General features: G+C 39.5%; 2 protein-coding genes and 1 long non-coding RNA gene across 3 annotated transcripts; 1 reads left to right on the forward strand and 2 right to left on the reverse strand.

Annotated features, from left to right (window-relative positions):
- The first annotated feature begins 12,362 nt into the window (after positions 1-12,362).
- CLDN23 (claudin 23) lies at positions 12,363-14,432 on the forward strand. The gene has a single exon (XM_007519954.3). The coding sequence runs from the start codon at positions 12,605-12,607 to the stop codon at positions 13,484-13,486; it is 882 nt and encodes a 293-aa protein (XP_007520016.1). The 5' UTR covers positions 12,363-12,604; the 3' UTR covers positions 13,487-14,432.
- Positions 14,433-27,741: 13,309 nt separating this feature from the next.
- On the reverse strand, positions 27,742-84,395 carry LOC103110789 (prolow-density lipoprotein receptor-related protein 1-like). The gene is made up of 31 exons (XM_016186801.2): positions 84,201-84,395; positions 80,798-80,911; positions 78,504-78,623; positions 77,453-77,692; positions 74,230-74,343; positions 72,514-72,633; positions 69,913-70,038; positions 68,657-68,860; positions 67,783-67,951; positions 66,721-66,889; positions 65,707-65,929; positions 64,865-64,990; positions 61,795-62,019; positions 54,409-54,720; positions 51,852-52,064; positions 50,028-50,222; positions 49,254-49,469; positions 44,868-45,106; positions 43,138-43,267; positions 42,719-42,900; positions 40,916-41,102; positions 40,005-40,223; positions 39,220-39,403; positions 37,224-37,425; positions 36,972-37,136; positions 36,585-36,785; positions 34,877-35,426; positions 34,340-34,465; positions 32,515-32,625; positions 30,609-30,845; positions 27,742-28,280 (listed from the first exon to the last, which is right to left on the reverse strand). Exons 1-31 carry the CDS (start codon positions 84,265-84,267, stop codon positions 27,742-27,744), a joined length of 6,225 nt encoding a protein of 2,074 aa, XP_016042287.2. The 5' UTR covers positions 84,268-84,395.
- Positions 84,396-105,258: 20,863 nt separating this feature from the next.
- On the reverse strand, positions 105,259-108,675 carry LOC132536946 (uncharacterized). The gene is made up of 2 exons (XR_009548473.1): positions 106,967-108,675; positions 105,259-105,698 (listed from the first exon to the last, which is right to left on the reverse strand). It is a non-coding gene; the product is annotated as an uncharacterized LOC132536946 (long non-coding RNA).
- Positions 108,676-142,363: the final 33,688 nt, after the last annotated feature.

The following is a 142,363-nucleotide window of genomic DNA, read 5'->3' on the forward strand; positions in this document are numbered from 1 at the left end:
TTCTTCTTTATAGAGATTTACTTATTCATTTATTTTATGAATTAGGGAAAGGTAAGGAGGGCATGTTTTTGTTCTGGCATTTGTGATGCTGGGGATCAGACTTAGGGCCTAAAGCATGCAAGTCCCCCCTCTACCTTCTGAGACATCTCTACTGGTACATACATTACTTTTAATTTGCAGGTACACACATAATTATTTGAATCTCTGTTAGACAGTGCTGATTTATCTCAACTCTATCTTTTGGTTATCAAAGCTCCTAATATTTTTAATATTCCTGCTGAAAGATGTTTAAACACAATTCCAATAATAATTCCAATACTGACTCAAATTTGCTAGCATCTCTTTCTACAAGATATTTTTTCTGGCTCACAGGTTGGTCTTGACCATCTGACTTAGCAAACATTAATAGAGGCTTGCAGAATGTGAGAGCTGTCCTATCCCTTTCTTAGAACTCTGAAGCTATATATAAAGCATCCCCAGACAGCCTCCTAAGAGGTGAGACACCATAAGGAAAGAGAGACCTTTCTGTCTAAGGCATCCTAGCACAGCACAGCCACACCCCAGTTACCAGCACACCACATCTGTGTGACTAAGCCCAGACAACACCTCAGAATCAAAATGAATAATAAATCATTAATCTAAGTCATGAGAACAACAGTGAAAGCTAGTTGATTTATTAGTTTCAGTCTTCAAAAGATTATGGTGCCAGAGAAATGCCTCAGCTGTTAGACCACACAGCTTCCATCTATATGGCCCTGAGTTTGATTCCTGGTACCACTGCCATCAAAAATAGAGACAAGTGAAACTCTGTGGATTCTGAAACAGTGCTTTGGTTTCTCTTTCTTATTAAAAAAAGAAAAAAAAGTTTTTAAGGGGCCAGGTGGTGGTGCACTTGGTTAAGCGCTCACATTATAGAGCACAAAGATTCTGGTTCAAACCCCTGGTCCCCACCTACAGGGGGGAAGCTTCATGAGTGGCGAAGCAGGGCTGCAGGTGTCTCTTTGTATCTTTCCCTCTTTATCTCTCCCTCCCCTCTCAATTTCCCTCTATCTCTATCCAGTAATAAATAAATAAATAAATAAATAAATAAATAAAACTTTTAAGTTTTTAAAAATGGGTTGGGGGTGGCTCCACTGGCAGAGTACATACACACTGGGCTTGATCACTGACACTAAAATAGATAGATAGATGATAGATAGATAGATGATAGATAGATGTTAGATAGATGATAGATAGATATATGTTAGATAGATAGATGGATAGATATATAGATAGGGCAAGAGACCACTATATGAATAGTGAGAATTAGTCAAAATTTAATTTAACTTCATGTAATATAAAACGCAATGCCAAATCCTCTGAAATCTCTTACACATGGGTCTGAAACTAGCCAAGTCTATCACCAGCATGTCCCCTCTTAAGCAGTGTCCTCTCCCTTTTTATCACCCGCCTTATCGTACAGTCCAAAAGTCACATATTTTTATAGGTTTCATTCTAGACACTTCCTCCTCTCTTTCTTCACCACTTGCAGATAAATACTTTCCTCCATGAGTTAGGTTTTATTATCCTCACAATAGGTAACCTTGCACAGGTACTTGACTAAGAGTGGCATAGCCAGAACTTGAGAATCCTAGGACACTGCTTTTCTTATGTGTCTTTCAGCTTGACTAATCCTCTAAAATCAGACTTCTCTCAGTGCGAACAGCAGGTATTCCCTAATCAAGGAAAAAAAAAAAACCCTCCTCTTCCAATTAATTAAATTTGTTATTTAGACCAGAGCCAGCAGCCAAGTAACATCATGACTGGTATAGTTCATAAATCACACTCAAGTAAAATCAATTGTACAAGAAATGTAAAACCTATTTAAATCATAAACACAATTAACTTGTGACTTAATACAGTATATGGTCATTCTTCCAGCTTTCCTAAAGGAAGATTTCTACTCCTTTCTCCTTATCTACTACCCTCCATGATACCAATTGAGCTTTGTATTCTCTTAGCTAAATATGATTTCACTTTGGAATTAAAAGGAACTATTGGGAGTCTGGCGGTAGCTCAGTGGGTTAAGCACACATGGCAAGAAGCACAAGGACCAGTATAAAGCCCTTGCTCCCCACCTGCAAGGGGGGGGGGGTGTCACTTTACAAGTGGTGAAGCACATCTGCAGGTGTCTATCCCTCCCCCTTGCCTTGCCCTCCTCTCTTGATTTCTCTCTGTCCTATCCAACAACAAGGACAGCAGTAGAAACAACAATAATAACCACAACAATGATAAAACAACAAGGACAAGAGGAAAAAAAATAGCCTCCAGGAGCAGTGGATTCCTGGTGTAGGCACCGTGCTCCCCCCCCCCAAAAAAAAAAAAAACTAATTTAAGGAGACACACACACACACACACACACACACACACTCACACACTCAGCACTGCTCAACTCTGCCTTATGGTGGTGCTGTGGATTAAACCTGTGACCTCAGAGGCTCAGGCATGAAATCTTTTGCGTAATCATTATGTTATTTTCCACAGCCCCCAATTTGTAATATTACATTCAAAATGTATGATTCTATATAAAAATTCTACTTTTAGAAATGTTCCATTATATTTATGGTAACTGGTTAAAACTGTTTTTAATTAAGTTTAGATTTTTGTATTAAAATTAGTTAGAATCAGCTTCCAAGATTTTTATATAACTCTTTCTACAGTGAAAAAGTTTGAAAATGTCTTTGTTTTTGACATTTGAATTTACACAGAATATATAATTCAAATATTAAAAAAAAATAAAACCAATTATGGGAGTTGGGCAGTAGTGCTGCGAGTTAAGCGCAGGTGGCGCAATGCACAAGGACCAGCCTGAGGATCCTGATTAGAACCCTTGGCTCCCCACCTGCAAAGAGGTCGCTTCACAGGCGGTGAAGCACATCTGCATGTGTCTATCTTTCTCTTCTCCTCTCTGTCTTCCCCATCTCTCTCCATTTTTCTTTGTCCTATCCAACACCGACAACAATAATAACTACAACAATAACAAAAATTGAATTACATGCTAAGGATTCAGGTTATTGCGAATGTTCCATGTGATAAAATAATTGGTAAACTATACACAATTACTATAATACTATGGAATCATATGCTGACACTTTGTCTTAAATCCCATAGCTACAGTAAACTAGATATACCTCTGCCTTTTATTTCAAATCACTACCATATCATCAATATGAACACATTCTCCATAATTTTTCTTGAGTTTTATAGGTTTCCATTTTCTTTATAAACTTTAGACATGTTAGGCAAAATAAAATACAGTTTAAATTCAGAGTCACATCAATACAGATTAATCCATTTTTGTTAATTTTAACAAAGACATGAAAATTCCTAATGTTACAGATTTTGTAAAGGTTACCCTGCTCATCTTGCTAGCAACCCTACTGAGAAGTTTCTTCCACCCCCTCCCTCAGCCCCTCCCCCACCTCCAGGTTTTTATTGCTGGGGCTTCACTTCACTGTTCCTGGCTGATTTTTTTTTCAGATAGAAGGTAGGGAAGGGAGTGGCATACTAAGTTGAAAGCACATGTTACCAAACACAAGGATCTGGTCTACCAAGCACAAGGACCTGGGTCACCAAGTATAAGGACCTGGGTTTGAGCTTTGCTCTTCGTCTGCAGAGAGGATGTTTCCAGAGGTGTGAAACAGGTCTTTAGGTATCTATCTTTCTATCTCTATTCTCCCCCCTCTCAATTTCATTCTTTCCTATAATTAATTAATTAATTAATTAATTAAATAAAAAAAGATAGCCAGGAGTGGTGTACTTACAGCACTGACACTGAGCCCCCATGATAACCCTGGTGGCAATAAAAATAAGTCAAACAAGCCAAAAAAGGTGAGGGAGACACCACAGTACCAAAGTTTCCCCATGCAGTGGGAGCTCGACTTTAACCCAGTTCACACTCATGGCAAAGCAGGCACTCACCTAAGTGAGCTATCTTACTGGCCACTATTTTCCCCATTTTAAAATAAAAAGGTGAAAGCTGTTTATTAGTAATAGTGTTGAATAATATAGTTTCACACTTAGATGTGTGTACATGTATATAACTCACTGAACTCAATACCAAAGTTCCTGTGTCTCCCTCCTCTGAGAACTACCATAGTTTTTACAAATTCTAAGAGACAACTGCTTCATTTTTTTACTTGAACAAATAAGATTCTAAAAGCTCAACTTGCTCAAAGGCAAACAGCAAATGACTGTTTTGGTTTTACATTCTAGTTCTAGCTATGTCAATGCTGGCTCTAATTGTTATCACTCCATCAGTGTAAAAGTCACTTCTGCCCTCTGCACCTTTGAATGCATATGGGGAAAATAAAAGGGTTAGAGTCCATGTGCTGTAAGATTCTCCCAACTGGCAATAGTTTATGTGAACATACTATGGTTGTTGGGTTTCCTCTGAGTCCTTCTAATATATAATAGGGTCAGGAACTGATGTACTTAACTGATATGTATAACAACCAGCCCAGTTGTTAATATTATGTGCTGTCATTGATTCAGGTGAACTGAAAAACTGATAAAATGCCTGACTGATGGCATCAAACTTCACAAACAACTGACAAGTTTTACAAGTTTAGCAGGTTTTCTTTTGAATTGCTTCTACGAGATGGGGGTGGAGAAGAATGCTGAACTGGTGAGAAAAAGGTCTTTCTCAAAAGCCTGGGCTTAGAGATTAGTCTATTTTATGAGACTCATTTTTCAGCTTCTGGGCTTTAAACTAATCTCATACCAAACCATAAAGTGAGTGGTTAGCATTTCTACATATTTCCATTGGATAGTGCTTGTGAAACTACTATCCAAACATTAGTGATGCGCAGCTCTTCTGTTTCTCATCCTGTAGTTGTTTCAGGGAAATCCACTTCATTTCTGTCTAGTGATATGACATGTAACCATGAGCAGAAGTAAGAAAGGATTAATTTTTCTGGTGTAGTTCTACACTGTTTTCTACTCTTTCCAATAAGATACAGAGGGTGAAGGTGTTCTACATATGTCCAGGAAAAGGAATTTTTTTCCCCCATCTCCCCAGTGAACCGAAGGACCTACATTGTATGACATGTGTATTACTAAGTATTTAAAAATATATTCATGCAGTTTGCAAAAAACTAGAGGATGGGAAATTTTCTCAGTGATGCAAAAATTTGGTAAACCATCATTGTCATAATTATAGACTGGATGAACACTCCTTGTTTCTGGAGACCTAGTAGAGCAAGGGATCTGGATATCTGACAAAAGTCTGCTAAAGATAAAATCTTTTTAACCAAAAGTCTGGTCTTTCCAAGTCTTTGTCCATGAGATGCAGACTAAGAAATGGTGAGAATTTTCTCATTCTAAATTTTGGGATAACAAAGGAAACAACTGGTGAACATATTCATTGGTTGAAGCTATGGGTTTTCACTCAGGAAAGGTGAATTGTTTTCTCTCCAATTTTATCTGATTCTACCTTTGGAGATACTATTCTCCTCTTCTCATTTTCTATTTTTTTTTATTAGATAGAACAGAGAGAATTTGAAAGAGGATGGGGAAAGACATCTGCAGATCTGCTTCACTGTTCATGAAGCATTCCTCCCTGAAAGTAGGGAGCAAGGTGGGGTTGGAACCCAAGTCCTTGTACTAAGTATTATGTGTCCTTAACTGGATGCATTTAACTAAGTGCTCCATTGCCTGGTCCAAAGATGCTAATTTCAGTACTAGAAAAGCAGTTGGGGAAACGACCCAGTGGGTGATGTAGCAGGACTGAGAACCTGGGTTTTACTTCCTAAAACTATGCCAAATGTATGGCATATAGAAAATTAGTAGTCTGTTTTCTCTTTCTAAACCTTTGTGGAAAATAGAAAATTAGTGAAGCTAGCTTATTGGCCAACTCTATTTGTGAATTCATAGTGTTTCTCCTCTCAAAGTCTTGATTTTGCTCACAATAACAGATGTATTTTCCCACCTATCCTTTTAATCTCAAAAAAAAAAAAAAAGAAAATATAAAGACCTATTGATATTTATATGCCTATATACTTACTTTTTCTTAAATTTTTATTAGTGATTTGCAAGTTTAAAAAATATGAGTATAGTTCCATACTACTTCCACCACCAGAATGATGTGCCTCCACCCCTCCCCACCCCAGGGTTTTACAGACAGGTTAATTGTCGTGCTGGCTTCACGCGTGGGAGACAGAGACTCATGGCTGAGCTGGGAAGCAGTATCTCTTTATTGACAAGCAGGGATGTAGTTCAAAAGACCAAACTCTTCTAATCACAACACAATTCTGTCCTGCATCTCTCTCCTCTGGTAGAAGAGTCAGGAACAAAGGAAGTACCTAGGATAGGGGGCGAGGAGCAGGAAAAAGCAGGAACCAGCCAGGACTAAACCAAATGTCAGGGAGAGGCAGGGATGGGGGGGGCAAACCAATGTCCCAGAGGCCAGGGGGTGCCCAGCCAACAGTGGACGTGCAAACAGAACACATCGCAAGCAACACAAGCGAACCCAATGTGATGATAAAAACAGAAGGTCTCACAAGCAGAATCCAGAAGCATACCAACAGTTAATTACCTTTTAGGGTTTTTTTTTTTTTTTTTTTTTGGCAAGTTCATGTGCTTTGGTTCTCTATATTCTACATATGAGTGAAAGTATCCACTATTTGTCTTTCACTTCATTGTCTACATCACGAAGCATAAACCAGTTCCATATATTTTGTTCTGAAGGACACAATATTGTCCTTTCTAATCTTCGAGTAGTACTTCATTAAATATATGTTCCATAAGTTCTTTATCTATTCATCTGTCCATGGACATTTAGGTTGCTTCCATATTTTGAAACTTTTTATTTAGTGGATAGAGACAGTCAGAAATCAAGAGGGAAGGGGGATATAGAGAGGGAGAGAAACAGAGAGACACATGCAGCCCTGCTTCACCACTTGCAAAACTTTCCCACTATAGGTGGAGACCAGGGGCTCAACCCTGGGTCCTTGTGTATTGTAGCATGTATGCTCAACTAGGTGTGCTACCCTTTCATTTTTTGTATGCCTGTATTTTTGTAATCTTTTTGCATTCCCATGTCCAAAGGATATATCTGAGAAAATAAATTGGTTGATGAATTCATTAACATCTATTCCTTGAAAAATAATTAATGTTCGTAGGATGGAGCATAGTACATTTGAAAGCCACTCTAACTCTGTTTGAGTTTTTTTTTTTTTTTTCTTTCCAGTGTTATTGCTGGGGCTCGGTGCCTGAACTATGAATCCACTGCTCCTGGAGGCTATATTTTTCACTTTTGTTGCCCTTGTTGTTTTATCGTTGTTGTGGTTATTATTGTTGTTGTTATTGATGTCATTGTTGTTGGATAAGACAGAGAGAAATCGAGAGAGAAGAGGAAGACAGAGAGGGGAAGAGAAAGGCAGACACCTGCAGACCTGCTTCACCACTCCCTGCAGGTGGGGAGCCCGGGACTGGAACTAGGATCCCTACGCCGGTCCTTGTGCTTCTCGCCATGTGCGCCTAACCAGCTATGCTACTGCCTGTTTGACTACCTGTTTGAGATCTTTAAACCAAAATTTCTTCTTTATTTAAATGATCTACCCAATTGAAGTTTATGAATATGTAGGATACGTGTTGTACCTATGTTACTTGGTAAAATGTGTTTCTCATAAGTACCCAAAATCATAGAGCATAACACTATAAACTTAGCATTAGGTCATTCATAGAATTGCCTTATCTACTTAGAAACCACAGGAAAGGACATTCACAGTTCCAGGAATAAAAAGAGACAATATAATTCTTAATATTTAAAGTGTAGAGCACTCATTTAACATGATACTATTAAAGATAACCTTCAGAGCAAAATACATATGTAAAAATGAGAAAACAAGGAGATGGATGTTCTGTTTACCAGTCTACAACATATTTGTCAAATATATTCTTGATATTGCGGTTCAGCTAACAGGTACTAACACAGACTCAAGCACAGTTTAGTGCTAAACTCAGCAATAATTCATTCCACACTGTAATTCATGTTGTGTTCCTTTCAGTCTTGTAATAAACTCAAAAGCCCATGGAGCAAAGAGCAAAGATCTATAATCATGCGCTAAGCTTAGTGCAATCATGTCTGTCATCACTATAGAAAGCTACCCTCTAGGCCTGTACTTTTGTAAAAAATATCTGGAGCTAGACACAAACTCTGTGTGTGTGTGTGTGTGTGTGTGTGCATCTTATTGCTTTTCATGATGATGAAAAGCAAGTACTCAAACAAGTGTCAAATGTGCTTACTGAGATGCATGTATCAATCTAGTTTGGCCAGTAAGTCAGCTGTGAGAGTATTTTTTAAACAGTATGTGAAAGAATTTAGGATAAAATGATATCAGATTAATATGATGAACAACAACCAGCAGTTAGACTTCAAAATGGGTTTTAGAACATAAATGAACAAGGCAGACATATGCTAGGAAAACTAGACGGTTTAAATAACAAAACATTGTGGCAAGTGTTGTGATAAAAGAGGGAATTATGGGAGTACAAAATAAGAAATGTTAACTTAATCCTGGGGATTTAGAAAATCTCAGAGGGTCAGTGATGGTGTACTTGGTAGACTGCATGCATACATCAAAATGTGAAAGAATCCAAGTTCAAGTCGGTGATTCTCATCTGCAAGGGGAAAACTTGATGAATGGTGAAAGCAGTGCTACAAATATTTCTCTTTCTTTCTCCTTGTCTTTTCCTTCCTTCTTAATTTCCATCTTTCTCTATAAAACAAAACAAAACAAGCCTCCCACAGGAAATGATATTTAAGCAAATTTCTGATATATGCACTGAGGTTTGGAAGCAGTATAGGACTCTAGGAAAATAAAACTACGCCACAGAGGTCTAGAAGCAAAAGTTATGAAAACATTTTGGGAAAAAAGAAAAAGAGGAATACAGTAATTTTCTTGGATTGTAGAGTGAGGAAGTAAGACTGGGGATAGACAGGAATGCAAATGTGAGATTACAGGTCCCTAAGGGATAAATATAAGAATAAGTTTTTTTTAATGTTTTATTTATTTTATTTTTGAGAGAGATGTAGAGAGAAAGAGAGAGAAACATCAGATCACTGCTCATCTCTGGTTTATGGTGGTGCGGGAGATTGAATCTGGAATTTTTGGAGCTTCAGGCATGAGAGACTGTTTGCATAACCATTATGCTATCTCCCCCACCCCAGGCACAAGTTTTTATTTTAAATTTATAGTATCTGCTCCAAGTATAGATAACAAACAGGAAGGCTATGTCTCTGGCACAAGCCCTCCCTACCCTTCAGCTCTAGTTCCTCCTCTCAAACTCTAGTTCCTCCTCTCAAACTATTCTCTAAGCTTAGGGAAAATTTAAGAGAATAGTTTGGGTTTAGTTGGAGATAACAGGGAAGACAGGTGTGAAAGGAATGGAGAAAGATTTAGGAGGGTAACACAGAGAACTCCCTCCGTATACACTGGTAAATAAAGTGTGAGCTTCATTCAGTACACAGAGGAATCTAAAGAAGAGTGAAACTGTTATTTAAGTAGTATTTATATTTCATAAGATATTTTTATTGGATAGAGAGAAAAATCAAGAGGGGCAGGGGAAGAAAGAGATGGAGAGAGAGAGATACCTGTAGCACTACATCACTGCTCATGAAGCTTTCTTCCTGCTGTTGAAGACCAGGGACTTAAATTCAGGACTTCATGCATTATAACATGTCTCCTCTGCTCAGTTTACCTCACCCCCTCTTAAAACCTTTATGAAGTATTCATGCCATTTTAAACAACAATTCAACCTTTAAAGTAGAGATAAACTGTAACATGTATTCTGAAATAAATTGTCCTCTCTGGGCTGATGGGGATTTCAATTTTTGGACACACTGAATTTATACTCTACATGCCCCAAAGTCTAAGAGCTTCCTCGGTGCTTGTAAACACACTTCCTTTGACACATTCCTGAGTCAGTATCTGTAATAGTTATGGTGAAGACAAATAGGAGAATTGCTAGGCTAGGAAGAAGCACTGATGTATTCCTACGTGCTGTTTATAGAATAGAACTTTATCTGTGTACAATTCTAGAAAATGCAAATAAATCTAATCTGACAGAAAACAGACCAGAGATTGCCTGAAAGTAGGGTACATGAAGAGATGAGAGAGGAGCTTACCATAGGCAACAGCAAAGTATTGAACAAAGATTATACTCATAATCTTGAATATGGTGGTGATTATATGAATATATATATCAAATATGCATGTAAAATACATATTTTCAGCATGTATTATGTTACTTGTATCACATTAAAATATAAAATTAATATATATATTAAATATACAGTAATTTCCAATGCCTAATTTCAGAAAAAATCTTATACTTAACTTCATTACATTTTCATTTATTAGTAAGTAGGTGCAAAAGCAGTTAGACAAACTGTCCTTCAATTTTAACAACTTTCTAGACAGATGATTAGATAAGCAAAATGTGAGGTAAACATATACTATATATATATATATATATATATATACATTCAATAATAGAATATTATTCAGCTTAAAGAAGAAAGAAAAGTTTGAAAATATTCCAAATTTTATTTATCCCAAATTATCCCAAATGTGAGTGGATAAACTTAGAGGGCTTTATCCTAAGTAAAAAAAGTGAGTTACAAATACTGTGTGAATTCTTTTTTTTCACTTCTTTTTTTATTAGTTATTTAATAATTATCGATTATATTGTGGGATCAGAGGGGTACAATTCATACAATTCCCACCACCAGAGTACCATATCCTATCCCCTCTGTGTGAATTCTTTAACATGAAATACTTACAGTGGTCAAACCAGAGAAAGTAGAATGGTGGTTTCTGGGGGTTGAGGTTTACAGTGTACAAAGCTTCAGTTTGGGAAGATAAAAATAAAATCTTTAACTGGGTGGTGGTGATGGTAGCATAACAGTGTAAGTGCATTTAATCTAATTACACACACTTTAAAATTGTCAAGATGGTAAGTTTTGTTATATATGTTACATTTGTTTATATGTATATAAATTTTTAAAGCACTTAAAGAAAAACAAAGTTAGCACTTCTTAACCCTGGTGTAGTCCACTCTAGAATGCTCAGATTTATTTCAGACCTACACTTTATTAATTTTCACTTTTAGAATCAGCTGTAATTTCAAACAATTAAAAGGTAAGAAGCTCCCATTGTAACAAACATATGGAAAATACTGTTAAAGAATAACTTTTACAATAGTGCAAAACCTTGACTCACACAAATATAGAATGAACACCTGTCAAAAAAGTGACTCATTTCAAGAGGGAACCAGTATGTTCAAAAGGCACTACATAGAACAAATGCAAGCAAATAAGTATGCCTAGATGAAATTTGCAAAACAAGGCCAAACTGGTCAACAGTAGGCAACAGTCAATTGCATCCCACGAACTTATTTTTAATTTTACAAGGAAAACCCACTTGCCAGACTACAATTCTGAGAACTGTAAAGCAGCTCAAAGAAAACGAGGTCTATTAGCCAGGATATGCAGTAACATCCCTTCTTTCTTTTGTACACTGGAAGATCTTTCACATGACAAAAAGGATGAAAGGAGAAAGAGGAAAGAAAAGGGAAAGATAGATGGAAGGAAGGGAGAAGTGGAGGGAGGCAAGGAAAAGAATATCATGTGACCTCTCAAGCAGAAATAACACATTCATTTGAATGTTTTCTAACTTGATCCAGAGTGTGGAACTTTTATTAAGCAAAGTAAACAAGGTTTATTAAATAACTTCAACAGGCGTAAAGTCCCCAGGACACGCTTCTCAGCTAGGTGGACCCTTGGTGTGCACCTGCTGGGTGTATCTCCTGATCCCAGTGGGAGCGGCGCCCTCTGGGCTGTCCAGGCCGCAGATCAGCTGCTAGAAGTTGCCAGGTGGGGGAATCTGCTCGCCGCTACGAGTGGAGGGAGGAGAAGTTACAAGCCGAGAGCAAAAGTCTCGCCGCTACGAGTGGAGGGAGGAGAAGTTACAAGCCGAGAGCAAAAGTTTAAGACATGAAGGGACCAGAGAAAAGCTTTGGTCATCCAGAGCCTCCTAGTTGCTGAGAAGTGAAGTTAACTACGGAGCCAGCCGGGTGTGGCCACCTCTTTCCTTCTCCGCCCCCGGGGCTGGCAGGGCCGCAGGAGCCAGGGGCGGGGCGACCTTTGCTGCGGGCAGGGGTGTCCTGGTCTGTGTCCTCAGGAGCGGCTCCCAGCAGCTTCCTACTCTCACCTCCCGCCCCTCCCATCCAGGACGGGTTGGGCGGCCGCGGCCAGCCCAGGGCGCCCGCACCTTGGCTGGCGGTTTCGGTCAGTCCCACCCGGGGAGCTGGTTTCGATTAGGGCCTGCGGCCGGGCGGGAGGCGGAGCGGCGGGGTGCGGGGTGCAGGGTGCGGGGCGGAAACTAGCTCCGCCGAGCCACAGACTCAGCACATTCCCAGCGGGTGACCCACCGAAGTCGGCACAGAGCAGGGCGCAGGACCCTGGGCCGCCTCGGCGACCCTGCCCTCTCCGGGGGCGCAGGGGGAGCCCCGAGATCCAGCGAGCAGCGCGGGAGGCAACAGGTGCAGGGAGGGGGCCGGGATGCGGACGCCGGCGGTGATGACTCTGGGCTTGGTGCTCGCGCCCTGCGGGCTGCTGCTCAACCTCACCAGCACGCTGACCCCCGGCTGGCGGACCGTGAAGGGCTTCCGCGACCAGCCGGTGGACGTGGTGTTGTTCCAGGGCCTGTGGGACATGTGCCGCGAGCAGAGCAGCCGCGAGCGCCAGTGTGGGCAGCCCGACCCGCTCGGCTACTTGTCCGCCCAGCCGGTGCTGGGGGCGCGGGGCCTCATGCTCAGCTCGCTGGCGGCTGCCGCGCTGGGGCTGCTGCTGGCGACCCTGGGCGTCCGCTGCTGGCGGGACGAGCCCCACTGGGTGCTGGCCGGCTTCTCGGGCCTGCTGCTGTTCCTCTCCGGCCTATTGAGCCTCATCCCGGCCTCCTGGTACAACCATTTCTTAGATGACCGCGACGTCCTGCCGGCCCAGCCCAGCCCAGTGACTGTGCAGGTGGGCTACAGCCTGGTGCTGGCCTACCTGGGCAGCTGCCTGCTGCTGCTGGGCGGCTTCTCACTGGCGCTCAGCTTCGCGCCCTGGTGCGAGGAGCGCTGCCACCGCTGCCGAAAGGCGGCCTCCAGCAGCCCACGCCGCCGCGGCAGCATCAGCACCGTGCACGTGGACTGGCCCCAACCCGCGCTCACCCCGGCCATCAAGTACTACAGCGACGGGCAGCACCGGCCCAGGCCCGCGGAACTCCGGGCAGACAGCAGACCCAAGGCTGGATTCCCCATGCCTCGGCCGCCCCCCAAGGCCTACACCAACCCAATGGACGTGTTGGACGGGGAGAAAGCGGTCAGTTCCCACGGCGCGTCTTCAGGCAGCACCAAACCTTACCCGTCCTCGCTGCCTTGCGACTCCGACCTGTAGGCGGCATCACCCCACTCCCAGCTCCACAACTTAGTACCACCACCCTAGCCCACCCTTTGCCCGTCCTGGCCAAGCTGTGTCTGGATGAAGCATTTATACCAACACCGAGCCACCACTTGAATTTTGGTCTGTTACCTTCCTGCAAGAAATGTCTGACTCGGATTCAGAATCACCCCCCCCCCCCCCCCCACACACACACACACAAATTTCTGTGAATTACTTTGGAAGGCCAGCTCCGTTTTTCTACAGCCAGACTAGACTTATTGGATGACTAGTTTAGTTTGGGTTTGATGCTTTTTTTTTTTTTTTTAAGAGTACAGTTTTTCAGATGTCGTAAGGAAAAATCCAATCACTCTTGGGGGAGAGAGAGGGGCAACAGACTTTAAAAAATACTTTTAGCTAAAGAGATATAGAAGAGTGGCTTTTGCGATTGTACTGACCAAAGATAATAACAACTAAAAATCCAAATCAGCAAAAAGAGGTACAAATATGGCTTAATACTTCAAAACAATATTCTGAATTGCTGGTGAACTTTCCATTGTTTTAATAGTATTAACTTTTGAGGACTGTAATTCATTTTCATACAAACTCTCAAAAGACCCCTTTGTTTCTGGCTACATTTGAATGTGGTCCTTAAATACAAAGCCATGAAAATACCAGCAGTTTTACTAGCTTTTATGGGACAAAATAACCTAACTAATTCATGTGGAAATAGGATTTATCTTTTTCACCACTTAATTTTAATGTGAATGCTAAGATTGCTTCAGATGTTCTCTTTAAGAAGCCAGAAGAATGAAAGGACTAATGCTATAGACTGTTCTATTCCTTGCCTACCTCACTAGATATAGAAGACAATAGATTAAGTGTTTGATATGGAATGCAACTTATTAACCACACTTGGTTAAAGTATGTGTCTTATTTATAAATAAAAATAGAAAAATCAACAGTTTTAGTATACCCACAAAAGTTCTTTTGTCTCCCTCTAGTCTCAAAACTTCTTTGGGAGTTTAGGCATTCACTAATAACAATTTCCTGGTTGCCTAGGCACTGTGTCTGAAATCTAACCCTCAAATCTTTGCACCTCTTAGTTTAAGATTATCATGAGAAAGCAATGGGCTCCACTTAAATCTATGATTGCTTTATTTTCAGGTTCATGCTGTTTTTCTGAACAAAGCCAAGTTTATTGTTGGAAAAAACTGGAAGCACCAGTTTCCACATGAAGCGAGACTAGAAATCTTCGCTTTTTGTAACAGAGATGCTTAAAATCACTGGGAAGCAGTCCTATGTTACATGGACATGAATGCATCTCAAGCATAGTTGGCTGTTAATTCCAAGTGGCTGATTTAAGAATGTCTTTTCAAAAGTATATTTATTTATTTATTATTGGATGTAATATAAATATATATGTATATATATATATATAAAGAGAGAGAGAAATTGAGAGGGGATGGGGGATAGAGAGAGGGAAAGAGAAAAAGAGACATGCCTATTTTACTTCTCATGAAGCTTTCCCCCTGCAGGTGGGGACCAATGTGTGCATTTAAGCAGGTGCACCACTGCTTGCCTCCCCCTCTCCCTTTTTTATAAAGACAGAGAAAGAGCAAAAGAGAGCACAACACAGAAACATCTTTCATTATGATAGGAGCTGGGCTCAAACCTGGATTATGCACACAGCAAAACAGTGCTCAATCCAAGTGAGCTGTTTTGCCAGTTCTAAGAATACCTTCTAAATGAACTGAATCTCATCTTTTTCCTCTTTCTTTCTCTTTATTTCCTTTCCCCAGCCCCCTCTCCTTTTGCAACCAGCATCACTACTGTGGTTAGTGCCTACATGAGGAGTCCACCATTCATGATGGCTATTTGCCCCTCCCCATTTTTCTGTCTTTTTTAAAATTAGATAATGTTGGTATGCTTCTAAGACCCCTTCTGTTTCATTGGTTTAATCCCCCCTGCTTAACATTGTATTCTATTTACATATCCACTGTTAACTAAGCACTACCCTGCCTGAAGGGCACTAGTTTAGTCCCCACTGGTTCACAATGTCTTTTTGCTCTGCCCCCTCTCCTAGTCACCCTTATTTCCACCACTGTCTTTTCGCTCCACCCTCTCTACGTCACATCCTGTTTCCACCATACTTGGCGAGTATATATAAGGACAGGATTGTGATTAGAGATGGCTTACATTGCACTGTGTTCCACATGAATAAAGAGATACTGCGTACAGCTCAGCCATGAGTCTGGTCGTCTGTCTCCTGCCTGTGAAGCTAGTCTGGCAAGATAAGAAATTGAAAGGGGGGTGGGGAAATATAGAGGGAGAGAAAGAGCAATACCTGGAAAGAAAGAGACACCTGCAGTACTGTTTTACCACTAGTGAAGCTTTCCCCCTGTAAGTGGGGATCAAATGCTTGCTTGAATCCAGGTCCTGTGCATAGTAACTCAATCCTGTGCACCAATACCTCGCCCCTGAATCTCATCTTTAAAATCTGCCTTGGGTAAATCAATTCAAAGGTATAAACACTTACCTTGGTAAGAGAGCTATGATACAACTGTGCAACACTGATTGCTTGTGAGAAGTGGAAGGGATCCTATAGGTACACATATTGCCATTTTGTACTGGAATCACCTGTCTGGTTTGTTATTTGTTTTTGCACCCAAACTTTCAAGTGGAAGCCTATCACTTGGAAGACCATTCTGATTTGGTAGGTCTGGAATGAAGCTTGAAAATAATCATATATATTAAACCAGAGCACTGTTCAGCTCTGCCTTATGGTGGTGCAGGGGACTGAACCTGGGACGTTGAAGCCTTAGGCACGAGTCTGTTTGCCTACCCATTATGCTATCCTTCCTGCCCTATTTTATTTATCGATTTATGCTGGATAGAGACAAAGAGAAATTGAGAGGGAAGGGAGGAAAGGAGAGAAAGAGACACCTGCAGCTTCCCCCTGCAGGTGGGGGCAGGGTCTTGAACTTGGATCCTAGTGCACTGCAACATGCTGCTCTATAAAGTGTGTCACCTCCCAGCCTCCACTGAAAATAATTTCTAACTAGCTCCCAGGGGATTTCAATGCTGATGATTCCAAGCCCACCTGGAGTCACAAAGCTTATATTGGGACTGTATCCTGCTCAAATTTCAATCCCAACTGGCAAGATGTAATCTTATTTTTTAGAGTTTATTGCCTACATGAGGTAGGGGACTTGAATGCAGTAAAAGAGCCATAATGGAGAAAAGACAAGCTTTTCCTCAGTTCACACTGCTAAGGTAGTGGTCAAAGAAACCAGGACGTTGCAAATAACATAAAGACAGAAAGTTTCTGGCAAATATCAAATCTTAATCGTATCACAAAATTTCAGATATCTCTAGGGAAGCCTTGGCAAATGCACATAAAGATGATATTTGAAGGTTTTTTTACTTTTCATCTTTCCCAAAGTATTCCCCCATAGGCTTATAGTCAAAATACTTTTTCTTTAGTAATTATGGTTTAGATGTTAATGCTCAATCTAGAGCTCTACTCTTGCCCTATCAACAGAAATAAAACACAAATCACTTTATTTTTGTTTTTATTATTTATTTATTTAATTTTGAGTAGAGAATAAGAGGAAAGAGAGACTCCTGGAACATTGCTTCACCACTTGAAAAGCTTCCCACCCTGCAGGCAGAGACAACGGCTTAAACCTAGGTCCTGGGGGTCCGGCGGTGGCACAGTGGCTTAAGTACATGTGGCGCAAAGCTCAGGGACCTGTGTAAGGATCCCAGTTCGAGCCCCTGGCTCCCCACCTGCAAGGGAGTCGCTTCACAGGCGGTGAGGCAGGTCTGCAGGTGTCTATCTTTCTCTCCCCCTCTCTGTCTTCCCTTCCTCTCTCCATTTCTTTCTGTCCTATCCAACAACGAACAACATCAACAATGGCAATAATAATGACCACAGCGAGGCTACAACAACAAGGGCTACAAAAAGTCGGGGGGGGGGGGGAATGGCCTCCAGGAGCAGTGGATTCATGGTGCAGGCACCGAGCCCAGCAATAACCCTGGAGGAAAAAAAAAAACAAAACCTAGGTCCTTACACATTATAATATGTGTATGCTCTGGGTGTACCACTGCCCAATCCCTAAACTCCTTTTAAATAGCCTTGTTTTTGTTATAAAAATATTCCAGATGGCGTGGAAACAGACACCAGTACTAGACCGGGATCTGCTGTTGACCCCAAAATCTCTCTACCAAAGCATCACAAACTGATAGGTGACTTGACACTTGAAATGCTGCAGGTGACTGAGCCTCAGCCATAACCATCATGAGAATTTATCCTAAATAAAACAGCAACCAGTCAAGCAACTACACCACAGTGAATATGAAACAGACCCACTGCATTACCTCAAGCCCTTCACCCTCCTGCTATACCATCAAACTCCTTTTCAGCAGACCTAATAATTTACAAAGCATGTGTCACCAGTGAATAAGCTTAGTCTTTCAAAAATATTTTATTTCCTTTTAATTAGAGATAGATGGAAAGATAGATGGATAGATAGATAGACAGACAGACAAGTAGATTGGAACCACAGTGCTCAGCTCTAGGTTACTGGAGATTGAAGCTGGAACCTCAGAGCCTGAGACATGAAAGTTTTGTATAGGGTTTAAGAAGACAATAGATAGTTATTTCAGTAATCACATTGTTTGGCAATTGGGTTAACTTTGAAAAATCCCTTTGTTAGGATTTGCTGTATTATACACACCCTCACCATATTTTATGTCCTTTGACATTATTTGCATATAGCTATGCCACCGGTTGCTTTTGTTCTCCCTGGACTAAAGCTTTTAAGAGAGTCAACATATCAAAGATTCCGCCTATGTATTAAACAGACTCAGCCGGTGGCTTTAAAATGTTTCAGTCATTCAATCAGTTTTTCCCTTCTCATATTACTTAAATAGTGATTTATATGACTTCAAATTAACAGGAGTATACATAAACACCATTCTCATCACGAAAAGACTGTGTCTCATCCCATCCCCCCCCCACACCCCATGAAGCTGAACATCCACCTTAAACCCTAAGACAACAGGAATCCCCCGCTTCCTCTATAGAACTTATGTTTCTCCCAATCATGGAACCTCTGGGGTGGGGCTCACTTCCCTGCATGTTTCTCTCAAGTCATACCAAATGATATTGTATCTGCCGATTCCAACCTAATCAATGCAAGGAGTACCATCTCAGCATGCTTCACCTCAGACTGTATACAGAGACATCAGGCATGGATTGCCAACCCTTCACCCTCATCACTCGGGTGAGACCTTTCCTTTCATGGTATTCTCTAATTCCATTCTAGGAGGATCATTTCCTAACAAAGTCCCAAAACCTAGATATAGGCCAAGTCCCGTGAGATAGAGCATATGTTCACATGTATCCATAAATTAGGGCAAATATATACCTGAAAGCAAAAAATACACAACAGTCTGTAGTGAGTCAGTATCAAGTTCATAATAAAATAGTTTCCACTTAGATACCCTCCTCACCTACTTCCTATTACAGTTCTCTCACTCATTCCAAATCTAACCTTATCAATGCAAGGACTGCAACAGCTGAATAAGGGCAAGAGACTGGCATACTTTAATGATGACTCTTAAGTCACTATCAGGCCATTCCAGCAGCTGGGGCCCTAATCAAGTAATCCTGAGATTCCCAAACAAACTTGATGGGCCTAGAACTCGAATAAATCCCTCTCTCCATTATTACTGGTCATTTCTATCAGGAAAGACAAAATAGACCCCTTTGTGGGCCCCCATAGGACCTTACCCTCAACTTGCATCAACAACGATAATGTTCCATCCGCTGAAGGGAGGGTGGACAACATACTCTATGCTATACCTGAGGAAGATGGGTCGATATTAGGACAGCTTGGAATGTTCCTACTCATGACCACAGAATGTGAGCTCAGATCTAGAGGGATGCAGAGGTCACACAGGCTCCTAAGTAATCATGGGCCCCAGATCACATCAAATCGATGGAGTTTACAGTCAACAATATTTATACCCCTCTCCCATATTAGGGAGCTACTCTCTTCCCTGATCCAGCTTTATGGTCCTTTTTCCAGCCATGACATCATCTCCCCAGACAATAACTTGGATTCACCTGCATATCAGGTTTCATGCTCAAAAAAACAAAAACCAAAAAACACTAGTATAACTATAGGCCCCTTGAAATATAACTAAAATATGCCTACTAGCTATCTACAAAATGGAGGACACCCCTCCCCCCCAATGCTTCATCTGCACTATTCCAGCCTTTAGGCCCATGACTGTAAAACAATTTGTTTGGCTTTGTATGTTAACTCTTTTCAGCCACCAGGTTCCCAGATGCTAGCAGGATGTTACCAGACTTCCCTGGACAGACAGCCTCAACAATGTGCCTTGGAGCTCTGCTTCCTCAGAGCCCTTCCCCACTAGGGAAAGAGAGAGGCAGGCTGGGAGTATGGATCGATCTGTCAATGCCCATGTTCAGCGGGGAAGCAATTACAGAAGCCAGATCTTCAACCTTCTGCATCCCACAATGATCTTGGGTCTATACTCCCAGAGGGTTAAAGAATAGGAAAGCTATGAGGGGAGGGGATGGGATGGGATACGGAGGTCTAGTGGTAGGAACTGTGCGATGCTGTACCCCTCTTATTCTATGGTTTTGTCAGTGTTTCCTTTTTATAAAATAAAAAAGAGAAAGTTTTGTATAACCATTATACCGTTTCCCTAGTCTTGGCTTAGTCTTTTCAAAGTTACTCAGGTTACGTTTGAAAGCCCAGGGAATCTGAAAGAAGAACAGATATTGCATGAACTGTTCCTGCTCTACTCATTCACCATTCTGGCTCCAATCTAGATGCACATTTTAAGAAGTTAGGGTGAGGCTTTCAGCTTTTCTTGTTGACTGTGGAAGGCATTATTAAAGGTACTTCAGCAGCCATGCTTTCTGACATTCATCCACTAAGTTGGGCGACTCCTGTTATTTTGTTAGCATGTTGGGGAACATCTTGGAAAACAAAAGCATTTGAGACTCTATCTTTGTGGAATGCGTACTATAACATGAGAACTGTATAGAAGGAAAACAAAAACTAAACCAGGGTCACATGTTGGAGAAAAAACAGTATTTTAGGAAAGGTGTTCAGGAAGGATGTAATATGAAAGAAAACTCAGAGTGGAGAGGGATGTATATCCCAGACAGAAGAACTAACAAACTCCAAGGTTCTGCTTAAAAGTATTAGTGAAGACAGGTTGGCATGGATATATTGATATCATCATGTGTTGCTTCTACTTTATTTTAGAATAGGGTAGTAAGAGCAGGAATAAGATAACTTGTGAGACGATTCAATGAGGTTGGACAAGAGTTGCCATGGACTCTTTATCAGGTTAATAGCTTCTTTTGTAAAGAACACAGTTTCAAATATTCTGTATGATTTATAGAATGTTTTCAGAGGAAAGTATAAACAATATAACATACTCTGTGACCATATAGTTAGGGCCACAATTTGGTGGGCACAGGCAGAGCATAGAACCTTGGGACTTTATCTTACCCCCAGGATAAGGATACTAACAAGGACCTTCCACTCCCTAGCTTGACACCCTCTACTCTCAAGTTCATTTGGATTATTCTGCAAGAAAGGCCCACAATCCATCTCTTTAGGACCTTTAGATCTTCCATATCTTAAACTGCTCCTTTCTTCCATAGGGAGTCTCATATCTGAGTCTCATATGCTCCAGTATGTATAATATTCTGGTATACTTTCCTGTTTTACCTCTAGGTGAAGGCAAGAGTGTTATGAATGGTTTCTATTGATTATTGTAGTTCCAGAACTGGTACTAATATTTCTTCAGTGCTTGTTAGTAATGTGACATTTAAAGTTACCTTGAACAGCCATTGCTATGCTAATTACCTATTCTCAACTTGTCATGTGCATAGAATGTAATTTGTACTTTGCATAGACCATAGCTCTTAGTATATGTTCCTTCAATCTAAGCACTTAAAATCTCAAATTGGTAATCAAATTGAATTTTAACAGAATTTTTAAATTCTTTGCTTGAAAAAAAGAAGAAAGTAATTTGTGATGGGAGTCAGGGTGTAGTGCAGTGGGTTAAGCGCATATGATGCAAAGCGCAAGGACTGGTGTAAGGATCCCGGTTCGAGCCCCCAGCTCCCCACCTGCAGGGGAGTCACATCACAGGCAGTGAAACCGGTCTGCAGTTGTCTTTCTCTCCCCGTCTTCCCCTCCTCTCTCCACTTCTCTCTGTTCTATCTAACGCGACATCAATAACAACAGTAACTACAACAACAATGAAAAACAAGGGCAACAAAAGGGAAAATAAATATAAAAAATTTTTTAAAAAGAAAGTAATTTGTGACCTGAGCCACCCTCCCAAAACTCAGGGAGTAAAGGAACAGTGACACTGATGGTGGGTGAACCACATGAGCAGCTTCATGAATTGGGTTTTACTTTTGCTTATAGACAGTCAAACACAGCTGACACCAAGTGTTTTCCCATGTTACTATAGATATCTTCCTTTTGTGTGAGAAGAGAAGAAAATACGAGACTCGGGATTATTACAAATCCTGTTTGTATTTGATGAGAGGTAATGTGGTGGGGAAGTGTAGAGATGGCTCATGAAGTAGGGTACTTACACTGATAATGCACATGACCTAGGTTTAGAACCCAGTACCACCTGGGAGGTAATATGGCATCAGAGAAAGCTGTGGTGCTCTGTCTCTACCTGAATGAAAGTGGGGGCCTCACCCCATCAGCTAGGGCTCTATTCAGAGAGTCCTGAGATTCCCAAACAGACATTATGGGCCTAGACCTCAAATAAATCCCCCTCTCCATTGTTACTGGTCATCTCTATCAGGAACAACAAAAAATACCCCATTTGTGGGGTCCCCATAGGACCTTGCCCTCAACTTGGATCAACAATGGTAGAGAACGTTTCATCCTCCGAAGGCAGTATGGACAACATACTCTATGCTACACCTGAGGAAGATGGGTCGATATTAGGACAGCTTGGAATATTCCTACTCATGACCACAGAATGTGAGCTCAGATCTAGAGGGATGTAGAGGTCACATAGGCTCCTAAATTGAATATGGGCCCCAGACCAAATCGATGGGGTTTACAGTCAACAATATTTACACCCCTTCCCCATATTAGGGAGCAACTCTCTTCCCTGATCCAGCATTCTCTCCATTTTCCAGCCATGACATCATCTCCTCAGACAATAACTTGGATCCACCTGCATATCAGATTTCAGGCTCAGGCAAACAAACAAACAAACAAACAAACAAAAAACTAGTATAGCTACAGGCCCTTTGAAATATAACTAAAATATGCCTACTAGCTATCTACAAAATGGAGGACACTCCCCGCCCCCCAACTCCTCATCTGCAATATTACAGCCTTTAGGTCCATGATTGTTCAACAATTTGTTTGGCTTTGTATATTAACTCTCTTTTCAGCCACCAGATTCCATGATGCTGACCAGACTTCCCTGGACAGACAACCCTACCAATGTGTCCTGGAGTTCTGCTTCCCCAGAGCCCTGCCCTACTAGGGCACGAGGGAGTCAGGCTGGGAGTATGGATCGACCAATAATGCCCATGTTCAGCGAGGAAGCAATTACAGAAGCCAGACCTTCCACCTTCTGTATCCCACAATGACCTTGGGTCCATACTCCCAGAGGGTTAAAGAATAGGGAAGCTATAGGGGGAGGGGGTGGGATACGAAGATCTGGGGGGAGGAACTGTATGGAGTTGTGCCCCTTATCCTGTGGTTTTGTTAATGCCCGCCTTTTAAATAAATTTTAAAAATGTAAAAAAGGGAAACAATATGGGGCAGTGAAATTCCACATCTGTGGCACCCTGGTTCATTTTTCATGAAAACTCTCAAAAGACCAATATGTTTCTGACTATGTTTGACGGAGGCTTGTCTTCATTTCAAGGAGGCTTTTGGGCTATGGTGTTTTCCCTCTTTCCTTCTCTCCGTCTTCCTATCAGAAAACAGTTCACCCAGGTCAGTGAGGCCCCAGTGACAACAAAATAAAAACAAAAGATTTGACTTTTTCTTTTCCCCTTCAAAAGAGATTTTAGGTTTTTACCTAAATCTGTGTGCCCCAAATTTTAACTCTTCAAGTCTCAAGTAAATGTATTTAACCTTTCAGTGCTCTTCTGAATTTTTAGGTTCACAGATTCATAATTTCAGTCAGTATGCTAAGAAATTTATGAACATTTTCATAATTTCATTCAAAATCCTATCTACCTGATGTAAATTCTGATAATTCTTTTTTTTTTTTTTTTTTTTGCCTACAGGGCTTGGTGCCTGTACTGCAATTCCACTGCTCCTGGAGGCTATTTCTCCCCCTTTCATTGCCCTTGTTGTTTATCACTGTTGTTATTATTACTGTTGTTGTTGTTGTTGTCATTGCTGTCAGAGAGAAATGGAGAGAGGAGGGGGAGAGAAAGAAAGACACTTGCATACCTGCTTCACCACCTGTGAAGTGACCCCCCTGCAGGTGGGGGGCTGGGGTCTCAAACCTGGATCCCTGAGCCTGTTGGTCCTTGTGCTTTGCACAGTGTGCGCTTAATCCACTGAGTTACTGCCTGACCCCTGATAATTCAATTTTTATCATTGGGGGAAGCAGTTAAGTAATGCGGCAAAGGTTACTACTATTGAATTTTAAACCATGTTCTATTTTGTTACCCATATCCTATCTACAACCTTGTTTCTATATGTGAGTGTACATAAAATAGTGATCCAGTGAGAAAGCAGTCAAAAGGATATTGGCATCTAACTAGAAACCAGCATACAGAGCTAGTTGAAATGAATCTCCATTATATAGTTCAGTATGTTGTTACCCACAATATGCACTCACTCTATACCAAAGGATACTTAAATTATTTGTTGGAATTTTGGCATCTTCACCTGTACTGCTATTTTCAGAATCAAATAAGAGTATAAGAAAAACAAAACACTACTCTTGTATTTTTTTTTTTTCAGTAAAAGTGAGTATTAACTTTGCAGTACAATATATGAGAGAAGGAGTGGTGAGGAACCAACAGTTGAATATTTGCCTCAAAGCAGAAAGGCAGAAATTTGACTTTACTCTAGCAGGTAAGTGTTCCACAGATATGCATTACATTATAATCTGTGTTATATTACAACCCCTATTATATAATGAGGAAATTGCTTAAGAAGGATTAGCTAAAAGTTAGTGTCTAAGTCAAATTCAAATCTAAAACACCTGACAAGTACAGAGTATGGCACCCTAGGCCTAGAAATCCCCAGATAAACTATAATCCAAGGTACATGAAGTTGAAATGAAACAATCCTGCTGATGAATATTCAGTTTTTTAGCAGCTTCCACAAAAACCAGATGTCTTCCTCCAATTACAAAATGCAGCCATTTTAATAAGAAGTTACCCCAAACTGTTACAGAAGTTAAACCAGTATGTAATGAGATACATTTTTATTAAGATAAGCTTCTTTATTGTCAGGTTAGTCACTTTGAAAGGAGGTTAATGATTCCTGTAGGAAAAGAGATTTGAAGTTAGAAACAGTATGTTAAAACAAAGTGAAAGCAGAGGTAGCTGAGTTTTACAGAAGTTAAAGGAGACCACAGGGAGAAGTACATTTTAGAAGTAACACAGACTAATCCCAATCCTACCACACACTCCAGGGATAAAATTATCCCTTTGGAACTCTAACAACTTGATTAATATTTATTTTATTCTGTTAAATCTTTAGGTGTTAGCACCAGATTCTAAAGTTTAAAAAATTATGAGTTGGGAATAGGACTAGAAAACTGGATCAGGGAAGAGAATAACTCCCATATATGGGGAAAGTATATGATTTTGTCAGTCATTATTAAGTCAATAAAAATTAAATAAATAAAAAGTTACTTAGATGGCCAGGAAATAGTACAACTTGTAGAGTACACAAATTACCAAGCACCCTGCTATAAGCCTCCAACCATCACATGGGAGCACCACAAAAAGAGGAAGCTTCATGAGTGGTAAAGCATTACTGTGAAGCCTCTTCCTCCTCCTCCTCCTCTGTTTCTTTCTTTCACCTGCTATGTGAAAAAAGAAAGGAAGAAAGAGAGAGAGGAATCTGCCAGGAATTGTGGGACCCTGCAGCTCTGAAGCCTCAGCAAAGTTCTGAGAGCTAGAAATAAAAATAACATACCAGTAAAATTAATCATTTTAAAGTTATTGAAGAGTCATAAAAGTGGCTCAGCAGGTATACATGTACCTTACATGTATGAGAATATACCTTACATGTACCTTACATGTGTGAAGCCCTGGATTCTGTTCTAGGTACTATAGGAGAGCAACAAAGACAAAACAAGTAGAACTCCATGTATGATGAAACAATTTCTTGTACTCTCTGTCTCTATATTACTCTATTTGAAAAACTTAAAATTTGGCCAAGGGGTTTCTATAAATTCTAGAGTTCAATCTCAGATATAATAACAAGTCACTAAATAAAAATTTGATAGATATTATAGCAATATTCATCAGTAACAAAAAGTTCTTTAAGCTAACACTGCCCACCTAAATCCTACTAGGATATTTTTAGAAGGGACTTTCTTTAATTGTATCTTAGCATCTATTTTCCTCAGAGACTTTGCAGGTCATCACCATATACCTGTTCATCATGAACTTCATTCACAAAAGTCTTGCTGTTCATTAGAGTCTCTTCTTCTTGATCACTTTCCTCATGCTTGGTCAGATTTCTTGACGAGACTTTTCTATTTCTAGAAAAAAAATTAAAACAGCTATAAAGTTGTTCTTTGAGTTAGAAACTACAATGGGGCATGTACTAGGGAGGTCTATCTTGTTCACTAGCTCTGTTTTAATTGTCTCTTGAATAAAGTAAGAGAATTCTCATTCCATTTGACCTAGAACAGGCAACATGTGTGTCAATTATGATTTATTGTTAAGTATCCACTAACTACCAAAAATTCTGTCTTATCAATTGAGGGAGACCAGGAAATTAATCAATAAAAACTGAATCAAATAACAGGTAAATAATAATTGAACATGAGAAAGTAGAAAAACTTACGGTGGCAATCAGAAGGCCCCAGGTACCATCTCAATTCTCACTAATGCTAACCAATTAGCTAATGTTAGTGCTATCTTGGGAAAAGCTACATTGATTCACTTGGATTCTTCTTCTCTCTATAGTCTATATTGTTAAATCCAGACAGAGATGTCACTTTAAAGATATTGTCATTTCTATAGTATTTCTTCATACACCTGCTACTTAATGGCCCTCTCCAATGTTTATGAAATCAGTTTCTTCAGTTACTAAGTCTTTCTATTATAAATCTTATTTTGTCAAACAACATAAAAATATTTTTGTTTTTTATTTAGTCTAATAACACTTTTGTTCTTGGAGAAAATTTAGTTATTTTTTTTTTAGTCTTTCTTGATTTTTTAATTTTTAAAAAACTTGTCTCCTGTTTGTTATAGACTGAGCTACAGAGCAATATTTCTATGTTGAAGTCCTAACTAGCAGTATCTCAAAATGTGAGTGCACTAACTTTAGTTAGGGTCTTTAATCAATTAGAGATCTTCGAATTTAATCCAATTTGACTCACTTCCTTATTAAATGCTGATATTACAACAGAGACACACAAAGAGAAAGAAGACGATGCAAAGTCACAGAGATGATGACCACCTGAAATCAAGGAGAGAGGCCTCAGACACCCTAATATAGAACTCCTAGCCCCCAGAAGTATGAGAAAATAAATTCCTATTGTATAACGCACCCAATGTGTGGTGCTTGCCATGGAGAACCCAAGAAACAAATATACCCTTATAACAAATATCTCCTCCGAGTAATTACTGATATTGTCTCTGCCTCACTGGAGGAAAATTGCATGGCTTTATTTTTAGATTGTTATCTCTGCAATGACTTGTTATTGAGGCAAACTAGTTTGCATAAAGTTCTTATACCCTAAACAATTTTTTTTTAAATTTTAAAATTTATTTATTGGGGGATTAATGGTTTGTGTGTAAACATTTCTCAGTTTTCCACATAACAACTCGACCCCATTAGTTCCTCTTCCACCATCATGTTCCAGCACATACAGAGTCTTTTACTTTTGTTTGTCCCAAGTCTCAAGGAGATAGTCACAATTATTTTTATAGTTATCTAGTCAGTGAGGCTTCATCACCTGAAATCTTTCCTCAAAGGATAAATTTGTAATGTAGATTCATACCTCCAGCCTCATTAATATTAATCTTCCTTCATGAGTTTTCTATAGACTAAAATCCACATAGCACTAGTAGGTACCCACCTTCGTAATTCATGTCCTCTTCTGAGATAAACAAATGTTCCCAGAGCCACCAGAATAACTGATAAGGCTATGGTTAAGCTGAGGGCTCTGTAGGCAAGGGTTGGTGAATGGGCTGCTTCCTCACAGAACTTTCCACCATATTCTTTTTGACAATGGCATATTCTCAGTTCTCCTTCTATTGTACAAATGCCCCTCCCATTACAGAAATCACTGCTACAGGGCAAATATTTTGTGACTTGTGCCTCTTTGAGGTGAGCAGATGCTTCTCTTCCCTTGGTTTCTGGGGTCCTGCTTTCTCTGGCAGAAGTCAGTGGAGTCAGTGTTATTTTTACAGGATAACTCATGTCTTCTGGAACCAGATATTGAGCCTTGTTAGACTTAGCAGCCTGGAGGGGTAGGATGGTTTTTGAAGTCACCCTTTTTCCAACTGATGGCTTGCTAGGCTTTGGTGTTTGATATCCTGTGTCTGAGTAAGTACCTATAGAAACAGATGATCTGAGTTTGGATGCATGTATGTATAGTCAGCTAAGATAAATCTGAATCTAAAATCAAAATCATTACCATTACTTTTGGTCAAAAGAAAGATAGCAATAATAATAATGATAACATAATATAATAGTAATAAATAGCATTTATTAAGGGACCTAAAATGCTTGGTTTCAGGGGCAAAGGAATCCATTTAGCATACAGAGAAAGTCCATATGCATAAAGCCTATTTAAATAAGGCCAGAGAGTGACTATGCATGCAAACTCAGCAAACTGAAGGTCCCAACATACACAGTGACTGGAAGCGATGACTCTCCCATGTCACTATGGGAAGAAGAAAGTAGTATCTTCCCCAGAAGTCTTTCCCCAGGAGCTACAAGGGGGTGCAGATACTTAAGGGGGTGCTGTGGAATACCATGTGTCTTGCCATGAAATTGCACTTTACAAATGTTTTTGTTGTTGTTTCTGAATAAACCCACTTTGCTAGTAGAAAAACTGATTTCTATTTTTAAATGCTACTATGCAGTTTTAGACAAGGTAGATTCCATCAGTTCTAAAAACATTTTATTCTCTAAATATTTATATTGTATATTGTGTGACAGCACAATGTAGCGAGTGTCTACACTAAAATTACCTTTAAGATGTATGATAACCTGTAATTATTTATTTTCACATATTGTTATATTAATGTTATAAATACTGAACCAAATTTAGTGATAGGGAAGATACATTTAAGACAGAGAATGGTTATAGGGTGGTTATAATCAAACAGGAATCCAAGAATTAAATTTTGTGTTTACTTCATCATATTCTCCATTACTGTTAGCATAAGTATTGTATTTGATATTAACACTACAAACCAAACTACCTGGAGGAAAGACAGCTATTAATAATAATTTAAAAATTCGTTTTCTTTTAATTTTTTTAATTTTTGTGTTTTTATTGCTACCAGACTATTGCAGAGACTTGGTGCCAGCACTACAAATCCACCATTACTGGCAGCCATCTACCCCCCTTTTTTTTCTTTCTATAAAAAACTTCTTCTCTCTACCTTAGGCTATTGTCAGAGGAGTGTTTCCACTCCTGTGGGCCTTTGATGGAAGTTTAGGGCCTTTGACAGAAGGGTTTACCCAGTGGGGAGCCAGTCCCCCCAATCTACCCAAAGACCAAGAAAAAAAAAACATGGTGAAATAGGAAGCAGAGCCAACTTATTTGGTTTAGGCAATTAGTAAGGGGAGAGAAAGTGAAGGTATGCTATGCTTCTGGGTTGGTTTTAAAATCAAATGGTACAGATGACTAATAATAGTTCTACCTTGAGTTTCTACCAACACAAGGCTTTCAACAAATTATCCTCATTTGGTTAACCACAAAAATCTACTTTGGGGGGGGGGAGAGGTGTCAAAATTGATAATTTTTGCTATCTTAAGATGAAGTGATCAGAGTTACAGGTCTTGCAGATAACCACGTTTTAGAATAATGAGGCTTTAGAATGAGAAGTCAGTGAGAACCTTTTACTGAAAAATTCCTTTTTCAAATCTCTTTCTTTACTAGTTTTGACCATTTTCAGTCTGGACTTCATTGTGTCCTCAGTTCCATAGGTCACACCACTGGGACATCATTGGAATTAAAGCTATAGAATTAGGGGACAATGGTTACAGCAGAATTAGATACTTTGATCACTCAATTAATTGATGCTAATCACACCTCTCCGTGAAGACACTATTTGGCACTGTGTTTCTATCAGTAATGTCTATAGCTAGCACTTAAATACTAACATGTACTCCTCAACAACCACATGAAGTACAAAGTACTATTTCCAGAGTGAAAATGGAGGAACACCAAGAGAGGTCAAATATTTTGTCCAAACTTTCCTCTGGTTTTACCCTGTGAGCAATTGAATCAGAGCTACTTAAAGAGACATTTTTTCAGATAGCAAACAAACTATCAAGTCCTTTGGAGCTTAATATCATATGACCCACTCCAAAGCTGAATCAGAGGATACATTAGCGTTTTGTAAGGAATTTACACAATATTCAAGAACCCACAGTTAAAAGCTTTATATTATTTTGTTAAAAGATTCCTTAGTGTGTTGAGTTATAGACACACATGCACATATTAAACTATACTGCTGAAATCTTAAAATATGTGTAAACCACTGTTGAAGCAATGATAATTTAAAAAATTAAACATACAGAATCCACAGTGCAAATAAAAGTAGACAATCAGAGGACAAAAGCTTGAAGACTACTGCAGAATTAGTTATTACCTAAAGTAAGTCACTTCTAGCTCTAATAGTGGGTCTATGGTAGGAGTTACTCACAGTCATTCTCATCAGATCCATCCAGACAGTCAGCATGGCCATCACATATTTGCTCCATGGAGATGCATGTCTGACCATCCCCACAGGATTTTGAAGGCACAGAACACTGGACAACGTTAATGCACTTGTTTTTATGATCCAAGTAGTATCCACTAGGGCATTTACAAATTTGTCCTTCAGGGTTTGGTAAACAGACATGGCTACATCCTCCATTGTCTTTTGAACAGCCGTTAGTACCTGTAGATATTCCCCCACCCCACCCCAAATTAAAACATTGAGTTAGGTCTCAGAAATCTCTTCTAAGAACTTTCTGTAAATAGAATACCGAAGTTATAATATAAAGCTATAAGACTCAGATGTGTGCTTAAAGCAGATACTTTCTCAATTTAATTCCTTTAATTCAAGTAAGTGCCAAGGGACTATTGATTCTTCTTCATGGATAAGGAGGCATTAGATGTTTAAAAACTGGTTAAGAGAAACTGAGGTGGGTTCTGGCTCTTCCAAGCCTCCATTATGATCCCTCCCTACCCCTCCCCGACCCTGCCTCACACCAACCAACAACTAGAAGGATCCTGGAATTAAAACTTTGTAGATGAAAGCATACACACTGTGGTCTCTACTATCCCTCTAAAAGGCTGGTTAAGTCAGTCACTTATAAATTTACCATAGTTATTCATAGATTTTAGCTTATTTTTTGCTTCTAGTGAGGTTTTTAAGTAGAAGTATTCCAGAAATTTTGAAATAGGCATGTATGTATTACAGACAAAACCCACATTGCAGTGACAAGTACTCTTCTTCTGGTTCTCAAACTTAAGCAATAAATTATAATAGATTGTTGTTACTGTTTGCCACAGTGAAGAACCTGAAGTTGGTCTTCTCCACAGTGCTAATATAGCAAGAATCTAGGCATAACTAACATTAATTTATAATATTTAGAACAGTGGTTCTTTTAAGACTAATATACTCATCACACACAGTAGGAGTTGGTGTGGTTAACTGCTTAAGCTCACACTATTGGTCCTAATTTAAAAATGGAACATATAAAACTTGTTACTACTTTAGTTGAGCCTATTAGCATACTTTCCAAATAATCAGCTAGCACTTCATTTGAGAAAAGTCCATAAAGAAGATAGAAAAAAATATATATATGGCCACTCTTAAGTTGACACTCCAAGGATTAACACACAAGTAGATTCAAATGATAATTACTATATTTGTTTATTTTCCCTTTTGTTGCCCTTGTTGTTTTTATTGTTGTTGTAGTTACTATTATTGTTGTTTTTGATGTTGTCATTGTTAGGTAGGACAGAGAGAAATGGAGAGAGAAGGGGAAGACAGAGAGTGGAAAAGAAAGACAGACACCCACAAACCACCTGTGAAGTGACTCCCCTGCAGGTGGGGAGCTGGGGGCTCCAACCCGAATCCTTACGACGGTTCTTGCACTTCGCGCCACATGTGCTTAACCCACTGCACTACTGCCTGACTCCCAATAATTACTAAAATAAAGACTAACTTCACTTTAAAGCTGAGAGGAGTTTGATTACTACACTCAAAACTTAAACTACAATAATAAAACTTAAAATAGAACCTGAGTCTACCAAGCTCAATTCCAAATTATTGTTGGGCCTTTATAAGTAGTATTATTTATATACTACAAATATATATATATATATATATATATATATATATATATATATATATATATATGTATACATATATATACATATATATTACATAGCTGCACAAGGGCAAGTGAGGTATGCACATATATGACTTTCCAGATAAATCTTTTAATTTTAATAGGAAACATAAACATATTTGAAGGAATATTGCAGGTTGAAACATTCCCTCCAAGAGGAAATGCAGTAGACTTCAGTGTTGTCATAATCATTGCAATATTACTTACCTTGCTGTTGAAGATAACTATAAAATTTCAAATCCACAATCTTCTGGTCTATTTGAAACCACCAGTTTTCTGAAAGTTCTGCCTTGCTGTACCAAACTTTAGTGACTTGGGCTGAAACAAAAATCCCATGAACAATTGTTAACAAAGTGAATTTTTTTAATGTATATTTATTTATTTATTCCCTTTTGTTGCCTGGTTGTTTTTTTTTGTTGTTGTTGTTGTTATTGTTATTGTTATTGATGTCATCATTGTTGGCTAGGACAGAGAGAAATGGAGAGAGGAGGGGAAGACAGAGAGGGGAAGATAAAGATAGACACCTGCAGACCTGCTTAACTGTTTGTGAAGTGACTCCCCTGCAGGTGGAAAGCCAGGGGCTCGAACTGGGATCCTTATGCAGGTCCTTGCACTTCCCACCACATGCACTTACCCCGCTGCACTACCACCCAAATACCCCCAAAGTGAAACTTTATCTTGAGAGACTTTCCAAGGGTAACAAACATTGCTCGGTATGAAACTTGTAACTTATCAGTGTAAATTTCAGGTTTAGTACTAAGAATTTTACAAAAGAGACAATCTTCCTATTAAAGCTCTTCCTAATTTTCCATCCAAAACAAAGTACTATTAAATTATGCAAACACACACATTTACATATTTAAAAATATAAAATAAGCATGTATGATAGTTAAATGTAGTCATTTAAATTGGTAAGTAAACATTATTTTAGAACAAGATTTCTGAAAATAATTTATATTTAACAGCAGCCATGTTAAAATAGATGGCAAAGCGCTGCTATAGGACTAATACATACACTGACATCTCTGAGGTAGGTTCTGACAATTTCTCCTTGCAATTCCAGTGTGGCCAACTGGTCAGTGGACTAGCATTTAGAAAAATATAAAGAGATATTTTTTAAATAGAACTTTTGTGAAGCCTGAACCCTATCCAGAAATGATATATTATAGCACTGTGATTTCAACCTCTTTGAATGTTAGGAATATCCTGCAAGTATAAAATATTCTACAATTCACTGAAGATTTACATGTTTATTTAATCAGTTGAAACAGGGACAGTTATCCTTTTACAGATATTATAGCTATTAACTGATGGAGCATGTGCAGTGGCTTATTCCAACCCCTGAACCAGTTCTCTCTGTTCTATGTTATGGTTTCTTCTAAAACAGAGAATTTCATATGAAAGTCAGAAATCTTGGGTAGAACAGAAGTAAGTAAAATGATGACTGTATCTAATAAATAAATATTTTTAAATAAAACCAAATCCAGTTCCTGTGGTCCAGGAAGTGGCACAGTAGATAACACACTGGGAGGATTATGGGATGATCTCACTTACGAACAGAAATTGAAAAATAAGAACAGAAAAGGGAAACACAAAGTATAATTTGGACTGAGTTTGGTGTATTGCACCAAAGAACTCTGGCGGGAGGTGGGCTTTCCAGTCCTGGTGCGTGATGCTAGAGAAGGATCTTGGTTAGGAGTGAGAGTGTTTTGCAGAAAATTGAGAAATTTCACACATGTATCCACAATGGTAAACCATTAACCCTTCGATTAAAAATGTGCTCTCTCTTCCCCACAAATAATAATAATAATAATAATAATATGAAGGATAAATAAATAGGTTAAGATGTCCACTTCCTCCAAATCACAGAATCATTGCTAGACATGTATGTTAGATTATAAAAATTGCTTAACTATTTTTCCCAAAATAAAGAAACTGCAGAAATATCATTGTTAAGCATTAGGAAATTTTCTTTAGATAACTAAGTGTAAACCCAGCACACACAGAATATAAGATATAGAGTTAGGCTTACTGTCACCAGTTGTGGTCCAGTACATCATGCCATGACCAAATGTAAAGAGGTTAAGACCCTGAATTCCTCTGCGCTCTACTCTGTATCCAGAGCCATCTAGATAAATACTTTCTATCAGTCCTCTCCCTAAAAAGAGAGGTCTGGTTAGTTTTACTTAACCCAAGCAACTAAACTATGTTCTGTAGCTTTTTATGCTTTGCCCTAATTCCCCCCTAAGAAGACATTGTCATATATCCTCTGATGGTCAGTTGTTCATTCATTCATTCTATAACAACAGTGATAACCAATACATATGGGCAAATATTTCTGTACATTCTCCATTTTATCTTGCATAAAGAGAAAATTGCTGACTCTATAGGCTATTTATTATGTAGTACTCAGGATGGAGAACAATTGTATGCAAGAAAAAAAAAAAGCAAACTTGTGCCCCCAAGTTATTTAAAGTTATGACAGACAAAAAGAAAAGATCATCACTACTTTTCTCTGGCCAGTGTACCTAAGACTCATATTTAGTAGGATTATGTTACAATTGCTTACCAGTATCAGCCCAGTATATTTGGGTCCCTGTATCTGAAAATGCCAGTCCCACAGGAAGCTGGGATTTTTGCCACAGCCCCTTTCTCCTGCTGCCATCCATAGAAGCGCACTCAATACTAGAGCCAGGACTGCCATCATTTTGGGAATCCAGGTCCACAAAGCACATGACTGCAGTTGGTGGGTACAGCACAACAGAGGTTGGGTAGTAGAGATTTTCATGGAGCAAGACAATGGAAGACTGTCCTTTTGAAGAAGCTACCTTGATATGAGGATTCTCACTGTCAATCCAATATAAGTTTCCACTCAACCAGTCCACCGCAAGGTCAATCACTTTCCCCTCTACAGATAAGATTTTCCTCCATGAAAGCTTTCCAGATTCTTTGAGACTCAGTAACCTGATAGCACCAGTATTCAACTCTGAAAGGTAGAGAGCCTTTTCCTGGATAAGATAGTCCACTGATGCAAGCTGGTTCACATTGGTAAAGGGAAGTATTCTATGTTCTGGTAATGCTTCTTGTCCTGGTAAAGCTCCTAGATTCTTCAGATATATCTATGGAAAACATAGTACAGGTGAGTTTAATTTATCTTGATTTTATATTTATGTTACAATACAGAGTTCAGATTTCCTTATGTTCTGTTTATTTTTTAAGCAGAAAATAATGTCAGAGAGGTAGGTAGCTCATTGTGGAAGATGCATATCTTGCCATGTATAAGGCAGAGAGATGTTCAAACCCTGGCACCACATAGGAGGTACCATGGCCATGGGGGAAGCTTCTATGCTGTGGTATCTCTCCTCCTCTCTCCTTCTCTCTCTTTCTGGTTCATTACATGAATGAAAAAGTAACCTGATTGGTGAAAATGTACACATGCAAGGTCTTGGATACAGAAAAAATAAAGCGTAAAGTAATTATTTCTCACCCTCCCTGGAGTTTCAACTACTTAGAATTCCTTAAATTCATGTGTTTTGAAGATAAACTATTCTGATAAAAAATCTTCCCCTTTAAGAGACTTTACTATTAAGATCTAAAACTAAAGTGAGTCTTCCATCCGGAAATGTGTTTTGTCAATCTAACTAGTCCCCTCGATGGTAGAAGCTAAGTGTTACTTGTTTGTTAGTATATTTTATCACTCTGTAAGTAAGTTAAAGAGAATGTAGTTATTCCCACCACCACCCCACCACCCCCAAAAATCAAACAGGGCTAGAACCTAGTTGAGCTTCTCATACTTGGAATTACTTATCAGCTAATTTATTGAACAACTAAACAAAGTTGATCATAGCTTCAGACCCCCAATCTCACTATATTCTAATGCATTAGGAATATAAGGGAATTTGAATAAAGTGACCTTCATTTCACAGTTATTTTGTTTTGGTCAGATATCTTCAAATATGCAAACTGAATATCTAAATTTAAGTTGTACAGCAGCTTAATTTTAGTTTAGGATCATTATGAGCAAGAAAACCAATCCCAGCCAACACTGAACTGGTAATAACATTGACATTATCTGAACACCTGGTTTTGTTCTACATTATTTCACTTAAAGTCAGCTTCCCCAAATCTATGGGTGATTTTAAGTAAAGGCTTAATGTATTTGAGGAATGCTAAAAGGGAAAGACATATGTCTAACTTTACATGGAAAATTCGGACTACTCTTAAGTATGAAGTGGAATGCAGCCCAGCCACAGACATGTAAATATGCAGAATGGTACCTGTGCAATAACTGTAGGGAATACAAGGAATAGATATGCAGACTCTTGGGGAGAAACACAGCTGACGCCGTCATCTGCAAGCAGAAATCCAACTGGGCAATAACAGCTTCCCTTGGATTGTGGGCTCAGAAGGCACAAGTGAGAACACCCAGTGTCCAGACAAGGATTAAGAGACCTAGGCTGTAGCACTTCATGCATTATCTGGAAGAAAATAGCTAGAAGTCCTTATGCATTCTTTAATTTTTAAAAATATAAAATGAATAAAATTTGGCTTTTTTTTCAATCATTATAGGTGGATGTCCCTGCAGTTTGTATTTTGTGAAGCTGAGAACTGTAGTCTTTTGCGGGGAGACCTAAGGGGAGTATTTGGAAGCGTGCACTATACACCTTGAATCCATAAGGCTGTTCAAAACGCTTGATGAGGACAGTCCTGCCCTTTCCTGTGGCCTTCCTCATGTGTTGTATGGTCCTTGTCTTCGTTTCAGACCAGAAAACATCATCTTCAAACACAGCAACTGAAAAGGGACTCTTAATTCGTGTTAGCTGCAATGTCTAAAACGGGAAGGTGAGGATTCTTGGATGAATTTTATACAAGACATATGAAATTTTATACAAAGCTAACAGCAAAAGAACACTCACACTAATACCAGTACCATCTAGGTTAGCAGAGCCAATACAGTGAAATTTGTCATCAGACCAGTATATCTTCCAACTTGACTGGTCAAGAGTTATACTAGTTGGCCATCCAAGACCTTGACTGATGAGTATTTTTCTGCTGCTACCATCCATTCCAGCTTGTTCTATTTGAGGTTCACTTCCAATTTCAGACCAGTACATTAACCTAAGTGGATAAAATTCTGCTTTAAAACAAAGTATTTGCTCATAGAAAATAATATTGATTCATTCCTTAAAAAGTGATTTTTTTCCCCCTCAAACATAAATATACTCTATTCCTTTAGCTTACATGTGACACAGTAGAATAGTCCCTTTGAAAGTTTGTAGTGATTTAGTCATCATTTTTGGGATAAAGTTTCCTGAAAATTGTGCAAGAAGTCTTGGAATGTATTAACTTCATATCTGGAAAACATCCAGGAAGTCTGTCATCTTTGGGGGGGGATATAAAATAGACTAGTTCCATGTGCAAGTATGCATCTCACACTTCATTCTTGGTCACAAGTCATTGAAACACATTGAGAACTAGGTACCGCCAATGCACTAAGAATTATGCTAGCAGATTCCTGACTGGAGGCCATCAAAGGGGAAGGAAAAAAGCAAAGGAAGGCATCCAACATCGACAGCATTTATTTAATTTTTCCTGAATTTGTGTTGTATTGTTATATTTTTAATTATGGACGTGTTGTATTTCAAGTCTTTTATTATTACAGGGGTACAGTTCCATACTTTCCCCAAATATGTGTTAACATGCCCTGCCCACCACCAAAGTGCTATCTGCTCCATGATAGGGCATTAGACTTCCTATGCCTTTATCCTCCTTAGCCCTCTCCCCTCTAGTTCACCCCAGATCTGCAGACACCAGCTAAAAGCTTATATATGTTTCACCCTGTTTCCTTACTTTGTCTCTTAAATCTCACATATGAGTAAGATCAACATAGTAAACCTTGAAGTCCTGAGTTTTGTGCTATCTTGTCCTTACATTTGATACACACATGGCCATCCTGTGGAGGCCTCAGCTCTGTTACATAGGTCCTGACTCTGCAGATAAAATGAACTGTAGACAGAATAGCCCAAGTTAAACCTCAACACAATTTTGTTTCACCACTATCACCAAGTTTATATTGTATATAGTTTTTCTCCTTCCTCTTGCCATTTTAAAGTCAGAAAATTATCCACTAAAGGTACATTTGTTTTATTTTAAAAAAGGCATGGGGGTAGGTGGTGGCATACCCAGTTATGCACACATAGTACTATGTTCAAGGACCATAGTTTGAGCCCCCACACCCCACCTGCAGTGGAGACACTTCAGGATCAGTGAGGCAAGTCTATAGGAATGTCTTTTTCTCTCAATTTCTCTCTGTCCTACCAAGTAAAATAAAAGGTTAAAAAAAAAGAAGGAAAAATTGACTGCCAGGAATGACAGCAAATTATTAGTGCAGGCACTCAACCCCAGTGATAACCTTGGAGGCAAAAACAAAAAACAAAACAAAACCCAAACCACAACAAAAACAAAGGCATTGGGGGAAGAGTACTGGCACAGTTGGTAAAACATAGACATTGCCATGATCAGGGACCCATGTTCAACCTTCTGGACCCTATCTGCAGTGGGGATAACCTCACAAGTCATGGCAGAGGGCTACAAATGTCTCTCTCTTTCTATCAATAAAGAAAAGTGGCCACAGGGAGCAATAGCATCATTACGATGGGCACCAGAGATAACCCTGGTGGCAAGAAAAAGGCATTGATCACCAAGTGAGCACATTTATATCTCACTTTACTGAAATAAAGGACTTCTCCCCAATTTCCAAAGTTATGCTGTGTGTAATGTGTATGGTTGATCAACATCAACATAGATTTAAAGTAAAGTCAGGTTTCTATTCACTCATTATATGTTGGGAGGTTAAAACTAAGAAGAAATAACATAAGGAATCTGTCCAGGGGTTTTGAAACCTATACTCACCCATTTAGGGGATCTAGTGCCAAGGACTGTGGTTGATTCAAGTCATCATTGAAGACAACTGTGTACTCAGGTTTTCCGCTCCAAGTAGCAGTCAACTGAATCACCAAGATCTGGCCATCTGTCCCATCAACCCAGTAGAGATTTCTCCCAATCCAGTCAACTGCTATACAGTTTGACTTTATCCCTGAGTAAAGGAAACAAACTTAACTTATAGTCTTATGTTAGATTTCATTTTTTTACTAGATTTTTCACTCACAGGTTTATTTGGTCTACTAATTCACTTTCTAATTGGCATATGTATCTCCATCAGAGCAACCATCTTTAAAATGCTTCCAATCTCTATTTGTAAAAGAATAATTACTGCTAATTCTGGCCACTGGTTGACAGCTAGGTTGGTTCTCATGTTGGCAGTGAGTTGGCAAAGCATCTTTTCTAACTAGCAAGCTGTGACACTTTTTAGTTAAGAAAAGAGTCTGTTAGGATGATAGTAGTCATATATTGCCATTTTCTTTTAAAAAAATACTTAGTTATTTATTGGAGAGAGACAGAGGGAAATCAAGAGGGAAGGGGGAGAGAGAGAGAGAGAAGAAGAGAGACAGAGAGACACCCGCAGCACTGCTTCATCACTTGCGAAGATTTTCCCCTTATGGGGTTGGAGGCTTTAACCCATGTTCCTGTGCATTGTAACATGTGTACTCAACAAGGTGCACCACCAAATAGGCACCTCATTGTCTTCTTCATGCTATGTGTATTTAGCAAGGACAAATTGAAAGCCTGCACATCACCTTTCACCACTATCCCTTTCTTCTTGGTGTGCATACTTATCCACTGAATACTTTCTGCATTGAGATCTGTCCAGAAGACTTTCTGATCCACTAAATCATAGTCAATAGAGATAATAATTAGGTTCTTGTCTGTAGTTTCCAGAATATCTTCTTTCAAGCTCCTCAGTCCATAGAGGAGCAGGTTAAACCGAATTGCCACGAGCAGGATTGGCTCAGTACCTGTAGAATAATAGCTCTTTTCAACGCAGTCTTATAGGATGAGAACTTTGGTCCCCTGCACTAGCTAAGGAATTAGAAAATAAAATATTCTTTGCTCTCTCAATACTTTCACTGTGAGTCAGTAACCAGTATCTAAATAGTTCTCTCCTCAATACAATGGTTAAGCTAATACCCATGGTTTGGTGATACTCAAAATAAAGGCATGTTTAGCTTAACTTAAAAAATATACTTACAACTAAAGGTTTGGGGGTAGGTAGACAGGAAAGAAGTGTCAGAACTCAAGACACTTATTCTTGCTTTAGCTAAGACTGGCCTATCAATATAATGGCAAGAGTTTTAATTTTGCTATAGTAATGCCTTGATAGTGACTGGAGAAATAATATCTCAATGGGAAGAATGCAGCATGATCCCGTTCTCCATATACTTAGCTGATGTTCTGGCTTCTGTCACTCATATGAAATAAATAAATCTTTAAAGAAAATAATGCCTTACTAGTAGATACTTTCAGACTTAAAGGCAGCTTGAAATACAAGGTTTAAAAAGACGATTTTGGTAGGCACTAGACTTGCTCCAAATACAGAAAGCAGGTTGGTATGTGTAAGACCTGACAAAGAGAGATGTGCACTGATAGTTTTGGGAAATTTGGGACCTCATGTCCTAGGGCTTAGTAAATATTCTCAGATCCCATTTACCTGCTGCTTTACAGGTGTGTCCATCAGGTTCTAGTAAGTAACCAGGACGACAGGTACAGCTGTAGGAGCCCACAGTGTTGATGCAGGTCTGACTGCACCGCTGACTCCCTGATTCCAGGCACTCATCTACATCCATGCAACTCTGGCCACCAATCTCCAGCTCAAAGCCTTGCTTGCAAGCACATTCCTGGAACATATTGAAAAAAATATTAAGACACTTGGAAGATAATACCTGCTGATGAAAAAGTTTCAATCTTTTGAGGAAGTTGTAAAAAAAAAAAAAGCAAACTGTGATATATTCAATTCATAACAACTTGAGTGGTTCTTAGAACCAACTATTTATTTTTATTTAAGAGATGGGGGAAAATGGGAAAAGAGTATTACTCTAGCACAGGTGATGCTGGGGGTCAAACTCAGGACCTCATGCTTGAGAGTTCAGTTCCTTACCTATTGCACCACCTCCCAGTCTGCCCAACTTCATTTTTCATATTCACTCTCTCCTCATTTTATACCTGGCTAACCACACTTCTGCCACCACCATGATTCCCAAGTTAATAAAGGTATCGGACTTCAATTCAAGACACCTAGAGCTCCAGATAATCAGTAAGAGGAGAGGTACACAGACTTAACTGAACTAGTCATCTACCAATGCAGATGTTACTATGAGCTGAAATCAGAACATGACTTTCTTCTATGTTTCTGTCAGATTCAGGTTCCCTATATTCAGCCAATAATGTGAGAGTAGGCATGAGCACTCTTCAATTTAAGGGTAGGTCCTAATTCAGATAGTTATATCAAAGAACTTTCTTTTATTTTATTTTAATTTTTATTTATAAAATGGAAATATTGACAAGACCTTAGGATAAGAGGGGCACAACTCAGCACAATTCCTACCACTAGAACTCCGTGTCCAATACCCTTCCTTGATAGCTATCCCATTAATTATTTTTATTGTGTTTACTTATTAATGAGAAAAGTAGGAGGAGAGAGTGAAAGAAAACTGGAGAATTATTCTGGTGCATGTGCTGCTGAGGACTGAACTCTAGACCTCATGCATGAGAGTCCAATGCTTTTATCCACTGTCCCACCTCTCAAACCATGGAAGAACTTTCTTATGAATAGGTACTCAATTTCCTGAGTGTAATATAAGGGACCTCATGCTCATGTACTGCTTTGTTATGTCCATGATTTGGGTTTGAGCTCAGCCCACATGCACTGGAGTTAGTTATAATCTCCTTCACTCTCTGTCTTTCTATGATTGTCTCTGTCTCTATTTAAAAAGAAAAAAAATAATAAACCTAAATACTTCTATTCTGATTTTGTTTGTTTTCTGTCATTGCAGGGACTTCAACACTTGGAGCTGATATACATACATAGTTGGCTAGAGACATAGAGAAATTGATACAGTAGGAGAAGATAGAGAAGGGGAGAGATAGAGATAGAGAGATAGAGAGAGACTTGCAGTCCTGCTTCGTGATTTGTGAAGCTTTCCTCTCTGCAGGTGAGAGTAATCATAAGGAAGATTTTATTGGGTCCTTATCACCCAGAGTTCATAGTTGGGTAAGTGGGACTATAGTGTAGGTTCCTGGGGGCTAAGTAACTTGGGGTCCAGAAGATTCGAACAAGGAAGAGTTGAACAAGATCCACCAGGAAAAAGCTGCAGAGTGATATCAGAGGATGGGTCAGAGACAGCTCTGTCACTTGAGATCCAGGGCTCAAGGAGAATCAAAGCTTGAGTGAGAAAGTTCTCTCTTTCATTAAACCAAGTTTATAGCTGTTAATGAGCAATTGGAACTGACTCACAGGTCCATGTGGAGTTGGGTAGCAGGTGTGAGAACACCTCCCTTGGATGCATGGCAACGAGCACTCTCCTCCTTCATCTGTGCCATCTTCACAGTCCTTAGTCCCATCACACACCAGGCTGATGTTAAGACAGGCAGAAGAGCCACACTGGAATTCGGAACTCCAGCACTTTGAGGAAGGACCTGCAAAGGGAAACTACTTTTGTAATATACCAGTAAAGTTTCCCACAGGGTGGGCTCCCCTGTGTACGACAGGATGGCTACATTCTGGTAAAGGAGTGGATTCAGGTCTTAGAGCATTTGCTTTCTGAGTCATTTCTCACCCAGAGGAATCTAGCAACCGGTTCCCCTTTGCAACTATTTGCCTTCTCTCCTCAGAGAGAAACCCCCCCCACACACAAATACACACTTCATACTCACATCCAGCCTCATCACTGCCATCTCTGCAGTCACGCTGCCCATCACAGCGCCAGGAGTCAGGCACACACTGGTCTCCACTGGTACAGGACCACTGCCTTGAGCTGCAGGGTTGTTCCTCAAGATCACAGTCCTGGAGAAACAGTGAGTGACTGCCTGCAGCATTTGCATTCATAGCACTGAAAGGGTTCTCTAAGAAGGCTAAGCTATGAGATTGCCCTGGAGTACCTTCTGTAAAGATGCAGGAAAATGTCTTAAAACTCAGAGATGACATGAATTTTGAGAAAGTCTTTCTGTAGCTGGAGTTTAGGCAAAGAGTTTTAGATGATAGAAACATAGGTAGGAAGTAGGAAGAAAGTTATAATTTTGTCAGGCTAACCTAATCAAGAAGTCTTAATTTCATTTAGAAAACATAATGACTAAAGACAATCTGCTTTACCTACCTTACTAGGGAAAGACAGAAAAAGGCTGGGAATATGGATTGACCTGCCAATAGCCATGTCCAGCAAAGAAGCAATTGCAGATCTTCTGCCTTCTGTGCTCCCAGAGGAGTAAAGAATAGGAAAGCTTCCTATGGAGGGGATGGGATGCAGAACTCTGGTGATGGAAATTGTGTGGAATTATATCCTTCTTAGCCTACTTGTTGATCATAATTAAATCAATAAAAAAAAATCTGCTGTAGAATTTTTTACTTTTCTGTCTTTTTTTTCTTAAGATAGAGACAGAGAGACAGGCAAAGAGTATGAAAAAGACCAAAGTTCTGAAACTTCCTTCAAGCAGTGGGGTCAGGCTTGAAACTAGATTGTGTGGATGTTAAAGCAACATATTATTCAAGTGAGCTATATCTCTAGCCCTAGAATTTTCTTTAATACCTTCCTATTTTTTCTAATATCTGTCTCATTATTTAAAATTCTTTTATCTTTATTTATGTGTTGGATAAAGAAAGCCAGAATTCAAGAGGGGAGGGAGAGATAATGAAAGAGAGAGACAGGGAAACACATGCAACCCTGCTTCACCACTTGTAAAGCTTTCCCCCTATAGGTGGAACCAGGGACTTGAACCCAGGTACTTGCACATTATAACATATGTCCTTAACCAAGTGAGCCACCACTAGACCCTTTTGTCAGTTCTAACATATATGTCCCAACACATTAAAATGCATCATATTTCTGGCTCCTAATCTGACTCGGGTACTTATATCTGATACAGGATATACATGAAGAAAGAATAGGGGACATCTGTGCATGTGTTATGCCCCAGAAACATTAGATGCATTCCTGACTCCTCAGACACTCCAAGGTATATTGTATACTCATTATATTGACGATAAAACAAAACACTAGAGAGTAAGTGCTTTATAAGGTCAAAATCAAGTAGTGGGACTCAATATCAGGCTACCTCTTACACACTGTGGGAGCTTTTATGCACACCATGGTGATAATTAAATGGAGTTTCCGGTGGGGGAATAACACTGGTTAAGACATTTAAGTCATGGCCATCAAGGTCTAATATTTGTGTTCTTCCAACAATAGAAAAACTCCTAGAAAGTCTGGCTTTCAACAAGAGAGTTTTAAAAATTTTGGAAGCTTTTGTGGTTACAAGTGACATGCTGGACAATAACTGTGGGTGATGTTTCTGTTCTTTGTATGCTCGAGTCTTCTGGATGGAAGCATGTGTGTTACTGTTGTGATCAGAAACCAACTTTATTTTTCTTATAATAAGAAGTGAATTACCTTCTCATCAGTTCCATCTTTGCAGTCTAAGTCATGATCGCATATCCACTCTGCTAACACACACTCTCCACTCCTGGGGCATTTCACTTCCCCTGCTGAGCATCGCAGAGACCAGTTCACTGCACAGCCTTCTTCATCTGAATGGTCCAGACAGTCTCGGTTCCCATCACAGTGCAGAGAATAAGATATACATTGGCCATTCCAACATCTAAATTCAGATATGCTGCATTTCTTGTGAACTGAAAAATGAAATTTTAGGCTATGATGCTATGATTCAAGAACAAATGAAATAATTTGAAGACTCCCTGAATTTCTGCTGTCACCTGAGGAACTAAGTCCCAGCAGCTATTAGGGAAGAAAGGTGATAGATGATTCAAGTAAAGCAATAATGGGGTACTGTACAAGTAAAGAGAAAATCTCAAAACAGTAGCTGGCACAGTGTCTGAGTGTGTGTGTGTGTGTGTGTTTATGTGTATTCGATGTTAATGAGCCAACAACATATATGTTCAGTTGTGCATTGAATGGTTGAACAAACTGTTGCAACCAAAGAATCTCAGAAATAGTACCCTATGATTCTTTCTTCACTTCTCTTTTATCCTTTTTTTTAAATTTATATATATATATATTTAATATTTATTTTATTTATTTATTCCCTTTTGTTGCCCTTTGTTGTTTTATTGTTGTAGTTATTATTGTTGTTGTCGTTGTTGGATAGGACAGAGAGAAATGGAGAGAGGAGGGGAAGACAGAGAGGGGGAGAGAAAGATAGACACCTGCAGACCTGCTTCACCGCCTGTGAAGCGACTCCCCTGCAGGTGGGGAGCCGGGGTTCGAACCGGGATCCTTATGCCGGTCCTTGTGCTTTGCGCCACCTGTGCTTAACCCGCTGCGCTACAGCCCGACTCCCCCTTTTTTTTTTTTTTTAACTGCCACCTGGGTTACTTCTGGGGCTCAGTGCCAGCATTACAAACCCAGAGCTCCTGGTGGACAGTTTTTCCTCTTCTTTCTTTTTCCTTCCTTTCTCTTTCTCTCTTTCTATTTCTTTATTTGGGGATTAATGTTTTACAGTCAACAGTAAATACAAGAGTTAGTACATGCATAACATTTCTCATTTTTCCACACAAAAACACAACCCCCACTAGGTCCTCTACCGTCCTATTCCAGGGCCTGAACTCCCCTTCCCTCTCTGCCAATTACCCACCCCTGAGTCTTTTACTTTGATGCAATACACCAACTCCAGTCCAAGTTCTACTTAGTGTTTTCTCTTCTGGACTTGTTTTTAAACTTCTGCCTGTGAATGAGATCATCCTATATCTGTTTCTGACTTATTTCACTTAACATGATTTTTTCAATTTCAATCCAAGATGGGCTGAATCACCATTTTTACTCTGAAAATATCCAATAGTTTTAGTTTATATGTCTCTTCATTTAGCTTCTTTGTTTCTTTTTGATTTTCTGCCTGGATGATCTGTCAAAATGAGAAAGTGAGGTGTTTAAGTTCCCAACTATTACTGTGTTGCTATTAATATATTGCTATAGCTCTTTCAGTAGATGTTTGATGTATTTAGATGGTCTCTCATTGGGTGCATAGATGTTGATAATCATTAAGTCCTCTTGATTAAATGATCCTCTGAGAACTAAGTAATGTCCATCACTATCTTTTAAAATTTTATTTATTTTAAGGTCTATCATGTCAAATATGAGAATAGCTGTTCTAGCCCTTTTTGTGGGCAATTGTATGGTAGTTTTCCATCCTTTCATTTGGAGTCTGTGTTTGTCTTATTCAGCTAGGTGAGATTTCTGCAGACAACATATGGTTGGGCTGTGTTTTCAGAGCCATTTTCCTACTCTTTGCCTTTTAACAGGTAATTTCAGGCCACTGACATTTATTGATATCATAGATTGAAGATATTTTAATGCCACTATTGTATGATTTTTAGAGTGTGTTCTGATATATGGCATGTTTATGGTGATCTGATTGTTTATAGGAGACCTTTCAGAGCTTCTTTCAGGGCAGGCTTGGTGATAGTTGATTCCTTCATCTTTTGTTTGTCTGAGAATGTTTTTTATGCCTCCATCTAGTCTGAATGGAAGCCTAGCAGGATACAGTAGTCTTGGTTGAAAACCTTTCTCATTGAGTACTCGATAGATAATCTTGCTATTCTCTTCTGGCCTGTAGTGTTTGTGAGGAGAAATCTGAGGCTAATCTTATGGGTTTTCCTCCGTAAGTCACTCTTGGTTTTTCTCTTGCAGCCTTCAGAGTCCTTTCTTTATCCTTATTCCTTTCCATTCTAGATATGATGTGTCTTGATATCTTTAAATCTGGTTTAATTCTGTTTGGGACCCTCTGGGCTTCTTGAACCTTTATGTCTTTTATGTCATCTAGACTGGAGAAGTTCTCATCTACTATGTCCTATAGAATGCCTTCTTCCCCTCCCTCTCTTTCTTTCTCTGATATGCCTATAATGCATATATTATTTCTTTTGAAATTATCCCATATGTCTCTGTTGTTTTCAGTGTCTCTTAATCTCTTTTTGAGATCTCTTACTTGTTTCTTAGTTTTCTCTAATTCATTTTCAATCTTGCTAATTCTGTTTTCTGCCTCCTTTATTCTATTCTCTCTCCCCTCTGTTGTTTTCTGTAGCTCAGCTATTTTGTTACCCTGTTATGATACAGTATTAGCTTGTTCAGCTAGTTATGCTCTTAGTTCAGCTATTTTAGCTTTCAGCTCTCTAATTACCTCGAGAGATAGTGCTTTCTTTCAGAGACTCATTGTGCCTGTGTTTCTGATGACAATTCTTTCAAACTCTTTCCTCATTTCTGTGACTAATTTTTTAGATAGAAATATTTGGATGTTGATCTCATTCTTCTGTGCTTCTACCTTTGGGGCCTTTTAGCTGGTCTTTTGTCCTGGTTCATGTATCCAATGTTTCTTCTTGGCTTAACCATTATTATAGTTTGTTATGAGGTCCTTCTCTAAGATCTTTTCAGTCCACTGATCACTCTGGCCTGGACTGACTTATGTCTAAGTAAGTTACTTAAAGAGTTCACAGTTCTGACAATTGACAGTTGTTTCAATGTTATCGCAAACCCTGAGTTGAAGTACAGTGGCTGTTGAAGTCTTATTTGTTCTTTTTTTTTTTTTTTCCCTGTAGGCTATGGTAGCCTGAGGGCTTTAAAAAAAACATAAGTAGGTTTTTTGGGTTTTTTTTTTTTAGTTTAATCACTCACGCCTTACCAAAAGATAAAGCAGGGTGGGAAAGAGAGAGCACAGTGGTATTTTGCAAAGAGACTCCCAGACCCCAAGGATCCAAAGCTCTGGGCTCAATTCAGCTTCTCTAACAATCCAGGCAACACTTCTGGGCCCTGTGAGTTTCTAAACAAGTCCCGTTTATAATCTGTAGGTTCTGAGACAATTATTCACCATGTTCTCATCAGGAGAACAATGTGGAAAGGCTCCCACTATACAACCTCACTGCTAGACTATCAGGGTTTAGATCTTCCTGAGTTTCCTGGTCAGTTGTCTGCCTCCTGAAGTCAGCACAAAGTTTTCTACCTGCTGCTCCAGCCTCTGAAGACAGTTGCAAATGGAGACTCACAGTTGCATTTAGTGAGTCTTAGAGGAGTCCTCTCCTCCCTTCAACGTCTTTTCGTTGGTAAAACAGACTGAAGGTAACTCCTCAACTGGCAAACTGCCAGACTGTTACCAGCCGCTTGGGAGTAGATATGGGCTTTAGCCTCAGGAATCTCTCCTTAGGCTCCTCTCTGTCCATGAGCCACATTTGTTTTCACTCACTGGTGACTTGGTGGATTCCCAAAGTAGTGCTAGTCTCATATTGTTGCAGTCTCAGGTGATATTTGATATTCCTGTTCTTTAGAGAAGTTTCTCAACTGAGTTGAGCTGGAGGTCTGGGCATCTGACCAGTGGTCTCTGGATCCTCTGGTGGGTTCCCAAAGTAGTTATAGTCCTGTCTTGTTGTGGTCCCAGGTGGTCTCCTTTCTCTTCCTTTCTTCCTTCCTACCTTCCTTTCTTCCTTCCTTTCCTTTCTTCTTTTTTCTTTATATTTTATTTGATAGTACAGAGAAATTGAGAAAGGAGGGGGAGATAGATAGAAAGACAGACACCTATAGACCTACTTCACTATTCATGAAGTATCCCCCCCTTTGGGGGTCAGGGGAAAAGGTGGGGGGGAGCTTGAACTGAGGTCTGTGCACAATGTAATATGTGTACCATCACCCAGACCCACTCTGTATTTTTTCCCTAAGAGCAATGGTTTAGTATCCACTAATTTACTACTGTATTAACTCTATATAAAGAATATTATTTGTGTATATAAGGAGAATCGGTGCAATATAATATACCCTGAGGAATTTTCATGAACTTACTACATCCTTGTTCATCTTTCTTGTCAGAACAGTCTGGATTGCCATCACATAACCAGGCCTTAGGAATACAGCGAGTCTTATTGTCACAGTGAAGAGAACAATCTTCCATGGGCTTCCAACAGTCCAACTCATCAGACCCATCCAGGCACTGCTGAGTCCCATCACAGTGATATTTCTCCTCAATGCATTTGTTTCCATCCAGACACTGGAAGACCCCTGAAGGAGAAGTGGGAAAAGCTAGCAACATCTACTCAAATAGGAGATTAAAAATTAGATTAACTTGTCCTCATGCTAGAGTCTGAGGGATAAATAGACTATAACTTACTTGCTTGAGTTCTATTAACTGATATGTAAGCAAGCTTTAGTAAAATGCTCAGGCCATTCAATCAAGCAAGCTAAGCCATACTGCTGACACAATAATGCCTCTTTTTTGTTTGGTTACTTTACTTGCTAGAGCACTACCAATTCTGTTACAAGTAGTCAGAATCACTCAGACTATGGAAAAGTGAATATGAAAACACTTGGACAACTGTAAGAGCAAGAAAGTAAGAGTCAAATGAGACCTGGTAAAATGCCTGACTTAAATTTGACAAAATGGCACTAACAGAATTGGGATTCTGCCTATGTTATGACTTATCTATAATTACCTAGAGAAAGCATGTTTGATTGTAACAGTCTCTCAAAGTTTAATAGCATGCAACAAAAGCTGAATGGATTTATTTGGAACAAGAAAAAAAAAAAAACAAAACACCGAGGACATTTTTTCTGACCCACCTGGTTTGTTGCAGAACTGGGAACAGTTCTCTTCATCTGAGCCATCCTGACAGTCCTGCTCACCATCACAGAGATCCTCCCTGGTAATACATTCCTTCCCATTCCGACAGGGGATAGAGGATCGGATGCAAAGTAAAGGGGGTGATGGAGGATGAGTAGGTGGAGTGAACATGGCTTCTCCTTCCATCTCAGGATCTAGAAAAAGCAGTTTCCTTGCAAGTTAGATGGAACATTCAGTTGAGCATACACATTACCAGGTGCTAGGACCTGGGTCCAAGCCTTTAGTTTCCTGCAAGGGGCAACTTCATAAGCAGTGAAGCAATGTTGCAAATGTCTTTCTCCTCCTCTATGTTCCACTCTCCCCTCAATTTCTCCTCCACCCCCATGTGCACTCTACCTGGTGAGCCACAGCCAGCTCCCTGAATTTGGGCTTTTTTCTCCTTTTAGGTGTATTAGTTTTAGGGTTTTGTTTATTTGTTTTTACCTCCAAGTTTATCACTGGGGCTTGGTGGCAGCACTACAAATCCACTGCACCTGGCATCCATTTTTTGTTGGATAGGAAAGAGAGAAATTGAGAGGAGTGGGGGATATAGAGAGGAAAAGAGACAGAGAAACACCTGCAGCCCTGCTTCATCGCTTGTGAAGTATCCCCCTGCAGATGGGGAACTGGGGCCTCAAACCAGGATCCTCACACACTTCCTACTATGTGTGTTTAACCCAGTGTGGCACTGCCCAGACCGCTTAATTTTAGTTTGTTCACAATCTGGTGCAACATTCTTGTTACATAAAATAAAGTAATTTTTTGAATATAGCAACTTGCTCTAACTGGTTCTCTGCTATAGCATCTTATAGCTGAGGGCAGGGAAGCATAATGTGGGCACTCATTTGATGAGATGTGTGATCTAGGCCACTAAAAGTTAGCAATTAGTTCTCTTCAGCAACTAGCACAGCAATCTAACAGATTTGTTGGAACAGCTGAAATGAGGCTTGTTACCAAAGAGTTAACTGCTTATTGGCACACTTCACCACCGAAACAATAGGCCTCTATGTCTAATGCCTCTCCATATTTCAGATAAGGTTAAATGCACTGAGAATTAAAAAATGGAGCAGTTTTAACAGAGACCTCTAAAGGGCAAACACATAGAAGGAGGACTAGTCTGTCCTTTCTTCCTTTTTGTTCATGCAGTTGGGTTGTTTCTGCTAGAAAAGTTCCCATAGATCCTGTGATAGAATGTCTTCTTTTTTGTGCCTTGAAATCCAGAATCAGAGTTTTTTTTTTAGTAAGGTGTATTTGAAAATGTTAACCAAACTTGGATGGGCTACTCTGAATCACCAATCTGGAGCATGAAGAAGAGAGCAGTGGTGCATCTGCTAACCACAACCTCAGAGTCTCTTCCCAAAGGACCCTCACAAGCCTGTGTTCCATAGGTGAAAAGGCTTCCTTAGTAGAGTGAGTTTGGAGAATTGGTTATAAAGAAACAATATAGACACCACTACTGCTACCAGACTTAATATGTCTTAATAAGACTTAGTAAGTCTCAATATGCTAAAATGTAAAATGAATCCCTAAAGGGGCAATAGTACACAAAGCCCTGATAGTATTCAGATATAAGTGTGAATGACTTGTTTCATTTAGAAGTGTGAGGAAAGAGTTAGATGGTAACTTTCCCAGGATATGGTCAAGTTAGAGACAAAATTTGCTGAGTTGTAAGTTGGAACAATTGCCCATACAAATAGCAAGATGCCCAAAGTTTTCTTGTAAAATAACTGAGAAGAGTCGGGTAAAGTGGGTCTCTAAGAAAAAGTCTACAGAGGAAGACTCACCTGGAGCCAGCTGGTTCTCCGCCAAGATGATCATCTTCCTTATAAAGGGCTCTCTGGACACTGACAGGGGCACCATCATTTTCCTGTTCCACAGAACAAGGGCTGCTCTGTTCACCGTTGCCAGGTAGGGCTCATGGGCTGCTATCATGCCATCACTCCAGGTCTTGTTCAAAGTATATGTTCTGTTTTTTAGAATACTCAGACTTTGCAACCCTAAGGAGGAGTTCAGTTTCTATAATCTCATACAGAACAAGTAGTCAGTTACAGTGGGGGAGATACAGGTACCATTTGGCAGAGGTTAAGTGATTCAAAACAGGAAAATGAGCAGATTCTTTCCATCAAATCTTGTACCTTTTTTTAAAAATTTATTTAATTTTATAGAACAGAGAAAAATTGAGAAAGGAAGAGGAAATAAAGGGATAGAGAGAGAAAGAGAAATGCCTGTGACAATGCTTCAGGAATTATGAAGCTTCTCCCCTGCAGCTGGGGGCCAGGTTTTTGAAACTGGGTCTTTGTACACTATGGTGTGTATACAGAACCGAGTGTACCGGATGCCTGGCCTGGGGTTGTTTTTGTTTGTTTGCTTTTGGTTGTTTGATTTTGTTTCTGCAATTTTTATCAGTGGCTTTATAAAATTAAAAGATTAAAGATATAGTTTCGCACAAATATGCTCAAGTCACAGCATCTAGCACCAAAGTCCTGCATCCCCTCTTCCTCTGATAACCACCACAGGTTTCATAAAATCTAAGATACAGATTGGTTACTTTTTCTGTAAATTCACTTGTTTTATTTAACTATATTCCACATATGAGCAAAACCATCCAGTAGCTGTCTTTCTGCAGGTTTTTATCTTTACAGTGAAAGATAGCCAAAGAATAATTTATTAAATATTATTCATTAGAGAGTTAAAAATTAAATATTCTAATGAATAATATTAAATGAATGTTTCCTTGGATAACTTTACTGATTTACAGTTGATCTATACAATTGTATAAGTTTTGAGATTACAGCTTGCACTTACATACATGTAAAGATATTTATTACTGTATGTATTGCTATTCCTACCATAAAGATTTTTGTGCCATCTATCCTGTAAAATTGATCCCTTCTATTCAATCTTCTAGGCAACTCTTTCCCTTTAGTAAATATCATTTTTCTCAGTTTCGACCTACTCCAATTTGTGTACTCACATCAAGTTCCATCCGTACTGTCACCAATGGCAGGGTTTCATCTTTTTTTAATAGTTAAATACGATCCTATTGACTCTGTATGCATGTATTTCACATCCTTATCAAGAATTTTTTTTTTTTGTCTCTAAGGCTTCACCCATAAGAATTGTCTTCCCCAAATAAAGATAGAGACAGAGGGAGGAATGACAACAGGGCACTGAATCTTCCTCCAGTGCAGTGGGGGCCAGGCTCAAACCTATGTTATATGCACAATGGAGGCATGCTATCTAGGTGAGCTATCTTGCCACCTTATGGATGCATTTAAAATGCCAGGAAAGTTCAGAAGTTGGAAAACAAGATCAGAAGAGAAAACACTAAGCAGAACTTGGAATGGAGTTGGTGTATTGCACCAAAGTGAAAGACTCTGGGGTGGGTAGAAGGGAGGGTTCAGGTCCTGGAATAGGATGGCAGAAGAGGACCTAGTGGGGGTTGTATTGTTAGGTGGAAAACTGGGAAATGTTATGCATGTAAAAACTATTGTATTTACTGTCAACTGCAAAACATTAATCTCCCAATAAAAATAAATAAATTAATAAATTAATTAAATGCCAGGAAAGTGAGGGACTTACACCTGCCATGTGAAAACATCCTATGTTACTAAGCCATCTTCCACATATACTAAAATACCTGCCATTATCATGTAGCTACAAGGTCTCAAAAACAGCTTCTGAGTGAGAAGACTATCAAATTTGACTACAGAAATATAATTTACTCTCCAGTTATAACTGAGGCTCCTGTAAGTAATTGGTAATGGAAATTTGGTACCATTTATTTATAGTAGAAACAAAATTTAAACACTGAAAAATTTGTTACATTATTTCCACTGCTTATTATCATAAATACCATAAATCTAGACTTGTAGATGAGAACTGAGTTTGAAGTAAATGACTTATGCCTAAGCTCAAAGTGAAAATCAGAAATTATGTTTAACTAGCTCAAAGAGTGATGAGAGTAATCATACTTAAAGACCAGGATTGGATAGGGAGTCAGGCGGTAGCACAGTGGGTTAAGCACAGGTGGCACAAAGCACAAGGACCAGCATAAGGATCCCGGTTTGAGCCCCAGCTCCCCACCTGCAGGGGAGTCGCTTCACAAGCAGCGAAGCAGGTCTGCAGGTGTCTATCTTTCTCTTCCCCTCTCTGTCTTCCCCTCTTGTCTCCATTTCTCTTTGCCCTATCCAACAATGATGACATCAGTAACAACAACAATAATAACTACAACAATAAAAAAAAGGCAACAAAAGGGAATAAATAAAATTTTTTTAAATGATCAGTATTACGTTCATACCCTACAAATTCTTTTAACTGCATTGTCCGTGCAGTACTTACCTAACCCTTTGGTAGTCCAGAGGATGCTAGAGGAACTGAGGTCTAAGGTCATGTGGGTGTCAGCTGTCCATGTGCCTCTCCAGACTTCTCGCCTGTCCTTGCCATCAAGAGTCATACTTTGCAGATGTTTTCCACTTTCTACCCAGTAGAGCATCCTCTTTGGCCAATCGAGAAGAAGATGTAGTATGATGCTGTCTGTTCTGTAGAGGCTGTGGGTGTGGGGACCAGTCATTTTAGTCTTCTGAATAGCACTTCTGTCACAGGGAAGCCAATACAAATTCCCAGTTGATATGTCCACACTTCCTGAGCAGACTGTAAGGGCAAAAGGTAAACCCCATGAGAAAGGACATTCAACTATGTCATGCACTGTCTTAAGCTTTGGATCAAGGATGGAAAAGAGAAAATTGTAGAAACACAGGGATAGCACGTGGATAGCGTGCTGCTTTGTCATGTCCATGATTTGAGTCTGGGCTCAGCCCACATGCACTGGAGGAAGTTATGTTCTTCTTCATTATCTGTCTCTCTATGTTTGTCTCTGTCCCTATCTAAAAAGAAAAAAAAAAATGAAGGAACACAAAGACTGAACCCTATTAAACCTGTTTCTTTTCTGGTTTTGTTTTCTGTTTGTTTTCTGTTGTTTCAGGGGCTTCAACACTTTGACTAATATATATGTATATATATGTATAGAGACAGAGAGAAATTGATACAGGAAGAGGAGATAGTGAGACCAAAGCAAATACATATGAAAGCTTAGACAGCATTTGTTATTATGGAACAGTATATTGGAGTTGGCTTATATAAGCTGGAGACAGCCAACTTTTAAAGCCAGGAATTTTGCAAGCTTGCTGCTTAAAATAATCATTATTAAAAATTAAAATTATATAAACTTGAGTAAATTGTATTAAAATGCTCAAAGCATCACTTATTTCCCTACATTTTACTATCGATACTCTTAATTACGAAGTCTATTGTATTTATACATAAATATGTGCTCCTTCTCAATCCTTCCCAACTCCATATGTAGTCATACGTTGGTAGTTTAATAGGAGTATTTCTAATACAGAAGTGGGTAAACACTAAGAATAATGTTTAATTTGGTTTTGACATTATGCTCAGGCAAGCAATGATCTTTTCAGCCTGTTCTCTGTTTTTGTAACTAAGTTTAAATGGAGTACAATCTTGGCTATCTATTCACACATTGTCTGAGTGCTTTTAAGACACAATGGCAAAATCCCCAAGGAATCTAAAATATTTACTGGCTGAACTTTCAGAGGTTGACAGCCTTTGGTGTATACTTAAAAGAAATGGAAAAAAAAGTTAATACTGCAGATTGAATGTACATGTGTAATGTCTTTAGCCACCATGATTAATTGTCTTAGATATTGCTACTATTGTTGCTGCTTTCCTTTTAAAAAAATATATTTTACAGACAAGGACCTGCATAGGGATTTGGTTCTAGCCCCTAGCTCCCCATCTGCGGGGGGTGGAGGGGTCACTTCACAAGCGGAGAAGAATGTCTGCAGGTGTCTACCTTTCTCTTCCCTCTCTGTCTTCCCCTCCTCTCTCCATTTCTCTCTGTCCTATCAAAAAAAAAAAAAAGTCAAAAAAATGACCACAGGGAAAGTAGATTTATAGTGCAGACACTGAGCCCCAGTGATAACCCTGAAGACAGAAAAAATATATATATATATATATATATATTACTGAAGTAACACTGGTTTTTATAACTTTATACAGGTTTCAGGTGGGCAGCATTCAACATTTAATTATGATCACCATCAAAAGTCTAATTTTTATCTACTACAATTGACTCCCTTTGTCCAACTTGTCTACTCCCTCCGTTTGTCATCAATCTAGTCTTATAATTTAAATGTTTTATTATTGAGGGGTTTTTAATGTCTTTTTATGTTTCAGGTGCACAGTTTCTATCTTTTCATCTGCATATACTATATTTTGATCACCTCTTAAAAATCTAGTTTTCACCCAATATCACAAAATTAAATCCTTTTATCCATTTTGTTAACTACTACCAAAATCTGAGGGAATTTTTTTTTCTAGGATTTGACAACTATTATTGCATTTTCCAAAAGAAGTTTTTTATATCAATGAAGAACTAATCCAAACTAGTTTAAAGAAGCAAATGTCAAAAAAAAATTAAATAAGAATTAAGCTCACTCAATGAGGTCACCAGCTCCTTTATCAAATTAGATAGTGATCAAGCACTTATTTATATCTGGATCTTGTTGAATCTTGATTGAATTACAAACACAGGTTGAAGTTTTCTTACTCATGGCTCTGTAGTCAATCTATGAAAATCAGTTGACTATATTAAATTAAAGTTAAGTTTTATATTATTTATAAAATGGGTGTTGTGATTGTTCAGATCTGAGTTTATTTTTATAAATGTATGCAGGTGTACATACATATATAATTCCCCTCCAGAGTGCAGGTTGTGTTAAATATATCCCAGAAAACCACAGGGTGTTATATTAGAACTCAAATATCAGTCTGGGGAAGTGACTTTGCATATGTGAATTTCTTGTTTCAAACTCTGGTCCCACATAAAAACTGGCAGAGTGGCACTCCAGACTTTCTTTTTTATTTTTTTAAAGACTAAAAAATATTTTAATTATTTTTATTTATTGGATAGAGACAGCCAGAAATAGAGAGGGAAGGGGTGAGAGGGAGCAAGAGAAAGTCTGGCAGTAGTACAGAGGGTTAAGCACACGCGGCGCAAAGTGCAAGGACAGGCGCGGTGCAAGGACCTGTGTAAGGATCCCAGTTCAAGCCCCTGGCTCCCCACAGGCTGTGAAGCAGGTCTTCAGGTGTCTTATCTTTCTCTCCCCCTCTGTCTTCCCCTCCTCTCACCAATTCTGTCTGTCCTATCCAACAACCATGACAATAATAACTACAACATTAAAAATAATCAATTTCTTAAAAAAGAGAGAGAGAGTGAGCAAGACAGAAACATTCTCAACACTGCTTTACCACTCACAAAGCTTTCCCCCCCTGCAGATGGGGGCCAGGAGCTGAAACCCAGGTCCTTGTGCATTGTGACATGTGAACTCAACTGGGTGCGCCACCGCCTGGTCCCTACTCCAGACTTTCTCTTTCACTCTTTCATGTACAATAATTTAAAAAATAATAATAATCAGACATTAACTGCTAGGTAACTTGACAAGCAGGAAAAGTGTGGAAGTGGGACACAGGTAGCAAAATAGAGAAGTCAGTCCACATAAGGCCTAATGTATGGTAAGGTTTTCCTTCTCCCTTGGTGTTAGGATGAGAGCATTGCTAAGTATTTCTCATATTAACATGTAGAGGAATCTACATGTACCTCTGAAGTTTTTTTTCCCCCACATTCCTCAAGTCAATCCTACCCAGGAAAGAAGTGACAGGATGGTGAATATAGACGGGCTGTGCCTGTTTCAGCTTCTCTCTTGTCCTTTGGAGTTAAAGTTAGCCTGGGTTAGCAGACTCAAAGTGACTTTTTTTTTTTTTGCAAAGTGACAGATTGTTCATTGGCCAGGTTATAGCATATTCTTTTCAAGAATCTATTACACATATATCCTTTACAAATAAGCATTCTTAAATAGAATTTTGTTGTATTTTTTCATTTCATTTTGTTGGGGGGTATGATTGTTGACACTTGAGTACATAAATAAATACCCCAAGACCCTTTTTCACACCCTCCTGACGCCTACCTATCCCTCCCATTTATAAAGAATTGCATCTAATTTCTGGCTTTGATTTAAAATATGAGACAAGTTTAGCACAGCAGAGAAAATACTGACATCTGTATACGTTGATATAATAAAGATAAGTTGAAAGTTGCATGTTCATGAGCTTTAAAGAGACCCTGATATAGATAAATAGACTTAAGTAGTGAGAATGAAGCAGATTAGTGTCTATAAAAAGCCTGCCTAAGTATGTGAAGCTTTCTACTCACATATGAAGAGCACTTTTATCTCCTTTACTCCTAACACTGTATTTCTAACACCAAAAGTGTGGGCAATCCCTTATACCAAGCAATTCTGGTATAAGGGATTGCCCTTATACCAGAATTGGTATAAGGTGCCCTACAATTCAATTCAGTTCTGTCACTATCTGACCGTCCAAATTAAGGGCTCAATCCCATAACGTAGTCCTTACTCCAATTTCAAGTCCCATGCTGTCACTTGTACTCTGACTGACTAGCACTAAATCATGGTTGTCACCATGTGCTCCCTGGACTTGAAAATTTGCTAAAGTGGCTCAAAAAACTCAGAAAGATACCTCCATTTATTTGGCTAATAGTGGAGAGACTGTAAATGAACAGCTAACTGAAGAGATATGTAGAGCACTATCCAAAAGGCCTCAAGCGCAGGACCTTCTGTCATCGTGGAGCTTGCAGTGATCCACCCTCTCAGCATATGATGTGGTGACCAAGTTAGAAGCCCTTTGAGTTCCATACATTGGGAATTTTATGGATGTTTCATAATTGATACACAATTGATTATTAATTCCATTTTTACCCCCTCCCCCTCTTCAGAAGATAACAATGGGACTGAGAATTCTACATCTTTTATCATGACTTGGTCTTTCTGTTGTGCAGCTGCTATCTAGAAGCTCAGCAAGAATCCCTTATTAAAATGGGAGAAGATCTTTACATGCCACACATAAGACAAGCATTTAATAACCAAAATATATAAAGAGCTTTCCAAACTCAACAACAAGAAAACAAATAACCCCATCCAAAAATGGAGAGAGGACATGGACAAAATATTCACCACAGAGGAGATCCAAAAGGCTAAGAAACACATGAAAAAATGCTCCACACCTTTGATTGTCAGAAAAATGCAAATAAAGACAACAGTGAAATACCACTTCACTACTGTGAGAATGTCATACATCAGAAAAGGTATCAGCAACAAATGCTGGAGAAGTTGTGGGGTCAAAGGAACCCTTCTGCACTGCTGGTGGGAATGTCAATTGGTCTAACCTCTGTGGAGAACAGTCTGGAGAACTCTCAGAAGGCTAGAAATGGACCTATGATCCTGCAATTCCTCTCCTGATGATATAGCCTAAGGAACCCAACACACCCATCCAAAAATATCTGTGTACACATATGTTCTTAGCAGCACAATTTGTAATAGTCAAAACCTGGAAGCAACCCAGGTGTCCAACAACAGATAAGTGGCTGAGTAAGTTGTGGTATATATACACAATGGAATACTACTCAGCTATTAAAAATAGTGACTTTACCATTTTCAGCCAATCTTGGATGGACCTTGAAAAATTCATGTTAAATGAAATAAGTCAGAAACAGGATGAATATAAGATGATCTCACTCTCAGGCAGAAGTTGAAAAACAAGATCAGAAGAGAAAACACAAGTAGAACCTGAACTGGAGTTGGTGTATTGCACCAAAGTAAAAGACTCTGGGGTAGGTGTGTGTGTGGGGGGAGTACAGGTCCAAAAAGGATGACAGAGGATCTTGTGGGGGTTGTACTGTTATATGGAAAACTGGAAAATGTTATGCATGTACAAACTATTGAATGTAAAACATTAATTCCCCAATAAAGAAATTTTAAAAAATTGTAAAATTTTGTAAAAAAAAAAATGAGTTCCTATCACCAAGAAAGTTTCAGAGGCTTAAGAACAGGCATGTCAGATGATTCTTTGACTTAAAAAATTGCATATATCTTACAAACTATGTCAGGAACCAGGAACAGAGGCATAGATATGTGTATCTATAGGTTATATTTTGTGTCTGTGTTGTATATATATTCTTTTCCTACTATTTCACAGTCATTTACCAGAGGCAGTAAATATTCAAAATATTGAACACTCAAACAATCTCATTTAAACTGTTAGTCTTTTGCGATCTTTCAATATAATAATTGTAACACAAAAACTAGCTAGCAAAAAGATTAATGAACTGGACAAAGATAGCACTTAATTTTTTAAAATATTTAGATAGAGTCAGAGTGAGGGGGAGAGAAGGTAAGAAAGAGAGAGAGAGAGAGAGAGAGAGAGAGAGAGAACATCACTAAGGCTTCCTTCACCGAGATGGAGGTTGTGGTCTAGGAAGGGCACAGTAGATAAAGCATTAGATTCTCAAGCATGAGGTCCTGAGTTCAATCCCCACAACATATGTACAAGAGTAATGTATGTTTCTTCCTCTCCTATCTTTTTCATTAATAAATAAATAAAATCTTAAAAGAAAAAAATCTGACTGAGGTTGGGGCTAAACTCGAACCTGGATTTCACACATGATAAAGCAGCACATTATCCAAGTGAGTTATTTTGCCAGCTCATCATTTTGTTTTCATTAAGCTTATCTATGTACTTATTTTATCCCCCCCCCCTTTTTAAAAAAAAAACCAGAGTTCTACCCAGCTTTAGATTATGGTGGTGCCAGGGAATGAACCAGGGACCTTGGGGCCTCAGGAACAAAAGTCTTGTTGCAGAGTCACTAAGCTATTTTATTAGCCCAGAAATGGTAGTAGCTGAGAAGAAATTCACCATGTCGGATGTTCTAGACAACCTTCTTTCATACAGTAAGATCATGCATGGGCCATTCTGGCTTCTCCTGGAAGCTCTCTAGGCTAGGCACTAGAAACGCCTGTGTGTCAGGCATTGCTTGTGCCCAAGGGACTCTGGGTAGACTCCACTGCTCTGAAAGATGCCTCAGAAATATTTGTTTTAATACAGCACTCTTCAAGTCAGACATAGTCTTGATACTAAGAAGCAGGCAGGACACAGACCCACAGGGGAGGGTGCCTGCCATGGGCTCTGCTGACATGCTGGGGGATAGGGCAGGCTGGGGCTGTGGTGTCCAGGGCCCTCAGAGGACAGAGTTGAGACACCAGCCTCAGTCACGGAGACCTTAGGTCAAATTTCTCAACCTCCTGCTCAAATCTTAGTTTCTTTTATAACATAGATGCTTGCATTTAGACTGGTTACAGGAAGTTTGAGGTGAGGTGCAGCATTTAGTAGTGTGGGAGAGGAGAGAAATGATGTATTACCATATTAAGAAAATCCTACTAGTTCACTTTGAAATCTGCATTGCAAATTACTTCTAAATTAGTATAAGACAAATCTGCAATGCAAAATTGAATTTAAGGTTCATTTTTATCTTCCCCAGACTGAAGGCCAAAAGATAAGTTTTTTTTTTAATCTTTATAACTGCCCCTGCAACATGATAGCCTTTTAACAGTCCTCAAACATCATAACAAGGGAAAATCAGAGACATTTAAGTTAGCGAAAAATAATCTCTTAATATTAATGTTAATTCATATCATGAACAGATGTGTATGTTTGTTTGCTTGCTTGTTTTTGCCTTAGTTAATTTAAGAATTAGAAAACAAATAGAAAAACTAAAAGTAGCAACTCCAAACTTACCTGCAGGTTCTGTCCAAATCTCTTGCTTTTTCCCTTTGTAGCCAGCTGAACAGAACAGATGTCCCTGAGCATTTGTCCAGTAGATGAGCTTTCTTTTCCAGTCAATATCCAGTAAGTACATGTTCCAAGGATGCTCTTGAACTAAAGTTCTCTCTATAGAAGTTCCCATAAAGCCGATTTTCAGCAAGTAGAGCCGTTTTCCCGAAGAAAATACAAGTTTTAGCTCTAGCAAGAGAAAGAAGAGACTTGCAATTTGACAATTAGTCTGATAAACCCCATGATTCTCTTGAGTAAAGCACCTTTGTTCAAGCTGAGCAAAGAAAGGGATCTTCTGAAAATTGCAGCTGAAACACAGATGAATGTCCTAATTTCTGTAGAGAAGTAACTTAATTGGTCAAATGAAAACAGTGTCTTGGGGGCCTGCAAGATAGCTGACCTGGCCCTCCATGCACTTGCCTGTGTGTTTGGGGGGGGGGGGACTGTGCTGTGCTACAGTGTTCCTCTATCTATCTATCTCTCTATCTCTAACTCTATCTCTAACTCTATCTCTATCTCTTTCCTCCCCTCCTGGAAAAGTCAGTCCTGCATTTGGAATCCCCAGTGACAGCAGCAACTTAAGAAAACTGAGCAACATGTTTTTCAATGTTTGCTGAAAGGATAAAACATTATGAGCACCAGGACAGGAGAGTTGCTCCATTAGATTCAATAACACCATCAAATTCTTACTTACAGCACACAAGTCTCAGTACAAAGATACTTAAAATCAATTACCTATTTAAAAGAAAATTACTTCAGTTTTAAAATATGCTCACTCTATTTACTTCTTTCACATATAATTTAAGAGGCTAGTGGACGACTAGAGCACACACTTTGCCATGTGTGAGAATGTGACTTTGAGTCCCCTGCTACCATGTAGGTGCACTGTGCACATGCTTCATGAATAGTGGACCGTGGCTGCTGTATATCTCCTTCTGTCATAGATAGATGCTAGATAGATAGATAGATAGATAGATAGACAGACAGACAGACAGGAAGACAGGAAGAGATATATAGAAAGAGTGTGCTGGGAAGAGTGGAGTCACATACGCATGTGGCAATGATGGCATATATATTTGTATACATGTACATATATACATATATATATCTAATTTAAGTTGAAGTCTTTTGAGATTGGCACAACAGCTTGCTAAACCATTATCACATTCAGAAGTAGACTCTGAATTGCTTTCTTTGAAGTTAGAACACAAATATATTTACATGAATTATTTTTCAAATCTCGGTGTTCTACCAAAAAAAAAAAGTCAAGCAATTTAGAGGTATTTAGTGGATTATATAGGCTTTAATATTTTGAAGGTGGAACAGCAACCTGAAATTATATTCACCTTGAGACAGAAGTATGCGAACACTGAATTATACACTTTACTTACTAATAAATCCAGAAAACCTAAGAACCAAAATATTACAGAAGACTTATTTCCTATAAGAAACCTAGTAGCTAATTTTTTTCAAATAAACTGAGTAGTGGCATGAGATTCAGGTTTGAGCCCAGACCCCACTGGATTAAAGGAAGGTTCGGTGCTGTGGTATCCTCTCTCTCTCTCTCTCTCTCTCTCTCTCTCTTCCCTCTCCCTTTTCCTCTTCCTCTTCCTCTTCCTCTCCCTCTCCCTCTTCTCTTCCTCTCCCTCTCTCTCTTCCTATATCTCCATATATATGAAAATGTAGACCCAGAGCAATGAAGTTCTGGTGATGACAAAAACATAAAACACTGAGGGTTATAAGTTATTTCCTCCTGTTTTAAAACTAATGAAACTGGGATAAATGATGTAATCACTTAACTAATGTCCTATTTTTCCATGTGTATAACTTGGGTTTGAGTCTGATTCCCATCACATAAAAGGAATTTCAGTGCTGTTATATCTCTCTCTCTCTCTGCCTCTTTATCTATCTTAAAAAAAAACTAAACCTAAATATTTGCTGACAGAAGAAAGGATAAACAAAATACAGAATGCATATACTACATTTTTGTTGTTTTTAATATCTTTATTTATTATTGGATAGAAACAGAGGGAAATTGAGAGGGGAAGAGGAGATAGAGAGAGACAGAGAGACACATGCATCCCTGCTTCACCACTAGCAAAGCTTTCCCCCTGCAGGTGGGGACCAGGAGTTTGAACCTGGGTCCTTGAGCACTATAATGTGTGTGCTCAGCCAGGTGTGCCACCTCCTGACCCGCTACAATTTTTTAGTATACAATGGGACGTATTATTTGCACAGTGATTATTCATATTCAAAAGAATATTCTGACACATGCTACAGTAAGATGAACCTTGAAAATTACACTAAGTGAAATAAGCCTGTCACAAAAAGAATAATACTATATATTTCTGTTTACATGAAGTGCCTAGAATAATCATATTAGTATAGAGAAAGAACAGTTGGTTCCAAAGGCTATGGGGGAGAGAAAAATGTAGAATTACTGTCGAATGGATATTGAATGTCCTGTCAGGAAGATGGGAATTCTAGAGATGGATGGTGGTGAGGGTGGAACAATAACCTGCATATGCTTACTACCACTGAACTATGTACTTAAAATGGTCAGAAAAATTAAGACTGTCTCTCTCTTTCCCTAGTAGGGAAGGGCTCCGGGAGTATGGATCGACCTGTCAACGCCCATGTTCAGCGGGGAAGCAATTACAGAAGCCAGACCTTCCACCTTCTGCATCCCACAACGATCTTGGGTCCATACTCCCAGAGGGTTAAAGAATAGGAAACCTATCAGGGGAGGGGATGGAATATGGAGATCTGGTGGTGGGAATTTTGCAAAGTTGCACCCCTCTTATCCTATGGTTTTGTCAATGTTTCCTTTTTATAAATAAAAAAAATTTTTAAAGTTAAGATTGATGTAGTCTATGTCTTAATACACTTTGAAAAAAATGAACTGCAGTCTTTTGATAATAATACTTGCTATCTATGTTAGTTGTATAAAAGTGATTGATTAAAAAAAAAGGATGCTACACTATTTCCAGGTCAACCATGGAATTGCCAATTAGAGACAAGTCAGCATACTCACCACTGCATGTACCAGAAGGTAAAAGAAGCATTCCTTCTGGACAGACACATTTATAGCCCTTGTGATGGACAGGAGACAGGAGACATAAGTGGCTACAAGAGCCTGGAACACACACTGGGTACCTGTCTGTTTCAAAAGAAAAAGGGGTTGTATAAATTTTGTACTCATCTATCTAGACTAGTTAAAAGGTTAATATTCAAAGGGATTAAAGCCATTCTTTTTTTTTTTTTTTGGTTCAAGGAAGAATTTTCTATATTTATGATCTTCTATGTAAGGCAGTCTGACCTTTAAATGCCTGTTGTATCCCATAGTGACAGTTGTCCTTAGAAGTCTAGAGCCAATAAAGCTCCAGCCTGTGAGCCTTCTGAAAGTTAAGTCAAAATGACATTCCAATATGCTTAAAGCAGGACACCATTAGAAGTAACTAGTTGTGTAGGCTTTTAATTTATTTTTTGGCTAATTTCTCAAGTCTACTTAAGAATCATTATCTGAGTAAAATCAGACATGCATTTTCAGATTAACAAAAGCCTTTCAAAATACAGTCAACACATATTTTATTTTCTTCGAAAGACAATGTTCAAAACTGTTCTATTTTTTTGCTATCAGTTGACATACCAATAAATTACTCTAGTGTGCCTGGACAAGTATAAGGTAGATGCTTGAAATGAGCTTCCCAGTTCAGTTCATCTTTCTCAAAAGTTATATATGAGTCTAGGATAGCTAGGAAATTTCTTTTGCCTCAAAATAGTCAAGTCACAACAGACCAAGGCAGTGATTTTGGTAGGCTTAGCTTAGTGAGCATTCAGATTCATAAGCATTTCAAAATCAAGCTATTTACTTACTCTTATTTTGTTGGAATTTGTGGAGAACTGAAAAAGCAGATATAGAGGCATTAAGTATCACCACCCTCTCCTTTGGGGTATGGGGTGAAGTATGAAAAAGCTGTTGTTTGTTTGCCCAGAAGAAAGAATTCTCGAAGACAGCTAGTCCTATTGGATCTTCATCTTCCAAGATCTTGGGGAAGGTGTGTCTCCCACTGCCATCCACCTTTACTGTCTCTATGGACTGAGAATTAGAGGCCCTCATGAGAGCAAGGCAGCATTAGAAGCAGTGCTGACAGTCTTAGTGGACCTCAGTCTCTTGGACATTTATTAAACATATTTAAGCAATGTCTACTTGATAGAGATGAATTCATGGAAGTTAATGTCAAAGTCATTAGATTGGACAGATTCTTGTACAAACTGATTTGTTTCACAAGTAACTATAACACTATTTTCATATAGACAGCGTACCAATTCCATTCACTCCATTCTGCCATTGTCTTATGGGTTGGAAGACTTTTTACAGTGGACAATGGGAACTCAAAGAGGCCCCACAACTAACTCAAATCACAGATGAGGCATCGTAGGCCTAAAAATATCACTCCTGAGGCAATGCTTTAGTCATCATGTCACACTAATTTTTTAAGATTTATTCTTCCAAAAATAACATAAAATGAATTGTAATATGCAGACTAGACACAGTAGAACAAGACACTGAAGTACTTGTAAAACTCCATGCTTTCAAGGAGGTGGTCCATCATATTTTAAGTTTTGTGTCCCTAGTGTAACATAGAACACAATCTATGCTTTCAAAAAGTGTAGTACTAGGTGTGAGTGTTGAGGGTATATGGCAATATCATTATGTCTCCTAATTTTTTAATCAAGCTGGCTCTACCTAATGGTATTGTGTCATTAGATCTTCATTTCCATGAACACAAGGTACTATAAGACTTGAGCAAATTTTATACTTACCAAGTAGTCATACCAAGCCCTTGTTAAAATTGTTTTTTTTTCCTGTGCACTGATCTACAGTACCTCTTTATATTTACTGATCCAGTAAAGCCTTCCAGTCACATAGTTAAGTGTCAATCCTACAGGTTCCTCCATGGTTACAACTACAAGCACTTTCCTGTCAGATCCATCCATCCCTGCAGTTTCAATAGTCCTCACACCTCTTTCACCTTGATTCACCCAGTATAAGTACCTGGAAAAATCAGAAGTACAAGATTTGAGGGAATCCTCTCAGTTACATGCACATTATTTTGAACAGCTGGACTCCCTTAGCTCTCTCACTGTAAGTCTTAATTCACTGTACAGCTAAGAATGCTAGCTGGAGACCCAACACCTTCTGTACCCCATAATGATACTGGGTTCATACTTCCAGAGGGGTAAAGAATAGGGAAAATTTAAATGGAGAGGATGGGATATGGAACTCTGGTGGTGGGAATGTATGGAATTGTACCCCTGTTATCCTACAATCTTGTCAATCATTATTAAATCAATAATAAAAAAGTTATGAGAATCATATTCAAAGGTATACTGCTCTGCAATTAAAAAAGATACTTCAGGATAAAATGAATGGGACTGAAGGTGATTATACTTAGTGAAATAAGGAAGTAAAAGACAACTACTGGAAGGTTTCAATCATATGTATAGTATAGGGAAATTAAACACATGTACTTGAAAGAAATAAAAAAAGAGAGACACATGTACTTGAAAGAAATAAAAAAGAGAGACCAAACTAAGACTTCATGTAACAGTGGTGGTTATCATGAGAGAATGTGAGTGGGGAGAGAGGGGTGTCCACAAAAATTTAGTGATGGCTACAGTATGGATTTATAGCCCTGTAATCTTTTAACCTTGTAAGTCATTATTAAATCACTAATAAAATATTTAAAAGGAAAAAAATGCTGGCATAGTCTTCTCCTAGACTCAGATAACTCATAAAAGTTGGGCTCCATAATATTCTATTTAGACTTCAAAATTGAAGATTTGGAAGAGAAAATGAGATATATGTTTAAAATATTGAAGTGTTCTCATCTTAAACATCTAAGATGAGACCAACGCTTTTGGATAGACTCCCAAAGAAACACTTACTTCTTTGCAGGAAACACTATTAGCTGCTCTGGCACAAGATCCTTTTCCAAGATTTTGACATAGCCTCTGCCATCACTTAAGCCAGCACAGATGACCCTTGCAGAGCTGCTAGCCCAATACAACTGTCCCGTAAACCAGTCCAAAGAGATACTGTTTACTGTTTTAAGTTCTAAGAACAAAAAAAAAAAAAAAAAACAGACAACAACAAAAGAAAACAGCATTATGTTATTGCATCTTTTGCACCCATCTCACCTTGCAAAAGACTCAGAACTTTTCTGTAGCTTCTGATTTCAGTTATGCACAATGAGGTAAATAGAAAGTAGAGAATAAAGGCCAGAGACAAGAGACAGCATTTCCAATAAATGAGGGACAATAGGGAATGCAAAAGACCTGAGTGAATGAAAAAGACCTGAGTAGAAGCATAGCCCAGGGACCCAAGAAAATGTGACTGCAGTTTGGGGTAATGTGATAGAAATGTCAGGTAAATTGCCATAACTTAACCTCTAAACTGTTATCATAGAAATTCTTAGTGCCTCAAACCAACCAAGGATTTCTTCACATGAGCTTGTTAACTTCCACTGTTTAATTGCCACACTTGCCCGGTGATACATATTATAGGTGTTTCAAAAAGCTAGTAACCCACCCTAAGATCATATAGCTAGTGATCTGCGACTAACTAGTTAGCTGAGACTAAACATGATCTTAACCCATGTCCCCAAAGTTTCTTCACTCAACAATTTCATTCTGATTACACTTTATAAAGCTCCCATGGAGTTCAACTAAATAGTATTGTCTCAGAAATAGATTCATATGCTCATTGTGCTATGTTTTAATAATTCTAAGAAGTTAGAATTTGTAATTTCAAGAAATATACCTGGGTAGAGGGGACGAGGGCTTGGCTTCCCAAGGACAAACATATTTAAGACTTCATCTACCCAAAAGTATATGCCCCTCTCAAGATCATATGCAATAGAAGTGGGTCTCAATTTTATAGATATCAGAGTCTCACAGATGCCTGTGTTGCGATCCAGGACACCAAGTTCTTGATCCATTGCTATAAGAATTTTAACAGCATCACCTACAACAGAGATAAAAGGTAAGGAGTGATATTAAAATTTCTTTCATACTATTTTTTCAATCATCTACCAACTCAAGGTCTACTTATCCCTGAGCAGCTGGGATAACTATTATCTAGAGGAACTCTAACTGACCACTGTCACAATTCTTTTATTAATTCCTGAACACTTAAAATAATCTTTGGAAGTTAACTGCTTGTTTGATTTTAGAATCAGCACTTCTCTACAACTAAAAGAAACACATCTTCATGTCTGATATGTAGTAATAAAGTAATTAAGTAAATGCTATAATCAAGTGTCCCAAGAGTTAAAAAATTATAAAGTTAAGATTATATTGACTAAGTCTCTGTAATATCTAGTTGTGTAAACCAAAGAATATATGAGTCATGGGACCAGGTGGTGGTGCACCTTGCTAAGCGCTCACATTACAGTGTGCAAGGATGCAGGTTTAAACCCCTCCTGCAGGGGGGAAAGCTTTGCAAGTGGTGAAGCAGGGCTGCAGGTATCTTTCTGTCTCTCTCCATCTCCATATTCCCCACCCCTCTCATTTTCTCTCTGTCTCTGTCCAACAATAAATAAATAAATATTTTTTAAAAATAATATATGAGTCATTAAGAAAAAAACTTCACTTGGTGCAAAGTGCAAGGACCACTGTAAGGATCCAGGTTCGAGTCCCCAGCTCCCCCCACCTGCAGGGGAGTCGCTTCACAGGTCTGCAGGCATGTATCTTTCTCTTCCCCTCTCTGTCTTCCCCTCTTCTCTCCATTTCTCTCTGTCTTATCCAATAATGATGACATCAGTAACAACAACAATAACTGCAACAATAAAAAATACAACAAGATAAAAAAGGGCAGTAAATAAATACTAAAAATATATATTAAAAAAAACAATACTTAGTAACAACTGACTCAAATTAACCAAGGAACTTTATAATAATATTTTCTTTATGAAACTAATAATGTCATCTCTAACACTAATCCTTAAAAATCATATATATCAGTTTTATATATAATTATTGAGATACAGAAGCTTTGTCTCAGTTATTGAAACCCACCTGACACTTGACAGTCAGTTCCATTGTAGAGCAGGTGACCTTGAATACATGAACAGGAGTAAGAGCCTGGTGTATTAAGACACAGTTGGCCACAAGGACTATATGCCATAGAGCACTCATCTACATCTAAAGATAAAGCACCAAAGGTTAGAGAAAACCCAGGAACAATTTCTTGAGTATTTTTCCCTCTTGATCCACTTTTCAGTTGCTAACTGGGTATGAAGAGTGTGGAATTGCTTCACACTGAAATAGACAATCCATTCACAGAATCCTCATGCACATGAATTAATTAAGCAGAAACATCAATATAGGCAACTTCAGTATTTGTCTAGTACAGAATACTTTACTCTAGAAACCTTCTGCATAAAGGTCATTTGTGAAACCAGCCAGAGACTGATTCAGAATCACAAACATTAGGCCAGAGAGTTTTCTACTGTGACATGAAACATTTTGTCCAAAATGCTGGAACGGATATAATTGGCAGAATTTGATAAAATACTATTATTTCTCAAAGGCATTTGGCAGAGACCTTATAAAGTATGAGTCACAGGATAAGGAGAGAATTTTTTTAAATTTTTTATTTTTACAAGCATTGCCAGTAAATTACTATTCCCCCAAAACTACTGGGTTCCCAAGTAGAATAATACATGGAAAATGTATAAGGATAATATTGTATGGTTACAAGTCAAAGTCAGTAACCAGTAAAATTACCTACTTGACCATAACCCAAAAAGGAAGCAGTAGGAGTCTAGGGGAGTCAAACTCATAGACAACAGTCCCTTCTAAGGGACTGTGATGTTTCACTTCTAATGAATAATAAGCTTAGTTTTCTTATGTAAAAAAGGTTTTTTTGCAATTTTTGACATATTCACAGTATAAAAGTCATTACTGAGGTACTGAGATTTAGATCTCCAACCTCCCTTTCCCTTTCTGAATTCCCACATCTGTTGTGATAGACTCCAATCTACTAAGGACCTTGCATTGTCCCTATGGTGGGATAGGCTAACAGTTTTGTGAAGGATAAGATGTACTGACACTTATCCTGAGAAAAAAACGTTGAAATGTAGGCTTAAGACAAAAATAGTTCTATAAACCATCATTTCCCTTAATAGAGTCACACTCAAGTTGGGAGTAAGATCATCATGGAATACAACATTATTGTCACCTCATAAACCAGGGCCTATCATCTTGTATCCTTTCCATCTAAGCAGATAGGGCTGCAGGTACATCCCATAAAAAGAGAAGGGACTATTGGGTTTGAGTCATTGGGAGGCTCAGGGTAGCTTGGCTGATCTACCCATTAGTCCATCGTATCAGGACAAAAACTCTCATAGACTTCTAATCATATTTTAACCTAAAATACAATTCCTTGTATTAGTGCTATAAAGTTACAGTTAGGACCTTTTCAGATTCAGATTACTACTGAACAGAATACGATATATGAATCTTATTTTAGCCATTCTGGCATCAAAATCTCATTTCACAAAAGGGAGAAAGGAGACTTGGAAGGTCGAGTAACTTAGAGAAGGTGAGCTGGCTGTAACAAGCAAGGACACAGATACAGAAGGATATAATTTCAGAACCTGTTCTACCACTCATGCCATAGATCATAGGTATGACCATGGAAGGACAATGGATTCATTTCATAGCAGAAGAGCTGTATAAGAGAAAGATGCTAAATTTAACATTTTCTTGTTAGCTGACAGTTGACCTGTAATTCCCACAAAAGCTCAGAATAAAAAGCATTGTAAAGGATGTGGAGAAATTAAACTTTGTACATTGTTGATGGGAATGTCAAACAGTGCAGTCACTATGGAAACTGACTTAATGACCTCAAAATAACCTCAAAAAGTTAAATACAGAATTTACCATAGGATTTAGCAATTCCACTTCTGTAACATACCCAAAGAATTAAAAGCAGGGATGCAAAAATATTACACATCAATGTCCACAGTATATTATCTACAAAATCAAAAGGTAAAAATGACCCAACAAACATATGGATGTATAAATAAATGTGGATAAATAAACTGAATATACAAGTGTGAAAAATATATATATATCAACCTATATTCAAGACTGAGAGAACTATAGTGGTTATAGGAGGTGGAGGTGGGGACCCAGAACTTTGGTGATGGGGGTAGTGAAAAAAATAATAGATTGGTGAAGGTGTAAATAAATAAATAAATATGGCATGTGAACACAATGGACTATAATGTTTCCTTTAAAAGGTAGGGATTTCTGAAATATGTTATAATACAGTTGAACTTTAAAGACATGCTAGGTGGGAAAAAAACAGATGCAAATACTATATGATTCCATTTATATGCAGTACCAGAGTAGGTTAATTTACAGATAAAGAAATTCAAAGGGAATTATCAGTTTGGAGGAAAGGGGAAGTTATTATTTAATGGGCACAGAACTTCTCTTGGGAATGAGGAAAAGCTTCAGATAAAAACAATGATGATGGTTGCACATTGTAAGTTTAGTTGACGCCACTGAATTGCAGGCTTAGAACTTACTATTCTATATATGGGATGGTTCACATATATATTACTACAATAAAACCTTTTTAATAATAATAACCAAAAAGGTTCTAACCTCCACAGCTCTGGCCATCCGACTGTAATTCCCAGCCAGGCCCACAGGAACATCGGACACCCCAGTTAGTATCACTGCACTGTCCCTCACAGCCTCCATTGACCACTGAGCAGTTTTTACCTGGTAGAAACAGGACAGTAGTCTATACAGGACAACACAGTAAAAAGCAAGTTTGTGTTTTTCTTTTAAATAAACCATATTTCATCACAATGCTCTACCCTAATGTAAAAAGCAAGTGACTGGTTAAGAGTAACCTTAACCCCTGCCCTCTTATTTGTGCATTAAAGGATTTGGTGGAAATATGAAGAGCAAGAAAAATTAAGCACCACAGCTCAAAGGAAAGGCATTTCTTTCTAGATTAGCAGTCTCCACAATTTTAAGCATCGACGTATTTATTATTCACCTGTGGAGGGGCTAGCAGCTTCATCTCTACTTTGTTAAACTTATAAGTGCCTGAGACTCTTTCTTTGGAAATTCATGTAATAATTTATTAATCCTAACCTTAATTCAAAATCACAGTGATCTTTACACTGAGAACCACAGAGGTTTCAAATTCAGAACTGCTTGCCCAGTAGCCTCTGCCCTCACCAGGGAATAGTCTTCCTAACAACTTGCCCCGAATCTACCCTTTTGCATTCAATAAGTGATTTACTTCTCGGTGACAACATTTGCATTATCTATTCTAGAATTTTAGGAGCAACAGAGTTTGAGGTCTGTCTACTTGCCTAAACCCTAACATGAGAATAACTCAAAAACTCCAGTGACATTTGCTCACATTCAAGAGACCAAAACTAGGAGTCTGTGAGATAGCTTGCCCTCTAGAGCACACATCTTACCATGATCAGTGATTCAGATTCAAGCCCCCTAATCACTACATAGGAGCATAATGCAACAAGGAAACTTTACAAGCAGTGGAACAGTGCTGTGGTATCTCTCCTCTCAGCCTCTTTCTTTCTCTACATGTATTTTACCCTTTGTTTAAAATGAATAAATAAATACATAAATAAATAAATAGTCTGTTAAGAGTTATGGAATTTTATAGATGTAAATCCCCAGAGAAAACTCTGACGAGAGAGAGAGAGAGAGAGAGAGAGAGAGAGAGAGAGAGAGAGAAAGAGGAACGTCAGGGGCTAAAACTTGTCAAAGCAATGAAGGAAAACTGTTTATAAGGATTTTTTTTTCCTCCAAGATTATCACTGGGGCTTTGAGCTAGCATTACTAATTCACTGTTCTTAGAAATTATTTTTCCTTTCATGAGGTAGGACAGAGAGAAATTGAGAGGGGATGGGGGATATAGAGAGGGATAGACACCTACAGACCTGCTTCACTACTTGTGAAATGTACTCCCCCCTTGCAGTTGGGGACCAGGGCTTGAACCTGGATCCTTGCTCATAGGAAAAATATGCTTAACTGTGTGTGCCACTGCCTGGCCTCTGAGAGATATTTTTTTTCTTTTAAGATAGAAACAGAAAAGGAGAGAGAGAGAGAGAGAGAGAGAGAGAGAGAGGCATTAGCTTCCTTTAATACATTGGGAATTAGACTCAAACATGGGCCACATACTGGCAAAGCCTTACACTCTCCAAGTGAGCTATTTCCAGTTCATGAAAAAGTGTTCTCTAGGGTAGAGCCCTACCATAATTCAATAATTAAGGCACTGGGTTCTATGCCATCTTATTCTCTTGCTTCCTACCTTAAGCCAAATGATTGGTTTCTTACCACATGTTGTTGGTTCATCAGTACCATCTGTGCAATCTGCTTCCTTGTTACACATCAGGGACTGTGGGATGCATTTCCTTTCATCACATCCAAACATGCCTTCTGGACAGGAAGCTGGAGAGGAAGCAAAGGCTGTTGATAGTAATAGACAACCCTCACAATAGGTAAGATGGCTATGTTTGTGTAACTCAAGACAGGTCTAGATAGGAAAGATAGTCCATTTTTGTATAGCAGATTCTTAAGAAGGTTAAGAGTTAAAACTGGGTAACAAAGATGTTAAGATATTTTGGTACTGGGTGAAATAGTATTAAAATTAAACCAAAGGATTGGCACATAGATTATCCAATAGAGTGCACAATTTAGCCTGCACAATGACCCAGATGTGAGCACCATTTGTGCTTTGTTGCTTCATGAGGGCACCCTAATGGGGGAAAACTTCTTGAGTGATAGAGCAATGCTATAGTATCTTTCTCTCCCTCTGCCTCTTTCTTTGCTCTCTGTCCTTGTCTGTCTGCCACTCATCAACTGAGTTGAAGTACTATTAAATACTAATAATTGAAATGGTTTTTAAAGTAATTCAATACTAGATCCAAAAGAAATATTTTGTTAAGGGAGTTGTGCGGTAGCACAGCGGGTTAAGCACACATGGCGCAAAGCACAAGGACCAGAGTAAGGATCCCAGTTTGAGCCTCCAGCTCCCCACCTGCAGGGGAGTCGCTTCACAAGCAGTGAATCAGGTCTGCAGGTATCTATCTTTCTCTCCCCCTCTCTGTCTTCCCCTCCTTTCTCCATTTCTCTCTGTTCTATCCAACAATGATGACATCAATAACAACAACAACAACAATAATAATAAAAACAAGAGCAACAAAAAGGGAAAATAAATTTTAAAAAAAAGAAAAAATATTTGGTTAAGGGATCTGGCAGTAGTGCATCCAATAGAGTGCACATTTTCAACATGCAAGGGAGCTACTCTCTTCCCTGACTCAGCTTTCTGGTCTTTTTTCCAACTATGACACCATCCCCCCAAATAACAGTTTAGGTCACCTGCACATTATATATCAGGCACAGGCAATAACTAGTTGGGTCACGGGCCCCCTGAAATATACCTAAAATAGTCCTAAAGCTTTTTCCAAAATGGAGACCCCAAATCTCCATCCACAATATTCTTGCCTTTAGGTTCATGATTAGTCAACAATTTGCTCTGCTTTATACCTTAACTTTTTTTCAGCCACTATGTTCCAGATGCTGCCATGATGCCAACTGGGCTTTCCTGGGCTGACAGACCCACCATGTGTCCTGAAGCCCCACCTCCCTAGATCCCTGCCCCATGAGGGAAAGAGAGAGACTGGCAGGGACTATGGATTGACCTGTCAACACCCATGTTCAGCAGGGAAGCAATCATAGAAGCCAGACCTCTCACCTTCTGCACCCTATAATGACCCAGGGTCCATGCTCCCAGATAGTTAAAGAATAGGAAAACTATCAGGAGAGAGATGGGATATGAAGTTCCAGTGGTGGGAATTGTGTGGAATTGTACCCCTCTTATCTCATGGTCTTGTCAATGTTTCATTTTATCAATAAAAACTTTAAAAAAAAAAGAAATAGATGAATTTTTGAAAGAAATATTTTCTTTCTTTTTTTTACTTCTGAAGATATTTTTTAATGAAGAAGATACACATAAGGGATCAAGACATTTTTATTTTGAAGAAATTTGTGATTAAAGGCAATGAACACATTTTATATATTATAAAAATATTTTAAGCACATTTTCTTGAAAATACTATTGACTTTTAATTTTGTGCAGCAAAAATAGCTCATAACTAAGCAGTTCTTGCATTTGTTTTCAGCCTTTACAACAGAATTTCGGTCTCTTCCTAAAGTGATGTTCAAATGGACAGTACAGCATAAATATGTCCAAGAACAACACCTTTCCCATCAGACAACTAATTACAATGACCATTATTTGAGCCTCTGTGCCCAGAGTTGATGCTTTGCTGCTACTGCTGCTCTACTGCTACCTCCACTGCGACCGGCAGAAACAGCTTGAGCTGGTAGATCAAAGGGCCTGGATTCTGTCTGAACACCATTTTCCAGTATAAATTCAATCTTACAGTTTTTTTTTTTTTTTCTGTTCTAAGAAGAGTGGAGTCAATGTAGTTCACCCAATAGCTGCTAAATGGAATGGCTTTGGGATGGAATATGCAATGATGGTCATTGAAAGTCTGGATTCTGACTCAGAAACTAAAAGACTTTCTCCAGTGGCAATAGTGAGCAGTAGTTATGTTGAACTCATTAATGGGCCACAAGATCATGGCTGGTGTGCTGGATACACGTGCCAGAAAAGATTGTCCCTGTTTCATAGTATCATGGCTCTGAACAAATGCTATGACGTTTTCTTCACTGGCACCAGTCCTCAGAATCTTTGACTGATGTTGCTAAATGTTGACCCTAACAAGGATGTACTGGTGGGAATTTTTTTTCCCCACACTTCAGCGTTTGGATATCTATGTGAACAATGCTTTGATCTGCCCCCAAAATACAATATGGAACTCACAACAAAAACACTGCAAACTTAAGAGACATCTGTATCCAGGGTAATTGTGTATCAGTTGGTGTTACTTCACTGACTTTGAAAGCCATATTAAAGGACCCCAGTAATAACCAAATTAGTGGTCTTAGTGGAAATACAAGAAATATTTTCTTAAGAGAATAGTTTACTATTTTAAAATGCTTGACTCTGAAGATACTGGGTTTTGTGGATTTAACACTAGAAAAAAAATTGAATGGGACTGGAGTCCACAAAGAAAATAGAAAGTCACTGTGTATGAGGTGAAGAAAGAAACATGACACTCACCAAGCTCTCTGGGGGTTTTGCTCCTTCAGTAAGGAAACACTCCCCATCCCCCATCTCCCACTCTGTACTTACCACCCAGGGATTTGAGGCAACTGTTAGGAGGCTTCTTCTACCCTGCTGCTCAGGCATTCTTCACATTAGCTGGATTGAATAGTGGAAATCTTCTAGCAATGTTTAGAGAGTGCCTTGCAGAGTTACTATTCTAGTACTGCTCTATGATTAACTCAGTCTCAGTCATTGCTAGGAGACATCCTGTTTTTAGATGTAGGATGACAATCTTAGTCTCAGGAATTAAAATGCAACTAGCAGAAAGCAGCCCACAGAGAACAACCTTGCCTTTGAGAGAGCACAGGTGGGAGCAAGACTCACCACAGATCTCCTCATCTGAGGCATCACCACAGTGGTCAATACCGTCACACTTCCAGCCATCCATGATGCACACCTTGTTCTTGCACTGCCACTGCCCAGCCAGACACTGGGTCTGGGGACAATGTGCTTTGTCAAACCCATCTTCACAGCCCTCAAGGTCATCACAGAGTTCCCATGCATCATGACACTGAGAATTTCCTGAACAGCGAACTTTTTGGTCAGGACAAGCTGTCAGTGTCTCTGAAAAGCGGGAGTTGGCACAGTGAGGTAAAAATTCTGTAGTACAGACTTTTTTAATTGAATTTCTTTATTGGGGAATTAATGTTTTACATTCAACAGTAAATACAATAGTTTGTACATGCGTAACATTTCCCAGTTTTCCATATAACAATACAACCCCCACTAGGTCCTCTGTCATCCTTCTTGGACTGTATACTCCCCACCCACCCACCCCAGAGTCTTTTACTTTGGTGCAATATGCCAATTACAGTTCGGGTTCTACTTGTGTTTTCTTGTTTACCAGATATTTGTGGTTTGCTCTTGAACTCACTTTATAGAAAAACCAAGTGTTGAAAGAGAAGGTATCCACTGGAGATGGGACCATAATCTTGTATAGGGAAGTTATGCTCCAAAGAAGTCTAAGGCATATTTTTTTAATTATCTAAAATTTTAATAATTAAGAGAAGTGACTAAAGATATCACTCACAATTTCAGAGAAATTTAATATCTGGACTTGCCAACAGATAAGGCAAAATGATATTTAATAATTCTTGAGGGTCCAGCAAAATAGCTCAACCAGATGGTAAAGTTCTTTTCTGTGTGTTACCCAGGTTTGAGCCCAGCCCCCAGGGCACTGAAGGAAGCTTTGGTATTCTAGTTTCTTTTTCTTTCTCCTTCTCCCACTTCCTCTCCCTGAAAAAGTCACTCTGAAGCAGTAAAACCTCAGAAATGAAAAGAATTAATAATTATAATAATTTGCTTGTTTCACACACAAACACCTTAATCAATACTGCTAACACAACCACACAGAAGACTCAAAATAAATACATACCGCAGTCCACCTCATCAGAACCATCTAAACAGTCACCGACACCATCACATAGCCAGCTGAGAGCAATACACTTCCCATTGTCACATGGCCAGGCCTGTGGATGTCCACGACACATTTCTTCTGTAGGCCAGCAACAGTGTACAAGATGATGTAAAGTAGAAGAAGTGTCTGTCAGAACACTACTGGTCTTTAAATTTGAGTCTTATCTCAGGTATTTTCAGGAACAAAGGAACAGTTAATGCCCAATATGCCACTGGAATCTACCCTAAACATCCCTGAACTTCTCATATTATCCCTTACACTACATGCCCCCTTGTGATCAGGACAAATGCCCAATACAACTTGTCCTGTCTGGGGCTAGGTGGTGGCGCACTTGGTAGAACACACATGTTACAATGTGCAAGGACCCAGGTTCAAGCCTCTAGTCCCCCACCTGCAGGGGGAAGGCTTTGCAAATGGTTAATCAATGTTACAGGTGTCTCTGTTTCTCTGCCTGCCTATCTCCTCTTCCCCTCTCAATTTCTTTTTTTTTTCTTTTTTTTTTTACCAGAGCACTGTTCAACTCTGGCTTATGGTGGTGCAAGGGATTGAACCTGGGACTTTGGAGCCTCAGGCATGAGAGTCTGTTTGCATAACCATTATGCTATCTACCCTCCACTCCCTCTCAATTTATTTATGTCTCTATCCAATAAATAAATAAAATATAATAAAAAAATAAATAAAAACTTGTCCTATCACCATTCTTCTAGACTATTCTTGACCAATAAAATTTTAATGGAAATTTTATTCTATCTTGTCCATACTAGAGAGATGCTAGGTCATAGTGGTCATTGAACACATGTAATGTGACCTAAATGATAGAATTTAAAAGCTTTCATATGTATTTAAATGAATTTAAATTCTCATATATGGATAACAGTGTGTTGGACTGTACCATTTAAAGGAGGACTACTTATTTAAATTCCTCTGGTGTTTGAGATGTTATTAAAATCCAAAAATTTAGGAGTTGTTATTTTCTGGTCTAATGAAATCTTTAAGCATTTCCACCTCAGTCTACTGGCAGAAGCATATCATTTGGAAAGGTGAAGTTAAATGTATGGGGAATAGCACAGGACGTTTATGCCAAGTATGAAATTATGCTCTAATTTGTAATGCTGTACATTTTTATAGCAATTTTTTTTGTGTGTTAAGTTAGAGCGATAGCTAGGAATGTTTATGTGAGGTTAAAAAAAGAATGTAGTACTTTGGAGAGTTTCTCCTTTAATGAGAACTTTTCCTCCTTCCTTCTTTCCATCCTTCCTTCCTTTCTTTTTTTATATTTATTTATTTATTTATTTATTTATTTTACCAGACCACTGCTCAGCTCTGGCTTATGGTGGTGCTGAGGACTGAGCTGGAACTTTTGGTGCCTCAGGCATAAAAATCTTTTTTTCTTTTTTTTGCATAACCATTATGCTGTCTCCTTAGCCCTTTCCCCTCTATATCTGTGTACAGGGGTGAGAAGACCCTGGTAAGAGGCTCTCTTCACACACAGGTACTCCTGTGTCATTCTAGGGCTCTAAGCAACTTTGTACAGACACACTTATTTCAGCAAGATATTTACAAAATGCCTGACTTTTTATTTGGCAGTTTTCTTCATGTTTGATTTGAAAGTTTACTTTATTTTTTAGTCGTATAAGCTCTCTACACATAAAAGTTGAACTAATTTAATTCAATAACTAGTCTAATTTAATATTTTACTTATTGGATAGAGACAGAAAGAAGTCAAGAGGGAGTAGAGACAGAGAGAATTGGAAAGGGAAGAAGGAAATAGGGACACCTGTAGACCTCCTTTAATGCTTATGAACTTCCCTTCCCTGGGACCAGGGGCTTGAACTGGGGTCTTTGTGAACTGTAACATGTGTGCTCAACAAGGTGCATCACTACTGGAATTTAAATTCAAATTTAAATTTAGTAAGTATGTGATCTTGGGTTTGCAAGGATTTCCTGTAAAAAAATTCTCTGCTATTCCAGTTTGAGTAGCACTGTGACAGAATTGTGTGAATCTTCACTTAAGCTGGAAGATGATAGTTTAGTTTGATTTTCCACCTTTCCTAGCCTTTTACATATGTTTTGACAATAGAGCTCACAATATTTAAACCTCCCTACCCCTGCCCACTATAATAACCTAAAATGCCCAGTATTGCTGATTACCCCACTAAGAGGGTAAAAATCCCAAGAACTGAGACTGTACATCAAGCACATATCATTAAAGGTCAGATAAGGACAAGTGCACTGGAGTAAGGAGAGCTTACCACACTGTTCGTCAGCTCCATCAGGGCACTCTTGCTCCCCATTGCACAACCAGGTCACAGGAATGCATTTCTCTTCACATGCAGCTTGCCTTGTCATGTTACATTTTGCTTCATCTGCAGTGAGTAACCAAAAGGCAAAAGGCAAAAACAAGGAAAGTTTCTGGTTTGCTGGGGGGATAAGACTACTACACTTCATGATAAGCTGCAGTCTAGGGCATCTTGAAAGACCTGCTTTTACCCCAAACCCAGGAGAACACTGGGGGGACTTAGTATCCTAGAGGCCCTAATAGGTTCACTGGTGATGATCTTTCTGCTGTTCTGACTGGAACGCTTCTTTCTGGTGTTGTGGACTTTTTGTTGAAGTCTTGCTGTTTGGTCCATTACCCTCCTGTTAGAATTGGGGAGACACAGACTTATATTTGTAATAAGATATAAATACTTCTTCCAGCTCTAGGTTGATGCTAGAGACTGAGCAACAACAGTTGGAAGGTCTTGGATCAAATTAATTGGCTCTTGTTTGTGTTTAGACATGTACAAATATGTATTAAATGTGATTAGGGCTTTAGTTCCTCTGCCATTTTTATAACGACTCTAATAGCCTGGTGAGAAGTATTGTAAGTTGTTGAGAACACTGACTTATACTCTCTAGCTTTATTAAGTTATGAATTTGTATTTCTTAACCTTAAATATTTAATGGCCAAAAACAAATCTATTACAGAATCTGATCCTTAGAGGGAAACTTGTTTTATCCGGGCTGGCTTCACAGGCGGGTAACAGAGACGACCAGAGACACACGGCTGGGCTGAGAACACAGTTTAATCTTTATTCACGAACGGGCAAATCACCATACCATGTGCTTTTCTCCATCATCCTCTCTCCCGCTGCTGCTGCTGGGACTCTGCCCATCCTTAGCATAGGGGGCGGGGAGAAAGCGGGGCAGGAAACTAGCAAGGGGCAAACCAATTCTTCTCAGAGGTTGGGGGGAAGGGAACATACCAACAGGAAACAAAAGGAAACCAATCATAGTTAGTTTACTATACTGCCCTAACTTTTCAAGAGAAAAAAACCAGCTCCTGGTTCCTAAAAACATAAAGCTGATGATCCAAGCTGGTGAGTCTCTGCAATACGTAATGAAAATCCAGCAAGTTTTACTCCAGAGACAATGTGTGCACAGGAAATGGAAAGTGGTAGCAAGGCTGTGCTGTGGAAGCTGAGAATAAAAGTCATTGCACATAAACAACACCTTCTTCAGCATAGGGCCTTGTCTAACTCTTATTTGTACTCTCCATTAAAATAGTACTTTTTATACACTTATTCAGTGATTTTTATAAGGCTACCTTATAAAAAACATTTTAAAGGGCTTGGGAGATATCATAATGATTATGCAAAAGACTTTCATGCTTGAGCCTTTGAGGTTACAGGTTCAATCCCCAGTACCATCATAAACCAGACCTGAGCAGTAGTTTGAGGAAGGAAACACACACACACATACACACACACACACACACATATACACACACATACACACAAATACTCGAGAAGTTTTGGCTATTAATGGGTAGCTAGCAACTTTGCCATCTATACACATACCATCCAAAGAATTCACTTAAGCAAAATCATGAGATTGAAAGCAGCTGATGTTAACAACCATCAAAATGAGAGCACAGGATCACAGAAGTCACCTAGGTTGGAGCTATAATTAGAACATGACCTTAGAAAAGTCATTTCCTCTCTCTGGACCTCAGTTGTCTTGCCTATAAAATGAAGCTAGAGATTAACTCATCCTGAGAGGAAGATTCAAAAACTGAATAAGCAAAGTCAATTGGCACATTATCTATCTCTTATATGCTGACAAACCATTAAACTCTTGCTACCTCGTACAGCAGACCCATCCAGAAGCATCTTAGCCAGAGTCCAATCAGCTCTCACAGACTCTTGGTGCTAGGTAAGACACATCTGGAGCCACATTTTTCCCTACTTACTTTCAGTTTGGAGGCCAAATTTGCAGAGTCATACATTATATGCATATGGTTCTTAAACAATACTTTCAATTTTACTTAGATTATTACTTTAAATAGATAAGAAATTTATCAGCATGTGTATGTGTTAAATTTATAGTAGCTTTCTCTCTGTCTATATATGTATAATGATCACACATTATTCTAAAGTGGATACCATGAAGGATGCCTTTATAATTGAGGGCACTGAAAACCACCACTTAGAAAACCAGTTGCTGGGCTGGGTGTTGGCACACCTGGTTTAGTGCACATGTTACAATGAGCAAGGATCCAGGTTCGAGCCCTTGGTCCCCACCTACAGGGGGAAAGTGTCACAAGTGGTAAAGCAGTGCTGCAGGTGTCTCTTGTCTCTCTTCCTCTCTATCACCTTCTTCCCTTTCTATTTCTGGCTGTTTATATCCAATAAATATTTAAAATACAGATTTTTAAAAGAAATAAAGCCAGTTGCATAACTTGAAACTCCTTTTTAGGAGTGGTGCAAATGGACCATACAGAATATGGGCTTCAGTTCAGGCAAAAATCCTGAAAGACAACTTTGTGAAGTGGCACTTCCTCTGAAATGATTAAACAGTAAAGTCTTCCAAAGTTAAAACTAAAACTCTCTTCCATCCAGAAGGCACTATGAGAAACACTTGTCAGGAAGGAACTACAGACCAGGTAGACGAACAAACCTTGTGCCTACATTTAGCTAAGCCAGCAGTCACCAATGGTTTAGGAACCTGAACAGTGGGTATTTCAGTCACTGTAGGACCTGACTCTCCTCTCTTGGCAGTCTGTCTGAACCCCAGTACTGCAAGAAATTGCTTCCTAATTGAACCTAGAGTCTAACCCCTTCTCCCTGAACCCGGTGAAGTAAGGCACCTCAGCCTGAGGTCCTGATCTCCCAAAAACTAAATTCACTGCCTGGTAAAAACCAAGCAGCTGGCACATCTGAGACCAGGCCTATGAAGCCATTTCCATTTGGCCTTAAGGGGTGAGTAGGAGTAGGCTGGGAGAAAGGAGTTATCCCACATTCATGTATGGAAAAGGTCCCCTTTCCCATTTACTAGAAGATGGGTGAGGGGGAAGTTCCTTGGCTGAGAGCACCTGTCCTTCCTCCCACTCATTGCTGGGCAGGTTCCTAGAGACTGAGAAGCTGGGTTAACCACTCACCTGGCAGTCACTTCAAGGGCCCCAGCCATCACTCCTGAGATCACTGCAAATGGGGGTGGGGTTGGGGGATGGAACTAGAGGATGCTTTGCTCACACAGCATAAGGTGAGTCACTGCCCCCCACCCCCAGCAGCCTAGAACCAACCCCTGAACCCTGCAGGGAGCGAGGAGAGGAGTATCATCCATCTCTCCCCTGAGTGCCCCCACCCACTCACCCCCGCGGGCCCCACTCACCAGCACCTGAATCCCCGAGGCTGCACAGCAAGGGAGGCAGAAGCAGGAGGAGCCTTCTCCACCCCATAGCCTTAAGGGTACAGGGTGCTGGGGACACCGCGTCCCGTGCTGGCAACTCTGGGCAAGAGCTAGCTGGCTGGAGAAAACGCAGAGGGAAGAAGCCGCGGGAGCGAGCGCAGGGCGCACCAGGGCGGGCTTTCCTCCGCGCCCCAACTGCTTACAGTGAGAGGCTGCTGGGGGGAAGGGGCCTTGGGGGGGGGGGGCGGGCGGAGAGCCGGCAGCTCCCGGAGGAGCTGTCAGAAAGGAGAGAGCTAACTTCAGAGAGGACTCTGTATGTGTCCTGCTTTCCAAGGCTGAGTGGAGAGGAGCACAGGAGTCCAGCCCCCTCCAGCAGTGGGGTCCCTCACAGGCTCTGCTAAGTCAGGGCCTGACTTTTGGCACCCTTCAGGGGCCAAAGTGTGGTCAGCCACACTTGACCAAGACTTTTCATTTCTCTGTTCAGGAACCCCTTGGAACTCTTAGATGTAGTAGATTCTAAGTCAGCAGGTCTGGAGAGGTGACTCTAACTCTTAGAGGGATGCCTTTCAGATTTCACTTTGGAAAACACCAGCTTGATAGCACCAAACTGAGGGCTTGATGGTGACTGCAGGTCTCCCTGGCTGTCCTCAGCCCCCACCACCACCCCCACACCACCATCCTGTCTCTCCTGGGTCTTTCTAAGAAGTCTGTCCTCTTTGGTTGGTAAGCAGCCAAACTACAAATAAGAGTGATTCACAGAGCTGTCCAGAGAGCTCATTTGGACAGTGTGCTTGCTTTGTCATGTGAAAGACCCAGGTTCAAGCCTGCCACCCCCTGGCTTTACTGAAGGAAGCTTCAAGTGCTTTGGTTGGTGTCTCTCTGTCACAGTATCTTTCTGTCTTTCGATTTCAAGGAAAAAAAAGAAAAAAAAAAAAGTAACCTGCAAAGGTCCAGAAGACACCATTTCACTTTAAGTTGCAGTTACAGCCAGGGGTAACGTGCTTCTTTAATACACATTTGGACATGGGTTGGATGTAATTGTGCTGGATTTAAACCAGAGTCAAACATAATCCAGGTAAGGGCATAGGCCTACCAGAATGAAAAAATTCAGAGTTCATTTTATCCAAATTTAGGGATAAAAGGAAGGGTAAAGATGTGTGTTATGACTTATTCCTCCAGATGCCAATCATCCCTCCATCTCCATTCCCACCCCCATTTAGCTAAGCTGTAAGGTTCTTTCCACTACAATGGAGAGGAGAGTGTCAGATGCTTGGAGAGAACAAGGTGCAGTGAGAATTTAGACTGTAAAACTGTCAGGAACATTTGTAGTGTTTGGAAATGAATGGCAGCAATAAAACACCAGGGGGAAAAAAATAGAAACAGGAAAGTGAATTGCAAAGTGCCATCTCAGATTTTATTTGCAACACAATACTCCAACAGCTTTCTTTTAAATCATACCTCCTCTTCATGTTCTCTGCAGTCTCATCAAACTGCACTTTGAAGATATCAGAATGTCATATGCTCTGAAGTTTCTCTTAAACTCATTGTGTGTTCTTATTGCATGAGCCAGTTCAAGTATATACCCTTCTATTTTTTTTTTTAACAAAAACCTCCAAAGATATGATATTAGCTTTTATTGAAATGTTAGAACCAGGTTGTTTTAGATGCTTAGTGGTGCCCTGTTACACAGGGTGACAATTTTGTTATGAGAGTATAGAAGAGGGCTGGTGAGATAGCTCACCTGAGAGGGTGCCTGCTTTCCAATGTATTCAACTAAGGTTTGAACCTCCTACACCACTTAGGGATACTATTATAAAACTGGGGGAAGCTTTAGTGTTGTGGTTTTTCTCTGTCTGAAAAAGATAACCTAGGGTGGTAAAACCCAGCAATGACAAAACAAATATAGGCAATTTTCCTCACAGGAATTCACGGGTACTAAAGAAGCTAGTGCTAAATGGGAGAGCTGGGTATAAATCTCAGTTAAATGAGAGTACAAATGCACATCAACAGCAACTTTATTGTTATGAACTGTCAGTAACAGCTCTTAGTAATCTAGTCACCAGAGCTGTGGCTGAGAATGTCAGAGATATGGGTGTTAGAAATAGTAAGGCAGTCATGATTAGATGTGTCTTTAAATTATTATATTCTAAGATTCATTCTTTCTTAGTTGACATGTCTTTTCTATCTCTCTCTCATATATGACATTTGATCTTCAAAAGATACTTTTTCAACCTGTGTGAAATAGACTAATATCCCTCTATACACACACTCAGAGAGAGAGAGAGAGAAGCTCACATTCTTATCTCCAAAACTCTATGTGCTGGGGGAGGGGTGGCAGGGAAAGCGCATTGAAAGTGGAGGCTTGGTCTGCATTATTCAGGTGGGCCCAATGCAACCACAGGGGTGCTTATAAGAAAAAAGGGGGGGTGTAGGGGGAGGCAGGAGAATCAGAGAAGGAAATAACATGACAGAAGGTAGAGTTGGAATTATGTGGCTAAGGGTTGGGAGCCAAAGAATAAGGGAGGCTTCTAGAATCTGGAAAAAGCAAAGAAATGAATCATTCCATTGAGACTCCAAAGAGAACACAACCTTGTAAACACTCTGCTATTCCTCCATAATTTCTATTTCAGATTTCTTAGCGCTGGAAAGGTACGGTAACAAATTTGTGTTGCTTGAAGTCACTAAGTTTATGGAATATTTGTGTGTGTGTGTGTGTATGAAATCTATGACTATAGAATCAGCAGCAGCAGGGACTGAAGATCAAATGTATTTATTGAAGAAAAAAATTTCTGTAAAATGGACTTACAGAGCTTAACCTACATAGTTCAAGAGTCAGCTTAGGAGACCAGAAGACAACTCACCCAAAAGAGATAACACTTTACCATGTACAGGACCCAGGTTTGAGCCCTCAGCCATCAAATCACACAGGAGCACCATGCAGAGTGGAAGCTTCATAAGTGATGGATTGATGTGCTGTATTTTCTTCTATTTCTGTCTTTCACTCTATATGGAAAAAAAGAACAGGGAATCTGAATTTGCTGAGAATGGTGGGAATATATAGATCTCGGGCCTTAACAAAGACATGGAGACAAATAAATAAATAAACCAACAACTATACATCTGATTAACTGTCACTCAGAGAGATGTCTAGCACTGGCAGGACATCTCTTTCTCCACAAGAACATGACTTGAAGTAGTCCATTTCTTTTTTTTTTTTTTCTTCCATTTTGGTCACTGCTTTACACGTTAATGATATTGTATACATGCTCACATTCAGAGTAAATCTAATAATCTCATTAATCACTATATATCACACAACAGACTATACTTTTGGAAATTGTTTTATAGCATGACATTTTGTCTTTTTTATTAATCATTTAATATTGATTTACAAAATTATGAGGTAACAGAGGTATAATTCCACACCGGTTCCAACATTCCCTCCACTAGAAACTGCAGTAGTTCTCCCAAGGTCACAGATATGGGTTGAATATTATTTCTATAGCTATCTATAATTACATATATCCCCCCCCTTTTTTTCTATAATCCAGCCTTCTTTTCTAAGTTGCACCTACAACTATTGTTACTTCTGAATGCCCTTTCTTTTCTCCCTTTTCTCATCAGGTCTTAATGGAATTAGAGTTCAGAGCCCTCTGATCATCTTCCCCTAACATTTTTCCCCTTTGAAGTGTATGTATTGAAATTCTTTATAGGGTGCAGAAGGTGGGAGTTCTGGCTTCCACAGTTGTGTCTCTACTAGACATGGGCATTGGCAGGTCCAAACATACCTCTAAAAGACAGTGGCAGTTTATTACCCCTGTCAACTGCAACACTGCCATTTTGGTCACTATTTACATGTTAGTGATATTGTATACATGCTCACATTCAGAGTAAATCTAATAATCGCAGCCTTTATACATGAGACACCAGCTACTCTCTCTTAGGTGTGACACCGCGTAATTATCTCTAAACATACTGTGCAAGAGTTCTGGGTAACCTACATGTTTACCAACACTTGGCACTGACATTTTAAGTTTCACTGTTTTCATGATTTGGTAGTGGTGTCTCATTATGGTTTGAATTTGCTTTTCCCTAATGACTAAGACATGGAACATACTTTCATGAACTAATTGGCCATTCATATATCTTTCTTTACAAAAGCTTTGCTTGAGTCTCCTGGCAATTTAAAATTGGGTTCCTTTTCTGTGGTTGAGTTGTAAGATTTCTTTATTTTGCCGACCACATACATATTTGTTGTTTCATGTGATTTCATTATTTTCACAATACAACTATATTTATTGTTTTGAAATTCCAATGAAAATTATTTTACTGACATTTCATTTGAAATAGGGAAAATAACAATAAAAGAGAAATGAATAATAAAGGCTCCAAAACTAAATGAGTGAAAACAGCAGGAGAAAGAAAGTTCATCTGAGGTGCAGGAACCACTGGAAGCTGTCCCTCCTGAGCTGAGCCCACAGGAGCCAGCAGGGTGGAGGCGGCCTCCGGAGGACTGGAGGCCAATGCAGACTCAGACTGTGCGCCCTCTGCTCCTGCCGCTGCTGCTGGAGATGGTGGTGGTTGCACTGCTGGCGCTGCTATTACCTGCCCTGCCTCTGAAGCTGCTGCTGGTGCTGATGACGGTGCTTCTTGAGCATCTGCAGGACCATCCCCATCAGCCGTCACTGACACATCTGGGCATTTCTGACCTGCAGCATCTGACTCAGACTCCCAGGAGTCCTGCTTGTCCCTCATGGTCCTTTGGATTGTGACTTGGTTCCCCAGCTCAGTGTAGGAAGTGTCCACCTGCAGCCAGCCCCTGGTTTGGACCTCAACATGAGGTTCAAACTTGGTCATGAATATGATCACCGTCACTCTGCAGCTCCTGACCCTCATATTGGTGGGGTTCACCTGGCCCTCGATGGGAGAGTTGGGCTCTGCCACCCAATCAGTTGGACCCACGAGTCTCTGGTACGATCCTTCTGTGTCTTTGAGAACCTGGCCAAGGGCACCGCACATGACTTCTCATCCATGTCCTACACACATCCCATGTTGCTGCCACTTGAAATTTCCCATGACTAGAGCTAGTGGGTCTGGGCACAGAGCAAAATATGCTTCTTCCTTCCTGTCTCCTAGAAAGTAATCTGGGGAGGTTGCTGTTTGTGGAATGTGGGTGCCTGGTTACCAGGGTTCCAAGTTCCACAGGTTCAGATAATGGTTTCTAATGTCCCTTTGAAACCTCAGTGTATATAATTTTCCTGATGTTTCTTTCACACATTGCAGTACTGATTATACAACTCTGCAAATATATTAGTTTGTCAGAAAAATCATGATATATTTTCCTACGCAAAAATGTGTCATGGCATTTCTGACAAGTCAACACAAAACTACTCAATCATATATTTTATTATTTTTAAAATATTTTTATTGTCTTTATTTATTTATTTATTTATTGGTTAGAGACAGTCAGAAATTGAGAAGAACAGGGTTGGTAGGGAGACAGAGAGTCACCTGTAACACTGCTTCACCACTTGCAAGCTTTCTCCCTGCAGGTGGGGACTGGCTCAAACCGGGACCTTTGCACATTGTAACGTGTGCTCAACCAGGTATGCCACCATCTTGCCCCTCACTTTAAATAAGAGCACAGAATGGTTTGTAAATATCTCTATAAGGTATTAAAATGAATTTATTTATTCCATTCTTATAAGTATATATGTCAACATATGCAAATAAATAAAATACTCATATGATTAATTTTTTCTACCTCCAAGAATGTTGAACTGAACCTTATTTGAAATTTATAGAGCAAACTAGTGGGTTTACTATAGTCACTGATATTCTTTTTTTAAATTGTTTATTTATAAAAAGGAAACATTGACTAAACCATAGGATAAGTGGGGTACAACTCCACACAGTTCCCACCACCAGAACTCTGTATGCCATTCCCTTCCCTAATAGCTTTCTGTTGGTATGCTTCTAATTCTGCTTCTAAAAACCCCTTCTGTTTCATTTGGTTTAATCCCCCCTGCTTAACACTGTATTCTATTTACATAAACCACTGTTAACTAAGCACCACCCTCCCTCCAGGGCATTGGTGGTTCAGTGGTAGAATTCTCATCTGCTCTGCCCCCTCTCCTTGTCACACCCTGATTTTCACCAATCTTTTTTTGCTCCACCCTCTCTATGTCACATCCTGTTTACACCCTACTTGGCAAGTATATATAAGGACAGGATTATGAGTTTTAGTTTAGTTTAGTTTATCTTAGCTTGGCTTAGATTGTGCTGCATTCCACATGAATAAAGACTGAAATGCATACCACCCAGCCATGAGTCCCTGGTCGTCTGTCTCTGCCCACGAAGCCAGCCTGACAGCTTTCCTATTCTTTAACCCTCTGGGAGTATGGACCCAAGGTCACTGTGGGATGCAGAAGGTGGAAGGTCTGGCTTCCCCGCTGAACATGGGCATGGACAGGTCAATCCATACTCCCAACCTGTCTCTCTCTTTCCCTAGTGGGGAAGGGCTCTGAGGAAGAGGAGCTCCAGGACACATTGGTGGGGTTGTCTGTCCAGGGAAGTCTGGTTGGCAACATGCTAGCATCTGGAACCTGGTGACTGAAAAGAGAGTTAACATACAAAGCCAAACAAATTGTTGACCAATCATGGACCTAAGGGATAAAATAGTGCAGATGAAGAGTTGGGGTATCCTCCATTTTGTAGATAGCTAGTAGGCATATTTTAGTTATATTCCAAAGGGCCTGTGACTATACTAGATTCTTTTTGTTTTCTTTTTTTTTCCCACTGATCCTGAAATCTGATATGCAGGTGGATCCCAGTTATTGTCTGGGGAAATGCTGTCATGGCTGGAAAAAGGACCAGAAAGCTGGATCAGGGAAGAGAGTAGCTCCCTAATATGAAGAAGGGGTATAAATATTGTTGACTGTAAACCCCATCAATCTGATGTGATCTGGGGCCCATATTCAGCTTAGGAGCATATGTGACCTCTGCATCCCTGTAGATCTGAGCTCACATTCTGTGGTCATGAGTAGGAACATTCCAAGCTGCCCCAATATCTACCCATCTTCCTCAGGTATAGCATAGAGTATAATGTCTATCCTCCCTTTGGAGGATGGACCATTCTCTACCATTGTTGATCCAAGTTGAGGGCTAGGTCCTATGGGGGCCCACAAAGGGGTCTACTGTGTTGTTTCTGATAGAAATAACAGGTAACAATAGAGAGAGGGATTTATTCAAGGTCTAAGCCCATCATGTCTGTTTGGGAATCACAGGACTCCCCAATTAGGTTCCCAGCTGATGGGGTGACCTGATAGTGACTTAAGCCAGTCTCTTGTCCTTATTCAGCTTTTGCAGTCCTTGCTTTGATAAGATTAGCTTTGGAGTGAGTGGGAGAATTCTAATATGACGTAGGCAAGGAGGGTATCTAAATCTAAGTGGACACTTTCATTATGAACTTGATACTGACTCACTGCAGACGTGTATTTTTGCTTTCAGGTATATATTTTTTCCTACTTTATGGATACATGTGAACATATGCTCTATCTTATGGGACCTGGTCTATATCTAGGTTTTGGTACTTTGTTAGGAAGTGAACCTCCTGGAATGGAATTAGAGAATAGTATGAAAGGAAAGATCTCCCCTGAGTAATGAAGGTGAAGGGTTGACATTCCATGCCTGATGTCTCTGGACAAAATCTGAAGTGAAGCATCCTGAGGTGGTACTCGTTGCATTGATTAGGTTGGCGTCAGCAGATGCAATATCATTTGGTATGCTTTGAGAGAAGCATGCAGGCAAGTGAGCCCCACCCTAGAGGTTCCAGGACTGCGGGAAATATAGACTTTATAGAGGAAGCAGGAGGTTCCTGCTGTCTTAGCGTTTAAGAAGGCAATAGATAGTTATTGCTATAATCACATTACTGAAGGTTCCTGCTGCCTTAGGATTTAAGAAGATAATAGTTATTGCTATAATCACATTATTTGGAAATTGGGTTAACTCTGAAATATCCCTTTGTTAGGATTTGCTGTATCATACCCAACATCACCATAATTTGTGTCCTTTGACATTATTTGTATATAGCTGTGCCACAGGTTGCTTTTGTTCTCCCTGGTCTAGGCTTTTGAGAGAGTCAACATATCAAAGACTCAGCCAATGTATTAAAAAGACTCAGTCTGTGCCTTAAAAACTTTGAGACATTCAATCAACTTTTCCCCTCTCATATTAATTAAATAGTGATTTATGTGACTACAAATTAATAGGAGTGTACATAAACACCATTCCCACCACCAAAAGACTGTGTCCCATCCCATCCCCCTCCCCTTGAAGCCGAACATCTACCCTCACCCTCAACCCAGGGTTTTTTACTTTGGTGCCCTGAGCTAAGTCCGAAAGATAAAGATGAGTATAGGATGATCCCACTCATGTACAGAAGTTGAGAAAGAATAAGAGAAAGGAAAACTAAAAGCAGGATTTGACTAAATTTGGAGTACAGCACCAAAGTACTCCATTTCAAGTGGACCCAGAAATTGGCTTATTTTCAGTCCTGGAGGTCAGCTGTCCAAAATCCATTGCTTTAGGCTAAAATGAAGGCAGTTGGCAGAGACACTCGTTGCAGAGGCTGTAGGCAGAAGTCTGTTCGTGTCTTTTTTATCTTTGTCTACTGACTGCTGACATGCGCAGGCTTGGATCTCTTCAGTCCAGTCACTGCCACTGTCTTCATGTTAGGTACATACATGCTCTCACCCACACCTAGGTGACAGAGACATTTGTGACCAGCTCTTCAAACCATTCCTTCTAGATATTTCAGGTTCATGATACGTACTGTGATCCCAGCAACCAACCTGCAACAGCTGTGCAGTGATACCATTGCATCTGGTGTGGTCTCAGCTCTTCATTAAAATAGTCACTAGTTCTACTTATTTTTTCTTATATTCAGCTCCATAAAAATGACAAGGTATATCCAATCATCTGGTCATTGGAGTGGATCACTAGCACTAACAGCTGGGCAAATGATTTTGTCCTTGCTGGATGTGTCTCAGAAAGCACCCACACCAGAGACTCCAGCTTCCTTGCCCTGCTGCCTTCCTCTCATATTTTGAGGCCACATTGATGATGTTATGGGATCAGAAAGGAAAAGTTCCTTAAATACCACCAACACCAAATTGCTGATAGATGTACTCAACTACTCTCCGCCCCATAGTTTAACAATCTTTGTCTTTGAATTAGAGTGTCTGGAGCCATTTACAATGCATGTGCTTATCAGTACCACTGCATTTATCTTTACCAGCTTGCTACTTAGTTTCTAGTTGTCACATTGGTTCTTTGTTCCTCCTTGCCTGCCTTCTGTTGATTTATTTTTAGCATTTCATGTTCTTCCATACAACTAGCTTATTTACTTCCTTGTTTTGTTGCTTTGGTGACTATGTGAGGTTAGTAATATGCATGTTATCTTAACCCAGTGAGTAATGTTTTACGTAGTATAAGAACCTTAGGAGAGTTTGCTGCTGTTTTTTTTTTTCCTTCTCCCTTAGTGTGCTGCCATTTATAAATGTTCCACACTTATATATGCATTATGAATTTCAAACACAGTATTTTATTTTTTTTATTTTTACTTACTTTTTAAAAATTTATTTATTTATAAAATGGAAACACTGACAAGACCATACGATAAGAGGAGTACAATTCCCACCACCAAAGCACTGCTCAGCTCTGGCTTATAGTAGTATAGGAATTGAACCTGAGATCTTGGAGCCTCAGGCATGAGAATCTCTTTGTATAACCATTGTGTTATCTACCCCTGCTCAGCTTAGTATTTTTAAAAAATATCTTATTTATTATAATGAGAGATACAGAATGAGAGATACTAGAGATCTGCTCAGCTCTGACTTATGGTGTTGCCCAGGTTTGAACCTGGGACCTTGGAATCTCAGGCATAAGAAGTTTTTTTTTTTTTTTTTTTTTTTTGTATAATCATTATGCTGTCTCCCTGCCTCATGACAAAGTACTTTTTAAATTGAAATAATTTAATTTCAAATAAATCTTTGGCTGGGAATCATTAGGTTTCCCAGCAAAGATACTGCATGTTTAGTACATTTATGCTGAACCTCAGAAGGACCATGTGCTAAATTGGTCCTAGAGTAAAGGCTTCTCTTGATTTTAATAAAACTTCAAACTGGGGCCAGGTGGTGATGCACTTGGTTGAGCACACATGTTACAATGTGCAAGGACACAGGTTCGAGCCCCCGGTCCCCACCTGTAGGGGGAAAGCTTTGCAAGTGGTGAAGCAGTGCTGCAGGTGTCTCTCTGTCTCTCTCCCTCTCTATCATTCCATTCCCTCTCAATTTTTAGCTGTCTCTATCCAATACAGATAATAATTAAAAAAAAAAAAACTTCAAACTAATACTTCAGAAGTCAGGGATAACTTACCCAGTAGAGCATATGCCCTATCATGCTCGAGACCCAGGGTTTGAACCCTGACACCACATGGGGACCCAGTGCAAGGTACTGTAGGGGAAGCATCATGGACAGCAGAACAGTATTATGGTGTTTCTCCCTCTGTCTGTCCCTCTCTTTCCCTATCACTAGATCTTAAATAACAGAATAAAAATTTAAAAACCACTCCAAGAACAGAAAATCATACATGTGAGAAGCCCTGCCACCACAAAATAAATCAATACATACATAAATAAAATGCTTGAGAAGATTAAATTGTGTAGGCCTGGCACTAGAATTATAGGGTGTAGAGCAGAATCCAGGCAGTGGTGCACCAGCTGAGTGTACACATTACCATGCAATAGAACCTTGGTTTGAACCCCACTTCCCACCTGTAGGGGGGATGCTTTATAAGCAGTGAGACAGGTCTGCAGGTTTCTATCTTTCTCTGTGTGTTTTTATCTCCCCATCCCCTCTCAATTTCTCTATGTCCTGTCTAAAAAAGGGGGGACACTGGATTATGCACACATAGTATGAAGTGTAAAGACCCACAGAAAGATCCCGGTTCAAGCCCTGAGCTTCCCCACCTGCAAGGGGGTCCCTTCACAAGCAATGAAGCAGGTCTATGGGTGTCTCTCTATCTCCCTCTCTATCTCCCCCTCCCATTCTCAATTTATCTCTGTCCTATCCAAAAAAATCTTTTAAAATGTCCACAGAAACAGTGGATTGGTAGTGCAGGCACTCAGCCCCAACTATAATCCTAGAGGGAAAAAAAAATCCTCTGAGATCAGTGGCTTTGTAGTTCTGGCACTGAGCCCAGCAATAACACTGATGTCAATTGAACAAACAAACAAACAAACCCAAAAAAACAGAATCCTGGATTATTTAACCACTATAGCATGATGTATGGTGCTTTAGATACTAGAGCTCAAATGCTGGCACATGGCGAAGACTGAGTTCTCAGCAGAGAGCAGAATGCTTGCTGCCAGAACAATGTCTGAATCAGAGTCTCTTTAAGGGGCTGCTGATGTCTGAACTGGGGCTGGAAGTGGGAATCTGTCATCACTGTCTCCTCTAGGCAGGGTCCACGGTCTGGGTCCTAACCACAAGTAAAGGATAAGTAATGTCCTGAAGTAACTGGTTAGGCCCTGTTCTGCAGGTTCAGCAGCCTGAACTTTTCACAGGACACAGGCAGGAGGAGAGTAGAATTTGACTAGGCCATAGGTCCAATGGCAATCACAGACTGGATGGGTGGTGGGGGGAAGTGGGAGGATGGGGGAGACAGATTGTTTCTTTTTTATTTTTAATATTTATTTATTTATTCCCTTTTGTTGCCCTAGTTGTTTTATTGTTGTAGTTATTGTTGTTGTCGCTGTTGTATAGGACAGAGAGAAATGGAAAGAGGAGGGGAAGACAGAGAGAGGGAGAGAAAGATAGACACCTGTAGACCTACTTCACCACCTGTGAAGTGACTTCCCTACAGGTGGGGAGCCGGGGCTTGAACCAGGATCCTTACGTCGGTCCTTGCGCTTTGTGCCGCGTGCGCTTAACCCGCTGCGCTACCGTCCGACTCCCAAGACAGACTGTTTCTAAATTTTTCTTCCCAGGGCTCAAGAGATAGTTCCCTGGGTAGGCCATGTGCTTGCGCTTGCGCTTGCACTGGTCCTAGATTTGAGCCTCAGCAGGGGACGTATCTGCTGTGGCACTAGGAGAAGCTGTGGTGACCTGTTAGCTGTCCCTTTCTGTCTGTCTCTCTGTCTCTATCTGTCTATCTGAAAGAAAAGTGGCCCAGGAGGTGAAATTTTGCATGCGAGGGAGGTCTGGGTTGGGGGTGGAGGACAGGTCACCTCTCAGAGAAACCTCTTTGGATGTGTGTTCTAGGCTCTGGTTAGAGGTCATGAGCACTGTGTGTGAATACAATGCTAGTGATGGCCGTGGGGATAAAACAGGTGATCTGCATAACACAAGGTCGGCTACACAGAAGCCTTGCTCAGGGAGACTACAGGTGAAGCCTCTTCAGTCCCTCTCCTCCTCTGGGGTTATCAGTGCCCACAGAATTAATCTCCTATGCCTGGGATTATTGTTTGCCCTTTTTATTGGATAGTGGATGAGACAGGGAAGGAGAGGAAGAAAGAGAGAAAGAGAAGAAAGGGACACTGTTACTCATGAATCTTGCCCTTGTGCAGACAGGGACCAGGGACTTGAACCCAGATCCTTTCACATAGGTAAGTGTGCCACTGCCCTCAACCTGTATGTTCAATTTCCAACAAGCTTCACAGATACCCCTTCACCTGTAAGGAAGAAATGTGATGTCCTCATTCTTAGCTCTTGGAAAACAGGTGAAATAGGGTGTTTGTTTGTTTGGTTTTTGTTTTGGCATGTGAATGGGAAGTGGAGGAGTGTGGAGTGACTGATTAGGATAGGATATAAGGGATACACATAGTCTATATTATGATAGTAGTTGTGTGGTTATAGAGAATTGTTAGAATTCATGGAGTCCTGTGAATTTTGTAGTAAAAAATCTGACTTCAGATAAGACTAGTTTTAAAATGCCTCTGGGGATTTGATGAAATAACTAAGAGTGTGCAGCTTTGCCATGTGTCCCACTGCACTGAAGGAAGCCTTGGTGATGTAGTCCTCCCCCCTCTGTCTGTTTCTTTGTTTATAGAATAATAATAATAAAGAAAAATAAACCCAGAGTGGTGAAGCCCCAGAGATGATAAGGGGTGGGGAGAAAGAAAAGACGAGGAAAAAAAAGAGAAGAGAAAAGGAAAAAGGAAAGGAAAAAGGAAAGGAAAGGAAAGGAAAGGAAAGGAAAGGAAAGGAAAGGAAAGGAAAGGAAAGGAAAGGAAAGGAAAGGAAAGGAAAGAAGAGAAGCCAGGCAGTGTAATGCACAAGGATCTGGGTTCACGCCCCCTCTCCCCACCTATAGGGGAGTTGCTTCATGAATGGTGAAGCAGATCTGCAGTGTCTAGCTTTCTCTCTCCCTCTTTATCTCTTCCCCTCTCAATTTCTCTCTGTCTATTAATTTAAAAAGGGGGGGAAGAAAAATAGCTACTGAGAACAATGACTTCATAGTGCTGGCCCAAGCAATAACTCTAGTGACAATAAAGAAAGAAAAAAGGGGGAAAAGGGAAGGAAGGATGAATGGAAGGAAGGAAGGAAGGAAGGAAGGAAGGGAGGGAGGGAGGAGGAAAGGAAAGAAGGAAGGAAGGATGGAAGGAAGGGAGGGAGGAGGAAAGGAAAGAAGGAAGGAAGGATGGAAGGAAGGGAGGGAGGAGGAAAGGAAAGAAGGACGGATGGAAGGAAAGGAGGGAGGAGGAAAAGTAAGAAGGAAGGAAGGAAGGAAGATGGAAGGAAGGGAGGGAGGAGGAAAGAAAAGAAGGAAGGAAGGGAGGGAGGAAGGAAGGAAGGAAGGATGGAAGGAAAGGAGGGAGGAGGAAAGGAAAGAAGGAAGGGAGGGAGGAAGGAAGGGAGGGAGGAGTAAAGGAAAGAAGGAAGGAAGGAAGGGAGGAAGGAAGGGAGGGAGGGAGGAAGGGAGGGAGGAGAAAAGGAAAGAAGGAAGGAAGGGAGGGAGGGAGGGAGGGAGGAGGAAAGGAAAGAAGAAAGGGAGGGAGGAAGGGAGGGAGGGAGGGAATGAGGGAGGGAGGGAGGGAGGGAGGGAGGAAAAAGACAAGAAAAAAAAGAAAAAGAAAATGTCTCTGCCGCCCCCTGCTGGTGAGATTGCATCAGTGCGTGTGCATTGCACTTGGAGCTGCTCTGCCCCCACAACTTAGAATGCTTTGTTATTCAGCAAAGGCTAAGACTATGTCATGTAATGGTAGTCATTATCTGGGAGAGATTATTCTGAAAATCATACATTCCCTCCCCATCACAGCCGGTGAATCACCTTAAGGTGATTCACCTTAAGGAATAGTCTGTACCTATGCTATAAATTGGATTATATTGAAGTCCCAAATGATAGAACCTCAGAATGTGAATGTATTTACAGAAATGGATTATTTATTTATTTACTTATGTCTCTGGTGCTTTACTGCTCCAGTCTGACTTTTTCAGACAGAAAGGGCGAGATAAAGAAGTGAGGAGACAGATGGGAAGAAATCATAGCACTAAAGCTTTCTGGCTATTTCTATCCAATAAATAAAGGTAATAAAAATTTTAAGAAAGTATTAAATAAAAAAAACCTGAGATTTTGTGGTCCAGGAGGTGGCACAGTGGATAAAGCATTGGATTCACAATCATGAGGTCCCAAGTTCGATCCCCAGCAGCACATGTACCAAGTGATGGCTGGTTCTTACTCTCCTCCTGTCTTTCTCATGAATAAATAAATAAATAAATATTTTTTTAAAAAACTGAGATTTTTTGACAAATGGTGCTGAGGCATGTAGTTTGCACATCCTCTGCTCTACCTAGTAAACCACACTGGGCTTATTCATAGAATGGGTGCCTCAATTTCTTTAAGAAAAAGAGAGAGAGAGAGAGAGAGAGAGAGAGAGAGAGAGATAGAGCAGATCCTTTGAATCCCACATTCAAAACAGGTGTCCTGTCACTTCCAGCAGATTCTATCAATCATGGTGAGGTGTAGCTCCAAACCAGGTAGAGGAGAAGGAAATAGTGAGCCTTCTTCTGGATGAGGGGCAGTCACTTTGTAAAAGAGTTCAGACACAGGGAGGTGGGGTTCATGGGGAGTTCTAATTCTAGTGATTTGCCAAATGCTCATTACATTTTTTAATGAGACATTTCTATCTTTTTTAATTTTTTATTTATAAAATGGAAACACTCACAAGACCATAAGATAAGAGGGATACAACTCCACACAACTCACACCACCAGAACTTCGTATCCCATCCCCTCCCCTGATAGCTTTCCTATTCTTTAACCCTCTGGGAGCATGGACCCAGGGACATTATGGGGTGCAGAAGGTGGTAGGTCTGGCTTCTGTAATTGCTTCCCCACTGAACATGGTTGATACATACTATCAGCCAAGACATTTCTATCTTTGATTAGGGTTGAAAGCAAGGCCTAATGAACAACAAACCTTGGTCACTCAGCTGATGGGGATAATCTAGAATGTGTTCATGCTATATTATATCATTCTTGCAAGTGTGCCCAGGATAAAGCACCCACTAGAACTTTCCTATCTGTAGAACTTGTGATTTCAAAATTTCACTTACCCACATAGAGGCTTCCAAGGACTCCTGGAAATCTGTCATTCATTGAAGGCCAGAATGACCTGTTTAACAGGAATACTGAACCCACCTCATTATTAAGGAATAAAAATCTCAATTTATTCAGACTTCAGTTTACATAGAAGTAAGGGAATAGTATCCTTAAATTTATCTTTACCTGGGACCTCAGAGTATGGACTTTACAAATAGGATCTTTGCATATATAATAATTTGAGATAATGCAAAACCAGTGGCCTCTAACCTAAAATAGTTGGTGTTCTCTTAGGGAGAGAAGAAATGCAGGTATATCAGAAGTTGGAAAAGGCAAACTAGAATCCTCCCTAAGAGCTCCTCATGGTAGCATCTGCAACTTGGTGGCTGAAGGTGGTAAGATACAAAGCAGAAAAAAAAAAGTCTAATAAACAGGAACCTAAAGGTAAGACTGTAGCAGATGAAATTAGGGATCTTCTTGTGGTAAGGAGCTAGGAAGTCTATTTTAGGTACGTCCCAAGGGGCCATGACTTTAGTAATTTTTTGCTAGCCCTAATAACTAACATGCAGGTGGATTAAAAATAGTCTGAGAAAATGTTTTCAGAGTTTAGAATAGGGCTAGAAAGCTGGATTAGGACAGAGAGTAGCTCCCAAGCATAAGGAAAATATATAAATACCATTGGTTGTTTAAATAAACATTAATCTCACCTAGGGCCTATATATATATAATATATATATATATATAATATATATTATATATTCCTATTTAGCACTAAACCCTGTGTAACCTCTGAGTTCCTGTCAGTCTGAGCTCACATTCCATGGTCACAGCTAGGAGCCTTCTAGGTTGCATTCATTTCAGGACCAGTCTTCCTGGAATGGCAGAGTAGGTTGACCCAGCCTCCCTTCAGAGAGTGGGTGGCGTCATAGTTGGAAATAGGACTAGAAAGCTGGATCAGGACAGAGAGATGTCTAACTATTGACATGCATATTGCTCAGTCCAAGGGCTTGACAGTACAGAGAGAGGAGAGGGCAGGTCAAGGGTTGGCGTTTAGGGGCAGGGCTGTGACCTCTAAAGCATATCAGCACCAGCTGCACAGGAAGGTGTGCACTTGGGGCTCTAGGTCAGTCTATGAAAGCCTGCGAGCTTGTTCTGTCTCCAAGTCAGTCTCTTAGTGATGTAGGTGATCTGTGTCTGGCTACCATCCTTTTATACTGGCACTGTTGTCTCCACTGACAGCCACAGTCGAGGGATACATTGTCCTGAGCCGGTGATTGGAGCCCTGAGGAGGTAAGTGTGACTTGGGTTCCTCTTCTCTCTGTCAGCAGCTATTCTTATCAGTTGATCTAGGAGCTGAGCTATGCAGTGATACCATCTCTTAGAGCTTTCTGTGTGATAGGCACTATGTTGAGCACACTATATGGCCTCAGAACCTTACTCAGTTGCATGCTGGTTCACAGATGGCAAAACTGAAGCTCACCAAGAGCTAATATTTCTACCAAAACCTCTTTTCTACCTGAATCCTTTCATTTAACATGATGTTTTCAAAGATGATAAATGCTCTACTATGGTTGGTGTTTCATTTCTTTTGATGGCTTATTATCCCATCGTTTGGATAGGCCCGCTTGCATGTATCCATTCTTCTACTGATGGAAATTTGCACGGCTTTCACCTTCTTATGAGTAGTGCTACTATTCACATATTTGTCTTTGAGCACTTGCTTTCAATTGTTTCAGGCCTGAATTTACTAGAATTGTTGGAATATCTGGTAGATTTGTGTTGTAGAGAACTTGTGTTCTCATTATTTGACTGCCTCTTAAAAAGGCAATGCAGGTAACCTCAATTCAGATGTGTCAAGGCTCTCTCTCCTGCTGGTGTCTATATATTTCAATGGAAGCACTGACATTTTCCTAGGTTATAATTGCAGACATTGTCCTGTTTTGTATCCCAATTGGGGTCAAACCCTATTTCAAGCTGAAAACAATTATTCACAGTCCAACCCAATAGAAGCTTATCTTAGAGAAGATAGAAAAAAAAAAAAAAAAACAGGTTCAGGTAAAAAAAAAAAAACTGATGAGCACTATACAATCTCTGGGCCATCACTTTATAAAATAATATAAAGTCTCACATTTTCAATTCAGATTACTGTACTATATATCCTTTTGTGAAATCTGCAGAAAGGCAGTGTCCCAGAAAGAAAAGAAATGTGCTTCTGTTAAATGATTCTGGTTCTGGAGTTGACCTGCCCTCATATTCTTTTTGGATTGAAAACCCTACCCAGATCTTTCTGAAATTGGTAACTGGTCTCACCTGGGTTCTGCTGAGATAGAATCAAAGCCTATAGAAATATTTCTAGAGTGGAGGGACAATATTTTCTGCTAGGATAGCCTGAGGGTGCTTCTTCCCGAGCAAGTGCTCTCTGGGTTGGAGAGAACTGAACTGGAGCCAACCTAGGCTGCTGCGTGGGAGAGGGATCAGGAACTCGTGCTGAGCTAGTGTTGCAGGAGATAGACTCTGGAACTCTCAGAGCCGGAAGGCAATCCCAAGTGTGTTAAAACAGAAGATCAGCTGTATATATACTCACCAAGTAGGGTAGAAACAGGATGTGACATAGAGAGGGTGGAGCGAAAAGAGACTGGTAGAAATCAGGGTGACTATGAGAGGGGGCGGAGCAAAAAGACATCATGAACCAGTGGGGATTAAACCAATGCCCTGGAGGCAGGGCGGTTCCTAGGTAACTGGTTATGTAAATAGACCACAGGGATAAGCAGGGGGAAGCTGGTGTACTGCCCAACAATTTTCTAGCAATAGAAGGCAATAGTGAGAGAGGACTGGGTGGGGTTGCATTAAGTAATGAGATCACGTGTGCAAAGACAGACATGTAGGCAAGGCCCTGGCAGTCCTGCAGAATGGGAAGAAGTTGGGTATAACAGGAGTCTCAGCACAGGTCTCAGGATAGCAGTCAGCCCTGAGGGTGTGTTATGCTGTGCTGTGCTGTTCTGCAGCGCTGCGATGCGCTGCACTGTGATGTGCTGCGCTGCACTCTGCTGTGCTGTGCTGTGCTGTGCTGTGCTGTGCTGTGCTGTGCTGTGCTGTGCTGTGCTGTGCTGTGCTGTGTTGTGCTTGGATTTCCTGTTAAGTAGTATGTGGTAGAGTAGAGTAACAGGGTAGCATTTGAGGTCACCCAAATAAACAATGCCCCCTCAAAATGAGGGAGTGCATCCTTGATGGCCTCCAAGAGTTCTGTGTGTGTTTTTTCAATACTCTCATCCTCTTTATGTCATGGTTAATGTCTCAGGTGGTTCAGGTTGCCCTGAATGCATCTCTCACACCAGTCTCCAATTCACAGAAAAAGAGAAGTTTCTACAACAAAGTGTTTGGCTACTATCAGCGAGGATCTGGGATATGTTCTGTGTTCCTTATGCTTAATTTTACTTCAGCTGTCTGTGATCAGGTTCTCTGTAAATAGTGATGACAAGAAGCAACCTTTGTAAATTTCTTTGAACCCTCAAAACAAGCCACTTAAAAATGTGAAATGTGAAGCTAGGGAGACAACATAATAATTATGCAAAAGAATTTCATGCTGAGACTCTGAAATTACAGGTTCAGTCCCCAGTACCAGCAAAACCCAGAGCTGAGCAGTGCTCTGATCTTGTCTCTCTCTCTCTACCTCTCTCTCTCTCTACCTCTATTTCTCTCTCTATGTCTTTCCCTACCTCTCTTTAATTAGGTGAATAAAATATTGAAAGCAATGGGAAATGTGTGCAGATAGAGGGTAAAAGGTGGGCTCAGCTTGTGAAGGTATGCTGAAGTGCGGAATTGGGGAAATACTGGATTAAAGTGAATCATAAGATTCAAAAGATACTCATGATTTAGGAGCTATCTAAGTGGTTTTCCTTGGACCTGAAGCCACAACACCTGGGACTCTTTAGAAATGCAGTTTGAGGCTGGTTGGTCCATACCTGGCGAGTATACATGCTACAATGTGCAAAGACCTGGGTTCAAACCCTCGGCCCCACTTGCTGGATGGGAGGAGGGGGAACTTCACAAGTGATGGAGCAGTGACTCCAGGTGTCATTCCTTCACTGTTTCACTTTATCTCTCTGTCTTACCCTCTACAAAAGGAAAAAAATGCAAACCCTCAGGTCTTCCTCAGACCTTCTGAACCAGATGTCATGGGAGGTGAGACCAGCAGTCTGGTTTCATGGAGGTTTCCAACACTTTCTGGTGAAGTTTCAGATGTGAAACCACTGCTTTAGGTAATAGACCAGAAAGAATTTGCTCTGGGCTCTGTCACAAAAATATGGGTGGGGGGAGGGGTGGTGTCTGGATTATAGTTATAGATGAAGTTGTCTGAAAGACTCTGTTTATAGAGTCTGTTGTGATTAGGAAGAAGACAGATTAGCAGAATGCAATATGTATCTTGGGAAATAAAACAGCCCAAGTCAAGACCCCTTGAAAACAATCTGCTAGTGCTCAACTTTTCACCACTGTTGGTAAGGACCCTGGCATGTGTCCTGAGGATTCATTCAAGCATTCTCTTCAGAATATATGTAGTCACCAAATGTATTCAGGAGCTTGAAAAGCACATTTATTATAGATCCTTCTGAATGAATATCATTTTTTCAACAGCACTTAATATATCTATGTGTGTGGGCATCACTTGGTACAAGCCCCTCTCTCTAGCCTGCCCCAATCCAACTCCAGCATAGCTAGTTTTTCACCTTTGGGAAGAACTGGCTGCTGAAAATATTTATTCATAAAATTGTTGAGGTTCAGGCTTCACTGGTACTAACAGAAAATTTCCATGTTGGTATCACTTGGGGCACTCTCCAGACTTGAGATCTGTTGGGCCCTAAGCACCCGGCCTAGGCAGTTTTCAACCCCATACAAACATTAGAGTCAATTGTCATCTATAAAGGCATTACAATGCATAGGAAATACAGATCCCAATTAATTGTTTCCATGTGCATTGAGTGTGCAAAACGCTTACTGGAAAGAAAGCTGAGGTGCTTGGAGATAGACCTGATCTTTCAGTAAACATTTATAGTATTCTCAGGACAGATACATCAAGTTCCCCAGGTAATGGATTAGCGAATGAACATAATACCTACATTATTCATTTGCTTGATTTACTTTATTTTGCCACCAGGATTATTGCTGGGACTCTATGCCTGCACAACAAACCCACTGCTTTTGGGAAGCATTCTTCCATCTTTCTTTCTTCCTCTCTTTCTCTTTGGATAGGACAGAAAAATTGAGAGGGTAGGAGAAGATAGAGAGGGAGAGTGAAAAAGAGATGCCTGCATCAATACTTGGGTCTATTTGCTTGATCTTTACAGAAGATTGAGTAAATTCATCTCCTAGCACCACTGGGAAAAAAAAAAGGAAAACAAGCAACATCATCAGCAAAAACAAAAACCTACCAGAGACTCAGTGAATTGAAACAACAGGTATTTATTCACTATTAGTCATGAAGGGCAAATATCCAAAGCCCATTCCTCTACAATGAAAACATCAGCAGGTCATGCCCCTTGAGGGGTATCAGGCAAGTCTGTTTCTTGCCTCTTTCAGCTTCTGGTGCTTGCTGACAATGCTTTTTGGTCATGTGAAGCCTCTGTCTTCATGCCCTTGTGGCTGTGTGTATGCCCCTGTAATACATAATTCCAATGGTAGCAATAATCATGGTCCAGCTCCGAAAATATCTTCCCTAGATATTTAAAATTTCTGGTGGTTAGTTGAGGTCCTTGCAGCTGGCATACAGCTGTGTAGCAGTGCCTTTGTGTGATACAAATGATCTTAGAAAGTGTTCTTAGAACAGCCAGTAATTTTCTCCTTACACTTCAACTTAACTTCAGAAAAGGCATCAGGTAGCTTCTGTCAGAATAAATATGCCACAGTTTACATCTGGGCCAATAGAGATAACTGGTTCATACTTATAGTGTCTTAGAAAATACCCACAAAAAATAAAAGAAATAAATATTCACAATAGAGACTCCAGCTTCTTTGCCTTGTGCTTTCACTCAAATTTTCAGTTTTCCAATTTATGAATTTATGCTTCTGAGTTCAACTGAGTTATGGAGAGCTATTACTGACGCCCAAAGCAACAGTGCACAGAACATGTATATATTTGCAAGGGGACTGTTCATTCACTAGCTAATACGTGTCAGTAAGCACTATAACATGTGTCAGAGTGTCTGCTAAGTCAAGTCAAGAAGTCAGATGCAGTGTGCCTTGGGAATTGAGGGATTCATTTGAAATTCCCTCTGAAGAAATGTTGCTAAAACCCTGCTGGGAAATTGTGCCGATGCAGTCACATCTGCCATGTTGTCCCCTCAGGCTGCTGCTAGTTCCCACGAGAGTTGGGACATTCTTGGAGTGCCTGTTCAGCCATGTTGTGCCCTCAGGGCATTGTCTATATCCCTGCGATATTTGGAGTGCTTTGGTTACTCCTCCCCCCTCCCATTCTCACGAGAGTTATTATCCTATCCTGGAGTGCTATGGTTACTCCTCCCCCTTCCCATTCTCACGAAAGCTACTCCTATAAAAGCCCTTCTTCTTCCGCACCTCACTCTCTTGCCAGCGCTTCACTCCGGTGTTCAGACGCAGGAAAGGTTACTGCGTGAGGTGGCCATTTTCGCTACCTCCACGTGGCCCAACCTGCCTCTCTAGCACCCAACTCTGAGGTGCCAGCACAAATAAAGATTTGTGTCTCCTTTTTGCTCCAGACCCCCTCTCTTTCTTCTCCAAGGCCCGCACACAACAACAAAACCCCTGCTCTCAAATCTCACCTGCCTCTTCTTCCATCACACATTTCAAGTGATTCAGCATGATAAAAAAAGTATTCAAATTTCTTGGGCCCCATATTTTCAAGATAATCAGAGTATCAGTATCAATATCAGTTCAGACACTGATACTTGCACAGAGCAGTGGCGATGTCCAGTGCAGAGAGCACAGAGTGTGAGTCACATTGAGTCCTACTTTTTCCTAGACCCCATTCTCTATTTGGAAAAAGAATGGCACCCACCCTGTACACCTTGACCACTGTTGAGATACCATTGGAAGGGAGTTCAGCTGGCCCTCTCACACACAGATTTGTACAATATGGGTTCACTTAATAGATAGATAGGTATGGTATCCCATACCTGTTAAAGACTTCAGCCACTACCTGCAGGGGGGAAACTTCATAAGCAGTAATACAATACTCCCCTCTCTGTTTTAGTCCAATTAAAAACAAAGAAAAAGTTTATTAATAACAGCAGTCATTCAGGCAGTAAATGTTTGATTGATCATTAAACAGGACTCTAATGAGCAAGTCATTGCTTTTTAGATTGAAAATTCTGATCTTTAAATTTTATTTGAACTCATAGCCATTTTTACATTTCATACGAATCATTTATGCTTTAGTTAAGATAAACAATTAGTGAAGTGGTAAGATTTATGAAATATTTTGCATGGTATAAAATGAAGTGATTGAGCAAGGTGCTTAGAACTTGAGATCAATATTAAAATAATTATAACTGATGGGGAAAAAAATCACAATAGGCACTTAAGCCTGACCACCTCTGAGATACATAGATAATAATAGACTAGTTAGTTAAAGAAGCTAGAGAATTTGAAGTCAAAAGATAGTTTTCAGGATCAGAGTGAGACCACCCTATCAGAAATTTAAAAATATTGGTCTATGAAAGGTCATTCTCAAAAGGATCCATTTGGGAGAGGTTGAGTGTCCATCACAGAAAATGCTACTTTTCTAAAGGTCTTCCTATTTTTGTCAGCAGGAGTCTGGAACTCCCTTCTTTTGATGCCCAAGTCTGTTAGCTTTGGAATTATCCATCGTTTTTTGAATTATTTATTTGTTGAATAGAGACAGAAAAAAAATGGAGGGGGGAGAGGGAGAGATCTGCATCACTGCTATACCGCTCATAAATCTTTCTCCCTGCAGGAGGGAACCAGAGGCTCGAACCCAGGTCCTTCCACGTTGTAGCATGTATGCTCAACTGGGCGCACCCCTACCCAGCCTTAAAATAGTATTTTAACTGGTAGTGGGAATAAACTCAGAACCTTGTTTCTATACCGTAACACTTCATAATGGTCTTGCTGAGGCAATATTTTTATTATTCTATGTTACATATTAATATGTTTTTCATTCTACAATGAAAGAGAGAAGAAAAATGAGAGGGGGAAAGAAAGGAGAGACAATAGCACCACTACACCAGACATAGACCTTCCCCAGTGGTTTCTTCCTTGATGCTCCCATGTGGTTCTGGGGCTTATACTCAGGCCTCATGCATGTCAAGCCACACACTCTGTACAGTGGACTGTCTCTTAACTCTCAGGAAGCAATTTCCATTCATGTTAATTACATGAGCCAGAGTGTCTCTAATTTCCCTTCATTTCCTGGAACCCTTACCCCCATATAGCCAGTTGTTGGGGTGACCTCTACCTTCCAGCCTTCTCCATTCCCCAAATCTCTTTCACTGTTGATTGCTCTGGGATTTGCTATCAGTAGCAAAACATTATTCAACTTGGTGTTTGGAGATTGGGCAATTGGATAGTCTGCATTTTGTGTCAAATGGATTAGTTATATTGAGAAGTTATCTGAATTTCAATTTGCTGAAATTGTACTCTAGGCAGATGCAGTTGCTTATTGGCCTAGAAAAAATTATTTCGAGGGGCCAAGTGGTGACACACCTGGTCAAGAGTATATGTTACAATATACAAGGGCTCAGGTTCAAGTCCCTGGCCCCCACCTGGAGAGGGAAAGCTTTGCAAGTGGTGAATCAGGGCTGCAGGTGTCTTTCTGTCTCTTTCCCTCTCTATCACCCCCTTCTCTCTCAATTTCTGGCTGTCCCTAGCTGTTGGTATGCTTCTAAGACCCCTTCTGTTTCATTGGTTTAATCCCCCCTGCTCAACATTGTAGTCTATTTACATAAACCACTGTTTACTAAGCACTACCCTGCCTGCAGGGCATTGGTTTAATCCCCACTGGTTCATGTCTTTTGCTCTGCCCCCTCTTGTAGTACACCCTGATTTACACCAGTCACTTTTCGCTCCACCCTCTCTACATCACATCCTGTTTCCACCCTACTTGGCAAGTATATATAAGGACAGGATTGTGATTATAGTTAGTTTAGATAGCTTGGCTTAGATTGTGCTGCATTCTACATGAATAAAGAGATACTGCATACAGCTCAGCCATGAGTCCCTGGTCATCTGTCTCCCGCCTGGGAAGCTAGCCCGGCACCTAGCCAATAAATAAATAAAATTTTTAAAGTGAATAAAAAATCCAATATAGCCAAAAAGATACTAAATTAAAGACAAGATATATATATATATATTGCCAGGACACTGCTCAAATCTGGCTTATAGTGGTGCTGGGGATTAAACCTGGGACTTTTAAGTCTCAGACATGAAAGTCTTTTTGCATAAACATTATGCTAGCTCCCCACCCCTGGTGTGTGTGTGTTCATAGAACCAAGTCTCAGCTTCACACAAGTGCAAGTTTACTGCTATGGGTCACTTTTTCACTTAGATATGAAGGGAGATGAAAAGAGAGACAACACAGTATCAGAGCTTCCTCCAATACTATGTCACCTCCTATATGATGCCAAGGTTTAAACCTGGGCCATGCAACATGGCCAGCCACTCTCCTTATCCAGTGAACTATCTCTTCAGTTTTTTTTTAACTTTTTTTTTATCTTCCCTTATGTTGCCCTTGTTGTTTTATTGTTGTTGATGGCATCATTGTTGAATAGGACAGAGACAAATGGAGAGAGGAGGGGAAGACAGAGAGGGGAAGAGGAAGATAGACACCCGCAGACCTGCTTCACTACTTGTGAAGCGACACCCCTGCAGGTGGGGAACCAGGGGCTCAAAACGGAATCCTTATGCCGGTCCTTACGCTTTGTCCACCTGCGCTTAACTCACTGAGCTAGCACCCAACTCCCCAGTTTGTTTTTTTTTTCCCTTAACCATATGTGTTACATATCACCGGATAAGCAGGGAACAACTCTGCAGTTTCTGTGAGTTGCAAGAGACTGGGTTTTTGCGACTAAACATCCTTTAAGTTTTGTTATTTATTAGATATAGACAAAGAAATTGAGAGGCAAGGGGAGAGAGAGAAGGGGAGAGAAAGGAGGAGACTTACAGACCTGCTTCAGCCCTCATGAAGTTCTCTCCATTTAGGTGGAGGATTAAGGCTTGAATCCAGGTCCTTGCACATTGTAACTAATATGTGTGCTCAGCCAGGTATGTTGCCACCCCAGGAAAACATACCTTAGCTTCAACTTTTGTTTTTTTCTCCTCCTCCTCCTTCTCTCTCTAAATGCTCCTTCAAATTTCTTATTCAAAGTACAGTCAAAAATCCCCCAAATAATACTGCTCCCCCTGCAGTTTGGTTAGTTGGTGGCTATTTTCTTTCCTTTTCTTCACACCACCAGGCTTAGTGGACAACAAGGTTTCACTGTTCCCACAGCTACTCCCAGATGATTCTTTCAGGTCCCCAAAATAACCACTTTTGGACCACCATCATGTAGACTTATATTAGAATTAAACCCCTGCCATATTTAATATTTTTACTTTATTGAATAAAGAAATTGAGAGGGAAAGGGGAGATACGGAAAGAAAAAAACACCTGCAGCACTGTTTCAGCACTCATAAAATCTTTCCCCCTACAGGTGAGAAGACCATGGGCTTGAAGACCTTGAACATGGTGAAATGTGCTTAACAAGGTACACTACTGCCTGGATGCCCAATACAATTTGTATGCACCCTAATTTTTAGTGAGTTCTGTAAAAATATTTGTTATCTTCTGATCTCTTGGTCCCACAACTTCCAGTGGCATAAAGAGATACAAGCAACACCCAGTCTTTCTTTTCTTAATATTTATATACTTATTTCCTTTTTGTTACCTTTATTATTGTTGTTGATGTCGTCATTGTTGGATAGGACAGAGAGAAATGGAGAGAGGAGGGGAAGACAGAGAGGGGGAGAAAAAGATAAGACACCTGCAGACCTGCTTCACCACCTGTGAAGCAATGCCTCTGCAGGTGGGGAGTCAGGGACTCGAACTGGGATTCTTAGGCTGGTCCCTGCGCTTTGTGCCATGTACATGCACTTAACCAGCTGCATTACTGCCCGACTCCTCCAGTCTTTCTTTCTACTGTGTAATATTTCTGGTAAAATACGGGCTTCACATTACAGTATCTGTCTGCAAAATTTTATTTAGTGAGGACTGTATTCCTAGTCCTGAGGGAATATGATAAAATAACTGTGTGCATTTAAGGGCCAAGGCATTTAAGAAGTAAAATAACTTCTGGGACCAGGTGGTGGTGCACCTGGTTGACCGCACATGTTACAATGTTCAAGGACCCAGGTTTGAGCCCTATGTCCCCACTTGCAGAGAGAAAACTTTGCAAGTGGTGAAGCAGTACTGCAGATGTCTCTCCTGCTCTCTCCCTCACTATCTCCCCTACCCTCTCGATTTCTGTCTCTATCCAATAAATAAAGGTAATAAAATTTTTGTTTAAAAAGTAAATTGACTTCTATGACTTACTTTACTCTCCTTCTCTAGATATCAAGAAAATAAAAGGTGGGAGTGCACCTGGTTGAGTGTACACTTTACCATGCACTATGACTGAGGTTCAAGCCCCCACTCCCTACCTTCACTCCCCACTTCCCTCTTCAGGAATCTTCTGGTGTCTCTTTCCCTCTAACTCTCTCATTTTCTCTCAGATAAAATAATAAAGAAATATATATTAGTGAATTGAAATAGTAAAAATATTTAGACTTTTTGAAATTGTTTTCTTTTTTAAAATATTATTTATTCCATTTTGTTACCCTTGTTTTTTTATTGTTGTCATCATTGTTGGATAGGACAGAGAGAAATGGAGAGAGGAGGGGAACAAAGAGAGGGGGAAAGAAAGATAGACATCCGCAGACCTGCTTCACTGCCTGTGAAGCGACTCCCCTGTAGGTGGGGAGCCAGGAGCTCGAGCCCGGATCCTTCAGCTGGTCGTTGGATTTGTGACACCTGCACTTAACCCACTGTGCTACTGCCCAACTCCCATATTTTTTCTTCTTTTTTGAAGAGAGTTGTCAATTTACTAGGGACAAATGCTTTTACATTTCATTTATTTTTACTTACCAAGTACTACCCTGAGAATTGTAATTATATTAAGCTTCCATTTGAGCAGAAGTACAGTCACATAAATGATAGTAAAAATGAGAAATCAAGATTACTTTTCAAGAGCTGTCAAGAAGAGTCTGGTCAAGTAGTTTGACATGGTTCTCAAGTGTTCAATAGTTGGCTTATTTACAGGCAGACTCAATAATCTTGAAGAGAAGTCACTTCCTCTTGCAAGATGTAGTAGCAGAGGTAGAAATCCAGCTTTCAAGGGACTCTGATGAGGAAAACTTCTTTGTGAATGGAAAGATGGTGAGTCAGAGAAAGGTGGAAAATAAACTTGGAAAGTTCCATCCATGTTTCCTGGAGGAATTAGAAGGAAGAGGGGGCCCTCTTATGACAGAAACCCTTGTATCCATTGGGAACAATGAGCCTTTGATTAGAGGAAAAGATTGGGGATAAAGCTGGACCAGGCCTCTATGTTTATTGAAAGATGGAGTTAGAACTTCTCATCTCTATTGCCTATAATAGTCTTCCTCTGAAAAAAATATATAGACATTATAGGATTAACCTTTTATTTACATGATAGTTTTTCATCTTTTATTAGTAAGGATATGCATTATTTTTTATTAAGTAAAAATTAACATTGAGTGTATTATTAAAGTTTTACAGTGTAGTTTTTTTTCTCAAAGTCGTGTTCACCCCTTACAGTGTTTCACAAAGGCATATCAATTAACAAAGTTCTTTCATTTTACAATTCTGTGTTGCCAGATGGACAGTGTCTTTGCTTTAAAGCAAACACTTAAGTGTTGTGGTATTATAGGTGAAAAGTATAAATGTGAACTAGGAATAGAAAATTGGTGACTCATTTGCAAGTGTACTTAGCAGAAGGTAGGAGTAATTAACTATTCAATAACTAGGTGAATAGAGAAGCAGCACATTCTGAAAGTATGAACTAAAACAACGAAATCTGTCCTAGCTTTGTGGAAAGAACTGAACTAGGCTACAGTTGGCATAAAGGTAAGATCATCCATCACCCTAGTATTCTGTTCCCAAACTGATTTGAGGGTCTCAGTACCAGAAATTGCTCTCTGAGGATCATTTAACTTAACACAACTTGATTCTCTGCCTTCACGACAGCCTTTATAATGCAGAGGATTCTGTGGGCCTCTTGCATGTCTATTTTCTTCCCCTGGAAGCAAAGATAAGAGTCTTAGTAGATCCACTAAACAGGGAATAAAAGCTCTGAATTTATTTTTTTAATAGCTTATTTCTTAGGTAAAGAGAGAAATAAGAAGGGGGGCCTAAGAGAGAGAGAGAGAAAGATATACCTGCAGCACTGTTTCACTGCATCATCATTCTTGAAGTTTCCCCTTGCAGGTGGGGACCAGAAGCTTGAAACTGGGTCCTTATTCTTGGTAACATAAAAAGTTTGATTTCTGTTGAAGGCTGATTCAGTGATGAGATTGCATATGAAGAATATTATCTGCCAAATGGTGTGTTTGGAACGTGAATTTCATAACCTACCATTTCTTTTAGACTTCAAATTTTAATTCTTATATTTTATCTATTGTTTCTGTGTTCTTAAATTGTTTTTTCAGAAATTTGAGTTGACATCCAAAATACCATCTTTGTTTGTTTTTCTCATAGGAAATTATCATTCCTTGATAATAATGAATAGGTTCTCTCCAATTTTTCTTCAAGATCTTTGACTATAATTCTATAGTTCTCCAAACCTTTAGGTGTATGGCTGACTTTTTCATCAGTTTTGGAAAACTTGCCTTTCTCTACCTGGTTAATTTTCTATACTGTAAGTTTCCTCTGAAGGGTCATTTCATTTTCTTGAAGAACTGTTTATCCTTATTTTCAAGCTATATAATTTTCCGATTACAAATATGCTAGTTCAGTTTGGAAATTATTAGCACACTTCATAAGCTCTTCATCTGCTTTATCTACTTTAAAAACCTGAGTGTAAAATTGGCATCTTTCAATGGTTTTTAAACAAGCATTTAAATTAGCAACATAAATCAGCTTTTTCAAATCTAAGTTTATTATATTCTGATTCATTCTAATGTCAACATAGTATTATCTGTTATGTCTTCTGTAACCAGATTAGTCCCACCTTTCATCTTTTTTTTCCACTTTTCATTTTATCAAATATTTAGTCAGACTTGAGATGATTTTCTTTAATATAAAAGAACTGGTTTCTTGTTTACTTTAGAGTTTTGAAATATTTTCTGTTTATTGACTTTATTCATTTGTTTTCTCCACTATTCAGCTTCTTGTAAAAGCTGTTTCTGGATTTCCTGAAGTTGGAAGTTTTTACTCATAGCACTTCTTGTAACTAACATAAGTCATTCTATGTTCATTTGAGATATTTTAAGGGTTATTTCTTTTATCTCAGATACTTGAGTTGAAAATTTTAGATTTTAGATTCATCTTATATACATTTTATTATTTTAAATATATCCATCATCAGTTAATTTTTTCTGAAATGTTTATATTTCTCCATTCTTTTCCCTCTAGGTTTATTGTTGGGGCTCAGTGCCTGCACTATGTATGAATCCACTGCTCTGTGTTTTTTTTTTTTCTTTTCTTTTTTTTTTTTGCACAGAGAAATTGAGAGGGATTGATAGAGAGGGGAGGAGAAAGATACCTACAGATCTGCTTCACCACTTGTGAAGTGACCCCCCAGACCCCCCACTGTTGGGGAGTTAGAAGCTTGAACTGGGATCCTTGTGCTTCATACTATGTGTGCTTAACCCGTTGTGCCACCATCTGCCCCCCTCTTCATTTTCTAGAGAGTAATTCAGCCTTTATCTTAGATAAAGAATTATAATTTTTTTAAAGATTACCTTCACTCTTTTAGAGACTGACTCCTTCTTAAAGTTGGTATTCTTTAGTGCTAACTTTAAGCCTTCGTACAATTTTTGAAGAAGACTTAAAAAAATGTTATTGTGACTGAAATGTCAACATTCTGGAACAATTTTTCCAGATAGAGAGAGAAGAAGAGACAAGGGTATTGAAGCTATTCTCACTGCAGTTCCTTATATAGTTTACCTGAGTTTGAACCTAAGTGGTACATGTGCCAAAGCAGGCACCTCCCCAGGTAAGCTATCTCACTGCCTCAGAAGCTCTGGTTTCTGTTTATTTTTTAAGTAGCTGAGCTTTTTCTTTCACTAAAATAGAAAGTTCTACAAGTTTAACAGTCTCTCCATATGAAGTATAACTGAACACTTCACAAAATATAAGAGGACATTAAATAATTAAAAAGCCACACACATCCCCAGAGATACCAGTACCTGGTCTCCTATAGTCCACCAGTGCTGTAACAACACTGTTTTTTTTGCGGGGGGGGGGGGAACAAGCTCCACATACTACAGAGGTGCAGTCATGGGCTCCTCCATGGTTCAAAGCCCAAGGTGCTGCAGTCAGAACTAGATTCTTCCCTGGCAACAATTATTACCCAGCTATTGAGAACACCTCAGAGTTCCATCTGGAACCAAAGGAGCAAACCACTGAACAGTCAGCTGTAGGGGGGTGACTGAAGAACCAGTATCCCAACTTCAAGTGCCCACACTGCTAATAGTGGAATGCTACCCCTTTGTTATTGTTTAAACTTTATGTCCTGAGGTCCCTCACATCCAAATCCATCACCTCCTATCTTAATGGACAAGAGCCTGAGTAAGGTAAACCCTTTTTCACCACATTTGAGTTTCTAAGAAAACATTTTTGAGGGGGCCGGGCAGTAGCGCAGCAGGTTAAGGGCATGTGGCGCAAAGCACAAGGACCTACATAAGGATCCCGGGTTCGAGCCCCTGGCTCCCCACCTGCAGGGGGGTCGCTTCACAGGCAGTGAAGCAGGTCTGCAGGTGTCTTTCTCTCCCCCTCTCCGTCTTCCCCTCCTCTCTCCATTTCTCTCTGTCCTATCCAACAATAATGACATCAATAGCAATGATAATAATAACCACAACAATGATAAAAACAACCAGGGTAACAAAAGGGGAAAAAATGGCCTCCAGAAGCAGCGGATTTGTGGTACAGGCACCGAGCCCCAGGAATAACCCTAGAGGCAAAAAAAAAAAGACACTTATGAAAATTGAACTTTGATGTATTTATTTACTATCACATCATAGCATACTCTAATTAATCATCCTTCATTTCATCTTTCATCTTGTTCTGGAGCCCACCAAACTCAACACCAATGATCACAGTCAAGATGTAACTTGTACAAACACATGAAAGATACAAACATCACTTCAAAAAATTCTGTTACTTAAAGGCGAGGCTGTGGTGCACCAGTAGAGCACATTCATTACGATGAACAAGGACTGGTTGCTTTTATTAAAGGATTCATGAAAGAGGCAGCATTCCATCTAGCAAGGAGAAAGACTGAAAATTGTACAAAAGGAGGGTTTTATAGTAAAAAAAAAAAAAAAAAAAGAGGGTAAGACAAGATTGTTAGCCAAAGAAAAAAACAAGATAATTTCAAGCAAACTTTGTATCTTCTTAGAAGAAGACAGGGGTTCTTATGCAGGTACCTCTGTATAATTCTAATGAGAAACTTCTGATTAGTTTTTTCCCCCATGTTTATAGAACACTAAACCATCAGTTTCACATGCTACTATTCAAAATAGCCCTAATCAAGGATATAAAATAATAATTTCTTAAGAGAATGAAAGAAGTATTGTATTTGGAATATTTTCAAATAATTTGCTATTTTCCCCTCTGTTAGGAATAATTGCTAGATTTTTTTTTTCACTTTCAATAAAAAAATGAAGTAACATTGTATTTCAACACTATATAGGTGCAAGTTTTCTACCACTGGAAATTAAATTACCTTAAGTTTACCACTGAGAGTCCAGTTTCATCCTTCAACATGCATTTGCTTCCCTAGCCCTATCAGTATAGCTGTTCCAGCCTTATGCTTTCTTAGTTTGGAGGACCAGTTCTATTTCTTGACTGCAAGCCAGTGTTGACCCTTAATACTAAAAATGAATCTTCTGTGAACAGCACAGTTGGGTTTTGTATTTTAATCCATCTGGCCATTTTGTGTTTTTGGACTGAAGTCAGCTTATTTGCATGCAAGGTGATTATTTGGCATATGAGGACTTGTTATTGCCTTTATACCTTTGGCATTCAGCTTCTGTCTCCTATATGCCTTACTTCATCTTTGTAGGTTTTATAAATTCAAATAGAATTTAATGTATTTCTTGTTTAAGCGGTCTTTACTATCAGATTAGTTTGTGATTGTCTTTATCTTCTTCCCTCCTCCTCTGGTACTACTTAAGTCATCTTAGTGAAAATAAAATGAATTTTTATTTTACGTAGCTTTCTAGCTACTCCACAGATAATTGAAATAGTAAAATGTTACTCTACTACTGTCTGACTTGTTTCACCAAGCATAACACCCTTTAAAATGTCCATTCATTCTGATAAAAATGGCAGGATTTTTTGCTTTGTTATTTGTTTTTGCCACAAAGGTTATTGCTGGGGCTCAGTGTCTAAAAGATGATTCATTCCATTGCCCCCAGCTGACATTTGGCCATTTACCCCCTTTTTTAAAAATTGCATAGTACAGAGATAAAAAGAGATACCTGCAGCACAGTGTTCCCCACTTGTGAAGCTTTTGCACAAACACAATGGGGACTGAGGGCTTGAACCTTGGTCCTCATACATGGTAATGTGTGCCCTCTCCCCAGTACTCCCCCACCCCAGCTTTATTTCTGATTTGTTAATGTTTACTCTAATTTTCATTATTTTTTGCAAATCAGCTTTTGTTTTTCTTTTTCCAATTTTATGAGTGCAGTTTAGATTTCTTATTCCTAATTTTTGTTTCCTGAGGTAAGGATCCAATATTGCTATAAAGTTCCTCTTAGAGTTATTTTCTTGCATCCTGTAGAATCTGATAAGTCATTTCCTCATATTTCTTTCTTTCTTTCCTTACTTATTAGTGAGAAAGCAATCAGAGAATTGTACACCTTAAGTCATTGTCTTAAAGACTGAACCTGGGGCCTCAGCCATGTAAACCTGGTGTACTAATAGTTGCATTATCTCCATAGTCCTGGGAGCCTATTTTATCTGATACAAGTATAGCAGAGTCTGCCTTGTGTTTTCTACTAGTTTAGAACACCAGTTTCCATTCCTTTACTATCTTTGTTTAACTTTAAAACTAAAATGAATCTCCTGTGAAGAGCATATAGTTAAGTTTGATATGTTAATCTTTTGACCACTATATGGTTTTGGTTGATGGAGTTAAGGTAGCTATTGGCATATTAGAATTTCTATTGTCCTTATTTCTTTAACATTCTGGCACTGCCCTGGAGTTCTAGCATTACCCAGGGTTCTAGAATCCATGGATTCCCCTATAGATAATAGGGGACTAGACCTCTAATAGATCCCTCTCTCTACCATCACTGGTCACACCCATTGGGAATGTCATTATAAGCTCTTTTGTAGGCTTCTTCAGGACCATACCCTCAGTATAAAAAAGCAATGCTAAGGATTACCCCCACTCTTCGAAAGGAGGCTGAGTTATCCCATTTTGCTATTGGAGGAAGACTAACACTGCATGCAATACAAGCTTTAATAATAATTAGTAGTAACAGTATGATGATAGTACAAAAATAGACATATGGAGCCTAGAGTGTTTCCATCTGTGACTGTGTACTGTGAGCTATCTGACAGGGCCTCAGACACTATACTAAATATGAATGGATATGGGCCCTAGGTTAGATCATTGTGGTAAGCAATAATTGCATTTATATATTTTCTTCAAGTTTGTGAGCAACTCTGTCCTAATCGTGCTTCCTAGCTCTTCTTCCAACTGATACTATCTTCCCAGACAATAGTTTCTGTCCACCATCATGTTAGCTATCAAGCTCAAGCAAAAATTAAGACATTGGCTCCTGAGAACATTCCTAAAATAGACTTCCTAGTTTCCTTGTACCCTAAGGCCCATCCTTACATACTCTCTAGTCCTGCTTTATAGTTCCTATTTATTAAACATTTTGTCCTGTTGTTCATCTTATTTCATTTCAGCTACCCAGTTCTAGATACTACTATGATTCCATCTTGACTTCTCTGGGCAGATGACCTCATCAATGCTATCTGGAACCTCACCTCTCTAGAGACCTACCCTACTAGGGAAACATAGAAACAGGATAGGGGTATGGATAGACCTTCCAACACCCATGTCCAGTAGAGCAGCAATTATAGAATCCAGAAATTCCATCTCTGCAACTCACAAAAGAATTTTAGTCCATATTCCCAGAGGGATAAAGAATAGGGAAGTTTCCAATGGAGGGGATGGGACACAGAACTCTTGATGGTGGAAATGGTATGGAATTTACAATTATACCCCTTAAAATTGTGTAAATCAATATTACATCACTAATTAAAAAATTGTTGTGGGTCTACACACTAACTATAGACTTTCAGAAAAAGAAAAAAAATCTTCATGACCTGGGAGGTGGCAAAGTACATACAGTATTGAACTCAGGAAACATAATCTCCTAAGTTTGTTCACTGGCACCACATATGCCAGAGTGCGGTTCTAACTTCTCTCACCCTCTTATAACCTATCACTCGTGAAATTAAAAAAAAAATTATAAAACTAAATACCCCATTTAAATAGTACCAAAATGGTACAATACATATGAAGATATTTAGGAATGTGAATCATCTATACAGGGAAAGTTGTTGTATATTGAAGATAGTACAAAGAAATGTAAAGATGACTCGTGTTTAGTGGGTTAGAAAATTTATATTGTTAAAATGTTCACACTGTCCCAAACTATCTACAGATCCAATGTAGTACCTGCCAAAATTCCAATGGTCCTTTCCACAGAAAAAGAAAAGGAAGTACTAAATATCAGAAGCTATCTTGAACATAAGGTAAAGGTATCACACTGCATGCAATACAAGCTGTAGTAGTTCATGGTAATAGTATGATGATAGTACAAAATTAGACATATAGAAAAAGATAGTAGAATATAGAGCTAAGAAATAAATCCATATATTTACAATCAACTTATTTTTTTACAGTGGAACCAAGGGAATGGATCAATGTGGCATGTCATCAAAGGATCCTGTCTTTAATAAATGTTGTAGGAAACTGAATATCCACATGCACAAGAAGAAATTGGTCTCTAACCTCCTATCAAGTAAAGAAATAAGTGTTAAATCTGAACTCATAAAACTATTAGATGATGATACCATATAGATTCGCATGGGCAATGTTTTTTTATATGATCCTTAAGTACTGTGATTTTACAAGCAAAAGCAAAAATAGAAAGTACAGTGCATGCAACAAATGGAAGCTTCTGAACAAACAACAGCTGAAGCAGAGGGAAGAGACTAACGGTAATATTGGTGGCAATATGTGTAACATTATATACCTATGTAATGCATATGGTTTACTCACTTCTGTTTAAATATCCAAATGAAATGAAATCAGAACTCTATGAATCTTTATAGTATTACTTATAATATCAGTAGTTGTAATAAGGAAGTGACCATAGTTTCTAAGACCCACATACAGTGTGGAGATTTGGCCTGAAGAAATAAATCTTGAGGGGTTCCAGGAAGATGGCGGACTGAGAAGCTGCTAGCAGTGTGTGCTCTGATCACATCTTCTGGAAACAGTAGGATTTTCTGCCTTTAGCAGGCCAGTCAATAAGGGGTCCTAGTGGTGACACCAAAGAGGTGACTATAATTTAATTTGGGTTAAAAATTAGAGTAAAGGCGGCACGGACTAGCGGGCGGGCTGCTCCAGACTTCCCGGGCAGCGCCGGGCAAGGCGGGTGGGCCGGGCATTGTCCTCCGCCCCGGAAGGCGGCTCCTCCGCCGGTTGCAGAGCGCTGCTGGGCAGCCGGCAGAGGACCCGGAGGGAGCACTATAGCTCGGGGGCTTTCTCTTGGGAGTCTCCAGGGACCACCGCGACCCTGAGGGTGGATCCAAAGACTTCTTAAGTATAGCTCTCATTGGATCAAAGGACTTGGAGCTAGTTTTCATTTTCGAGAAATCCTTTAAAAAAGTCTGGAGTGGGGGGTTTCCCGGGAGATGGTGGACTGAGAAGCTGCTAGCTGCTGAGCTCCGAACACATCCCCTGGAAACAGTAGGATTTTCTGCCTTTAGCAGGCCAGCCAATAAGGGGTCCTAGCGGTGACACCAAGGAGGTGACTATAACTTAATTTGGGTTAAGAATTAGAGTAGGGGAAAAAATTCTTTTTTCTTCCTTTTAATTTTCAAGCATACCTCCTTCCCCCCACTCCCATAAGCAGTCCCTGGGGACCAGCTCCTAGCAGGATACCCCACACCACCAAACAGGGCACTTTTTTTAATTCACTGATACACATTTGGGAATTTCCTTGCGCTGCTCTTTAATTACAACTCTTTTTCTTATCTTCTCCCTTTTCTCTCTCTTCTCTCTCTCTCTCTCTTTTCTTTTCTTTTCTTTTCTTTTCTTTTTTTTAATCTTGTCATACACTTCTTCCTTCCTCTTTGCCTTTCTGAATTTGTGAATTATTTGGGGGAAGAAATCTGACTCAGAGTGGACTCTCTATGTGCGTATCTCTGCTCTAGTTCCCTTTCCCCTCTTGTTACCCCTAGAATATACAGTGGATAGTAGATTTGCATAACTGTCTATTCTTGCTATCCTCTCTTTCTTTTCTCTTTCTTCACTGGGATTTGGTTACTATTTTTTCACAGACTGGAGAAATTGTTTGGCTAACTGGTAACGATTAAACTACTTCAATACTTACTTCAGTTGCTACTGTAATTCCTGAGGTTGGTGAGTGCAATTGTCATAAAGGTATTTAGTACAGTGTTACTTGTACTCAAGACACAACAACTGAGGAACAACAGAGCATAAAAAAAAGAAACACATAAATTAAAAAATGGGTAGATCAAAAGCAAATAAAACTGCTACTCCAATGAATGAAGACAAGAGCCCAGAAGAAACTACAAATCAGCCAGAAGTAACCATATATAAGAAAAGCATGCAAGCAATAATAAACTTATTAATCACAGAAATGAAAACAACATTGGAGGAAAGGAATGGCAGTATTAGGGAAACAACAGTTGAGACCCCCAAGGAAAATACTGATTATCTTGAGGCAATTAGAGAACTGAAAGCCGAAATAGCTGTAATGAAGAAAGAAGCTGAGGCAAGGGAAAGCAGACTAACAGAAGCAGAAAACAGAATTAGTCAGACAGAGGATGAGTTAGAGAAAACAAAGAAAGAGGTGAAAGAGCTTAAAAAGAGATTGAGAGACACTGAAAACAACAACAGAGACATATGGGATGATCTCAAAAGAAGTAACATTTGTATAATTGGCCTGCCAGAGGAAGAAAGAGAGGAAGGAGAAGCAAACATTCTAGAGGAAATAATAAAAGATAACTTCCCAGACCTGAATAACAGAAAGGATATCAAGGTTCAAGAGGCCCAGAGAGTACCAAACAGAATCAACCCAGACCTGAAGACACCAAGACACATCATAGTCACAATGAGAAGAAGTAAGGATAAAGAAAGGATCCTAAAGGCTGCAAGAGAGAAACAAAAAATCACATACAAGGGAAAACCCATAAGATTATCTGCAGACTTCTCCACTCAAACTCTAAAAGCCAGAAGGGAGTGGCAAGATATCTTTCGAGCCCTGAATGAAAAAGGGTTTAAACCAAGGATAATAAATCCTGCTAGACTTTCATTCAAACTAGATGGAGGGATCAAAACCTTCTTAGATAAACAACAGTTAAAGGAGGCAACCATCACCAAGCCAGCCCTGAAAGAGGTACTAAAAGACCTCTTATAAACAAGAGCATCACTATAATACTTGCATTATATCAGAGCAAACAAAATTTTTTTTAGAACAATGGCACTACAGTACATTAAATCCATAATATCAATAAATGTCAATGGCTTAAACTCACCCATTAAAAAGGCACAGGGTGGGGGGATGGATCAGAAAACATAACCCAACCATATGCTGCTTGCAAGAATCCCATCTGTCACAACAAGATAAACACAGGCTTAAAGTGAAAGGATGGAAAACTATCATACAGGCTTAAGGAGCATGTTGTTTAGTTTCCAAATTCTGTGTCTTTTAATAATTTTCCGTTTGTTGTTAAATCAGTGGCATTTCTTTATGCAAACACTAAATCTGAAGAAGAAGACATCCAGAAATCACTCCCATTTACTGTTTCAGCAAAATCAATCAAATACCTAGGAATAAAATTGACCAAAGAAGTGAAAGACTTGTAAGCTGAAAACTATGAGTTGCTACTCAAGGAAATAGAAACTGATACCAAGAAATGGAAAGATATCCCATGCTCATGGATTGGAAGAATAAATATCATCAAAATGAATATTCTCCCCAGAGCCATATACAAATTTAATGCAATACCCATCAACGTTCCACCAAGCTTCTTTAAGAGAATAGAAAAAACACTACAATCATTTATCTGGAACCTGGAAACACCTAGAATTGCCAAAACCATCTTAAGGAAAAGAAACAGAAATGGAGGCATCACACTCTCAGACCTTAAACTATATTATAAAGCCATCATAATCAAAACAGCATGGTACTGGAACAAAATAGGCACACAGACCAGTGGAACAGAATTGAAATCCCAGAAGTAAATCCCAACACCTATGGGCATCTAATCTTTGATAAGGGGGCCCAAAGGATTAAATGGAAGAAGGAGGCTCTCTTCAATAAATGGTGCTGGGAAAACTGGGTTGAAACATGCAGAAGAATGAAATTGAACCACTTTATCTCACCAGAAACAAAAATCAACTCCAAATGGATCAAAGACCTAGATGTCAGACCAGAAATAATCAAATACTTAGAGGAAAACATTGGTAAAACACTTTCCCACATACACCTAAAGGACATCTTTGATGAATCAAACCCAATTGCAAGGAAGACTAAAGCAGAAACAAACCAATGAGACTACATCAAGTTGAAAAGCTTCTGCACATCCAAAGAAACTATTAAACAAACAGAGAGACCCCTCACAGAATGGGAGAAGATCTCCACATGCCAGACATCAGACAAGAAACTAATCACCAAAATATATAAAGAGCTCAGCAAACTTAGCACCAAAAAAGCAAATGACCCCATCCAAAAATGAGCAGAGGATATGAACAAAATATTCACCTCAGAGGAGATCCAAAAGGCTAACAAACATATGAAAAACTGCTCTAAGTCACTAATTGTCAGAGAAATGCAAATTAAGACAACACTAAGATACCACCTCACTCCTGTAAGAATGGCATACATCAAAAAGGACAGCAGCAACAAATGCTGGAGAGGTTGTGGGGACAGAGGAACCCTTTTACATTGCTGGTGGGAATGTAAATTGGTACAGCCTCTGTGGAGAGCAGTCTGGAAAACTCTCAGTAGGCTAGACATGGACCTTCCATATGATCCAGTAATTACTCTCCTGGGGTTATACCCCAAGGACTCCATAACACCCAACCAAAAAGAGGTGTGTACTCCTATGTTCATAGCAGCACAATTCATAATAGCTAAAACCTGGAAGCAACCCAGGTGCCCAACACCAGATGAGTGGCTGAGAAAGCTGTGGTATATATACACAATGGAATACTATGCAGCTATCAAGAACAATGAACCCACCTTCTCTGACCCATCTTGGACAGAGCTAGAAGGAATTATGTTAAGTGAACTAAGTCAGAAAGATAAAGATGATTGTGGGATGATCCCACTCATCAAGAGAAGTTGACTAAGAAGATCTGAAAGGGAAACTAAAAGCAGGACCTGATCAAATTGTAAGTAGGGAACCAAAGTAAAAACCCAGTGGTGAGGGGTAGACATGCAGCTTCCTGGGCCAGTGGGGGGTGGGAGTGGGCGGGAGGGATGGGTCACAGTCCTTTGGTGGTGGGAATGGTGTTTATGTACACTCCTATCAAAATGTAGTCATATAAATCACTAGTTAATTAATACGAGAGGGGGAAAATTAATTGTATGTCTCGAAGTTTTTCAAAACACAAACTGAATCTTTTCTCAATATATGCAGTGTAATTGATATGCAGACTCTCTCAAAAGCCTAGACCAAGTAGATCAGAAGCAACCAATAGCACAGCTATATACAAGATACTGGGTACTGTACAGCAAACCATAACAAAAGGACTTTTCAAAGTTAACCCAATTACCAAATAATGTGATGATAACAGTAACTATACATTGTCTTTTTGAACCCTAAGACAGCAGGAACCTCACATCTCCACTATAGAGCCCCTCCTTCCCCCAGTCCTGGAACCTTTGGATAGGGCCCACTTTCCCGTATGCATCTCCCAATCCAAACCAAATAATATTGCATCCGCCGATCACAACCTAACCAACACAACGATTGCCACCTCAACATGCTTCACTTCAGACTGTGTCCAGAGACTTCACGTGTGGAATGACAACCGTTCAGCTTCATTACTCGGGTGACACCTTTCCTTTTATAGTACACTCTAATTTCATCTCAGGTAGTTCACTTTCTAACAAAGTCCCATAACCTAGATATACACCAGTTTCTGTGAGAGAGAGCTTATGTTCACACGTACCCATAAACTACTACAAAATATATACCTGAAAGCAGAAGTACACTAGAGTTTGCAGTGAGTACCTCGCTAACACTTCCTCTCCACTATTCCAAGCTTGGGATCCATGATTGCTCAACAATTTGTTTGGCTTCATATGTTAACTCTCTTTTCAATCTCCAGGTTCCAGATGCCACCAGGATGCTGGCCAGGCTTCCCTGGATTGAAGACCCCACCAATGTATCCTGGAGCTCAGCTTCCCCAGAGACACACCTTACTAGGGAAAGAGAGAGGCAGACTGGGAATATGGACCGACCAGTCAGGCCCATGTTCAGCGGGGAAGCAATTACAGAAGCCATACCTTCTACCTTCTGCAACCCTCAACGACCCTGGGTCCATGCTCCCAGAGGGCTAGAGAATGGGAAAGCTATCATGGGAGGGGGTGGGTTATGGAGATTGGGTGGTGGGAATTGTGTGGAGATGTACCCCTCCTACCTTATGTTTTTGTTCATTAATCCTTTCTTAAATAAAAAATTTTAAAAAAAAGAAAGAAATCTTGTCATTTTCAATTACTGGGATGAATATAGAAGACAATATGCTAAATGAAATCCACCAGACCTAAAAAGACAAATTCTATGTGATCTCAGTTATTTTTGGCATTTTAAAACAGCAAAACTACTGAAAGCAGAATGGATACTGGTTATCAGTACAAGGGGGTGAGAGTTTTTTTTTTGTTTGTTTTTTTTACCAAGATGTACAGAATGAATAACTCCTGGAGCTCTAATGAACAAGTTGATTATAGTCAAAACTAAATCACAGATTAAACCTTTGCTAACAGGAAGTAGATTACTTACTACCACCACTGAGTAACAAAGTAATTATGTGAGGAGTTATACCAACTGTACTAATTATGGTTATTTTACAATGTATGCATACATGAAGATATATGGTATTCACTTTAAATATATAAATTTCAATTATACTACAATAAACTGAGAAACTGCTGCACCAGAAGAAATTTGGCTTCAAAAATAAATGTCTGGAGTGCCTAAAACACTTATACATGGAAATATAGTATCTGATAGTGGGTTTATATCCAAGATAGGGAAACACATACAATTGAATAGAAATTATTTTTTAAATGTAAAGGATATAAATAGATCTTTTCCTCAAAACAGAGGCAATGGGTAAAGGAAACGATGCTAAACAGCAGTAATAATTAGGGCTATGCAATTCAAAGCTGCTGAGATATCACCTCACACCTATTACTAGAATGACTGTTACTTTTAAAAAAAAAAAAAGAATAAAGCACAGGGTCAGGAGGTGTGCAACAGCTGCTTACTTAACTTACCGTGCTCTGGCCCTCTTTTTCTCATTCAAGTAAGTTTTAAAAATTTAAAAGACAAGACCTGCTGTTAGGGAGATATCTCAGTGGTCGAGCACAAGACACCCATACCTGAGTCCTTGCATTTGATACATTTCTCTTTTACGATAAAACATAGTATGCATTGGCAAAGATGTGATAAAGGAAACCCTTAAACGTTATTGGTGGAAATGTATAGCGAATAGAAGACAGTATAGGAGGAGTAATTTATGAAAATAAAGTCATATTTCATACAAAATTCTCAATGTGAAGATTCCTCATTGATTCATTTGTATTTCTGAAGCCCTGATAAACCAAAGAGGTTTCCAAAACTAAAGCCATAGTACCACCTGCTGGAAAAAGAAAAGAATGCAGAAAATTTTTAAAAATTCAAGTTAAAGAATGAGAAAGTAATTGAAGTTTGAAGACACATGATGGGGGAACCTATGGGGCAGTGAATTAAACAATATGAAGAAAGTCAAAGAAATAAGTCTCAACACAATGAAATGTTGGAGGAGTTCTTCACCTGGTGCCATGGCACCAGAAGAAGTTCCAGAGCTATTGTTTGTCTCCCTCTGTCTCTATCTGAATGAAAGGCAATCTGGAGCTGTGGAACTGCACATGTGCAAAGACAAATTAAACAATTTTCACCACAGACAGAGAAGTTAAAAAGTTTTTCAGTGTCCAGGTATGATAAATATAATCAATGAAAGGAAGACTACCATGGAAAGTTTGATATAGTACAAAAAAGTCATCAGTGAAATTGACAATAGGAATGACTTAACTCGAGGAGAGAAAAAAGATTTAGGGAAAATGAGGAAGTTATAATAAATCTGACTTCACTAGAAGAGAAACTTAAGGATAAAATATACACTCCGGAAGGGAGTGAACGGAAATGAGAACTTATTTGGTTTTTGTCATCACTGAGGTTTTACTCCCACTCCTGACTACATATGTAATATAGAAAGAGAGAGGGGGACATTAGAAACAAACTGCTAGAATACTGTAGCTCCACTATGACAAAATCATTGTGATAACTTGAAACTTGAATGTGAAATTTAATGTTTTTATAAATAGATAAAGTGCTAATTAGGCCCCAAGTCATCTTTTCTCATTAACATCGTGCTAGCAGACATAACCAATCTTCTACAGAATTACAAAATCAATATGGCATATAATTTTGGAAGTGTAAATGGTTTCATTACTGGCAGATGACATTGTGTAGCGAATATAAGAAAAGGGGTACATCTTAGAAGTAACAGGCTACATCAACCAAACTATGAGGTGCAAGATCTATGAAAATCACATACATTTCAAATAAGATAGGATACAATTTGGCAGCCATATTTAAATGTTTTGAGGGAAAAAAACATAAAGTTATGCCAAGTAATATGAAAAAGATATTTCTGAAAGAAAACCATTAGAGATCTACATTAATCTATATTTGGAAGAACATCATAAAAACATAAATTATCTCCAAATCAATGTGTGAGTCAACCACTTCCAATCAACATATCCATGAATTATTATGGGAATGCAGACAGATTGCTAACAAATTAACACACGTACAGAATCAAAATTAGAAGATAGAAATTGAAAAACAATGTTGTTAGAGTCTGATCCTACCAGATACCATAATCTGTTATAATTGAATAGTAGTGAGGGAAGGCAGTGTTGAATAATATTAACCTTCAAATTTATAAAGCAGAATATGTAGTCCCTAAATAGGTATTAACAGAAACAAAATGCTGAAATAAATATCTGAGGTTATTTGTCATGTAAGGAAATAATTAATTACTAAATAATCATGAATGAATATAGCTTTAAAATTGTCTTACATTAGATGGCAAATACCATATGAATCAAACAAGAAATCAAAATTGGAAAACAGGAAAGCATTAAGTGAAAATTTTTAGAACACTGTATAATTTTACATAAGAGGAAAATTTCTTTCAGAATACAGAAGAATAAATTAAAACTGATTTATAAAAACAGTAAATACCCTAAGTCTAGCCCTGTCAGATAAAGACTACAAAAGCTGGACAAGGGCAAAAGACTGGTACACTTTAATGACGGCCCTTTTGATCACTACCAGGCCATCCCATCATCTGGGGGGAATCCTGGGATTCCTACATAGGTATGATGGGCATTAACCTCTAACAGATCCCTCTCTCCACCATCACTGGTCATATCCATCAGGAACAACATCACAAACCTTGTGGGCCTCTACAGGCTCTTGCTCTCAATGTAGAATAACAGTGGTAGATATTGCCCCACTCTCCAACAAGAGGCTGGGTCAACATACTCTGCCACTCGGGGAAGACTGGTCCTGAAATGAGGCAGCCTAGAGTGTTCCTATCTATAGCCATGGAGTGTAAGCCCAAACCAAAAGGGATTCAGAAATTACACAGGCTCCTGTGCTAAATATGAATAGAAATGAGTCTCAGGTCAGATCGATGGGATTTACAGTTGATGGTATTTATATTCCTTTCCCATCTTTGGGAGCTACTCTCTGTCCTAATCCAGCTTTCTGATCCTACTCCCAACTTTGACACAGTCTTCCCAGACAATACTTTTAACCTAATTGTATGTTAGCTGTTTGGTTCAGGCAAAAATTAGTGAAGTCACAGGCTCATCAGAATACACCTAACATAGACTTCCTAGCTTCTTCCAACATGAAGACTCCAAATCCATTCTGCTGCACTCTTACAGTTTAACAGTTTAGGTTCCTGATTCCTTCCATGGAAAAAGAATAGTCTTCTCAGCAAATAGGAAAACTGGATATTCTCATGTGAAAGTATGAAGCTGAACCCTGATGTTACAACATAAAGAAACACCAACTCGGAATGGTTTAGAAACTTTAAACTAAAAACCTGAGACTGAAAAACTTCTAGAATAAAATGTGGGAAAGTAATCAGGAAGTGGCTTAGTGAGTAGAACACAAGACTTACTCACATGAGGCCCCATGTTTTCTACTAGGCACTACATATGCCCTACCAGACCTCTGTACTCTCACCTGCCCATAAAATCAAATGTTAAATCTTTTTCAAAACCTTAAAGTAATAATAATTAAACCAACAGTAAATACAACTGAAGAGATAGTTCAAGACTTGCATGCCTGAGGCCCCAGGTTTGATCACCAGATCCACATATACCAGAGTGGTGCTCTGGTTCTCTCAGTAAAATGTTTTTAAAATGATGGTCAGTGTTGTCTGAAAAGAAAAATTAAATTAAGCTATAAAGTGGAAAATATGGGGCTTGGTGGTGGCACACCTGGTTGAGTGCACATGATATAATGTGCAAGGACCTGGCTTTGAGCCCCTGATCCCCACCTGCAGGAGAAAAGCTTTATAAGCGGTGAAGGAGTGCTGCAGGTGTTTCTCTTTCTCCATTTCAGTATCCCCTTACCCTCCCCCCCCAATTTCTGGCTGTCTCTATCCAGTAAGTAAGGATGATTTAAAAATGTAAAAAATAATAAAGTGGAAGAATATATTTTCATTGCCCAGTACCAGAAAGATACACTCAGATTTCAAAAATACCATTCTTTAAATAAAACAAAAGCCCAAACATAACAGAATTATGACTATGGCAAGGCAATTTGTAGGTAACAAAAATGGCAGACAATATATTAAAAGTAGCTGGATAATCCAAGAAGTGCATATTAAACCAATAAAAACACATTACACACAAAAATTTCAGACACTACCCAGGGTTGAGTTGATCTGGGGTGATGAATGTACTCTTTCATAATTCACTTGTGGGTAGGATGAATATAACCATTTTGGCATACAAACAAAATGGTCTCATGGCTAAACTTGAAGATGTTAAAATGGTTATGCAGCAAATCCATTCTTCATGTTCTAGTTATAAAGTTAAGAGACATGCCCTCATACGTCTGCAGAAACCCTCCCCATTCTTTATAAAAACCCATATTTCTCCCAGGACATAGCTTGTCTTCCTTCACACTTCAGTCTATCCATAACACTTGATACTGCATTTGCTGAGCTCAACCAGATCAGTGCAACCAGTACTATTTCAACATGTTTCACTTCAGATTGTATCCAGAAACACCAGGCATGGAATTTCAACCCTGCAGCTCCAGCACTCTTGTAAGACCATTCCTAGCTCATATGGACCATTCCTAGCTTATATGGACTTCTCAGTTCCATATCAGGTGGTGCACTTCCTAACAGAGCCACAGAACCTAACTATAGATGAGGGCCTGAAAATTATAATGGGCCGTGCTCTTTGTCTTGTATATTTTGGTTATTAAGAACCAATGCAAAAGTATGTTTCATTAGTTTCTCTCAGTATGGATATGATTACCTCCCCATGTGATATACTATACAGTTATTTTTATTTCTTAAAATCACTTTGAAATTTTTTAGCCATTGAATTGTATTTATCTCTGTACAGTGGATCTTAGCAGTCACAGTGTCGTTCACAGACCTGTATTTTGTTCAAATTTACTGTTATGCACAACTCAAACTTCTGGAATCAGAACCAGTATTTTAACATTACTTTCAGATGATTTCAGATGAATTGTACTGATGTTCAAATTAACAGAAATATATGAATAAGTTTGTAATCCTTGACAAATATTTTTCCCAAGGATGTTATTGCCTGCAACTTGTACAATTCTTGACATGAAACTGTGTTAAATTATGTGTACCCAAGTTTAAGAATCTTTGAAGGGGTGAACAAGTATAGAGGTGCCCTATTTTTTCTTCTCCCTTTCTGACATTAGATGAAATTCTAATCTGATCGGGAAAATGTGGGTGAACAGCTACACACACACACACACACACACACACACACACACACACACACATACTTCTCCTCTTAATGAATGATGCATATTAGACCACGTGACCTGACTGAACTATAAGATCGGTGGAATGGCATGAGTGAAATGACAGAAACTCAAGAAAACTATTCTATTTGACTTTAGTATATTTCAGTGAGAAGTTATATTATCATCATGATGGAACAAGATGTGTCCTATCATATTCTCATTACTGCCACAATTTGGCTACACACACACACACACACACACACACACACACACACACATATTTTTGTGGGAGCTACATGATCTAGAAGCATATAATAAGAAATATAGAAAAACTCCCAATCATCTACACATGTGGAATAGGAAAAAAGATCTCAATCCCAGACTCAGACCCATCTATAAACTGCCTCTGAAAGTGAAACTACAACTCAGGAACCACAGGAGAACAGTATTAAGTAATCTTCCATGAACAAGAGAGTTTTTATACAAGTGAATAGCAGAAAAATTTCAAGACAATTTTGGAATAACTACAAGTGTGGGTGCATTGCAGAGGATAAGAAGATTAAATTGACTTTGCCCCATTCACCTCCACCAAACTGACACAACTTATGACCAAAGAAATCTTTTGGGTCCCTGATTTGACTACCAGGGGAAAGTAAGTGCAGCACATTAACATCAAGTTTTCTTTTGTGTAGTAAAACTGTGAAGAGGCTAATTTCTCTCATTCTGAATGCTAGAATATAGAATTCTGAATCATAAGTTGCATCAGTAGGGGGCATAAAAAAGCTTTAAAAATGATAGATCCCTTTAGATAGGTCTTTTGTTTTCTTTGGATATACCTATGTTCATTGCAGCACTATTTTTAATAGTCTAAACATGGCAGATACCCAATACCCAATGACATATGAGTAGTTAAGAAAGTTGTGGCACTTCTGGATACCAAGTTGAAAACTCTACGATGATTCCACCCTGACTTCTCTGGACAGGGAGCCTCACCAATGTGTCCTGGAACCTCACCTCTCCAGAGCCCTGCCCTACTAGGGAAAGATAGAAACAGGCTGGGGATATGGATAAACCTGCCAACACCCAAATCCAGCAATCAAACAATTACAGTAGAAGCCAGAACTCCTACCTTCTGCACCCCCAAAACAACTTTGATCCATACTCCCAGTGGGGAAGAAGTGATAGGAGAAAGAGGATAAGAGGGTTCTGAACTCTAGCTCCATCAGGTCACAGAGAGTAAGGACAAAAATGGGAGAGATATTCAGATATAGTAGTAGAGTTATGTGTGGCTTGTAGGGGAATAGAGGATTGGACCTGGAAGGAGCAATTATGTGCAAGTGTGACAGATAATTGTAGAGATGACAGTTAACCCATGTCTGCAACCTTGAGAGAGCCACATGGTTTGCAATGGGGAGACTTGGGATTCAGAACACTGGTGGTGGGGATGGTGTGGAATTATATCCCTGTAAACATGTAATTTTGTAAATCAATATTGAATCTCTAATAAAAAATGTTGTGGCATATATACACAATGGAATACTACTCAACTATTAAAAGTGGTGAGATAATATCCTTTAATTCACCTCTGATGCAACTGGAAGAAATCATGTTAAGTAAGATAAGCCAGAAGTATAAGAATGAATATCAGGTAGTCTCACTTATAGGAGGAATTTAAGAAACAACGAGAAAAAAAAATGAGTGTAACTTGGACTAGATGTGGTCTGTTATAACAAGGCCAAGGACCTGGGGGAGGGTCAGGGAAACGTGGCTTCAAAATCTGGTACAGGATAGTGGAGGAGTACCAAAGTTGGTGGTAGGGTTGGGCTGCAGATATCTATCATAAATGGATGATAAATTGTACCCATGTGACAACAACAGTTTTGTAAATCAGTATTTCCTTAAATAATGAAATTGGGGCAACTTGAAACATTCCTACTCATGACCACAGAATGTGAGCTCAGATTTATAGGGATGCAGAGGTCACATAGGCTCCTAAGCTGAATATGGGCCCCAGATCTGATCAAATCAATGGGGTTTACAGTCAACAATATTTATACCCCTTCCCCATATTAGGGAGCTACGCTCTTCCCTGATCCAGCTTTCTGGTCCTTTTTCCAGCCATGACATCATCTCCCCAGACAATAACTTGGATCTACTTCCATACAAGATGTCAGGTTCAAAAAAGAAAGAAAAAAAAAACTAGTATAATCATGAGCACTTTGAAATATAACTAAAATAGGCCTACTAACTATCTACAAAATGGAGACCCCCAAATCTTCACCCTTTAGGTTTATGATTAGTCAACAATTTGTTTAGCTTTATATTTTAACGCTTCTTTCAGCCACCAGGTTCCAGTTGCTACCATGATGCCAACTGGACTTCCCTGGGCAGACAACCCCACCAATGTGTCCTGGAGCTCTACTTCCCCAGAGCCCCAACCCACCAGGGAAAGAGAGAGACAGGCTGGGAGTATGGATCAACCTGTCAATGCCCATGTTCAGCGGGGAAGCAATTACAGAAGCCAGACCTTCCACCTTCTGCACCCCATAATGACCCTAGGGCCATACTCCTAGAAGGATAAAGAATAGGAAAGCTATCAGGGGAGGGGAGGGGATACAGAGTTCTGGTGGTGCGAGTTGTGTGGGTTGTACTCCTCTTATGTTATTGTCAGTGTTTCCTTTTTATAAATAAAAACTTAAAAAATATATACATTTTAAAGATACAGCCAGCCTGGGAGATGGCACAGTAACCAGAACCATACTTTAGAGCTAAAAGCATGGGATTCTGGGTTTGAACTCTGGAATCAGTTGTTCCAGAATAACATACTCATGAGTTTTTTCTCTCTATCTCTCTCTCTTACACACACACACACACACACACACACACACACAAATATCTTTAAGTGACAGGATGCTTAGAAGGTATTCATGGAACTGCATTGGGAAACCTGCTCAGGAGGCAATGGGGATCCTTGTTAACTGTACAATGGACACCCTTAGGCTCCTACACATTTATAATTATAAGTCACTTACTTAAGGGCCAATTGAGTGTGCACCTACCAAGAACAAGAGTGTTAATGAGTTTCCACAAATTGTGAACACAGAGAAAATTGGCTCACTTTGCAGAATATATATATATGTATATACATATATATATGTATATACATATATATATATATATATATAGTTTTTATTTTACCACTTCCCATGGAAAAGCAAAAAATCAGAGTGTCCCACACCCAAACTGTGGTGTTACAGGATCAATAATATCCTAGCTGAAGAATTTTTGCCAAGGCTGGCTGAGGTTACCTTGTAGTTTAAGCAATGGATTTCCATACCTGAGGTTAAGAGATTTCTGGTTCAACCCTAGCACTACCATAAACCAAAACTGAGTAGTACTTTGATAAAAATAATATTAATAATAATAATAAGTAAAAAACAAAACACTGAAATCCCAAGCAGGGAATATAAGAGAATAAGAACCATGAAGCAGAAGAAGATTTATTCCTGAAAGATCTTGAGAAAGTCTCAAAATCCTAGCAGGATTATCAGAAAGTGCTTTTGTTCCCAAAAGGAGTAAAGACTGAAGCAATGACTGCTAGAGTAAAGAAAGTAGCACAAAACCTGGAGAACATAAGAAATCAGAATACCAACACACCATCAAAGGATCACAAAAGTTTCTGGTAGCCAGTACCTAAGATCTAAAAATCTGTGATAAGCAAAATAAAGATTTTAAAGAATCTATTTTTAGAAGACTTAAGAGCAACAAAGAAAAGTAGAAAATTAATTCATGGTATAATGTGAACAAAATATCAAAATGTTAGAAAGAAGAAAACAAAAATCAAACTGGAAATAGAGGCAAGGAAAGAATATTAAGGCTTAAAAAAAACTAGCAACTAGTTTTAACAAAACTAAGAACTTGCTTTACTAAAATAGCATTTCAAACTTTCAACCAAATAAAAAGGAAGAAGTTTCAAAGTTAGCAGTGAAAGAAAAAATATTACAACTGATACTATAGAAACACATAAGATTGGGGAGTAGGGAAACAGTGTGATGGTTATGCAAAAGACTTCTCATTTAAAAAAAATAATAATTTATTTTAATTTAATTAATGATTTAATATTTATTTACAAAACTTCTACCAGAGTTCTGTGTCCATGTTCCTTCCACTGGAAGCTACAGCAGTTCTGCTAAGGCTGCAGATATAGGTTAACTATTATTTGGATAACTATTACTTCTACAACTATCTGTCTATATTTGTATATATTTTCCCATTTTTTCCCATGGTTCCATCTTCTCTGCCTTTCCAAGTCACACCATACCTATTACTACTTTTGAATGACCTTCCTAGTTCCCTCTTCTCTCTTTAGGTCCTGATGGAGTTGGAGTTTCAGAGCCCTCTGGCCATCTTCCCCCTATTATTTCTGCCCTGCTGGGGCTCCTAGATCCTAGATTCAATCCCCAATTCCACTACACTTAAAAGCTGAGAAATGTGGGAGTCCGGCGGTAGCCAGTGGGTTAAGCGCACGTGGCGCAAAGCATAAGGACCGGCATAAGCATCCCAGTTCTAGCCCCCCAGCTCCCCACCTGAAGGGGAGTCACCTCACAAGCAGTGAAGCAGGTCTGCAGGTGTCTAGCTTTCTCTCCCCCTCTCTGTCTTCCCCTCCTCTCTCCATTTCTCTCTGTCCTATCCAACAACGACGACAACAAGAATAACTACAACAATAAAACAAGTGAAACAAAAGGGAATAAATAAATATTTTTTAAAAAGAGCTGAGAAGTGTTCTTGTCTTGCAGTCTATCTCCCCCTCTGTACTTCTCCTCTTTCTCGTTAAAATAAATAAAAAACTTAAAAATGCATAAGGTCATAATAGGACTGATGGAATGCACAATTACCATGTACAAGGCCCCAGATTCAAGCCCCCAGCCCCCACCTACAGAGAAAGAAGTTTCATGAGTGTTGAAGGTGTCCTACTTTTTTTCTTTCAATTTCTGTCATATAAAAATAAAATATTTTAAAATATAATAATAGACTTCTATGGACACATTACATAACCAGAATAGCTTCATAAATTCCTAGAATCATATAACCTACAAAATCTGAATCAGGGAAAACAACAGAAAATCTAAGCATATGAATAATGAGCAAAAATGAATTAAATAATTAAAATGTCTACCACAAAATAAAATACAGCATGTGTTAATAAATTACAAAAGTTAATATTGCTAATGACCACTCTCCACAAAGCAATATACCATTCAGTGCAAAAAAAAAAAAAATGTGGTGTGAATGGAACTTGAACTGCCCTGTTCTCACAGACACATAGAATAATATGGGTAAAGAGCATGAGAAACCAAAGATCCCACAGCAGAGGGGGAAGGGACATCACCAGGTTGAGGAGGAGTACTGAGACACACTACATAAAGTGTAGCTTTGTGCGGATTCACTGTGGGGAGGAATTCTAAAGGTACAGAACATTTACCCTGGTGATTGATGTTGAATAGTGTCCTGGTGGGCATCCCAACTTTTTGATTCTGCACAGCAAAGACATGCCCTTGGAGTTCTGGAATTAAAGAATGACAACAAATCCACCTGGATGGGTTGATACCCAGAAAATAGTCTTCTTAATCATAATGCCCCTATTCCCCTGCATGACCTTGTTAGTTCTCACTTCCCAAATGACCAAAATATTGGAATCTGCCTAGTATGAGTGAAGAAGCTCATCATTAAGGAAGCTACAAAGACAACACACCATAATGTTGCCCAGCCTCACTTTCCCAGGACCATCATTTAAGCTTTCTCGTCAGAGTAATGCCTATATGGACTATATGCTCCAGTCATCTCCCACATCCACTCACAGGATGAGCAACCTGATGACCTCCAAAACAGATGACTGTATGCTTCCTCCCTATGACCTCAGGAAAACAAACAAACAAACAGACTCTGCTGTGGCTCCCTTCCTCCTTGCCTCATGTCTTTCCTGAAATTACAGAAGGAAGTCAACACAGTTCATAATCGCTTCCACTTAAACATCTATATAATCACTTTAAGAGTTAAGACATCTTCAGTGAAACAAATCCAATTGCAAAGAAGACTAAGGCAAGTATAAACTTATGGGACTACATCAAGTTACAAAGCTTCTACACGGCAAAAGAAACCACTAAGCAAACCAAGAGACCCCTCACAGAATGGGAGAAGATCTTTGCATGCCACATATCAGACAAGACAAGAGTGTAATAACCAAAATATATAAAGAGCTTGCCAAACTCAACAAGAAGAAAACAAATAACCCCATCCAAAAATGGGGAGAGGACGCAGACAGAATATTCACCACAGAAGAGATCCAAAAGACTGAGAAACACATGAAGAAATGTTTCAAGTCTTTGATTGTCAGAGAAATGCAAATAAAGACAACAGTGAGATACTATTTCACTCCTGTGAGAATGTCATACATCAGAAAAGGTAGCAGCAACAAATGCTGAAGAGGTTGTGGGGTCAAAGGAACCCTCCTGCGCTGCTGGTGGGTATGTCAATTGGTCCAACCTCTGTGGAGAACAGTTGAAGAATTCTCTGAAGGCTAGAAATGGACCTACCTTATGATCCTGCAATTCCTCTCCTAGGGATATATCCTAAGGAACCCAACACACCCATCCAAAAAGATCTGTGTACACATATGTTCTTAGCAGCACAATCTGTAATAGCCCAAACCTGGAAGCAACCCAGGTGTCCAACAATAGATGCGTGGCTGAGCAAGTTGTGGCATATACACAACAGAATTCTACTCTGCTATTAAAAACGGTGATTTCACCATTTTCAGCCCATCATGGATGGAGCTTGAAAAATTCATGTTAAGTGAAATAAGTCAGAAACAGAAGGAAGAATATGGGATGATCTCACTCTCAGGCAGAAGCTGAAAAACAAGATCAGAAGAGAAAACACAAGTACAACCTGAACTGGAATTGGTGTGTTGCACCAAAGTAAAATACTTTGGCATGGGTGCAGGGGGGAGAATACAGGTCCAAGAAGGATGACAGAGGACCTAGTGGGGATTGTCTTGTTATAAGGAAAACTTAGAAATGTTATGCATGTAGAAACTATTGTATTTACTGTTAAATGTAATACATTAATTCCCCAATAAAGAATTTTTTTTAAATGCTAGCCATAGAGTAAAATAAAAGATTACGTAAAAATATCTTCTTAGCAAGAGCTCAAGTGGAAGAGAGAGGAGACAAAGGACTTGTTTCCAGCATAGGTAACAACAAATCACCTCCCCCAAAAGGCAGACAAATTGGCAAATTATGGAAAGTTCATACATTTGAGTACTCAATAGCTAATTCTTAGTACCATGGTAACAAGGAATAACAGGAAAAAGCATGTAAAACCACAACATGGAAACATTACACAACAACCACAAAACTAGAAATATGACAGAATATGCCAAGTTTTGAAAAGATGTGGATAATCCCAGGAATCCTCTACACTGATGGTGGGTGTGAAAACTGAGACCAATATTTTGAGAAACATATTGATAGTATCTCCTAAACTAAGCAGATATAAAAATATTAACAATTGATTTCCTCATACATATACCCAGCATAAATACATATGTGTCTCAAAAAAAAAAACAAATTTCTGGACTTCATATAACACTACCATGCACGGTAGTTCTGCACTTGAAAACTATTCAGTAGAACGATGAAAATTGTAACAGTGGAATTATAATGATATTTACACCAATTCTAATGAATGATCCACAGCAACATGCACTAATACAGATAAATTAACAAGCTATATAAATAAAGGTTAAAAAAAGCAAATATCAAACATCTTGTGCGAAAGTACAAAAATAGCAAAAGCAGTATACTTTTTTACACATTAAACAGTTGGTGACCTTTGGGGACAGGTACTAAGAGAAGACAAGGGGATTCCTGAGGGTGACTAATATTCCTTTTTTTAAAAACTTTACTTATAAAATAGAAATATTGACAAGACTATAAGATAATTAGGGGTATAATTCCACAGAGTTCCCACCACCAGAACTCCATATCCAATCCCATCCCTTGAAAGCTTTCCTATTCTTTATCCCTCTGGGAGTAAGGACCCAGAATCATTATAGGGTGCAGAAGGTGGAAGGTCTGGTTTCTGTAATTGCTTCCACACTGAACATGGGCATTGTCAGGTCAATCCATACTCCCAGACTGTCTCTCTCTTTCCTTAGTGGGGCAGTGCTCTGGGGATGTGGGACACTAGGACACATTGGTGGGGTAATCTGCCCAGGGAAGTAAGGTTGGCATCATGGTAGCCTCTGGAACTTGGTGGCTGAAAAAGAGTTAAGATGTAAAGCAAAACAAATTATTGACTCATCATGAACCTAAAGGCAAGAATATTGCAGATGAAGATTTGGGGTCTCCATTTTTTCAAAAGCTAGTAGGCCTATTTTAGGTATATTCCAAAGGCCCCTGACTTTCCTAGTTTTTGCCTGAGCCTGACAGCTAACATGCAGGTGGGCCCAAGGTATTGTCTGCAGAAATGGTGTCATAGTTGGAAAAAGGACTAGAAAGCTGGATCAGGGAAGAGTGTAGCTCCACAATATTAGAAAAGTATATAAATATTGTTAACTGTAAACCCATCAATTTGATCTGGGCCCCATATTCAGCACAGGAGCCTATATAACCTCTGCATCCCTGTAGATCTGAGCTTGCATTCTGTGATAATGGTTGGGAACACTCCAGGCTGCACTAATTTCAGGACCTATCTTTTTAGGGTGATAGAGTATTTTGCCCAACCTCCCTTTGGAGAATGGAACATTCCCTACCATTGTTGACCCACATTGAAGGCAAGGTCCTGTAGGGGCCCACAAAGGGGCCCATTATGTTGTTCCTGATGGAGATAGTCTAATGATGCCATAGACTGTACTCAGCAATGGAGTGGGAACACTGACCGTGTTCATGCTTAGGCAAATTTGCAGGTTATGTCTGATGATTAGTTAGGCTTGTGGGATGGTCTCTGTTGCTGGGCAGTGCAATGAGTAGGACTCAGAGTACTCAGGTTTGTTGTTCTACTAATAATTAGACAGTGCTGAGTTGACTTTTTCCTCAAGTGAGTCTGTAAGATGGGTTTGAACTGCTTGGATTCTCTGTCCATGCTTCCTCATGAGGCCAAGCTGGAGGCTATGTTCAGAAATTAGGGAGAGATTTCTGTATACATGCTTCCCTGTGTAGAAGAAGTCATAGAGTGAGTGGGTTCCATACTCTGTTCTACTGATTGACTAGTCTTATATTTGCATAATTGTTGACCACATTCTTGACCAGAAAAGTCCACTGCTATGGCTTCATAGGTGAGCAAAGCTTATGGTTGCTGTTTATGAATGGGATTGCTGAAAGCAGGAACAGAGACCAACTGTTTAATATTTAATATTGGCAATTAATATTGACATTCAATAATAGAGGATTGCACAAGAAAATATGAGTTCTAGGCTTTCATTTGAGTGAAAAATAAAATGTAAAATTTTCACTAGTCTGTTGTTTCTTTTTTCTTTTTTTACATTTGTATTTATAAAATGGAAACACTGTCAAGACCATAGGATAAGAGGAGTAAAATTCCACACAATTCCCACCACAGAACTCTATATCCTATTCCCTCGCAATAGCTTTTCTATTCTTTAACCTTTTGGGAGCATGGACCCAGCGTCATTATGGGGTGCAGAAGGTGGAAGGTCTGGCTTCTGTAATTGCTTCCACACTGAACATGGGCATTGTCAGGTCAATCCATACTCCCAGCCTGCCTCTCTCTTTCCCTAGTGGGGCAGTTATCTGGGGAGGTGGGGATCCAGGTCATATGGTGAGGCCATCTGCCTAAAGAATTCAGGTTGGCATCATGGTAGCATCTGGAACCTGGGGACTGAAAAAGAGTTAAGATAGAAAGCAGAGCAAACTGTTGACTAATCATGAACCTAAAGGCAAGAATATTATGGATAGAGATTTGGGTTGTTGTATCTTTCTTTTTTTTTGCCTCCAGGGTTATCACCGGGGATCGCACGGTGCCTGCACTACGAATCCACTGCTCCTGGAGTCTATTTTTTCCCTTTTGTTGCCCTTGTTGTTTATCATTGTTGTTATTGCTGTGTTGTTGGACAGAGAGAAATCAGAAATTGAGAGAGGAGGGGAAGACAGAGAGGAGGAGAGAAAGATAGACACCTGAAGACCTGCCTCACCCTTTGTGAAGCAACCCCCCACAGGTGGAGAGCCAAGGGCTAGAACTGGGATCCTTATGCCAGTCCTTGTGCTTGGAGCCATGTGTGCTTAACCCACTGCACTACTCCCCCCATTTCTTTATATAGTACTTCTATGGTATATGCCCTGGTGTATCTATTTGAATTTATGTAATGTCACAATTCTATGTCTGTGTCTGTTCCCATTTTGTTGACAAAGATAATGTAGTTAAAGTAAGGTAGGTCAGGGTCAGGGAAACAGCTCAGCCTGTTAAAGCAACAACTTGCATATCCAAGGTCCCAGAAGTCCCAGCACCACCTTCTGTCAGAGTTGAGTAGTGCTCTGGTATCTTTCTCTCACGTTCTCCTCTCTCCTGCTTTCTTCATAATAAATAAATCTTTTTTTTAAAGGTTTCTGAATCATTTAACTATTGGTTTAAAAAAAAATGTAGCTGGGTACTCCAGATCAACACAAGAAACGTTGGTCAAATGCCC

This window comes from Erinaceus europaeus, chromosome 2 (genome assembly GCF_950295315.1).
Source record: "Erinaceus europaeus chromosome 2, mEriEur2.1, whole genome shotgun sequence".
In the NCBI taxonomy this organism is placed as follows: Eukaryota; Metazoa; Chordata; class Mammalia; order Eulipotyphla; family Erinaceidae; genus Erinaceus; species Erinaceus europaeus.

Coding starts and splice junctions, on each gene's coding strand:
- CLDN23 (XM_007519954.3), top strand. CDS start 12,605: ATGCGGACGCCGGCGGTGATGACTCTGGGCTTGGTGCTCGCGCCCTGC.
- LOC103110789 (XM_016186801.2), bottom strand. CDS start 84,267: ATGGGGTGGAGAAGGCTCCTCCTGCTTCTGCCTCCCTTGCTGTGCAGC. Junction 64,991..65,706: donor CAAATTCCAACAAAATAAGA/GTAAGTAAATAG, acceptor CTTTTGAAACAG/ACAGGTACCCAGTGTGTGTT. Junction 37,137..37,223: donor TAGATGGTACTGGTATTAGT/GTGAGTGTTCTT, acceptor TTCCCGTTTTAG/ACATTGCAGCTAACACGAAT.